Below are 144,179 nucleotides of genomic sequence, written 5' to 3' on the forward strand. Positions count from 1 at the left end.
TCCACTGCCTGCCTGGCGGATGTTGACTGAAACCCGGCCTGTAATTATTGAACGGAAAACAGGAAGTGCTATTACAATACCACTGATAAATAAATATAAGGTATGTACGCTATGTGGTGCAAAAAGTCACACTTTGATTTTCCTAATAGACAGTACAGTATTTTTGAAATTGCGTAATCTGTCTGAGTCACCTTTTTAAGGATAAATAAGTATGGCCAAATTAATTTAGCGGATCTTTCCCCTCAAGCTAGGTGTACTGTAAACTGTGTTTTAGAACAAAATTAGACCTTCCCAGCAATGCTCCCACCAAGACCCTTACTAAAGCCAGTCGCAAAAATGTAGAAGACCCCCAATCAGATCTCAAAAAACGAGGCCTAGCAGAAAAATGGAGACAAAACGTACTTTGAAAGTAAAAGTAGGCCCAAATACACCCTTACCCACCGTGGATTGTATTCAAACCACTTGCAAGCAAGCAAAAGTATCGATAGCCAGCATCGCTCCAAGAGTGCTCTAAGACCCCAGAACTCAGTTGCAAAAATCTAGAACACCCCGAAACACATGCAATCCTGCTGCTAGGGCTAACCCTAACGAACCCTAAGTTACAAAAAGTGCCAAAAGGCTTTTCCTTATGGATTTTGTCCAAACCACTTCTATCCGGTATTAGACCTTCCCAGGAATGCCCCAAGAGACCCGCCAACCCACCCGCAAAAAAGCATGCGACAACACCCCCAAACAGCCAAAAAGCAAAATCTCATACTTACAATATCTCTCGGCCTTCGGTCCAAACGCGCTGTGCAGCTAGGTCATCATCATAACTCCTGTTTTCCACCACGGATTTCCTGAAAAGCAAATGCAATCAAGATTAGACTGTCGCAGCAGTGCTTCGACAGAGACCCCGCAACCCACCCACAAACACCAGGAAGCCCCCCAAACAGGCCCCCGAAAACGCTACATTGAGCAAGATGTCAGAAGAAATAGCACAAAAAAAAGGCTTTTCCTTATGGATTTTGTCCAAACCACTTCTATCCGGTATTAGACCTTCCCAGGAATGCCCCAAGAGACCCACCAACCCACCCGCAAAAAAGCACGCGACAACACCCCCAAACAGCCAAAAAGCAAAATCTCATACTTACAATATCTCTTGGCCTTCGGTCCAAACGCGCTGTGCAGCTAGGTCATCATCATAACTCCTGTTTTCCATCACGGATTTCCTGAAAAGCAAATGCAACCAAGATTAGACTGTCGCAGCAGTGCTCCCAGACCCCAAAACTCACCCACAAACACCCGGAACCCCGCCAAAGAGCACCTCAAAGGCAAGCAAGTCAGCAAAAACGGCAAGAAATTTCCGCCTCATATTTGGTCCAAAACACTTTTATCCGTTATTAGAGCTTCACAGCAATGGGCCCAGAGCCGTCAACTCACCCGCAAAGAAGTAGAACACCCCCACAAGTGCTGAGTCTTTCTTCTTTGGGCGTAATCCAGCCCTCTGCTTTGAGGGAAATAGGAGGAGGAGGATAGAGGAGCATGTTCTTCTGAACTTGTGAACCTGAGGAATGTAGACTGCGGCACCTTCAAAACAATAAGCAAACAAGTGAAGACAGTTCTGCTGATGGGCTTGTTTTTGGGATTAGGTGATTAAAGTTTGAATTAAATTAACTGTGCAAAACAAAGAAAGACAGACACACAGGAATTAAAGTGAATAAGGACGAAAAAGAAAGTTATTGATTCATTGTCTCATTTTCAGGGCTCGGTGTCAGGGAATAGGAAGAAGATTTCGTCATCATACTCCTCCCTCATCTACGTTGCCGTCCTCCTCGTCTTCATGCGGCGTGCTTTCTCGTACTTTGTAATCTGGTGGTATGAGGTGCTGATTCATCTTGATCATTGTTAGCCTCTCCACATTTTTGGGCGAGAGGCGGCTCCGTTTGGGAGTTACAATGCCACCAGCAGCACTGAAAACACGTTCAGAAGACACACTTGCGAGTGGGCAAAACAAATAGTTGATAGCCAGGTTGGAGAGCTGTGGCCACAATTGTCTTTTCCCATGCCAATACTGCAATGGCTCATCATTAAGAAAGACCTCTGTTTAGTCATTCAGATAGTCCTGCACCATCGACTCAAGGTCCTCAACGGTTCCTCTACTTTGCTTACTTTTTGCTGTGCCTGTGACCTTTTTTTGAGAACCATACCCAAGCAAAGTTAGCCAATCCGCTTCAGCAGCCACTGTTACTCTTGTGTGTGGTGCAGATGATCCGGTTGCCGGTGTCTTCTTTTTTAAACCTCTTGGCTGACCAGGCTAGCCAACGTTTGTACTTTTTAACATCTTCATCAGCAAAAGGAAAGAATGCTTGGCCTGCCAGCGCCTTTTTGTAGCGTGGATCCAGAATAGTAGCACAAATGTAATGCTGTTCTGAGTTGATCTTTTTAAGATGTTCATCACCACGTAGGCGCTCTAATAATTTCTCCGACAAAAGAAAAGGGTCTTTGTTTTTTTCATCTATTTCTAACTCAGAAGACACCGCCTTCAGTTGGTGCTCCAGCATGCACAACAATGGGATAGCTTTTCCCAAATTACAGTCCTCCTGGCTGACTGCACGCGTGAAGAACTCAAAAGGACGAAGCATGTCTGTCAGGCTTTTAACTATGTCCCATTGCGCCGCACGCATCCGCAGGTCCTTCTGAGCTGTACCCTCTTTTAAGAAATAGTGATCGAGTACCGTATACTGCTCATACAGACGCTCAAGCATGTAGAAGGTTGAGTTCCAACGTGTTGCCACCTCCTGGATGAGTGCTTTCACTGGCATTCGACGTTCAAGTAGCAGGCTCCTCAGATGCTTCCGGGCCTTAAAAGAATGGCTGAAATGGTTGCACATTTTGCGGCAGGTGGCCATTACCTCGAACGCTGGACTGTCTTTATCACTCAAGAATTTTTGAACTACCAGGTTGATACAGTGCGCCAAACAAGGCACTCTGAAATAGTCACCCAGCGCCATGGCCTTAACTACATTGGCGCCATTATCCGTGGAAACATAACCAATCTTGCGTTTTTTTGGGGACAGCCAGTGAAAGACCTTTTTGTTAAACTCGGCCAAAATGTTTTGTGATGTGTGACTTTTCTCCAAGCCAAACATGGCTAGTGTTGCATGTTTACGAGCAGCTTTAAAAACTTGGTCCGGGTCAACACCTGCGTTTAGCTTTGCTTTTAACACCTGAAAAAGAGACCCAGTGTGCAGTGATGCACATGTAATCAGCGCCTGCGCCACTGGTCCACATGTCTGTTGTCAGATGTATTGTGTGAACAGCACTCTTCTGCAAAGCTGCCCCAATCGCCTCCAGCACATCTTCATGTAGTGCTGGAACCGCAACTCTGGCAAAATAGAACCGGCTAGGAACCTTCCATTTAGGGCAGAGCGTTGCCACTAATTCTAGAAAACCTACCGCTTCTACAAAAGAAAAAGGGAGAAGGTCCACAGCTAGCATTTTAGCCAGCTTAGTGTTATACAGACGCGTCATTGGGTGGTTGCGTTCATATGGCGCGTCTGAAGAAAACATGGTTCTAATGTTGCCCTGGACCAAGCATTTACGGGCTGATAATGACTTCGTTGACCCAATTATGCTCGCTGGTGAACTTTTGCGCGTTGGTGTCTCACTCGCTCCAACACTCTTAGTGTGCCTCACAAGGGGTGTGCTGCTGACAGGGGTACTGGGTGTAAGTGAAGTGTTTGACACGTCTTCTTCCTCCTCGTCATCATCAGATGAAACATCAACGTTTTCTTGACTTCCAATTCGGGCTTCCTTGATCGCCTTTAGGTGCGCAAACCATTGGACAGTGTGCTGTCTCCTAAGATGACCTCTCTGGCCTCCGGTACCATAGTTGGTACCAAGCTTACCACGACTAACTGCAACCTTACAAATGGTACAAATGGCGAACTTTTCCCTTTTTGGGCAAACAGTAAAGAAGTCCCAAACTGGGGACTTGAAGTGTCTGTGGGGGCCGGAGGAGGCGGCGATACTGGTGGTGGTGGTCATGCTGCTAATGCCAGATGAAGTGGAGGATCTGGATTGCCCAACTTTTGTACTTTGTGTACTTTCACCGCCACTAATTAAGGTCGAGGTGGATGGAGGTCCCTTCTTGTGAGAAAGAAATATGGAAGCGGTACGAGTTGGTGTACTTAACTCCAATGATTGTGGTGTTTCCACTGCCTCCTCGTCGACAACATCATCATCATCACGCTCAGCAGCTTTTCGGGCTAGGGTCAAAATGTCTGTTTGCTGCTTGCCCGCTGGGGCTGCAGTGACCTTTATGATGACTGGGTCGTCGTTGTCAGAGTCTTCATCAGCAGCAGTATCCGCCACTTCTTGTTGAGCCTCATCATCACACTCCATAACTCTGAGACTTTGGACGAGCTTCCTTTTACGCTTAACTACCTTTGTCAGATCATGTGCCTCACTCTCAGACGGCAGTGGTGCTGGTTCCCAATTTTGATCCGTATCATCAGAAGGAGGTGTGCTTGAAGAAGATGTAGACACCACCCTTGATCTCTTCCTTGCTAGGGGTGTGGAAGACAATGAATGATCATCAGGAGGAGTGTCTTCCTCAAATGATACCTCGCCTTGATTGTTGATTTCCTGATGTGCCCCTACTTCGGGAGGAACAACTATTGTGGGCACTTGTGACCCTCCATGCACCTCTGCTTGCGCATCTCCTTGCGCTGCCTCTCCTTCCACATGTACTTGGGCTTGTACTTGCACATGTGGCTTTTGTTGCGGCTGTGGTTGTTCAACACTCGTCAGATGAGTTACAACAACCTGTGTTGATTGAGGGACATTGCTGCTACTTTCTTGCGATGAGCCAACATCACTGGTCGATGGTGATTGAACAACTAGACTAAGTGCCTCTGCAGCACTGAAGGGCTTGGACTTAAGTTGGCGTGGTGGTGGTGGTGGCACTGAGCCCAATGGAGCGGGGGTGCTGCTCCCAGCTTGGTCCCCAGCAGATCCCGCTGCTGCTGCAGGCATACTTTTTTTTTTACTCCCAAAAAAAGGGGCGGCCGGCACACCAGTATCCTTGGTAACTTGCTTCTTCTGCTCCTTACTGGCAACTTTCTTGCTAGAGGAGCTACGGGTAACTTTTTTTGGGGCCATCTTCTTCAGAACAGCAGGCAGCAGTTGCACGAGTTGCAGAGTTGTCTGTGTCCAGACGTGACGTCGCGTGACGTTATGCTGCACACACACACCGCTGCAGGACTTCTTCCTGGCACTGGTGGTTCTCTAGAGTCTTGTGCACCTAAAAGCAATGGAAGACAGAGGAACATCAGTTCAGTTATACACCCCAAAAAATGGAAAAACACAGAAAAATAAGCACAATCCCATGCCATCCATGATGTTTACATTCAAGACACCACACAGAAAGACTAGGCCCATGCAACACTCACTACCCCTGGGGATAATGGATGAAAAGTAGGCTAAATAAGTGCAGGCCTCAGACACTGCCTCTCTTCAAAATGGCCCCTTGCACCCCAAGCACATGTTGCCTGTACCAGCCAGCACTCAAGATGGCCACCACCACCACCCACATGGCCAGTCCACATCAACAGTACACCCCAAAAAAACAGAAAAACACCCAAAAATCACCACAATCCAATGCCATCCAGGATGTTTACCTTAGAGAGAGTGAGACCCCACAGGCACACTCAGTCCATGCACCACTACCCCTGGGCAAAAGGCCACACCAGCAGCCACAAAAAAACGACAAAAAACACAAAAAACAGCACAATCCCAGCCCATCCATGGCCTCAATGGTGTTTAAATTCAAGAGGACACCCCACAGAAAGACTGGGCCCATGCAACACTCACCACCCCTGGGCAAAGGGCCCCACCAGCAGCCCCAAAAAACGACAAAAACCACAAAATTCAGCACAATCCTAGCCCATCCATGCCCTCAATGGTGTTTAAATTCAAGAAGACACCCCACAGAAAGACTAGGCCCATGCAACACTCACTACCCCTGGGGATAATGGATGAAAAGTAGGCTAAATAAGTGCAGGCCTCAGACACTGCCTCTCTTCAAAATGGCCCCTTGCACCCCAAGCACATGTTGCCTGTACCAGCCAGCACTCAAGATGGCCACCACCACCACCCACATGGCCAGTCCACATCAACAGTACATCCCAAAAAAACAGAAAAACACCCAAAAATCACCACAATCCAATGCCATCCAGGATGTTTACCTTAAAGAGAGTGAGACCCCACAGGCACACTCAGTCCATGCACCACTACCCCTGGGCAAAAGGCCACACCAGCAGCCCAAAAAAAACGACAAAAAACACAAAAAAGAGCACAATCCCAGCCCATCCATGGCCTCAATGGTGTTTAAATTCAAGAGGACACCCCACAGAAAGACTGGGCCCATGCAACACTCACCACCCCTGGGCAAAGGGCCCCACCAGCAGCCCCAAAAAACGACAAAAACCACAAAATTCAGCACAATCCTAGCCCATCCATGCCCTCAATGGTGTTTAAATTCAAGAAGACACCCCACAGAAAGACTAGGCCCATGCAACACTCACTACCCCTGGGGATAATGGATGAAAAGTAGGCTAAATAGGTGCAGGCCTCAGACACTGCCTCTCTTCAAAATAGCCACTTGCACCCCAAGCACATGTTGCCTGTACCAGCCAGAACTCAAGATGGCCACCACCACCACCCACATGGCCAGTCCACATCAACAGTACACCCCAAAAAAACAGAAAAACACCCAAAAATCACCACAATCCAATGCCATCCAGGATGTTTACCTTAAAGAGAGTGAGACCCCACAGGCACACTCAGTCCATGCACCACTACCCCTGGGCAAAAGGCCATACCAGCAGCCCCAAAAAAACGACAAAAAACACAAAAAACAGCACAATCCCAGCCCATCCATGGCCTCAATGGTGTTTAAATTCAAGAGGACACCCCACAGAAAGACTGGGCCCATGCAACACTCACCACCCCTGGGCAAAGGGCCCCACCAGCAGCCCCAAAAAATGACAAAAACCACAAAATTCAGCACAATCCTAGCCCATCCATGCCCTCAATGGTGTTTTAATTCAAGAAGACACCCCACAGAAAGACTAGGCCCATGCAACACTCACTACCCCTGGGGATAATGGATGAAAAGTAGGCTAAATAAGTGCAGGCCTCAGACACTGCCTCTCTTCAAAATGGCCCCTTGCACCCCAAGCACATGTTGCCTGTACCAGCCAGCACTCAAGATGGCCACCACCACCACCCACATGGCCAGTCCACATCAACAGTACACCCCAAAAAAACAGAAAAACACCCCAAAATCACCACAATCCAATGCCATCCAGGATGTTTACCTTAAAGAGAGTGAGACCCCACAGGCACACTCAGTCCATGCACCACTACCCCTGGGCAAAAGGCCACACCAGCAGCCCCCAAAAAACGACAAAAAAACACAAAAAACAGCACAATCCCAGCCCATCCATGGCCTCAATGGTGTTTAAATTCAAGAGAACACCCCACAGAAAGACTGGGCCCATGCAACACTCACCACCCCTGGGCAAAGGGCCCCACCAGCAGCCCCAAAAAACGACAAAAACCACAAAATTCAGCACAATCCTAGCCCATCCATGCCCTCAATGGTGTTTAAATTCAAGAAGACACCCCACAGAAAGACTAGGCCCATGCAACACTCACTACCCCTGGGGATAATGGATGAAAAGTAGGCTAAATAAGTGCAGGCCTCAGACACTGCCTCTCTTCAAAATGGCCCCTTGCACCCCAAGCACATGTTGCCTGTACCAGCCAGCACTCAAGATGGCCACCACCACCACCCACATGGCCAGTCCACATCAACAGTACACCCCAAAAAAACAGAAAAACACCCAAAAATCACCACAATCCAATGCCATCCAGGATGTTTACCTTAAAGAGAGTGAGACCCCACAGGCACACTCAGTCCATGCACCAGTACCCCTGGGCAAAAGGCCACACCAGCAGCCCCCAAAAAAACACAAAAAACACAAAAAACAGCACAATCCCAGCCCATCCATGGCCTCAATGGTGTTTAAATTCAAGAGGACACCCCACAGAAAGACTGGGCCCATGCAACACTCACCACCCCTGGGCAAAGGGCCCCACCAGCAGCCCCAAAAAATGACAAAAACCTCAAAATTCAACACAATCCTAGCCCATCCATGCCCTCAATGGTGTTTAAATTCAAGAAGACACCCCACAGAAAGACTAGGCCCATTCAACACTCACTACCCCTGGGGATAATGGATGAAAAGTAGGCTAAATAAGTGCAGGCCTCAGACACTGCCTCTCTTCAAAATGGCCCCTTGCACCCCAAGCACATGTTGCCTGTACCAGCCAGAACTCAAGATGGCCACCACCACCACCCACATGGCCAGTCCACATCAACAGTACACCCCAAAAAAACAGAAAAACACCCAAAAATCACCACAATCCAATGCCATCCAGGATGTTTACCTTAAAGAGAGTGAGACCCCACAGGCACACTCAGTCCATGCACCACAACCCCTGGGCAAAAGGCCATACCAGCAGCCCCAAAAAAACGACAAAAAACACAAAAAACAGCACAATCCCAGCCCATCCATGGCCTCAATGGTGTTTAAATTCAAGAGAACACCCCACAGAAAGACTGGGCCCATGCAACACTCACCACCCCTGGGCAAAGGGCCCCACCAGCAGCCCCAAAAAACGACAAAAACCACAAAATTCAGCACAATCCTAGCCCATCCATGCCCTCAATGGTGTTTAAATTCAAGAAGACACCCCACAGAAAGACTAGGCCCATGCAACACTCACTACCCCTGGGGATAATAGATGAAAAGTAGGCTAAATAAGTGCAGGCCTCAGACACTGCCTCTCTTCAAAATGGCCCCTTGCACCCCAAGCACATGTTGCCTGTACCAGCCAGCACTCAAGATGGCCACCACCACCACCCACATGGCCAGTCCACATCAACAGTACACCCCAAAAAAACAGAAAAACACCCAAAAATCACCACAATCCAATGCCATCCAGGATGTTTACCTTAAAGAGAGTGAGACCCCACAGGCACACTCAGTCCATGCACCACTACCCCTGGGCAAAAGGCCACACCAGCAGCCCCAAAAAAACGACAAAAAACACAAAAAACAGCACAATCCCAGCCCATCCATGGCCTCAATGGTGTTTAAATTCAAGAGGACACCCCACAGAAAGACTGAGCCCATGCAACACTCACCACCCCTGGGCAAAGGGCCCCACCAGCAGCCCCAAAAAACGACAAAAACCACAAAATTCAGCACAATCCTAGCCCATCTATGCCCTCAATGGTGTTTAAATTCAAGAAGACACCCCACAGAAAGACTAGGACCATGCAACACTCACTACCCCTGGGGATAATGGATGAAAAGTAGGCTAAATAAGTGCAGGCCTCAGACACTGCCTCTCTTCAAAATGGCCCCTTGCACCCCAAGCACATGTTGCCTGTACCAGCCAGCACTCAAGATGGCCACCGCCACCACCCACATGGCCAGTCCACATCAACAGTACACCCCAAAAAAACAGAAAAACACCCAAAAATCACCACAATCCAATGCCATCCAGGATGTTTACCTTAAAGAGAGTGAGACCCCACAGGCACACTCAGTCCATGCACCACTACCCCTGGGCAAAAGGCCACACCAGCAGCCCCAAAAAACGACAAAAAAACCCACAAAAAACAGCACAATCCCAGCCCATCCATGGCCTCAATGGTGTTTAAATTCAAGAGGACACCCCACAGAAAGACTGGGCCCATGCAACACTCACCACCCCTGGGCAAAGGGCCCCACCAGCAGCCCCAAAAAACGACAAAAACCACAAAATTCAGCACAATCCTAGCCCATCCATGCCCTCAATGGTGTTTAAATTCAAGAAGACACCCCACAGAAAGACTAGGCCCATGCAACACTCACTACCCCTGGGGATAATGGATGAAACGTAGGCTAAATAAGTGCAGGCCTCAGACACTGCCTCTCTTCAAAATGGCCCCTTGCACCCCAAGCACATGTTGCCTGTACCAGCCAGCACTCAAGATGGCCACCACCACCACCCACATGGCCAGTCCACATCAACAGTACACCCCAAAAAAACAGAAAAACACCCAAAAATCACCACAATCCAATGCCATCCAGGATGTTTACCTTAAAGAGAGTGAGACCCCACAGGCACACTCAGTCCATGCACCAATACCCCTGGGCAAAAGGCCACACCAGCAGCCCCAAAAAACGACAAAAAACACAAAAAACAGCACAATCCCAGCCCATCCATGGCCTCAATGGTGTTTAAATTCAAGAGGACACCCCACAGAAAGACTGGGCCCATGCAACACTCACCACCCCTGGGCAAAGGGCCCCACCAGCAGCCCCAAAAAACGACAAAAACAACAAAAATCAGCACAATCCAAGCCCATCCATGGCCTCAATGGTGTTTAAATTCAACAAAACAGTTGTATCATGCACCCATAACCAACACTGGTCCTACTGGATACTGTGGCTACCCACAATATATTTTATTTAATGTTCTGAAAAAGTTCCAAAATTGTAGTTGCAGCAACTGTAATGCCCCAAACAAACTTACTTGTGAAAGTTGATTTCTAATCCAAAAGTGATCCAAAGAAAGTCAAAAAGGCCTCAAATCCAAATATCCAGCAGCACCCACAAAAAGTAATCCTTCCAGGTCAAGGTCCAAATGAAAGTGACCAGCACATGAAGAAAGCACTGGGAGGAGCCTGCTGGACAGGAACAGGAAGTTGGAGACTGTGGGGCACTTCCTTCCTCCCCCCCAAAAAAAAATGGACTCCTTGCAAAAAAAAAGGCCATGCAAATGTCAACCTGAGGAGTGATTCTGATAAAAATCATCATTTTCTGAAGGTTTATCCTGTTTGCTGGTGGATTTCTTGTGCAGAATTGCTAAATCTTTATTTCGCGAGTGCGAGATTGTTCCTTTCCCCCGCAACTACGTGTTCGCAATTGCGAACTCTCGCGAGGCGTGCTGTGCAAGGTGGCAAGCCGCGATTACGTATTCGCGGGCGCCAAACTCCGCGGGATCCCGCAGCAAGATCCAAAATGGCGCAGCACTCGCAAAATATGATCGAGAAAAACAACTCGGCAAACGCTGAATGGCGGAAAGTGAACGCCGTGAACCACGCCGCGCGCCGCAATATTGTATCACCAAGCAAAAAATCCGCCGCGAGCGAATTCACGGATTTTCGACAAATTCGCGAGAGTTCGTGGATTGCGAATTTGCAGAAAATCAGAAAAATCCACGAGCGGAGCGGATTTTACGCCCATGCTTAATAAAGACCCATCTCCCTTATCACCACTGATAGCAAGATCTTTTCTAAAATTCTCGCCAACAGGCTGAATGATTTTATGCCAACTCTTGTCTCAGTGAGGCAACATGGATTCATCTCAAATCGAGACACAACAGACCATGTTAAAAAAATCATATCACTTTTGGACAGGGCCCAGACCACCGAATCCCCGGTTGCGGTGGCCCTGTTGGATGCTGAAAAAGCATTCGACAGGGTCGCCTGGGGGTTCTTGTGGTCTGTGCTGGTATGGAAGGGATTTCCCAAGGAATATATTGATGCAATAAAAGCACTATACTATCATCCGAAGACCGCAGTCCGGATAACAGAACATTATCTGAACATTTTATGATAACAAGGGGGACAATAGTAAACAACACAAAATGCCCAAACCACAGTTACTCAATACAATTTTTTGATATAGGGTAAGAAACACTTTATTATCGCTTCCCTGGACACCATTATTTTGTGTCAATCATTTTGTATTTTCTATAATTTGAAAAAATTGCTGACAGAAAAAAGACATTGATTGCAAATATTTACAAATATTTACAAGGCTGGACTAATGTTAGCAAACATTAAGGGCAAAGACTATTTACACATTTAGAAATTATTAGAACACACAATAGAAAATATTCTCATATCAGACATTATTGAAAAAATAATAATACAAACATATCAATTTACAAACAAAAACAAAAAGCTAACAAACACTGATGGGGGGAACTAGGGGTTGGGAAGATAAATGATTAAATATCTTGTATATTTTACTGCTGGACCAGCCGGTCCTAGCTTTAGTGCAACAGTATTACTTTATGTCTCCCAACCAATACTGCCAACGCGTTTCTAGACCAGACTGGAGTCACTGGTCTGTCATCAGGGCTGTATGTATCTTGTATCTGTGGGATACAAAAGCAATGTTTTGCTTAATCTAGTGTGTGGGCTCCTTTTTATCATACAGTAGCTGTAATGTCGGTGTGCGCTACATACCAAGGCTGCTCAGTGTTGAATTTCAGATCGGGTCTTTTGGGGGTCCGTTTAAATGAAATAACGTGGCCAGGCAGAGAAGCCTAAAAGAATTTAAGGGATGTTTTTAATTTTTATCATTACGAGATTGGTACAATATATTCACTAGCTAAAACAAGTTGGGGAGTGGAAGCATACCTTTTACTTTCAGTAGTGCCGAGTGCTGGCAAGGTCCATTAAACACTCGCTTGGAGAATTTGAGAAGGGATTGCCTACCTTGATTTAATCTCTCATTTGCGCATAAATGGAATTGTTGATTTCAGCATTCTACAAAGAAAAACAAAGCGCACCCTTAGTAGAATATTTTAACTGATTCAGCGCTCAGCAAGCGCGTATTGGTGCAAGTGGGACAAATACCTGTGGCTGGAGCTGCTGCTCTGTGCTGTGGGATTCGAATTTCTCTCAGTAAAGATGGCCGCCGCTATTTCCTGTTTGTTATATGCAAAAGCTATACTGATGACCAAAAATGACCCTTCCATAGTTATTAAACCGGCGGACAAGGGCGGGGCGATAGTCATCTGGCCCCACCAGATGTACCTGTCAGAGGGTGGCAAGCAGGTCAACAACACCATCTGGTGTCGCACACTAACAGAGGACCCTACAAAGGATATTCAGGGACAAATTGCGAGAGTCTTGGACTCCGGCAAAGAAAGTGGTTTCCTGGGTAATAAGGAGTATGATTACCTCCTAAAGAAGTACCCCAGGACTCCTGTCCTCTATCTTCTTCCGAAGATGCACAAGAGCTTGACAGAGCCCCCCGGACGTCCCATCGTGTCGGGATGTGACTCTTGTTTAGAGCCAATAGCGCAATACGTGGATTTCTTTTTAAAGCCATTTGTGTGCCAGGTTAAATCTTATTTGCGCAATACAACCGATTTTTTGAACAAAGTCGAAGGTACCATCTTTGATCCGCAATCGCAAATCATGGTTACAATGGACGTTACGTCCTTGTATACCCAAATCCCCCAGGAAGAAGCCTTAGAAGTCATGCAGATATATCTGGACATGAGAGAAAGACCACATCAAGTTCCGACTGCCTTCATTTTAGAATTGGCAGCAATAGCACTGAAGAGAAATTACTTCACTTTCAACGGCCAGTTCTACATGCAAGTGAAGGGCACCGCCATGGGATGTCCTTATGCCCCAGAAATGGCGGTGCTCTTCATGGCGCAGTATGAGGGAAGGTTCGTGGACATGAATAACCCTTTTAAACATCAAATACTACAGTGGTACAGGTACATAGACGACGTCTGGCTCCTGTGGCAGGGGAGTCAGACCAAGTTATTGGCCTTTCATGGATGGCTCAATACTAGGCACAGAGATATAAAATTCTCGATAGAAACAAGCCCTAGTCATATGACTTTTTTGGATATTGAAATGAGGTGTGTGGACGGGAGGTTGGTTTCGTCTTTGTTCAGGAAGACCACTGACAGAAACACGATTTTACACCACAGAAGCGCACATCCCCGCAGTCTAAAAGCTAATTTACCCTGTAGTGTAGTTCCTATTATCCCAATAGGCTCTGCGCATTGGAATAATATCTTCAATAGTATAGACGTAGGACAGAGGTTAACTAGGTCTTCTACTGTCGATATTAGACTTAAAGTTTAATGTTTGCCAGCTAGCTCAGAGTTCACTAGAAACTTTCTCGAATAGACAAGGAGGAGTTTAACCTCCCTGGATAGACAAGAAGGGATTTAGTTTCTGACAACCATAGAACATGACAACTTTGCTCTCCCCTAATCAAGAGTGTATCTCTAGAGTCGTGTGAAAACAAAAGACAACTTATTTTACTCAGTCAGTTCAGTGCATTCTTAGTTTCACCAGATTGTAGAGAAAAGGAAGAGACGGGCGTGTTCAATAAAAGATGTTATTTATTAATCAGTCTCTTTTCTCATACAAGAGAAATGAATCGCTATTATTGCAATACTTATAGTTAAGTAAAGTGCATACAGTAATAACAGAATTATAAAATAATACTGTAAAAGCATTGATATGGTTTCTTAGCCATATGATACTTAAAATGGATAAAATAGATACATACATATATACATTGACTAATCGTACTCAACTGGTGCTTCTAACTACGCCTACCCCAATGTACCTGACCTAAGCCTAATACGTGGGCGGGAGTAGATAAGTAGCAGTTTAAGTTAAGTTTGTTTTGCCAAGGGTCTGCTTCAAGAATTATCTGCAAGGGGTTATTCAGTTCAGTACCTGGGATTTAGAAGGCTGGAGGGCTGGTATCTCTATCTCAGGTCTTGATATCCCAGCTGCCCGCAAGGGCGGCTTGGAAGCGCCGGAGCTGGATTTCTCGGCAGGAGAAAAGGCAGCGTCTCTCTCTCAGCATGTCAGAAAGGAGGGGCAGCGTCTGTGGGCTTCGCTGTCAGCTGGGCTCCTCGGCAAGTCTCGCTGCTCCAATCTTGTCACCACCTCGTGTGTTTGCTTAAGGCAATGTCGGTATTATTTATACCTGAAAGGTGCCGGGATTGACGTAAGGATGGACATAAATACGTCAATAAGGATGTCATACGAACTGGTCGTTCGCACATTCTTTACTGAAGTTCTCAGCTAAATCAAAACAATGGCTGTGGGGATTTCCCAGGTCGTGGTAGGTTTGATTTGTTTTGAGAACACTGTATGCCTATTAGGGGGCTGGAGAAATAGTGCTTGCCTAATGAGATGGCATGCGCTATGACCTAATCAGATAACGGGCTTCTGTGCCGTTGTATGGCTAATCAGATAACGGGTTTCTGTGCAGTTGAATGGCTGCTAGTTAATTATTAACCAGACAAGGGTCAGAAATAGGGGAATCGATACAGTACCCATAGTAAATACATCACACCCACTCCACGTAATCTATGTCCATATTTACAAATCTAGGCATAGTAAACAAAACAAGTAGTGCATGTGTATACGAACCACCCCAAAAAACAATCAAATGCATTCTGAAAATTGGAAATGCGAAATACACGAAAAGATGAGTATAGTTACTCTATGCACTTCAAGCAGTATAATAATGCTAAATCTAATACGCATATTTTGAAATCAGCATGAACGAAATGCGGAAATTACACATGAAATGGCTCTTAATACAGAAGAAAAAAATTCTAGACCATCTCATCACAAAAATCATAAATACTTGTGAACATGCTAGAGGTTAGCTAATGTCTCTAGAGTAGCTAAAAATAGAAATTGTGTTCTCTAGGAATAGTTTTACTTTAAGCAGAAGATAAGTGTCCCAAAAAACTCGTAAATATTTTTGGAAATGGAAGGGGAAAAAAAAATGTCTCGCTCTCTGTAAAAACTGGTGAGAAAATTTCTTATTGCTTTATTTTCAAAGTTGAAGGCCAAATACAGGGTGTAGGGAACGCCGTGTGCTAGTTTCCTCAAAGTCATTCTTTCTGCTCTGGTGAAAACATCATATTGTTGAGACTTTCGAAAAAACTGTCAACTGCTTCTTGCGAAAGTTCCACTAACTCGGAAAAATTTTGTAACATGCATTCATGAGCATGATTGCCTTCATTGATGTTTCGATCAGCATAGCTGACAGAAGGTCGTACCTGATCGATGCTGCTTTCATCTTGTACTTCACAACTCTTCAATCGTAGTGGTGAAGTCTCCACGAACGCCGTCATCAGGATTGGTAGCCGCTGGGGACAGCACAATGCATGAGCCGTTACCGGACCCAACAAAGTCTCTGCGTCCATTGGCACATCCGATTGTAGTGTCAGACAGGTGTCCAACACGCATTCTTCGCCGCATAGCAAGCACCTTAATACAGGCATAACACAACTTTGCCACATCGGTCTAAATGAAAGAAACCAAGTCATGTTTAAATCTCGTAGCCGTGCTAGTCCAAGGACTTTAGTTATGCGGTCCCGGTAGCCAATAGCTCTGATTGTTTCTTCCATTGTCGCTGGTGTCTTGTCTGTGACGTGGTTTGCCATAGCGAAGTAACAGGATCAAAAATAGGATGCCTGCCACTAGTCCCAAAAGGAGAGGAAGTCCGCCAAAGATGGAATGGACAAAATCAGGAAAAATACCCAGGATGGCTTTGAATGGGGTTAAAGCTCCCGAAAACACTGTCTTAAATACACTCGCGATTCCACTTGTATCAGAAATATTTAAGATTTCGCTCAGTATTTCTGCGAAATGTATGGGGGAATTGGTTGATAACAGTGAATGAATCTCAGCAGTTGTCCTTGCAACTTGGAGATCATACGTTTCTTTTGATGACGTTAACATGGTTGGCGTCTGTAGGAGCACAGTCTTCATTCTGCTTAAAGTATCAATTCGAATAGAAGAAATTTTCAAACTGGGCCATAACCTTGCCTCCCTGTCTCGGGCATCGTTTGGGAACAATACTCGTTCACAGCACATGACCTTCGTAGTCACGGTTATGAGATAAGGTTTTCCGGGCAGCAGACTGCAACATCTGCGATCTACAATTAGAATGTAACTCCTGTTCGAGAGTCTCCTAAAGAATGGTTCTATTTGTGTTGCAGGTGTGCCTAGCTGGTGACATGAAAGGTTATTTGTAGTCCCTTCACAGGCTCCATGCAAATTAATACCCTGACACAGAAGTGTACCGCTTAGTGATCTTGCACAATTATTGCCACTAAGAAACACATTCTGGTCTTTATTACTAACACATGTGTGTGTATAGGGCAGGTTCCATGTTGACTTAATGTACCCTTTACCCAACCTTTCATACTGGCCTGCCTGTATATATTTTTGGCAGTATTGAAACTGGAAAGTTGTTATCGGAATATTTATTATCCCATGTATTATCCATTCAATGACAGGTCGTTCTGACATTGTCAATGGTAATCTCTCAAGTTTTTCAATGCTCAGAATTGTATAGTCAGCACCCTTCTGTGCCAAACTGATTTTTTTATCAGTAAGGTTAAAGATATTAAATAGTGACGTTGTGTTGATTAAACGCCAAGGCACATAGCCTGAACGCAGATTTTGTAACATCCAGCCAAGTTGTACAATAGAACGCAATTGTGACTGACCGTGTTGTAACATCAGTAAGTCTTGCGATATTATATCGATTGCTGAAGACACAATACTGTCCAGTGAATATATTCTGGAGGACAGAGTCATTAACCCATTGTCCACAACAGAAAGTGATTTTTCCAAATTAATACGGTCAATTTCCCGTATTTTTTCTGCTGTCTCAATTTGAGTTACTTTCCAAGCTTCATTGTAAGCTGCATATATAGAGGCCGCTATGAAACGTTTTTGACGCTGTTTGCGTGGTCCCATAATGAAATCACGCAAGTCAGCACCCTCTTGAAGTAAAGTTAGGTGTTGCTTAATTTCTGCCAGTGTGGATGTTTGTAGCCATTGAAGGCAGAGCTTGCCCACACTGTAAGTAGTTACTATCCCTGGATGTTGTCTTTGGGAATATCTAGGGTCTGGCCTGGTCAATTTGAACCCCTGTATTTTGTTCAGGAATCTGTCTTGACAGTTATTTGTGTCTGTGGGCCAGATCAACCATTGTTTCCAATCAGGATGTGTTCTGTTTTGGTTTAAAATATGGTTCACGTCTATCTCAATATCTATAGAGCTATTACTGTTTGTTGTTGGCTTTGGAATAGACGGTTTGTTTAAGTCTTTGATTTTGGCTAAGCCAAGACAGGTAGTTTGTTGAATAGTGTCATTCAAAAATATAATTTGTTCTGGGATCATGCAGGCTCTGAACAATGATTCTATACCTTGTACTTGCCAATCTTTTGTACCCCAAACAGTTTTTGCTTCAATGTTATTGTTCCAGAAATCAAAACCAAATGTATTCCTTTGCTCAAAAAATGAATCTGAATATATCAATTTTGTGTTTGTAAGCATGGTCTTCATACCTGTCTTATTCGACAATTTGAAATAAAATGTTTCTGCATTACTTGTGTTAAACCCTGAAAAGTATGAATATTTATCATAAAATGTTTTAGAACTACCCTTTGGTGGAGTAGCACAATGTTCCCATTGGTTATAATTTAAAACATTTCTAGGTTGTGCAGATTTATGGAGATAATGGTTACCATAGTGGTTGTAGCAGAACATTTGATCATAATTAGACGAACCCTGCAAATAATCATGTTCTGTAAATTTAGCAGACATTACTAGGTCAGACATCATATCATTAATACTTTCAAAGTCCCAATCATCAGCAAATGTGCTTGGTTTTACAAAGTCACTTAACGAGATCTTAAATTGGTGTGGATACTTCAAGATTTCAACCGGGCCATAGATTTCATAATCAGTATTGTCCCATGCTACACCGCCTGGTATAGGATTGGCTGTGAAGTTTACTGAAGAAAGTTCTCTTTTCTTGACGTGTGAAGATGTGTGTGGTTTAAGGACCAAGTTGATTTTCTGGCTTGCTGTGTCCATTTTAGCATATATTCCCTCAATGAAATGTCCCAAGCATAGTACCATGATGAGCCAAAGTATGAGGACAAATGCACCTAATGTCACCCAAATTTCAATCCATGGAGAAGTCAGATAGGTTCCCTTTAGTTGATGAAAAAGTTCCTTTGCTTGGTCTTTAAAAGTTTTTGTTGATGGCTGTACTTCTGGTTCGCTTTGTTCTTCTGAAGAATCATCGAAGTTGATGAAGTAGCCAGATGCCGTTCTGTCAATTGTTCCAATTGCTTCTGGATTACTTTTTGCTTTTGGATTTTGCTTTGTTTCATTAGCAAAGTCTGTAGTTACATCATCGTAGGTTGTTTCACTGTAGATTTTCCAAATGTGATCTGTCTTTCAGTTTGAACCTCTGTGGATGTAGCAAACTTTGGTGTTCTGCTACTTCTTGGGAGTCCACTTGGCCTACTATTTGTTATCGGCCACATGATTGTGGTTTAACCAGGTCAATGGATATGACTCGGTTCTCCTTTTTACCAGCAAGGGGCGCAATACTACTGATCTTGTCCCGTTGATAGACAAGACAGGAACTGCTTTTCTGTAAGAAGGCCCAAATTCCTTCTTTACCGCGATCTTTTCTCTGACCAAATCCCCGACTTTTGGAATCCAGACAGGCCTTGCTGGGACAGGTGGTTTTTCTTCAGTGGTTGTTGGCTGCTGTTTCAACTTTATGTTGCTCAGGTCTTTTCTTGTTTCATTTAAGTCCTGTAAAATAGCCAAGCGATCTTTGATATCAAAGCATTTTTCTTTAACCACTGAAGTCTGACTATCTAAGTCCTGGATTAACATTCTAGTCCCAAACAATAGTTCGTATGGACTGAGTCCTTTCAGAGAATTTCTTGGCAGGTTATTTAGACTACGTTGGACACTTATTAAATGTTTGACCCACCCAGCTCCTGAACCTAATACCTTTGCTGGTATAGATTGCTTTATGCCTTGGTTTTTTCTTTACACCATCCCGTTTCCCTCAGAAAGGAAGTGAGAAGAGTCCCGCAATGCAATGTTCATTCTGGCCAGGCACCCCCCATAAGCTGTTTTAAAGCTAAAGGAAAGATTTTGGTCAGAACGTAACATGCTTCTAGCGTATATGCCATTATAGACTCGCAAATCTTTGTATAACAGTTCCGACGTCAGCCGAAAGTTGGGGTCTACTATATAAGTGAAAATTGTCTTTACATGTTAATGTGACGCATTATTCATACTGGTTTTTATTTTTTGTTGATTTGATACATTCTGGAGTGAAACGCCATGGTATTAAACCGTTTCTCTCGCCACTGCGATCTCTATTGCAGTCTGGGCAGTTTTTTACAAAAATGTGATGATGCAGGCTCATGCCTGGCCACCAGTACACTGATTGTAATTCTTCCAGAGAATCTTTTAGCTTAAGGTGTCTGAGACCCTCACCCATATGTGCGTCTGCTATTAACAAGCCTCTCCTGTCCGTGTTTGGAATTACTCTATCCCCCACTCCAGGGATTCGAGCAAAAGGGACTGAGTTTGCATCGATTATGTATGTATAATTGAGTGGGTAATTGATCGGTAGCGCTGAGCAGTCGCCTTTTGAAGACGTTTTTACTGCCAGCACAGTTTCCCCGTCAATGTATTTTACTGCACGCTTTTTTGTAGCTACGGAAGCCGATTTAGTTGCTACCGCTGTGGCTGTCTCAGCCAATGAATTCCCTGCAACGTGAACGCCATCACGCTGATGACTCAGTGAGTGTATCACTTGAGTTTTTGTAGTTCTTTCTGTAAAAGAACTACTTGTTCCCAAAGCACTTTTTGCTTTATTGTTGCACCTGTGTCATCTTTGTAACCGTTTTGAATCCATTTCTGTAAATCGTTATTGTATGATTTGACGCAGTAATACGAATCGCACACTATAAGTGTTGGGAATTCGCGATCGGCATTATCTAGCGCCATTTTTAACGCTATTATTTCAGTTTGTTGTTCTGAATTATTTTCCACTGAGTGTGTTTTTGTAAGTAGAGGTCTTAATTCACCTCCGCGCCACACTTCTTTTACAATTTCGCATGTGGCGTTGTAAGCCAGCTCTCCCCAAACTGAGGGTTGAGCATGACCATCTGTATATATTACACAGGCGTACTGTCGTAAAGGCAGAATGTCGATTGGCAGAGGGTATTCTTTCTCATATTCTAGATATTTTAATTCTTTCATTTCCGGGTCAAAATAGTATTTTACTTTGTCTGTAGCAACAGAATTTACCCATTGTATCCATTCTGGATTCAGTGCCGTTGTCGGTAAATTACATGGTGTTGTTAATGCCTCAAAAGCTGATTCTGCTGTTCTGACTGTAACCTGTCTACCGTCGGCTTGGTATTTTTCTTTTGCTACAGCTGTTTGAACCGCATGAACAATGTTTTCCTTAATGCTGAACCTTTTTTCAGCTTCTGTGTACAAGTGTGATTTGTATGCTATTGGTACCTTCTCTCCTTCATTAGAGGTCAGGTATGTGAATCCGCATCTTCCTGGGATGACTCGAATCACAAGGTTGCATGTGTTGTCACGTGTTTGTAATTTTGTTTTAACTAACATATCTGTTTGTAAAGATCTCAAAATTTCTGTGTGTTTTTGAGTCCAATTGATTCTTTTAAAATCTGGTTTTATAAGATCATAGAGAGGTTTAACTCTCTCTGCATAATTTATAATGTAAGTTCTTCCGAAATTTAGGAAACCTAGAATTGATTGTAAGTTTTTTAGTGTTCTAGGTGCTTGGATTACAGCACATTTCTCTAGGAAATTGTCAGCCAGGCTTTTGCCTTCACTTGATAGTTCATATCCTAAAAATAGGACAGTTAGATGGGCAATTCTTGACTTTTTAAAGTTGAATTTGTAACCCTCTGCTGCGAACCCAAGTATTATGGTGTTCACTCTCTTCAAGTGAGTATCCAAGTCATCATCTGTAAGATAGATGTCATCGACATAAGATAATGCCTCATCATCATATATTTGTAGTAACTCTGTTACTCTGGCTGAGAATAATCCTGGGCTGTTCTTAAACCCCTGGGGCAAACGACAGAAATGTTTTTGCGCACTATGTTATTCATTAGTGCAGCACTATGCGAGTTTTGTACTGCAAAGGTTTTGCAACATGAGTTAAGGTGTCTGTAGTCCAAAACAAGACGATTTGAATTGTCTGGTTTGGAGACAGGAAACAAAGGAGTATTCATTTGTGAGGTGCAAGTTTCAATCACCCCCTGGTATTCAAGTTGATCTAGGATCTCTTTTACCCGTTTTCTAGCTTCTTGCTTAATTGGGTACTGCCTCTGAGCAGTAGGTTGTGATTTTAACTGGATTTTGTGAGGAGGAGAGTCCTCATCCCATCCCACATGGTTTTTATATAATGCAGGAGCTTGGGCTACTGCCCACTTTCTTGCAAGTGTATATTTTTTATGAATTGGAATATGATTTGAGAAGGCAGGCATAATTATTTCTTCGCCATGAGGGCACTCCCTGACAAACTCTGGTGGCCAGTCTCTTTCAGCTAGAAGGATATCATAGCCCTTGGAGAGATTATCCCAAAAGAGACCCCTTATTTTCCTAGTCTTATCCCCCTCTATACGCAATGTTATTTCATATATTTTATGAGGTTTGCTAACTCTGGTATCTGCAGTTTCCACCTGAATGTATTCATTCGTGTCCACTGTCTCCAGATGATTCATAAGGATCTTGCGAGCTATGCTCACTTCTGCTGCGCTGTCTAGCATTGTCTGAGCCCATTCTCCGTTTTTCAGCTGTGTCCTCAGTATTCTCGGCATGGTTGATTACTTTAATACTGGCTACTTTCTTTTTTGGAAACTGTAATTTTTTATTTTTAATGAGCAGGTTCCTTGTCTTTGGACTTGACGTGCTCTTCCCTGTGTTCTGACCGTCCTCTTCTTTCCGATTTCTGCGAGGAAGTCTGAAAAGATTGAGAGGGACGTGTATCAATATCTTGATATCTATCAGGTTTTTTTAGATTATTCCTATTTCTAAGGTTGTATTTTTTCTCAGAGGGCTCCCTTTGGGGAGACTTGTGTCCTTGGTCCGGAGATTTTCTCTCCGCTGAGGAGACCTTCCTCTGGACTGGAATCTTTTTTCTTTAGGAGTGGATTGTTTATTTCCATCACAGCTCTTTTTTTGAGTGTTTAGATTATTTTTAATAAATACCTTTTCAGGATTTTCAATAAGTTGGGGTTTCACCGGTTTTCCACCCAAACTATCTCTTCCTAGTTCTTCATAGGATTTTTCTATGATTCTGGCAATTTCAAATGGTTGGTCTGCTATATCTGTCTCTTTCAACCTCTGGCGGATCGCCACATTTGCTGCTTCTCCCTTTATATTGGCTAATAATATTGCCGAGACCTGCTTGAAGTCTTTTAGTAATTTCATACCAAGAGTTAAAGCAGGTTCTGGACCGTATTCATCTTGAATTTGTTTTAGCACATCTGGTATTACTGACATGGATGGAACACCATGTGTTTTTGTGTAAATGGAAGCAAAGACTGTACCCCAAGTGTCACAGTCCTCCACATGTGGTGCGATTCCCATTGGAAGACAGATAGTCAGAATCCTGTGTTTCTCAATAGAGGTAGTATCAGGGAACACCGCCTCTATTTGAGTGATTTTTTGTGCTAACCAGAATGGAATTTGTTCCCGTTTCGCGGGTACTTTACCTAGACAGGACTGTATGTTCTGTGGTGTAATTTTATTTGTGTTCCCCTGATGAGGGATCAGCTGTGGAATTTTAATAGCTGGTTGGACTGTTGAAGTCCGCATTACATATTGGACTAATTGTCTATGTATTTTAATTAATTGTTTTAGCTGTGCTAAAAGATCTGGTGCAGGCATTTCTTCAATGTCTGGATGTGGTGTGTATCCGGCTAGGACTGGCCACGTTGCTCCTGGTCTACCTAGTGGACCGAGCCTGGTGATGTGATTATTATGTTTTAGGGCGCCATTAAACCAGAGCAGGTGCTCTTGGTATTTGAGTGGTATTTCCACCTCCTTGAAAGGAGTGTACTCATTAGGAGGTTCCTCTATTTTGTAATAGTGGAAGGCCTTTGTTACAGCGTTTGCTGCTGGAAAGTTTATCCATGAATAGAATACCTCTGTCTGCCGATATTCGTGTGCCTCAATTACGAATATGACTGTACCACCTCTCGGTGTCAGCCCATTTTCTATAAGTTTTAAAGTTATAGATTTCCTTATGTTGACCGGGATGAGTATTGCCTCCGGGTCTTGCTGTAGGAGACTATTGTCGGCCGCTAGGAGTTGAGCTGCTATTCTAGCTGTCTCCCTTTCTTCTTCAGCTTGTGACATTCTAATGTCAAGAAAGTTATTTATTTATTTGCAGATCAGGTTTCTATGGAAACAAAGATTAGATGCACAATATTTTGGAACAGTGTATCCTTCAACGTTGAATAAACCAAGAACCATACATAGGAGTCTCCTCCTACTAAGTTTGGCGGATTTAACCTTTCACCCACTCCAGACGTCTTTGGAGTATTATGGGGAAAAGGGGTCTGTGTGAAAAAGCACGACTGAGTTACTCTAATGTCTTACGTTAGATTTATCGCCTATCCAAACAGTTGGGCGCCATGTAGTGTAGTTCCTATTATCCCAATAGGCTCTGCGCATTGGAATAATATCTTCAATAGTATAGACGTAGGACAGAGGTTAACTAGGTCTTCTACTGTCGATATTAGACTTAAAGTTTAATGTTTGCCAGCTAGCTCAGAGTTCACTAGAAACTTTCTCGAATAGACAAGGAGGAGTTTAACCTCCCTGGATAGACAAGAAGGGATTTAGTTTCTGACAACCATAGAACATGACAACTTTGCTCTCCCCTAATCAAGAGTGTATCTCTAGAGTCGTGTGAAAACAAAAGACAACTTACTTTACTCAGTCAGTTCAGTGCATTCTTAGTTTCACCAGATTATAGAGAAAAGGAAGAGATGTGCGTGTTCAATAAAAGATGTTATTTATTGATCAGTCTCTTTTCTCATACAAGAGAAATGAATCGCTATTATTGCAATACTTATAGTTAAGTAAAGTGCATACAGTAATAACAGAATTATAAAATAATACTGTAAAAGCATTGATATGGTTTCTTAGCCATATGATACTTAAAATGGATAAAATAGATACATACACATATACATTGACTAATCGTACTCAACTGGTGCTTCTAACTACGCCTACCCCAATGTACCTGACCTAAGCCTAATATGTGGGCGGGAGTAGATAAGTAGCAGTTTAAGTTAAGTTTGTTTTGCCAAGGGTCTGCTTCAAGAATTCTCTGCAAGGGGTTATTCAGTTCAGTACCTGGGATTTAGAAGGCTGGAGGGCTGGTATCTCTATCTCAGGTCTTGATATCCCAGCTGCCCGCAAGGGCGGCTTGGAAGCGCCGGAGCTGGATTTCTCGGCAGGAGAAAAGGCAGCGTCTCTCTCTCAGCGCGTCAGAAAGGAAGGGCAGCGTCTGTGGGCTTCGCTGTCAGCTGGGCTCCTCGGCAAGTCTCGCTGCTCCAATCTTGTCACCACCTCGTGTGTTTGCTTAAGGCAATGTCGGTATTGTTTATACCTGAAAGGTGCCGGGATTGACGTAAGGATGGACATAAATACGTCAATAAGGATGTCATACGAATTGGTCGTTCGCACATTCTTTACTGAAGTTCTCAGCTAAATCAAAACAATGGCTGTGGGGATTTCCCAGGTCGTGGTAGGTTTGATTTGTTTTGAGAACACCGTATGCCTATTAGGGGGCTGGAGAAATAGTGCTTGCCTAATGAGATGGCATGCGCTATGACCTAATCAGATAACGGGCTTCTGTGCCGTTGTATGGCTAATCAGATAACGGGTTTCTGTGCAGTTGAATGGCTGCTAGTTAGTTATTAACCAGACAAGGGTCAGAAATAGGGGGATCGATACAGTACCCATAGTAAATACATCACAACCCTATGGGCAATTAGTAAGAATAAGACGGAATTGCTCAGAAATACAAGACTATGAGCTGCATGCCCAAGCATTTTGCTGTGATATGCAAGAGCGTGGTTATCCACGTAAGCTCCTCAAACACTCTCTTAAGCGTGCAAAATATACGCCCAGAGAATGTCTACTACAAACCAAACAGCGAGCACCTCTAGAGAAACTTGTGTGCGTCACTACCTTCTGCCCGGACACCCACAAATTGAGACAGGCTGTATTAAAGAATTGGCATTTGTTGGAGGGGCTGAGCTGCCCGTTCCCCAAACCAATTTTTGCATACAGAAAAAAACGCAGCATTGGCCAGGAACTCATCCGAGCTGACGTGGTTATTCCCAAGCCCAAAAGCGACTTATTGGCGCAATGGAATCTCAAGCCCTTTCCTGCTTATGTCCTGATGAAGACCCTGCCTAAGGACTCAACGTAGCCTACAGATAGGGGTCGAAACGTCGACGGCTTTTTTTCTTTGAAGACTTCCGGCACATGCCCACATTACTTCTATTCGCATTATGTGACCGTTGAATGTCATTAGCTAATATTATATCAATTGATGCCTTGATCCTTTGGCCTATGCATTTGAATTGAACTAAATTTTGTTTGGAGTATTTGTACTTATCACATGATTCTTTGACTGTGTTTATTCCTTTTGACTTTACACCCCTTTGAGCACTACCCCTCCCTTTCCTTTCCTTTCCCTATTTGGGGCTATTTATTGTATATGAAGTAATCACGTAGAGTTTAATACTTGGTGTTGAAAAATAAAATACAATACCTGTGATTTTTCTTGTACTTTTGGTCGTTAATTTTAAATAGTGCCAGTGTGTATAGCACACAACACGTTTTCCTGGCGGGGACTTTCTCTTACATGTACCACATACTGCCCAGGTCCCCGGGACTGCATGGGTTCAACCCCCTTTTGTAACGCCTGTTACAAAAGAAGCGTATCTAATTTTAAAATTCAATAGTGCACAGACTGGTTTAAATAACCTGTCTGAGATAGCGCATATTTGACCACATCGGTCCTGATTTGCATCGGTTAGACATCCCTGGCTTGCCTGCTGGTCTTGGTCCTCTATTGCATGAAAACAGGTCTCTGACCCAGAAAAGCCACCCAAAATTCTAGTACAATCTAGCGTACTCATCTTTTGTTTTAAAATACATGATACAATAAACAATTGGAAGGACGTACCCATTACCTTTAGACTAAGATAAGGTGCTGTAGACAGCACTTCTAGCCTTTATTTTCAAGCAAATGTGACTCATGGGACTACATGCCCCATAATGCATCAGTATAGCTTTTGCATATAACAAACAGGAAATAGCGGCGGCCATCTTTACTGAGAGAAATTCGAATCCCACAGCACAGAGCAGCAGCTTCAGCCACAGTATTTGTCCCACTTGCACTAATACGCGCTTGCTGAGCGCTGAATCAGTTAAAATATTCTACTAAGGGTGCGCTTTGTTTTTCTTTGTAGAATGCTGAAATCAACAATTCCATTTATGCGCAAATGAGAGATTAAATCAAGGTAGGCAATCCCTTCTCAAATTCTCCAAGCGAGTGTTTAACATAATGTGCACACCGCTAAGCGTCTGAATATTAATCTTTCCCATATCTCAGAACCCAAACTGATGGTCACGCCGCTTTTAATGGACCTTACCAGCACTCGGCACTACTGAAAGTAAAAGGTATGCTTCCACTCCCCAACTTGTTTTAGCTAGTGAGTATATTGTACCAATCTCGTAATGATAAAAATTAAAAACATCCCTTAAATTCTTTTAGGCTTCTCTGCCTGGCCACGTTATTTCATTTAAACGGACCCCCAAAAGACCCGATCTGAAATTCAACACTGAGCAGCCTTGGTATGTAGCGCACACCGACATTACAAGCGAGTGTTTAACATAATGTGCACACCGCTAAGCGTCTGAATATTAATCTTTCCCATATCTCAGAACCCAAACTGATGGTCACGCCGCTTTTAATGGACCTTGCCACCACTCGGCACTACTGAAAGTAAAAGGTATGCTTCCACTCCCCAACTTGTTTTAGCTAGTGAATATATTGTACCAATCTCGTAATGATAAAAATTAAAAACATCCCTTAAATTCTTTTAGGCTTCTCTGCCTGGCCACGTTATTTCATTTAAACGGACCCCCAAAAGACCCGATCTGAAATTCAACACTGAGCAGCCTTGGTATGTAGCGCACACCGACATTACAGCTACTGTATGATAAAAAGGAGCCCACACACTAGATTAAGCAAAACATTGCTTTTGTATCCCACAAATACAAGATACATACAGCCCTGATGACAGACCAGTGACTCCAGTCTGGTCTAGAAACGCGTCTGCAGTATTGGTTGGGAGACATAAAGTATTACTGTTGCACTAAAGCTAGGACCGGCTGGTCCAGCACTAAAATATACAAGATATTTAATCATTTATCTTCCCAACCCCTAGTTTCTCTCATTCAGTGTTTGTTAGCTTTTTGTTTTTGTTTGTAAATTGATATGTTTGTATTATTATTTTTTCAATAATGTCTGATGTGAGAATATTTTCTATTGTGTGTTCTAATAATTTCTAAATGTGTAAATAGTCTTTGCCCCTAATGTTTGCTAACATTAGTCCAGCCTTGTAAATATTTGTAAATATTTGCAATCAATGTCTTTTTTCTGTCAGCAATTTTTTCAAATTATAGAAAATACAAAATGATTGACACAAAATAATGGTGTCCAGGGAAGCGATAATACAGTGTTTCTTACCCTATATCAAAAAATTGTATTGAGTAACTGTGGTTTGGGCATTTTGTGTTGTTTACTAATGTTATTAGGTCTAGCCCTCACCACATAAAGGACCTAACCCCTTTCGTTCCCAAACAAGGGGGACAAGGCATGGTTGTCCTTGCTCCCCCTTGTTGTTTGCCTTGTACATTGAACCTTATCTTAATAAATTGAAAAAGGAGGCTGATATTGCTCTGTTTATTGTTCAACAAACTGCATTTAAAATATTTGCGTATGCCGATGACATCGCTATTGCTACCTCAGACATTAGGGTGGGCTTTACCTAAAATAATTGATTTTGCTAATGAATTCGGAGGGCTTTCAGGATACAAATTAAACGTCTCAAAGACGCAGCTGATCCATTCAGAAAATGTCCGGCCTAATAATATAGTCTTTGCTTCAGAGGCACTGTATCTCGGGATTATAATATCTCCCAAAGTAGATGATATAGTGCGTCTCAACATAGAACCGGTTCTAAAATCTGCAAATAGAACCTTGGAGAGGCTAAATAATTTACATTTCTTACTATATGGTCGTACCAATATATTAAAAATGTTGATTTTTCCTACATTTTTGTACCTATTTCGTACTATACCTTTCTTATTTACATCTTTTTATTTTTCAAAAATTGATAGAATGTCCTCCAGATTTCTCTGGGGATACCATCGATCTAGAAGGGCTCTGAAATGGTGCACTCTCCCAAGAATGAAGGGCGGTTGGGGGAACCCCAATTTTCGGCTATATTATTGGGCTATTTTACTTAGATATATGGGCATATTAATTTTCCAAGACATTAGTTTGAAAGAATCGGTCAGCCCATCGATATATGAAATGCTATTAGGAGAGGAAGCTCGTCAATGCCTACTAAGAATACTAGAGCCTAGTTATTACAAAAAGACGAAATTTAAAATTATGATAACCGCTTCAATAATTTGGAGGCAGATTAAAAGAAAAATTCTTTTTTATGGTGATTTAAATTATTATTCCCTAATTTATAATAATCGTATGCTAACCAATATTTTTAAGGACCAAGTAATGAGCAAATGGCACACAGCTGGAATTCAGCTGTTAGGAGATCTCTACCAAGGAAGTCAGGTTGCTTCTTTTACCTCTTTACAACAGAAATATAATTTATCTAGAAATGATTTCTTCAAATATCTTCAAATACGTAGTTTCTTGGAATCTAATGGTCTCCTTGATCACTCATTAATGACCAAAATTGACATCCTAGAAACTAGTAGTAGGGCAAAAAAAATTGGCATAGTATATCAAATGATGATAAATACATTTGAAGATGATTAATGTTTGATTGAGAACAAATGGCAGAGGAAACTTGAATTAGATAATATAGATATATCCAGAGCAATTGAGTTGTCAATTAAAATGCTATTTAATGGCTCGCTACAAAGTCAACATTTCATGGCTATTTTTTATCTATATTATTCTCCAGCCAAACTGGCAAAATGGAAAGCCAGAAATGGTGATAAATGTAATCGATGTGGTTATCTAGCTGCTGACTCTATACATATGTTATTTAATTGTCCAAAACTCTCTCAATTTATTACGGATGTTCAATTTTTTTTAAATAATAATTTGGGAAATGATGTACAACTGTCTGCCAAATTGATCATTTTTGGTCTTCAAACGGATCAAATTGGAAAAAGGCCAGCAGCTGAAGAAGGATTTTTATTTATTTGCATGTCAATTTATTGTTTTTGTATTACTTCTCGCTGGCTAGATCCAGACCCACCAGCATTCAACCATTGGCAACTGAAACTATTATCTATATACCAATTAGAAATGGCGATTTATAGATCAAAAGGGCAAAAAAAGAGAATATTTGGTCAAAAGGTATGGGCTCTTATTTCAAAATGGATCTGATTCTGTAATATCTTATTGCTCATCCTATGCAAAGCCTCTATATGGTTTTATTTATGTTATTGTATATGCTTTTTGGGTATCTAGATCTATATGGTATCCATGTTGTTCTGTTTTCTGTATTCTGTTCAATATATAACTGATTGCTGAAATAAAATAATAAAAACATATTTAAAAAAAGGTACCTGTAGGTACATATAAATCAAGTCTTAGATATACATAAGTTCTACTGAATGTAGTAGTTGTAGGTGGTAAGGGCTTAGCACACCCTGACTGCAACTCCTAGAGAGGATCTAGTAGGAAATAATTTAGTGTAGGTAGGTGCACACACCACACATCACTAGAAAATGTCCTTGGAAGCAGGCCCTAGTGGACCTCTTCAAGAAGAAGAATCCCAGAGGGTGCCTTCTAAGTATTACTCATTCACTTTTCAAGAACTGGGAAGCCTGTCTGCAGTCAGAAAGTTGAGACTAGGACAGAGTCCAACCTTTAACCACCTGGTAGATATCTTAGTGGCTCATGATGTAGAGAATGCATCAGACCCAGGTAGCCAAGGGGGTAGAGGGAGGGCCATCTCTCAACAGAGGAAAATACCACTGGAGACAACCCATTGGTCTCAGATGAGGATGCTGACCTGGATGCAGCTGATTAAGCTGACCTGGGCAACCTAGGACTAACTGGAAGTGGAGAGAGGCAAGTCAGGCCCCCCTCCACTCACCCCAGTAGGCCAAACACTGGAAACAGAAGGCACAGGTCATATTCCAGTGGCTCTGAGCATTATAATTCCTCAGTAGGGTCTAGTGCCTCTGCACAGAGGAGGATGACTTCCCCTCAGAGGAGAGAGCACAAAGCTAGAATGAAAGAGGTCAAGCTTAGGATCAAGAGGCAAGAAGTTACCCTTGCAAAAGAGACCCTGGCTCTTGGGAGAGAGAAAAAGTTGAGTGGGCTAGAGCCCACTGGTGGCAGCATAATTCCTAGAGATAGGGAAAGGTCACATGACCATAGAACCATGAACAAGATTGTCCTTCCCTATCAGGTTGGGGATGACATCCACAAATGGATAACTGCTATGGAAAGGGCCTGCAAAGTGCAGAAGGTCCCCAAGGAGCAGTGGGCAGCAGTCTTGTGGCTCTCCTTTGCAGACAAAGGTAGAGATGAGCTCCTCACTGTTAGAGAAGAGGATGCTGACAACTACACTGTCCTGAAGAGTGCTCTGATAGATGGGTTTGGCCTAACCACTGAGCAGTACAGGTTGCTGTTCAGAGATACCCAAAAGACACCGACTCAGGACTGGCCTGATTTTTTAGATTGTGCTGCTAAGGCTCTGGAGGGCTGGTTACTGGGCAGCAAAGTACAAGACTTTACAGGATTGTATAATTTGATTATGAGGGAGCAGATCCTTAATAATTGTCAAAACCAGCTTTTACATCAGCACCTGGTGGACTCTGATCTGACCTCTCCCCAAGAATTGGGAAAGAAGGCAGACAAATGGGTCAGAACCAGAGTGATGCCTAGAAATCAGGGTGGTGACCAGTCGAAAGATTCTACCAAACCTCAAGAGAAAGGTGGGGATAAATCTAAGGACAAATCCACTACAGGGCCCCATAAATCCTCTGAGGGGGTGGGTCCTAAACTCCTTCCTCTAATGTTAAGAAACCTTATTGCCATATATGTAAGCAACCTGGCCACTGGAAAACTGACAGCAGTTGCCCAAAAGCCAACAATAAGGAAAATATTCCTGCAAGTAATACTCCAACACCTCCTGTTACTACTAGTAGTAATCCCCCAGGTGGTGGGAGTGCCCCCAAAAATTTGGCTGGGTATACTTGGGGAACTCAGGTGGAGTCCGGCCTAACCAGGTCCCCTACCACAGCAACTCTAGTCTGTGATGGTGGTATGGGGTTTGCCAACTTCACTGCTTGTCCCAATACCTTGGGCAAGTACAGACAGGAGCCCCATATCAATGGCCAGACAGTTGTGGCCTATAGGGACACAGGGGCTAGTATTACCATGGTGACTGAGAATGTAGTACCCCCAGAACAACTGTTACCTGGGTTTAGCTACCAGGTGGTCAATATTGATGGAGTGAAGACAGATCATGCCATGGCAGTAGTAAATCTCAGCTGGGGAGGTGTCACTGGCCCAAAGAGAGTGGCAGTGTCTACAAACTTGCCTGTAGATTGCTTACTGGGCAATGATCTAGAAATCTCAGCCTGGGCTGAGGTAGAGAAACAGGCTCCTTCCAGAATGATAGGCTTTCCTGAACAGGTTAGGAGGGCTGTGATGGTCACAGCCCAAACCCAAACAGATGTTTGTGGTGTGAAGCCTGAAACTATGGATCACCTCTCACAGACAGAGAGCATTGGGGAGGAAGAAAAGTCCTCCTCCCCCCAGACTTTAGGTGAAGGTCAGCCTCCTCAGGGAACTGACCCTACCCCTTGTGAAGGAACTGTCCCAGAGGTAGTCAGGCCTGGCCTGGCAGAGCCCCTGATGTCAGTGGACACTTCCAAGGTGGAACCCAGTCTGGAGCAGGTAACCTGCAACGCTTACCCTGCCTCAATCAGCCGAGGGCTGTAGAGGTCAGGGAGGTCAGTGGACCCCAAAGGGTCCCCTGTGTAGAGGAAACCTCCATCAACAGATTAGGGGCACCCAGTCTAGTAGCCCTAGCCAAGTGAAAATTCCTCAACACCCTGAGGGACCTCCCTTACCCTTGTGTAGGAACCTCTCCAAGATGGACTCTGTTGTACAAAGGCAAACCTGGGACCCAGTGGTCCCAAACCTGACCTGTCCCTCCAGTGGTCCAACCAAAGGGACCCAACCTCCAGCTGTAGGTAGCCAAAGGTTGACCCTGAGAACACAGTGCAACTCAGTCATGGAAAGAAAGGCATTCATGGTGGATAGTGATTGGAGGAAGCTGAGCCCAACCTTAGTGGAGCCTCACTTCAGTACTCCATCCCAGCACCAGCCTTTTACTTTGCCAAAACACCCCATAGGAAGTAAATCCCAATGGTGGAGACCCTCTGATACCCTTAGGGTGAGGGATTGCTTAGTGGACCATAAGACAGGGGTAACCATGCTAGTGCAGGTACTTCCTTATATGGCCACTAAGTCAATATAGGCCTACCTGGACAAGGATAACCTTATCTCTTTTCGTTTGGGGGGAGGGTTGTGTAGGAAGGTGGAATCTGACTATATGGTTACTCCAATATTTTTACTGGTGTTTTGCTGGTTTTCGACTTAGTTGGCCTGGGACCCTGGTATTCAGGGCCCCAGCCTATCTGCTTTCTCTATAAAATGGACTCCATGTACTTTAGGTACATACCAGATTGGTTACTGGGTCAGCCTTGTGAGCCCCTTTATAATGTACCATAGGTACCCAGGGCATAGGTGCACCCTAGGCCTACCAGGGGCTGAAGCATGTATTATGCCACCCCTGGCAAAGCTGAGACGACGAGAGACGTGGGACCGGACATCTTGGACATTCTGCATTTTTCTACCTGCTCTCCTTTCCTGAAGCCATAATAGGATGTGCATTGGGGTACAAGAAGCCCCAGCCCCGAGCACCATTTGCACTGAAGCCCAGGCCCCCACACTCTGCAAATGTGTCCCGTGGGCCCCGCCTTTGCATTTGAGCTTGACGCATCTTCCCGGTTCCTTGCCCATTGGCTAGTGAGCCCCTTGAAGATGCCATCTTGAATCTAACTTGCTTTCCTGCTTGTAGGAGAGTAGGGGCTGCTTCCTATGGATATCCCCACTTTTTGCTGTGATTTTCTGGTTTTTCGACTTTAGTGTGGCTTTGGGACTGCTAATCAGACCCACAGCCCAGCTGTTCTCTCTCTAAATTTATACCATGTACTTTAGGTACATACCTGATTGGGTATTGGGTCACCTTTGTGGGCCCCTGTAAAGTGTACAATAGGCACCCAGGGCATAGGTGCATCCAAGGACTACCAAGGTCTGCAGCATGTATTAAGCCACCCCTGGCTGGCCATCCAAACTGACACCACAGGCTGATAACTCAGCCTGGGTAAGGTGGTGTAATCACCCCTTACTTAGATATAGTATACCTTTATCTACCCATATATTTAGACACATATACACCTATGAGTCACTCCTATGGCAGGCCTTGACAATCCTGAAGGCAGAGTGCTTGGTTTTATGTGAGAGGGTGCCCTAGCATGAGCTGAGCCCCTCTGCAGCTTTCGGAACCATCTCCTTATAGCTGTTCCATGATATAGCCATACCATATACTCTTAAGTGCATTATAATCCTCGCGGTTAATGCTAACTTTGGTTTGGCTTTATCAAAACATGTTGTGTAAGGGGCAAACACTTTGGAATACTACCCCCGCCACTTTTGGCGGTGGGGGTAGCATTCCACCTTTCTAGAGGGAAAAGACATGTAGTTACTGCTTTACCCGGTTAAAGTTAAAAAGAGACTCAGCTTTAGAAAATGGATGCTGCTGCCACAGACACGAGTCTGACTTCCTGCTGCTGGGGAAACTCTTGCAAGGGAGACCTGGACAATAGGTTTCCTGTCGAGGGAGGTGTTAGCCCCTCCCCAGACAGCCTGTAATGTATTGGGGCAGGGTGGGTTGAATAGAAAGATGCTTTTCCAGACACTGCCTGGGGCACACAAGGTGCTCCATGCATAGCCCGGCTCAAAGCAGTTGCTGGGGCACTCCAGTCCCGCTCTGGCACGAAACTGGACAAAGGGAAAGGGGTGTAACCACCCCCTTCTCAAGTCCATCCATAGGAGGGACCTAGTAGGTAATCCAGCCCATTTCTTTAGTATAAAGATAGGTGCTGTGTCTCCAGGACTTTAGATTATCCTGGAATGAAACTCTGATATGAACTCTTGGACCTTCGACGTTCTATACCGACTAGAAGACTGAAGACATCACCCTTGTGGTCAAGGAGTGACCACCCTGTGCAAACAGGCACTACCAGTAACTTGCCAGTCTGCTTTGTCGATGCTCCCCCTGGAACCCGAAGACTCAGCGACACAGGAACTGGACTCTCAGACTTCTCTGACTCCGACCCACATCCACTGCAAAGCTGAGACCCGTGGCAGACATGAGAGACGTGGTACCGGACACCATGGACATCTGCATTTTGCTAACAGTGCAACTACCGAGGCACCCTTGCAGTTGTGCATTTTGGTATTTGAAGCGCCAGACCGGCGCGCCATTTGCACTGAAGCTCAGCCCTCCACACTCCACGAGTGCTGCGTGGGGCCCGCTCTTGCATTTCAGCTCAACGCATGTTCCTGGTTGCTAGCTCTCTGGCTAGTTAGCACTCTGAAGACTTTCCTTTGAATCCAAACTGCTTTCCTGGTTGCTCCAGGCTTGCTCCAGCTTCCCTGCAAAGGAGAAGCTCACCCGACCTTGCTGGTCTGCTCCGAAGCCAATCTTCAACTTCTGCGTGGATTGCGTTTACCATGGCTTGTTGGGTCCAGTCCAGATACCAACACCACAGTCAACTAGATCATTTGTGGGACAGCTCGAATCCAGCTCCTGGTCATTGTCGATGCCTCCTGGTCCTCGTGGCTGCAGAGACAAGCTTCACCTCTTCACCTGAAACCAACTGAACATCGCCTGGTTCCTTCCTGGTCACTGGCTAGTGACCCAGACTCTGTCCCCTCTGCTTTCAGGTTCTTCACTACTTCGATCCACCCTTGGATCCACCCGGACACTTTTCCTCTGGTCGCCTGCAGCACTTCTTTGCAGATCTCCATAGAAAACATAGACGAAACATGACACGAAAAGACAACTATGCACCCGACTTCCCTGGGTGAGGTAACTCGAGAACTCTGTTGCTCCCGTGGGTCTTGACTCTCGAAGTGTCCTAATTTAAAGGGGTTTTACCGTAGTCCATCCGGAAGTGTCCTTAAACAGTACTTTGTAATTCTTACGTTCGCCATCATAAGTCAATTGTAACTTGTGACTGTGTTTAGACACTGCACGGGTCTCCCATAGGTCTCCTACTTCCTAACCTTTGGTTGTCTAGTGTAGCCCCAGCGATTCCCTAGGCCCTAGGCCTATTCACTATTTCTGAAGTGGTCCTTATACCACTTACTTAGTATATGGTTTGTGAGGCCCCTAGGGTATAACTGTATTTGTGCAACTTATAGTATGCTAATTGAGTAACTTGTGATGTATTTCGATCTCTGACCTCATAAAGAGAGCAGAGGGGTTGTGTTAGAAATAAATACATATATTTTTTATATATACCTCGTGTGGTGTTCTTTCATTTGGTACTCAAGGAATTATAATTGGTAAAACAGCTTGCTTTACAACCTCTCTGAAGTTTTAGTCTAAGACTGCTGGTCCATGCTACCACTAGGATAGCTTGTCTATAAGGTTGACTTTACAACCACCTTCAATAAGGGTCGTTTAGACTGGTGCAAGATGCCCACTAGAATAGTGGACGTCATATGCCAGGCTAACTTCTCACATTGGTATGCAGCGGAGGGGATGAGAGCTTGCTGTTGTTTTACCATATAATCTGGAGATATCATTTGAAAGATCACATTAAGGTACCTAGAGGTACATATAAATCAAGTTCTTATAATACTTTAAGTTCTGCTGAACTTAGCAGTTGTAGAGGAAAGGGCTTAGCACACTCTGACTACAACTCCTAGAGAGGTTCTAGTAGGAAAACATTTAGTGTAGGTAGGTGCACACACCACAACTCACTAGAAAATGATCTTTACTGCAGGGTCTAGTGTGCCTCTGCAAGAAGTGGACCCTCCCAGGTTCCCTTGTAAATATGACACATTCACTTTTCATGAGCTGAGAAGTTTGTGTACAGCCAGAAGGCTGAGACAAGGACAAAGTCCAACCTTTAACCACCTGTTAGATATTTTAGTGGTGTATGATGTGGAAAAAGCATCCAACCCAGCTCAAACAGGTAGTGCGGGGGGCATCCCTCAACAGAAGACCCCACTGATGAAAATCAAGGGGGCACTGATGATGAAGTGGATGAGAACCAGGTAGAAGTCAGGGAATTAAATCTGGTTAACCTAGGACTGCATGGGACTGGAGAAGGAAGGATCCAATCCAGACCCCCAAGTTGCCTATCACTGAGCACACAAGAGGAAGGTCACTATCCAGTGAGTCCAACTATTCTGATGACTCAATAGGGTCCAATGCCTCAGCTCTAAGGAGAATGACTTCCCCTCGGGGAAGAGAGCATAAAGCTAGGATGAAGGAAGTAAATCTTAGGATCAAGAGGCAAGAGATTGCCCTTGCAAGCGAGACCATGGCTCTTGAAAGAGAGAAAAAGTTAAGTGGGTTAGAACCCACTGGTGGCAGCAATTTCCCTAGAGATAGGGAAAGGTGTCATGGCCATAAACACCTAAATAAGATTGTCCCTCCCTACAAGAGTGGGGATGACATCCACAAGTGGATGACTGCTTTGGAGAGGGCCTGCAAAGTACAGCAGGTACCCCAAAATCAGTGGGCAGCAATCATATGGCTCTGCTTTACAGATAAAGGCAGAGACAAGCTCCTCACAGTTAGTGATGAGGATGCTAACAACTACACTGTCCCGAAGAGTGCTCTGATAGATGGGTTTGGCTTAACCACTGAGTAGTATAAGTTGCTGTTCAGAGACACCCAGAAGACACAGACTCAGGACTGGATTGACTTTGTAGATTGTGCCACTAAGGCCCTGGAAGGCTGGTTACTGGGCAGTAAGGTCAATGACTATACAGGATTGTATAATTTGATTATGAGAGAACAGATTCTTAATAATTGTCAGAACCAGTTATTGCATCAACACCTGATTGACTCTGATCTGACCTCTCCCCACGAATAGGGAAAGAAGGCAGACAAATGGGTCAAAACCAGGGTGAAGCAGAAGGTACAGAACTAAGGTGGTGATCAGAAGAAGCAAAACCAAAAGGGTGGGGAGAAAGCAAAAGACCAGAAGTCTTCGCCAGGTCCTCAAAAAGCTTCTAATGAGGGGGGGTTCTAAGAAATCCAAAAAGAAAGAATGTCCAAAGAAACCATGGTGCAACTTTTGTAAGGTTAATACTCACTGGACCAGTGATTGCACCAAGAAGGAGGCAGCTCCAGCCACCATTGCCCCTAAGGCAACTGTTCCTCCTAGTACAGCTAATAGTGGTGGTTCTCAACATAAGGGTGTAGTAGGGTTGACCCTGGGAACTGAGGTGGATTCTGGCCTAGTCAGGATACCAACTCAAGCTGTTTTTGTCTGTGATGTGGACATGGCTATGTCCTCTCCTGTGAGTCCCAGTAACTTGGGCAAGTACAGACAGACTCCTTTGATTAATAACAAAGTTAATCAGGCCTACAGGGACACATGTGCCAGTGTCACAATGGTGACGCCCAACTTTGTGGACCCTGGATAATTCATACTAGGTGAGAATTACCTAGTGACCAATGCAAGCAATGTCACTACCACCCATAGTATGGCAATTGTTAATTTCTCCTGGGGAGGGGTAACTGGCCTCAAAAGAGTTGTTGTTAGTTCAGACCTCCCTGTAGAATGTTTGCTTGGCAATGACCTAGAATCTTCAGTCTGGTCTGAATTGTAGTATATGGCTCATGCAGAAATGTTAGGTATATCAGCACATGTCCTTGCTGTGACCAGGTCACAGGCCAAAAAGTGCAACACTGAACAGGCCCTGGATCCTGAAACTATGGACCAGTTGCCTATCAATAGGAGAAGCAGTAGGGTTAAGGCAGTGCCTTCCCCCTTGCCTCAGAATGAGGATCAGCCATCCAAGGAAGCTGATTGTGAGACCCAAGAAGGAACTGTCCTAGAAGAGCTTGAGCCTGATCAGGTTGAGTTTCTTGGGACAGGGGGACCTTCAAGGGCAGATCTGAGGCAGGCACAGTTAGACTGCCCTTCTCTTGAACCCCTCAGACAGCAAGCTGCTGCGGAGGCTGCTGAGAATGCTAATGGAACCCATAGAGTGTATTGGGATGAAGGGCTCCTGTATTCAGAGGCTAGAGACCCCATGCCTGGTGCTTCTAGGAGGTTGCTCATACCTTTGGCATTCAGAGGCTTCCTTCTTACATTAGCACATGCTATTCCCCTTGCAGGACATCTTGGCCAGAACAAGACTTGGGACAGGCTTGTCCCACACTTTCACGGGCCCCACATGTCAGAAGACACCAATGAGTTTTGTCGCTCCTGTGTCACCTGCCAAGCCAGTGGCAAATCAGGTGGCACCACAAAGGCCCCCCTAATACCACTACCTATGGTGGGGGTTCCCTTTGAATGAGTTGGGATAGACATTGTTGGACCAATGGATCCCCAAACAGCATCTGGGCACAAGTTTATTCTGGTGGTAGTGGATAATGCCACCAGATACCCAGAAGCTATTCCCCTAAGGACCACAACAGCACCTGTTGTGGCAAGAGCCCTCCTGGGAGTTTTCTCAAGAGTGGGTTTTCCGAAGGAGGTTGTCTCAGACAGAGGTACAAACTTTATGTCTGGATATTTGACAGCTATGTGGAAGGAGTGTGGAGTGAACTACAAGTTCACCACATCCTATCATCCACAGTGCAATGGTCTGGTGGAGAGATTCAACAAGATCTTAAAGGGCATGATCAAGGGTTTACCTGAAAGGCTTAGGCGAAGATGGGACATCCTTCTGCCCTGCCTTTTGTTTACTTACAGAGAGGTTCACAGAAGGGGGTTGACTACAACCCTTTTGAACTTCTGTTTGGGCATCCTGTAAGAGGACCCCTTTGTCTGGTGAAGGAAGGATGGGAGTTACCGCTCAAAGCTCCAAAACAAGACATTGTGGATGATGTACTTGGTATCCGCTCCAGGATGGCTGAGTATATGAAAAAGGCATCCAAAAACCTTGAGGCTAGCCAGGAACTCCAAAAAGCCTGGCATTACCAAAAGGCTGTGGTGACTGTTTACCAGCCAGGGCAGAAAGTGTGGGTGTTGGAGCCCGTGGCCCCAGCAGCACTCCAAGACAAATGGTCTGGACCCCACACTATTGTTGAACAGAAGGGAGAGGTGACTTATCTAGTTGATCTTGGAACTCCCAGGAGCCCCCACATGGTGCTTCATGTCAACAGATTGAAACCATATGTTAACAGGGCAGACATGGGCTTGCTCATGGCTAAAGATGAGGGGCAGGAGGAGGAGAGTGACCCTCTCCCAAACCTGCTTTCTCAGAACCCTGATGATGGTTCCGTTGATGGTGTAGCCTTGGCAGGCAGCCTCACTGACCAAACAGTAGCAGGACTGCAGACAATTTCTACAGTCCTACAGACATATGTTTTCTTTGATTCCAAGTCAGACTACCTGGTGCACTCATGAAGTGTACACTGGGGACAGTCTGCCTGTCAAGAGTAAACTCTACAGGCAACCTGACCATGTCAGGGACTGTATCAGGACAGAGGTCCAAAAGATGTTGGAGTTGGGAGTCATTGAGCCCTCATAGAGCCCCTGGGCCAGTCCTGTAGTCCTAGTGCCTAATACCTCACACCCAAGATGGTAAGAGAGAGATGAGGTTTTGCATGGATTACAGAGGTCTCAATGCTGTCACTAGGACAGATGCCCACCCAATACCAAGAGCAGATGAGCTCATTGACAGATTGGCTTCTGCAAAGTACATTTGACTTGACAGCTGGCTGCTGGCAGATCAGACTAGCTGATGATGCAAAAGTTAAAACAGAATTCTCAACCCCTGGAGGTCATTATCAATTTGTGGTAATGCCCTCTGGCTTGAAGAATGCACCTGACACATTCCAAAGGTTGGCAAACCAAGTCCACTCAGGTCTGGATTACTACTTTGCAGCTTATCTTGATGATATTGATGTCTTTAGCTCCACTTAGGAAGATCACCTGATCCACCTAAAGAATGTTTTGGGGCCCTGCAAAAGGCAGGCCTAACTATCAAGGCTACCAAGTGCCAGATAGGGCAGAGTAAGGTTGTGTACCTGGGCCTCCTTGTATGTGGAGGTCAGGTTCAACCATTGGAGAGCAAGATCAAGACCATACAGGACTGGACTCCTCCCACCACCCAGACACAGGTCAGAGCTTTCTTGGGCCTGACTGGGTACTACAGGAAGTTTGTTAAGAACTATGGGTTCATTGTGACACCTCTTAATGACTTAACTTCCAAGGAAATGCCAAAGAAAGTTCAGTGGACAGTAAGCTGTCAAAAGAAATTTGATGACCTGAAGCAGGCCATGTGCACTGCACCTATTCTGAAAATTCCAGACTACTCCAAGGAATTCATTGTCCAAACAGATGCTTCTGAGTACGGGGTAGGTGCTGTTCTTTGAATAAAGATGGTCAAGACCAGCCAATAGCTTTTATTAGCAGAAGGCTGACCCCTAGAGAGAAACGTTGGTCAGCTATTGAGAGGGAGGCCTTTGCTGTGGTTTGGGCCCTGAAGAAGCTGAGGCCATACTTGTTTGGTACTCATTTCAAGATTCAGACAGACCATAAGCCCCTCTTGTGGTTAAATCAGATGAAGGGTGAAAAACCCAAACTGCCCAGGTGGTCCATTTCCCTATGGGGGATGGACTTTACAGTGGAACATAGACCTGGCACTGACCATGCCAATGCAGATGGACTCTCCAGATATTTTCACTTAGAACATGAAGACTCAACTGGTCAAGGTTAGTTTAATGTCCCTGCGGTTGGGGAGGGGGGTTGTGTAGGAGAGTAGGGTATGCTTCCTATGGTTACCCCCACTTGTTGCTGTGATTTTCTGGTTTTTCGACTTTAGTGTGGCTGTGGGCCTGCTAATCAGACCCAGAGCCCAGCTGTTCTCTCTCTAAATTGATACCATGTACTTTAGGTACATACCTGATTGGGTATTGGGTCACCTTTGTGAGCCCCTGTATAATGTACCATAGGTGCATCCAAGGCCTACCAGGGGCTGCAGCATGTATTATGCCACCCCTGCTGGCCATCCAAACTGACACCACAGGCTGATCACTCAGCCCGGGTAAGGTGGTGTGAGGTGGTGTAATCACCCCTTACTTAGATATAGTATACCAATATATACACATATATATAGACACATATACACCTATAAGTCACTCCTATGGCAGGCCTTGACAATCCTGAAGGCAGAGTGCTTGGTTTTATGTGAGAGGGTGCCCTAGCATGAGCTGAGCCCCTCTGCAGCTTTCGGAACCATCTCCTTATAGCTGTTCTATGATATAGCCATACCATATACTCTTAAGTGCATTATAATCCTCGCGGTTAATGCTAACTTTGGTTTGGCTTTATCAAAACATGTCGTGTAAGGTCTCAAACACTTTGGAATACTACCCCCCCCCCCACCAGTTCTGGCGGTGGGGGTAGGATTCCACCTTCTAGAGGGAAAAGACATTAAGTTACTGCTTTACCCGGTTAAAGTTAAACAGAGCCTCAGCATCACAAAATGGATGCTGCTGCCACAGACACAAGTCTGACCTCCTGCTGCTGGGGGAAACTCCAGCAAGTGAGGCCTGGACAATAGGTTTCCTGTTGAGGGAGGTGCTAGCACCTCCCCAGACAGCCTGTAGTGTATTGGGGCAGGGTGGGTTGAATTGAAAGATGCTTTTCCAGACACTGCCTGGGGCACACAAGGTGCTCCATGCATAGCCCGGTTCAAACCAGTAGCTGGGGCACTCCAGCCCCACTCTGGCGCGAAACTGGACAAAGGGAAAGGGGTGTAACTACCCCCTTCTCAGGTCCACCCATAGGAGGGACCTAGTAGGTAATCCAGCCCATTTCTTTAGTATAGGTGCTGTGTCCCCAGGACTTTAGATTATCCTGGAATGAAACTCTGATACGAAACACTTGGACCTTCGACGTTCTATACCGACTAGAAGACTGAAGACATCTCCCTTGTGGTCAAGGAGTGACCACCCTGTGCAAACAGGCACCACCAGTAACTTGCCGGTCTGCTTTGTCGATGCTCCCCCGGAACCCAAAGACTCAGCAACACAGGAACTGGACTCTTATACTTCTCTGACTTAGACCCACATCCACAGCAAAGCTGAGACCCGTGGCGGACACGAGAGCCGTGGAACCGGACACCCTGGACATCCTGCATTTTGCTAACAGTTCAACTACCAAGGCACCCTCACAGTTGTGCATTGGGTATGAGAAACCCCAGACCCAAGCACCATTTGCACTGAAGCTCAGCCCTCCACACTCCACGAGTGCCACGTGGAACCCGCTCTTGCATTTCAGCTCAACGCGTCTTCCCGGTTGCTGACCTGCTGGCTAGTTAGCCCTCTGAAGACTTTCCTTTGAATCCAAACTGCTTTCCTGGTTGATCCAGGCTTTCTCCAGCTTCCCTGCAAAGGAGAAGCTCACCAGACCTTGCTGGTCTGCACCGAAGCCAATCTTCAACTTCTGCGTGAACTGCGTTTACCAAGGCTTATTGGGTCCAGTCCGGATACCGACACCGCAGTCAACTAAATCTTTGTGGGACAGCTCGAATCCAGCTCCTGGTTGTCGTTGACGCCTCCTGGTCCTCGTGGCTGCAGAGACAAGCTTTACCTCTTCACCTGAAATCAATTTGACGCTCTGCTGAAATCTTTTTACCTGCCGGGACCCTGTTCTTTGTTCCTTTATTCCTTGTGCTGCGCCTCGCGGTACCCGCTTCGCGGGTCCCGCTTCGTGGGGTGTGCTGTTACAGGTCTGTGGACTTAGGAACTGCTGGCCCCTTGGAGTCTGCTGTGGGTGTGTGGGTTGTAAGCAGGGCTGCGAGCAGCGGGACCGGGACTGCATTTCCCAGGAGTCCCCGCTAGCCCGAATCGGCATCACCTGGGCCGCTCTCCCTGCTTGCCCCGCCCCACCAACGATCTTAAAAACCCCAGCCCTTGGATTGCATTTGGGACGCTCTGCTGAAATCTTTTTACCTGCCGGGACCCTGTGCTTTGTTCCTTGATTCCTTGTGCTGTGCCTCGCGGTACCCGCTTCGCGGGTCCCGCTTCGTGGGGTGTGCTGTTACAGGTCTGTGGACTCAGGAAGTGCTGGCCCCTTGGAGTCTGCTGTGGGTGTGTGGGTTGTAAGCAGGGCTGCGAGCAGCGTGACCGGGACTGCATTTCCCAGGAGTCCCCGCTAGCCCAAATCGGCATCACCTGGGCCGCTCTCCCTGCTTGCCCCACCCCACCAACGATCTTAAAAACCCCAGCCCTTGGATTGCATTTGGGACGCTCTGCTGAAATCTTTTTACCTGCCGGGACCCTGTGCTTTGTTCCTTTATTCCTTGGGCTGCGCATTGCGGTACCCGCTTCGCGGGACCCGCTTTGTGGGGTGTGCTGTTACAGGTCTGTGGACTTAGGAAGTGCTGGCCCCTTGGAGTCTGCTGTGGGTGTGTGGGTTGTAAGCAGGGCTGCGAGCAGTGGGACCGGGACTGCATTTCCCAGGAGCCCCCGCTAGCCCGAATCGGCATCACCTGGGCCGCTCTCCCTGCTTGCCCCGCCCCGCCCCACCAACGATCTTAAAAACCCCAGCCCTTGGATTGCATTTGGGATGCTCTGCTGAAATCTTTTTACCTGCCGGGACCCTGTGCTTTGTTCCTTGATTCCTTGTGCTGCGCCTCGCGGTACCCGCTTCGCGGGTCCCGCTTCATGGGGTGTGCTGTTACAGGTCTGTGGACTTAGGAAGTGCTGGCCCCTTGGAGTCTGCTGTGGGTGTGTGGGTTGTAAGCAGGGCTGCGAGCAGCGGGACCGGGACTGCATTTCCCAGGAGTCCCCACTAGCCCGAATCGGCATCACCTGGGCCGCTCTCCCTGCTTGCCCTGCCCCACTAACTGAAGTCCCTATATTAACCAATTGTCACTCCCGCCGCGCGGGAGCGTCCCGGGAGAAGCCCGGGACAAGGGCGGGGCTGTCTGCGGCCGTCAGGGGCTGAAGGAGGCTGGGCTGGGCCCTCTCTCTGTCATCCAGCATCATCTATTGGACTATACTGCATAAGGTGAAGCTAACTGTTATTTTGTGTAGCTTTGTAGACGGCCCGTAGTTAAAGTTTTCTTCTGTGCCTTGAGTGGCCCTGCTGCGGTCTACATCGTTCTTGTCCACCCCTTGTGCTGTATAGACCACTAAGTATGTCTTCACCTCCAACTACTCCCCTATTGAATTCCCTCCCGCCCACGGTAGGGGTTACAATCTTGGGTCCCTTAGACAAGTATTTTACTAGGGCCACCTGCGATATCGATAAAGAGATTGCCCTAGCTGAGAGACGCGCTGAGCGCAGGCAATCTATCAAACTCCTTAAACTTCCTTTAGAGAAGCGGGCACCCATGGGTTCCCTGGCATCGGTCCCTTCTTCACCACCTTTAACCGTGCCAGTCTCAGGGGGAATGCCCCATGCTTCTTCACAGTCGCCCAGTCTGGTCAGGGTGGAAGGTACGTTAGGTTTTGACTCCCAGACCGGAAACGAGCCATCGGTCGCTGTCTCTACCATCTTGCCTCCCCCCATGCCTACTACTCTAAATATTACTTCTACTGACGAGGAAAATCCTGCCCTATTAGGTGTGTTACCCCCTGCAGCCCCCAAAAATCCTCATATCAAAAGGAAAAGACACACCAGTCCCCGGAAAGGTTGTCACTCTAAACATCGTAAGAAAATCAGGAAACTTGGTATAGGACCGGGAGCTCCCTGTAAGCCTAAAGGGGCTGGTTCAGGTGGGGCTCAAGCTGTTAAGGATGGGGTGTCCTAGGGTAATTTAGCATCTAACCCGAGTGACTCTCAGGCGATAGTTTCTGCTGCGATCTTATCACCAGATTCCCCCTTACTCATGCAGATAGAGAAATTGATGAAATCTCTACTGACACCTATTGTAGAACGAGTCAAAAGGTTAGCAGATCGATTGGACTGCTTTGAACAAGCTACCTTAGACAACTTTTTCTCAACTAAATCCTTAATTAAAACACACTTTAGGTCGGGGGTCAGTAATAAAGGGGGGGCCCAAGTGGATACGTCAACCTCTAACACTCCACATGATTCTTCTAATACAAGTGGGTTGGCAAGTGGGGTACCTGTTCCAGAGCCCCTTCCTCCTGTTGTTATTACTACTAAAGGGGGGCCTCGTCTCTCAGGTCAAATCCACAAGATCACCCCCCACCCTTTAGACCATTCACGGGCAAACACATTCCAACCCAAGAAGCGCTCAGCTATCGAGGTCACGGGCACTATTGATAGATCCAAATTTGGGAATCCTGGATTCAATAATTCCAACGCATTAGTCCAAACCCCATCGACTCGCCATGTTCCTCTCCCCTCTAGCCTACCCGACACAATTCCTCCTAAAGTGCCCCGCAGAATACCTCCTATGAACCTGCCCCCATACTGATACCCCTTTGTTGCCATCCTTACCAACGTACCACCATTGTTGGTTGGGCAGCAAGAATCCTTCCAGACGCTAAAAAATAAGACCATGCACTGGTTAAGGATTAATAGACCACTGCCCAGGGAAGTTGATGGGCTGATTCTCGGTGTCAGAAGGATAGGTTGGGTAGGTAGTAGTCTCAAGCGCTTTGAGGGGGATTGTGTAGTAGTTAATTTCAAGGATCCCATGGTAGCTCAGCTAATTTCTAGGCAGAATTTAGGCATTAGCAGCGCCGGCATTGGAGTAGTCGACTTGACTTTCTTCTATCCGAGACCAGCTGGCATTCATTTTGGCATCATTCCAGAAGTAAGTTGTTATTACAATCTTCCAATTCCCGGACTCGACCCCTTCTCTGTGCCTTACCAGCAGGGAAACTTTTATATTGTCCCAACCTTTAATCGTTTTGAAGCGATGTCAGATCTACGGTGGGTTGACTGACAAAAGGGTAATAATCTATCAGGAACGGGTCGTGAAAACCTCAACTTAGAATATGTATTGACCAACCAGGAAAGTATGAATCCAGAGGCAAGGTCTGGGGAGTCTGCATTGATTACTGGGCTCAGAGGGAATGAGGATTTAAACGAAACCAGTATCAATAACCAGACAAATAAACAAGACATTCCACCCAGAAACTCAATCCTAAAGTTTATGTCATGGAATATAGCGGGCCTAAGAAATAAAGTAGATGACCCAATATGGAGAAAATTCTTAGGGACCTTCGATATCATCGGGTTACAAGAAACGGGATACTACGAATACCCTCACCCTAGATGGTTACTCCTCTCACTGCCTTCCAGCTATATCATCTGCCATGGGGAGAGCAAAGGGGGGTCTAGTCACCTTAATTTCGGCATCCATCCCGGGGATTCATACACAGTTAGTAACGGGTTCACCTTACTGTCTAGCAGTTCAAATTGTTTGCAAAGGGGTGTGTAATGTTTTAATTGTCAATTTTTATAACTCCTATGACAGAGTAACTCCTATCGATCATTTGTCGACCCTGGAACTCTTTTTGTCTAGGCAAATGGTGGTTTTAAATAACCACTGCATGGTAATTGTATTAGGAGACTTTAATATTCATGGGTGCCCAGATAAGTGTCTCTTATTTGATAAATTAGGCCCTAAAAATCAAGGTGAGATAAATTTTGAGCATACTGCCCAAGGAGCGATCCTTGAGAATATCCTGGCGAGTAATGGGTTGATGCTACCTCAAAGGGAGGATGTGGAGATTCCAACCTTTGAGAATAACATCAGTCGCTCAACCATTGATTATATCTTTATAAGTCTTACCCTGGAGAACTGTATCTGGGAATACTCTGTATCCAGGTCACATTTCAGTGATCATAACCCAGTGACCCTGATTATTACTAATCTGTTCAAAATATCTGAGAATCAATATAAAAGGGTAGATAAGCACGACATCCGACCAACAGATCAGGGACGTAGGATCAGATGGGAAAGGGTGGTTCAGCGGGACTTCATAGATAATCTTTTTAAAACCAGAGGGATAGATATGGAAAAATGTATGGACCTTGAAACGGGGGATAAAGAGGTCCTTGATGCTTTTTTAACATTTTTTACCCAAATAGCATCAGACCTCAAGTTATCAGGTAGGGTGAAGGAGCAAGGGGGTGTTGGTTGGTTTGACCGTAATTGCTCAGTTGCCAATCAAAAACTTAGGATTGCCCTGAAAAGCAAACCAATCGATAGGTCACTCGTAGCTTTCTTAAGGCAATCATACAAAAGAGCAGTGGAAGCCAGGAAATGTGAAATTAGAGAGGCCACCTGGGAGGAGTTAACTTCAATCAATGTCCTAAAATATAGCGATAAATTTTGGGAAGTCGTTAATAAGCCATATTTTAATGATCCCTGTAACAACCAGCTTGACTGTGGTATTCAAGAACACCAATGGCTTACTCATTTTAAAACAGTCTATGAAGGGGGGGTTGCAGGCTGTGAGGTTGTGTGCACCCCTGCCCCACACACATATATCCTGTCAGTTACAGAAATAGAGGTAGCTGAAGCCATTCGGTGTTCCGGCTGACCTCTTTAAGTCAGACATCAAGACATGGTCTAATATTTTAGCTAACGTTTTTAACCGTATTAGTAAATCTGGTATCCCTCCTACATGGTCGGAATCAGTTATTGTTCCCATTTTCGAAAAAGGTAATAGGGGAGATCCTGTAAATTATCGACCGATCTCTCTTATTGATTCCACGGTAAAAGTCCTTGGCCGAGTTATACTGAGTAGAATAACAGAGAAACTGGAAGACACAAATACCCTCTCACCTTTGCAGTATGGATTTAGAAAAGGGAGGGGTACTATAGACCAAAGTCTTAATCTCCAATTAATAATTGGAAAATATACTATTGCTAAAAATGGTATTCTATACCTAGCTTTTATGGACCTGTCCTCGGCCTTCGACCGAGTGAACAGGTCCAAATTGTGGGATCTGTTTTTTAAGCTTGGTATAGATGTAAACATTGTGCACTTCCTAGCTGACCTACATAGGGATCTCACGGCCACAGTTAGATATGATTATAAAGGGAACTGTACCGGAAATATAAGGATAGTGAATGGGGTCAGGCAGGGCTGTATTTTAGCCCCCTTGCTTTTCACTCTTTATATTAATGACTTGGGGACAGTTTTGGGGGCAGCAAGTAAGGATATACCAAGGGCAGGCAAATTTATGATACCCGCTCTGCTTTATGCACATGATGCTGCTCTTTTAGCACGTACAACAGTAGGCCTCCAACGTCTTTTAAATTCATTTTTATAATTTTATGAATGCACTGGACCTTAGCGTCAACTATTCTAAATCTCATGTAATGGCGGTGGGTAGTAAAAGTAAAGAATTGAAAACCCTGTTTTGTAATGGTAATAGGCTATCCAGAGTTACGAGTTTCCCATACTTAGGGGTTATCTTTGATGACAGCTCTACCTGGCTGCCCCAAATGGCCGCTAAACGAAATGTTTTCGTAAGATCTATTTCGGCCGTTTTAGATTTTTCCCGTAAGTTAGGGGTGAAACCATTGGAAGCCGTCTTGAAAGTTTACGACGCAAAATGTGTATCCATAGCCATGTACGGAGCAGACCTATGGGACTTTAAAAGCGTAAAACACCTACAGGTTGCTGAAGATAAGTTTTTGAAAAATATCTTATCAGTGCCCCAATCAACCCCTGGTTATATTGTACATCAGGAACTTGGGGTTGGTTATTTGGAAGACCGTATAGCTGTGGCACCGCTATTAAAGTGGATTACATCATGGTTAAACCCAGAATTGGTTTTAAATCATGAGATCCTGAGTGATTGTTTGACTTTGGACCACAGTTCATCCATCCCATGGCTGAAATATGTTAAAACATTAGCTGAGTTATTAGGTCGCCCAGAATTGTTTACCCAGCCCCAAATACTGGTTAAGGGAGACTTGAAATGGACCAAAGATACTTTTATGTTGATTAAGAGTTCTGTAAGGGAGGAAATGGAACTGAGTAAGGTGACTGTGAGGGCCCATCAGCTCTTAATCAGCTCCATTGATATTGAATTATACCTGAAAATGGTCAATAATAATAACCATCGTTTTCTCTTGACTAGGTTCAGGTTGAACAAATTTCATCTGCTCCTTACTACATGACCAACCTGGACTAAAATGAAGGATTTAGGCATTTGTCCCTGTGATGGGTTTTCCATAATGGACACTCTACATTTTATGTTTTTCTGTAAATACTTTGTGGAAATACGGAAAAAGTTCATTATACCACTGATCAAACACAAAGGGTTTAGACAAGTTAAACCGGCCCTTACGTACCTCCAGTTGTTGTCGAATACTTGGGAAATTTTTAATGTGGCATGTTTTTTAACAATAGCTATGAGATTAGGGAAAAAAATTAATTGGCCCAGTTGTAAATAGTAGATCTTTTTTTTTTTAGGGTCTTTTATATTTATATTTATCATGTCCTGTTTGTTTGTTTTTAACAATGTACTATGATCTTGATTTCTGATGTGTGAATACTTTTATGGTTTTTGATATGAACCGAATAAAGTACTTTTGACTGACTAACTCAACATCGCCTGGTTCCTTCCTGGTCACTGGCTAGTGACCCAGACTCTGTCCCCTCTGCTTTCAGGTTCCTCACTTCTTAGATCCACCCTTGGATCCACCCGGAGACTTTTCCTCTGGTCGCCTGCAGCACTTCTTTGCAGATCTCCATAGAAAACATCGATGAAACCCGACACGAAAAGGCACCTATGCACCCGGCTTCCCTGGGTGAGGTAACTCGAGTACTCCTGTGCTCCCGTGGGTCTTGACTCTCGAAAGTGTCCTAGTTTAAAGGGGTTTGCCCGTAGTCCATCTGGAAGTGTCCTTAAACAGTAACTTTGTAACTCTTACGTTCTCCATTATAAGTCAATGGTAACTCGCGACTGTGTTTAGATACTGCATGCGTCTCCAGTGGGTCGCCTACTTCCTAACCTTTGGTTGTCTAGTGTAGCCCCAGCGATTCCCTAGGCCCTAGGCTTATTCACTATTTCTGAAGTGGTCCTTATACCACTTACTTCGTATATGGTTTGTGAGGCCCCTAGGGCATACCTGTATTTGTGCAACTTATAGTATGCTAATTGAGTAACTTGTGATGTATTTCGATCTCTGACCTCATAAAGAGTGCAGAGGGGTTGTGTTAGAAATAAATACATATATATTTGATATATACCTTGTGTGGTGTCCTTTCATTTGGTACTCAAGGGTTTATACTTGGTAAAACAGCTTGCTTTACATGCTCTCTGAAGTTTTAGCCTAAGACTGCTGGTCCATGCAACCACTAGGATAGCTTGTCTATAAGGTTGACTTTACAGCCACCATCAATAAGGGTTGTTTAGACTGGTGCAATGTGCCCACTAGAATAGTGGACATCATATGCCAGGCTAACGTCTCACACTGCTTGCTCCAGGCTTGCTCCAGCTTCCCTAAAACGGAGGAGCGCCACAGACCTTGCTGGTCTGCAACAGAGCCAATCTTGACATCCTGTGTGGGTTGCGGTTGCCATGGCTTGTTGGGTCCAATCTGGATACCAACATCGCAGTCATCTAGATCCATCATGGGACAGCTTGAATCCAGTGCCTGGTCATCGTCGATGCCTCCTAGACCTTGTGGCTGAAGAGACAAACTCACCTTCTTCACCTTCAAGCACCCGACATCGCCTGGTTCCTTCCTGGTAAGTTTCAGCGCTCCATCCATCATCTCCTTGTGTTTGCTTTGTTCGCTCCCTAAGTTGGCAGGGTACGCCTAGACATGGGTCCCTTGCTCACGTTTCCACTGGAATCAAGCTTGCCTGGCTGATGAGGAGTGTTGCCTCGAAACCCGTCACAGGATGCTTGTTTCAAATCCAGGGAAAAAATGGCTTGGCAGTTCGGCCTGGACTGTTCCCATCAGGCACAAGGTCAAGACTGGTTTGCATATAGCTGTGTCTGAACTGGAGTGGGGATATGTGCTAAAGAATGATGATGGATTCAACCCAGATCTGTGACTGAGGTGAGTGTCTGAAAGGTTTCAGCGCTCAGTCCATCATCTCTTTGTGGTTGCTTTGTTCGCCCTAAATTGGCATGGTATGCCCAGACATGGGTCCCTTGCTCACTTTGCCACTGGATTCAATCTACCCTGGGTGATGAGGGGTGCTACCCCATAACCAGTACCAGGAAGCTTGTTTCCGGTCCAGGGTATACATGGCTTGGCATTTCAGACTGGACTATTCCCGTGAGCCATTGGGTCAAGACTGATTCGCATATACCTGTGTCCGAACTGGGGTGGCGAATTAAGCTAAAGAATGATAATAAATTCAACCCAGATCTGTGACTGGGGGTGAATGTCTAAAAAGATTCAGCTCTCCATCCATCATCTCCTTGTGTTTGCTTTGTTCGCCCTAAGTTGGAAGGGTATGACCCGAAGTGGGTCCCTTGCTCAACATGCCACTGGATTCAAGCTAGCCTGGCTAATGAGGGTTGTTTCCCCAAAACCGGTCCCATGATGTTTGTTTACAGTATGGGAAGAAATGGCTTGCAGTTCGGTCTGGACTGTTTCCATAAGGCACAGGGTCAAGAGTGATTTGTATATAGCTGTGTCTGAACTGGGGTGGCGAAGTGAGCTAAAGAATGAAGATGGATTCAACCCTGGTATGTAACTGGGGTGAGTGAAAATTTTCAGAGCTCCGTCCATCATCTCCTTGTGTTTGCTTTGTTCACTCCCTAAGTTGGCAGGGTACACCTAGACATGGGTCCCTTGCTCACTTTTCCACTGGATTCAAGCTTGCCTGGCTGATGAGGAGTGTTGCCTCGAAATCCGTCACAAAATGCTTGTTTCCAATCCAGGGAAAAAATGGCTTGGCAGTTCGGTCTGGACTGTTCCCAACAGGCACAGGGTCAAGACTGGTTTACATATAGCTGTGTCTGAACTGGAGTAGGGATATGAGCTAAAGAATGATGATGGATTTAACCCAGATCTGTGACTGAGGTGAGTGTCTGAAAGGCTTCAGTGCTCAGTCCATCATCTCTTTGTGGTTGCTTTGTTCACCCTAAATTGGCAGGGTTTGCCCAGACGTGGGTCCCTTGCTCACATTGCCACTGTATTCAAGCAACCCTGGCTGGTGAGGGTGCTACCTCATAACCAGTCCCAGGATGCTTGTTTCTGGTCCAGGGAAGACACGGCTCGGCAGTTTGGACTGGACTGTTCTCAAGAGCCTCAGGATCAAGACTGATTTGCATATACCTGTATCCGAACTGGGGTGGTGAATTGAGCTAAAGAATGATGATGGATTCAACTCAGATCTATGACTGGGGATGAGTGTCTGAAAAGATTCAGCCCTCCATCCATCATCTCCTTGTGTTTGCTTTGTTTGCCCTAAGTTCGAAGGGTATGCCCGTACATGGCTCCCTTGCTCAATTTGCCACTGGATTCAAGCTAGCTAATGAGGGGCATTACCCCGAAACTAGCCCCAGGATGCTTGTTTCCAGTCATGGGAAAACGTGGCTTGGCAGTTTGGTCTGGACTGTTTCCATGAGGCACAGGTCAAGAGTGATTTGCATATAGCTGTCTCTGAACTGGGATGGCGAAATGAGCTAAAGAATGAAGATGGATTCAACCCAGATATGTAACTGGGAGTGAGTGTCTGAAAAGTTTCAATGCTCAGTCGATCATCTCCTTGTGTTTGCTTTGTTCACACCCTAAGTTGGCATGTTATGCCTAGACATGGGTCCCTTGCTCACTTTTCCACTTGATTCAAGCTTGCCTGGTTGATGAGGGGTGTTGCCCAGAAGATGGTCACAGGATGCTTGTTTCAGGTCCAGGGAAAACGTGGCTTGGCAGTACGGTCTGGAATGTTCACATGAGGCACAGGGTCAAAACTTTTTTGCATATAGCTGTGTCTGAACTGGAGAGGGGATGTGAGCTAAAGAATGATGATGGATTCGACCCAGATCTGTGACTGGGGGTGTGTGTATGAAAGGTTTCAGCGCCCCGGCCATCATCTCCTTGTGTTTGCTTGGTTCGCCCTAAATTGGCAGTGGATACCCAGACGTGGGTGCGTTGCTCACTTTGCCACTGGAATCAAGTTAGCCTGGCTAAGGATGGGTGTTACCCCAAAACCCAACCCAGGATGCTTGTTTCCGGTCCAGGGAAGTCATGACATGGCAGTTCGGACTGGACTGTTCCCATGAGGCACAGGGTCAAGTCTGATTTGCATATACCTGTGTCTGAACTGGGGTGGCAAATTTAGCTAAAGAATGATGATGAATATACCCCAGATCTATGACTGGGGATGAGTGTCTGAAAAGATTCAGCCCTCCATCCATCATCTCCTTGTGTTTGCTTTGTTCGCCCTAAGTTCGAAGGGTATGCCCGTATGTGGCTCCCTTGCTTAATTAGCCACTGGATTCAAGCTAGCTAATGAGGGGCATTACCCCAAAACTAGCCCCAGGATGCTTGTTTCCAGTCATGGGAAGACGTGGCTTGGCAGTTTGGACTGGACTGTTTCCATGAGGCACAGGGTCAAGAGTGATTTGCATACAGCTGTCTCTGTACTGGGATGGCGAAGTGAGCTAAAGAATGAAGATGGATTCAACCCAGATATGTAACTGGGAGTGTGTGTCTGAAAAGTTTCAATGCTCAGTCCGTCATCTCCTTGTGTTTGCTTTGTTCGCACCCTAAGTTGCCAGGTTATGCCTAGACATGGGTCCCTTGCTCACTTTTCCACTGGATTCAAGCTTGCCTGGCTGATGAGTGGTGTTGCCCAGAAGATGGTTACAGGATGCTTGTTTCAGGTCCAGGGAAAACGTGGCTTGGCAGTACGGTCTGGAATGTTCACATGAGGCACAGGGTCAAAACTTTTTTGCATATAGCTGTGTCTGAACTGGAGAGGGGATGTGAGCTAAAGAATGATGATGGATTTGACCCAGATCTGTGACTGGGGGTGTGTGTATGAGAGGTTTTAGCGCCCCATCCATCATCTCCTTGTGTTTGCTTGGTTTGCCCTAAATTGGCAGTGGATACCCAGACGTGGGTCCTTTGCTCACTTTGCCACTGGAATCAAGTTAGCCTGGCTAAGGATGGGTGTTACCCCAAAACCCAACCCAGGATGCTTGCTTCCAGTCCAGGGAAGTCATGGCTTGGCAGTTCAGACTGGACTGTTTCCATGAGGCACAGGGTCAAGTCTGATTTGCATATACCTGTGTCTGAACTGGGGTGGCAAATTTAGCTAAAGAATGATGATGAATATAACCCAGATCTATGACTGGGGATGAGTGACTGAAAAGTTTCAGCACTCCCTCCATCATCTCCTTGTGTTTGCTTTGTTCGCCCTAAGTTGGCAGAGTATGCCCAGACATAGGTTCCTTGCTCAATTTGCCACTGGATTCAAGCTAGCTCAGCTGATATGGGGTGTTACCCCAAAACGGGTCCCAGGATGCTTGTTTCTAATCCAGGGAATACATGGCTTGGCAATTTGGTCTGGACTGTTCCCCTGAGGCATAAGGTCAAGACTGATTTGCATATAGCTGTGTCTGATCTGGGGTGGCAAAGTGAGCTAAAGAATGATGATGTATTAAACCCAGAACTTTGACTGGGGGTGAGTGTCTGAAAAATGTCAGCGCTCCGTCCATCATCTTTTTGTGTTTGCTTTATTCTCCCTAGGTTGCACTGTATACTGAGACGTGGGTCCCTTGCTCAATTTGCCACTGGATTCAAGCTTGCCTGGCTGATATGGGGTGTTACCCTGAAACGGGTCCCAGGATGCTTGTTTCCAGTCCAGGGTAGACATGGCTTGGCAGTTCGGTCTGTGCTCTTCCCATGATTCACCGGGTCAATTCTGATTTGCATACAGATGTGTCTGAACTGGGGGTCGAAGTGAGCTAAATAATGTTGATGGTAGATTCTACACAGATCTGTGACTGGGGGTGAGTGTCTGAAATGTTTCAGGTCTCCGTCCAACATCTCCTTGTTTTTGCTTCGTTCGCCCCAAGTTGGCAGGGAATGCGCAGGCGTGGGTCACTAGGTTACTTTCCCACTGGATTCAAGTTATCTTGGCTGATGAGGGATATTACCCCAAAACCAGTCCCCGAATGCTTTTGTCTAGTCCAGGGAAGACATGGCTTTGCAGTTCAGTCTAGACTGTTCCCATGAGGCGCAGTGTCAAAACTGATTTGCATATAGCCCTGTTTCTGAACTGGGGTGGCAAAGTGAGCTAAATAATGATGATGGATTCAACCAAGATCTGTGACGGGATGAGTGTGTGAACATTTTCAGCGCTCCATCCATCATCTGCTTGTGTTTGCTTTGTCCGCCCTAAGTTGGCAGGGTATGCCCAGACATGGGTCCCTTGCTCACATTGCCACTGTATTCAAGCAACCCTGGCTGGTGAGGGGTGCTACCTCATAACCAGTCCCAGGATGCTTGTTTCTGGTCCAGGGAAGACACGGCACGGCAGTTCGGACTGGACTGTTCTCAAGAGCCACAGGATCAAGACTGATTTGCTGTATCCGAACTGGGGTGGTTAATTGAGCTAAAGAATGATGATGGATTCAACTCAGATCTATGACTGGGGGTGAGTGTCTGAAAAGATTCAGCCCTCCATCCATCATCTCCTTGTGTTTGCTTTGTTCACCCTAAGTTGGAAGGGTATGCCTGACGTGGCTCCACTGGATTCAAGCTAGCCTGGCTGATGAGGGGTGTTACCCCGTAACTAGTCCCAGGATGCTTGTTTCCAGTCATGGGAAGACGTGGTTTGGCAGTTCAGTCTGGACTGTTTCCATGAGGCACAGGGTCAATAGTGATTTGCATATAGTTGTGTTTGAACTGGGGAGGCGAAGTGAGCTAAAGAATGAAGATGGATTCAACCAGATATATAACTGGGAGTGATTGAAAATTTTCAGCGCTCAGTCCATCATCTTGTGTTTGCTTTGTTCGCGCCCTAAGTTTGCAGGTTATGGCCAGACATGGGTCCCTTGCTCACTTTTCCTCTGGATTCAAGCTTGCCTTGCTGATAAGTGGTGTTGCCCTGAAGCTGGTCACAGGATGCTTGTTTCCGTTCCAGGGAAAAGATGGCTTGGCAGTTCGGTCTGGAATGTTCTCATGAGGCACAGGTTCAAGACTGGTTTGCTTATAGCTGTGTATGAACTGGAGAGGGGATGTGAGCTAAAGAATGGTGATAGATTCAACCAAGATCTGTGACTGTGGGGGAGTGTATGAAAAGTTTCAGTGCTCAGTCCATCATCTCCTTGTGTTTGCTTTGTTTGCCCTAAGTTGGCCGGGTATGGCCCGAAGTGGGTCCCTTGCTCAATTTGCCACTTGATTCAAGCTAGCCTAGCTGATGAGGGGGATTGCCCCGAAACCAGACCCAGGATGCATTTTTCCAGTCCTGGGAAGACATGGCTTGGCAGGTTGGTCTGAACTCTTCCCATGATTCACCGGGTCAATTCTGATTTGCATACAGATGTGTCTGAACTGGGGGGCGAAGTGAGCTAAATAATGTTGATGGTGGATTCTACACAGATCTGTGACTGGGGGTGAGTGTCTGAAATGTTTCAGGTCTCCGCCCATCATCTCCTTGTTTTTGCTTTGTTCGCCCCAAGTTGGCAGGGAATGCTCAGGCGTGGGTCCCTAGCTTACTTTCCCACTGGATTCAAGTTATCTTGGCTGATGAGGGATATTACCCCAAAACCAGTCCCAGAATGCTTTTGTCTAGTCCAGGGAAGAAATGGCTTTGCAGTTCAGTCTGGACTGTTCCCATGAGGCACAGTGTCAAAACTGATTTGCATATAGTCCTGTTTCTGAACTGGGGTGGCGAAGTGAGCTAAAGAATGATGATGGATTCAACCAAGATCTGTGACGGGATGAGTGTGTGAACATTTTCAGCGCTCCATCCATCATCTGCTTGTGTTTGCTTTGTCCGCCCTAAGTTGGCAGGGTACGCCCAGACATTGGTCCCTTGCCCACTTTGTTACTGGATTCAAGCTAGCCTTGCTGATGATGGATGGTACTCTGAATCCAGTCCCAGGATGCTTGTTTCCGGTCCAGTGAAGGCATGTCTTGGCAGTTCGGTCTGGACTGTTCCCATGAGCACAGGGTCAAGACTGATTTGCATATATCTGTGTCTGAACTGGGCTGGTGAAGTGAGCTAAAGATTGATGATGGATTCAACCCATACCTCTGACTGGGGGTGAGTGTCTAAAAAGTTTCAGCATTCCGTCTATCAACTCCTTGTGTTTGTTATGTAACAATAAATGTTGTTATTCACAATTCATTTTGGGCTGCCTTAGCCCTTCGTCAGGGGATACCTTTCTGAAAGGAGAAATCTGCGTGGAGAAAATAAATAAACTCTGAGGCACTTTAGGGTCCATCACTGTGTGAACCATGTTTAATCAAAGCACGATTGTAAGTTAAGTACAACTATGTTACCAATGGTATCAGTGACGGCAGAAAGCATTTCATTTATGCAAGACATAAATATTAACTATATCTGATGCTCATAAAGAGGTGCCTGATTCATAAATGCATTGAAATACTCTGTTGTTAAACATAGCGACATGCTGACATAATTATTGGTCTCTTATTCATCATCATCATCATAACTTTTATTTTGATCACCTAGATCCAATAAAGTACACATCACAAGTATAAAAACAAGAATATAAATCATTTGCAAATGGATAGTGTTAAGAACAATTTCACAGAGTATTCCACATGGAGAATACTGAAGGTAATCAATAAAAACCTTCTTCAAAATAACATATGACAATTGTTTTCTTTGGATACAACCAAACAAAAAATGTATACCCTTGGTGTGCTTGAAATCACATATATCACACAAAGAGGAGCAAATGCTTTACTAAACTGTTCTGGTTATGAGGCTGGAAAGGTCCAGTGACTCGAGTAAAGCTCCAATTACTGACAAAGGCGATATCATCCAGTCTTAGGATCTCTGGACCTTTGCCTAGTCCTCAAACTAATAATAAGCGCCCCCTTAGCTTTCCTACAATCCTCATTTTACCAGGCACTCTCAGTGTCTTTCATCGGGTCTCTGCATTGTCCCCCCCTTACCCGCACTTTAGTAGGCCGACTGAGTATATCCCTCATCTCACTAAAAAACTGTTCATGACAAAGACCCAGGCTCTAGACAGCTTCCTTGGCGGGGAGTTTAACTAACTCCTTAATCAACTGCCTTGCTCTACTTTCTAAGGCTCCCGGATGCTCTTCCAACCAACCCCACTTGATTGATCTTTGGTTGTTTGCAACTGAAAACACACTCAAATCAGGGCACCCCCTGGTTTCAAACTGCGGGATGCCAGGTTTGATAAGGGTGAGAGCAAGGGCATTGTGGTCACTCTCAGATCTTTTTACCACTGCCATATCGTCCACTAGGGGCCAAAGATTGGGAGTAATTAAACAATAATCAATTCTACTTGTATGGCCAGGTCTGTTAAAAGTTTGGTCCCCGCTAGGATCGGACCTGGTTCTCCCATGAGTTGCTCTTAAATCATGTTGCAAGGTAAGGACAAACACCTGGCCTCTTCTCTTCATCCATCTCACTTTTGGAAGGTCTAGGGGTGGGATTGACCACTCACAATCCCAATCCTCAGTCAAGTCTAGAGGGCAAAAGGCAAGTGGTTCAAATGTGCAGTTAAAATCACCTGCCACTAATACAGGGGCACTATCAGAATACTCAGCCAGGGTGTGATCTAATGTATAAATAGTGTTTGTTTCCTCCAGGGCACGGACCACTCTATTGTAGACATTAAAAATTCTAACCTTCCAGCCACTGAACAAGGTCAGCTCAAAGGTTAAAATGTCCTCCGAGTCGACGTAAAGATGGTTTACTTTTGACCCCAGTACATTTTTCACCCAAGCTGCCAAGCCCCCCGAGGAGAATCAATCGCCAGTAGCCTAGTGAACATGCCCTTGTCATAAAACATAACTTCAATCATGTCCCTAGCTACCCCAGCTGTAGTGAGTCTTCCTGCATATTTAATATCATCTCTAATAGTAGAGTAACAGTGACGGGTGGATCTTAGCCAGTGAATTACTTTGTTTTTAGCGAATCTTGATCTTCAAACCCAGCCCTAGAGTGTTTGGGAACTTCTGTAAGGTAGACCACATCTTGAGCACCCTTGTCACTCTGCCTCTTGTAGATTATATCACTTACTGACCCCATCCCCTGTAACTTCCTGCACCTCAGCCTGGCAATATAACCTTCATCTAGGGACACCTCACCTCTGTCTGTGGTCCTACTTCCTGCCCTTACATGACCAACTCCCAGCTGCGTTTTTATTGCTACTAATACATCTTTGATATTTTGGTTATGACTCCTGGTACAATCTAAGGGTTGGTATGGAGTACTAGAAGGGGCAACTTTATTTGGTAACTAAGCATGCCCCCATGATGAGGCCCAGTACCTTTGTCCTCTACTGTAGGTTGTGGTGCTGGTGAGGGGGCTAAAAGGGAACTCTCTCTCCCCACAGACTACCCTCTTAGTTAGGTTGGCAACCTCCTTTCTAAGGGTGACCACTTCGGAGTCGGGTTCCGATTCAGGAGGTCGTTTTGCCAGGCCCTTGATCCACCCTTTAGAGCATTGATTAAACCTATGTGTAATTTACTTGGCTGATTTTTTTCTCTGCGAAGCCTTAGGTGAGATGGGTGACAAATCTACAGAATCCTCGACTGTGTTTGTAGCTGAACTAGCTGGATTGCCCACTTGAATAGGAGAGCTCAATGGGTTGACATCAGCTATTTCCTGACACTCAATCAATATGGTCTTGATTCGGTCCATGGTCTTGTGGCTTATCGCACTAAGGGACTTCTTTTTTCTTTTAGGGTTATCCATGCCCTGAGCCTTATCATGAACTTTTCTTTTACCCATCTGCCCCAGAACCCCTCCGTTAGTTGTATACAACCACTGCACTTCTAAGGAAAAATACTCGACCGATCTGACCAAACCTCAACTCCCTCATGGACTAGGAAAGAGGGACAATGGCCACCAAACAATAATTTGAGCCGACTATATAGCTTCAGATTGCAATAAAGGAAGTTAAACATTTAATATGGAGGGATGATACCAGTAAAGGATGGCTTAGCCAGCTGAACCAAGATGTGCCAGCTTGCTGCTGAGCCAAGGGAGGGGGCCAACCCCCGCCTCTACCTGCCACTGATGGGCACAGACGTGCTCGCCCTTGGCCCAGGTTAGCCTGGGCACGCCTGCACGCCTCCCGCTCTGCCGGAGCCCAAGGCCACTTTTATACACTGCCTGGCGCAGAGAATCCACGTTGGCGCCTCCTGGCGCTAGGGACGCTGGTTGTTGGAGTCCCAACATACAAAGTGATGAGTGCAAAGTGTAAGTGCTGTATGTAGGCCACTTATATACACCGGTACAAAAGGGGGTGGTGATGGACGGAGCATCTGAACCAATCAAACACTCACACCCAGTCAACAGATCTGGGTTTAATCTATCACCATTCTTTAGCCCACTCTGCCACCCCAGTTCAGACATGGCCATATGCAAATCAGTCTGACCCTGTGCCTCATGGGAACAGTCCAGCCCGGTCCAGGGAAGGCATGGCTTGGCAGTTCGGGCTGGACTTAAACCCAGATCTGTTGACTGGGTGTGAGTGTTTGATTGGTTCAGATGCTCTGTCCATCACCCCCCGTTTTGTACCACTTTGTTCACCATAAGTTGGCAGGGTATGCTCAGACGTGAGTCCCTTGCTTACTTTGCCTCTGGATTCAAGCAAGCCGGGCTGAAGACGGCTGAAATGCCAGAAACCGGTCCTCGGAAGCTTGTTTCCGGTCCAGGGAAGGCAGGGCTTGGCAGTTCGGGCTGGGCTGTTCCCATGAGGCACAGGGTCAGACTGATTTGCATATGGCCATGTCTGAACTGGCGTGGCAGAGTGGGCTAAAGAACGGTGATGGATTAAACCCAGATCTGTTGACTAGGTGTGAGTGTTTGATTGGTTCAGATGCTCCGTCCATCAGCACTCCCTTTTGTACCCGCCCCCCCTTTGTACCACTTATATACACCGGCAGACCTAGATAATCCGTGTTGGCGCCTCCTGGCGCTAGGGACGCTGGGTGTTGGAGTCCCCACGAACAAAGTGACAAGGGCAAAGGGTAAATGCAGTCAGTAGGGGCTCCCGTGCTGCGGGAAAAGGCCACTTTTATACGCCGCCTGGTGCAGTGAATCTGCATTGGGGCCCCTGGCCCTAGGGATGCTGGGTGTTGGATTCCCAACTAACAAAGTGACGAGTGCAAAGGGTAAGGGATGTCCGTAGGGGCTCTTATTTAAAATGCTTCTGACTGGTATGGCGCGTATTCACACCAACATATGCCTTCAATTACCATCACATACATCTATATCTAAAATCACGATTGATTCTTAAACACTGTGGCATACACTGTTAAACATAGTGATGTGCTTAAGTGGTTATAGGCCTCTTGTTCAACATACTCATGAGTATTACAGCACATATTCACACCGAGATGAGCCGTGTTAATCTATGTCTAAAATTATGCGAGGTTACGAATATACGTGTCCTATCTTCTTCTATGACTTCATTCAACCCACAGACTGACGTGTGTTCACCAAACACCATCCTGCTTCTCTATGGGGTAAGTGAGCACATTCATATTGAAAGCATGCATAAGCAGTAAAGAAGGGCGTGTGTATGTGTGGTATGGACCTGCTACATTGGAAATGTGAATATCAAACAATTAACCATGTATCCAAGTAATGATAAGGGAGCATTGCGCAAAATTGTGACTACTCATTATTGTAAAATCATGTACACATCATAAACACTAAGAATCAAAAGTATGTATATTTAAAGGAAACAACTGTACTCGATGCAACTTTTCAATCCATGATTCAACAAGGCATACAGTTTTTTTGATCCAATAGTCTCACATTGTAAAAGGAATTTCCTGTATTCTCTGCCATCTCTGAGGTCCACAGTCTAGTATCACGTAGCGTAGTTGACAAATGCTATGATTCTGTTCCATAAAGTGTTTGGCTAACACTGATTTGGTGTCCTTATATAACTTGTGTTTTTTCAGTCAGACCAAGTAGACTAACAGCCTGATTCATGAAGCGAAATTGCGCCCGCAATGGCTGCGAAAATGCAATTGCGGGTGCAAAACACGGAATCGGCATTCAAGTACAAAATAGCGAATTCGCAAACACAGAATAGCGATTTAAATTGCGATTATGCTATAATAGTCGCAGACTCCGGGTAGTCGAGCATTAGCGATACGGAAATAGCGACCAACCACGGAATCTGCGAAATGAATAGCGAAACGCAATATTGTCTCAATCGGCATTCATGAAAATAATACAATAGCGAAAAAGCGCAAATTCGCACGTTTGCGCGACGCAATTTAAGGACAACTCAAAGCAGGTGGTAACCATAAAAGCCATGATTAAGTAAAATTTGAAAAACTGTTGGCCAATCACCAACAGGTCCAGGCCTGACCAATCACACATAAGGACATTCAGCAGCAGCAGTAGGCGTTCCACAATGCCAGGGATGTACATGGTGGTGAGGCGGCGAAGGCTACAGCGAGCAGCACGGAGGAGACGCATGAGGCAGGAAAGGATTTACCGGCAGCGGGTCACCTTGCTGGGCCAAACCAGAGAACAGATTTATGCTAAATACAGGCTGAATGGGGCAATGATCACCTGGCTGATACAAGAACTCGACCCCATCATGCAGCACCCAACAAGGCGAAACAATTCTGTGCCTACACATGTGCAGGTATTGTGCAGCCTGCACCTCCTGGCCTCTGGCAGTTTCCAGGGCATAGTAGCCGCTGCTGGGGGGATATCCCAGCCCACCATGTCACACTGCCTCCACACTTTTGTTGACGCCATGCTCAGCCAGCTCCACCGCCACATCACATTTCCCACGAGCCAACAGGAATTGGACCTGACAAAACTACAATTTTACAATGTCGCCCATTTTCCCCATGTCCTCGGCTGCATAGACTGTACCCACGTCGCCATCTGCCCACCAGCTGCCACGGAGTATATGTACCGCAACAGGAAGTCCTACCACTCCCTCAACATACAGATGGTCTGCAATGCCAAGACCATCATCACTGACATTGTGGCCCAGTACCCAGGGAGTACCCATGACTCCTTTATCTTCAGGCACAGCGGACTCCACACACGACTGCTATGGGGAGAGTTTGGGGAAGGACACCTACTTGGTAAGTACACTTTGTCGACAATGTCACATTGCTATGAAGTAACTGCGCTGCACAGGCAATCAACATCTGCTCCTCTCATTCAGGTGACAGTGGCTACGCCCTACGGGAATACCTCCTGACCCCTTACCTCAACCCTGCCACACCTCAGCAACGGCGCTACAATGTTGCGCACATCCGGACAAGGAACTGTATAGAAAGGACATTTGGCCTGCTCAAGAGCAGGTTCCGTATCCTGCACAAGACAGGTGGGTCGATGTATTACAGTCCTGCAGCGTGCTGCCGCATTGTGGCTGTCTGTGCAATGCTTCATAACATTGCAACCAAGCGCCGGATACCTGTTGACATCTCAGGCAGTGAATCTGAGGGGGACGACCGGCCACCAGCACATGCGCACCATGCACGCGGGGAGAACCCAGCTGAAGGCCACAGACGTCGCAACCACATCACAGCGAACAATTTCTAGCCCACCCTCTTCCCCCAACCCACATATCACAATTGCAAAATGTAATGATTACACAAGGCTAATGTGTGCAGCAAAATAAATGTATTTGTTTCATTCACAAGAATAAGGTTAGGGTTTCAACTATTTACAAATTACAGTATTCCTGCATACTGCAGTGTGAAGAAGGTTCTTGGCAGGCTTAGCGTCAGCCTGTGGCAGTGTCCCTCAGACAGTGTCAAAGGCGCCTCCGGCGCGTAATGCCCAGGCACCTGTGAGGCTCATCCTCATCCTGGGCAGCTGTACCAGGCGTTGCCCTGGTACTGCGCCTAGGTGGCGGGACCTGCGTGGCAGATTGGCTGCTCACGCTGGAGGCACCCTCACTGGCATCGTCTCCCCCTACAGTGGCCGGTAGCACAGGTGTGTGAAGTGCCGTCACGGCGGTGGTTAGGTGCTCGAGGACCCTGGTTATGTCCTCGCAGCACTGGACCAGTTGGTGCTGCTGGGTGAGAGAGCGCCGCGACAACTGGGTGGTGGCATTTGCTGCCACATAATTCGACCTACTATAGGACAACAGCCGGCTCATTAGCTGGTAGTGGCGCCTGCTTGCTACACTGCGGTGTTTGATGAGCGCAGCAGTGTTATCCTCCATGGCTGCAGTCATGCGGCACATGGCCGCCGTCATGCGGTCCATCTTGTCTCCAACTCCCGCCACATTGCGGCCAATTTTATGCAGCTGGAGCTGGATGGCTCCTTGCTGCTGCGACTGGCGCTGGTGGATTCTGAGCATGCGCCGCTCGACGCTCATGCAGGCATGGAGATGCCCATTGCCCCTCCTGCTGATCGGCCGCTGTGTTGCCGCAGGCCCAGATCTCGTTGCACGAGCTGCCGGTGTTGGCGCAGCAGGTGTTGCTGGTGCGGCAGGAACTGGAGGCACATTGGTGGGGTGTCTGGCTCTGGCAGCCGGTTGGCCGGCAGATGCAGGAGCAGGTACGGTGGGGGGCCTGGCCTTGGCAGCCGGTTGGCCGGCAGATGCAGGAGCACGTACGGTGGGGGGCCTGGCTGCTGGTGTTGGTGCAGCGGCAGATGCAGGAGCTGGTACGGTGGGGGGCCTGGCTGCAGGTGTTGGTGCAGCGGCAGGGGCTGGTGCCTGGCTTTCGGGTAGTGATTCCTCCTCCTGGGCCTCCTCATCAATCTGCAGCCTCTCGCTGTCACTGCTATCTGCGCCACCTGTGAGGGTAAGTGGATACTCATTAGTTGCATGTGACTGTCAGATGTGCAGATGTTACATGCATGCTGGGTGACATTCCCTGGATGGCTGTGGATTTGCGTACTTTGGAACCTTTCTGGCTGCATTGTGGTACTACTACATTGTGGACATACTACATCTCCCACAATGCTTCAGGGCATTTCCTGATGCACAACATAGGCATGACTAAGGGCCAATGAGTGAGCCTATTTGGTCAGGGACGGTCATAGGGGACAGGGTCGCAGTCGCATGCCACTTACCTTGGGTGTCTTGGGTGGGGCGGGAGGAGTCCAGAGGGGTCACGCCAACGCACGCCTCCCTCTCCAAGGTGTTCTCAACCTGGTCCTCCAGGGGTGTGTTGGGTGGGACTGTCGGTCCGCCACCTCCAGTGCCCGAAGCCTCACCAAGCCGCTCCGCCACCCTCTCCTTGGCACGACCTCGGAGGTCGTACCAGCGCTTCTTTAACTCCTCCAATGACCTATCGGCCACACCCACCGAGTTAACGCTGGAGGCTATCCCCAGCCAGATCCTCCGCTTGTCCTGCTCTGGGACCCTCCTGGAGTTGAGGCCGAACAGCCTGTCATGGTTGGCCACCACCCCTTCAATTAGGTTCTCGAGCTCCTGCTCTGAGAACTTAAGCTTGCGCTTTCGTCCGGCGCTGTTGCTGGGGCCAGGGACAGGTTCCTCAGACATGGCGGTCGCTATTTCTGGCGTTTCTGGAGTCGCTATCGGTGTTTTGGCGTCTGCTTTCCGACGTGCTCACTCGTAGGTTAGCGTCACTGTGGTGTTTGGGGGTGGGAACTGCCTGCTTCCTGGTTGTGATGTCATCACGGTGCTCGGAATGCGTCTTCCCGTTTTCCCGATCGCGCGAGAATGCGAGTCGCATTCCCGGTCGCACAGGATTGCGAGTCGCATTCCCGGTCGCACGGGATTGCGAGTCGCATTCCCGGTCGCAGGTAGCCGGTAATAGCGATTTTTCTGCGTTTTTAGTTGGTCGCTAACGGCTTTAGCGCCCGCGTGCGAGTCGCTATTTTTTCCCCGAAATGTACATGAATGCCGTTTTGCGTTTCATCTATAGCGCGTCGCTATGAATCGCTATTAGGGACACGCAAAACGGCCCGTACATGAATCAGGCTGTAAATCACATAGGTACTTAAGCAGATATACTCCATTTTTCGAATTATAGCTAGCTGTTGTGTATATTCTGATCTTTGTACCTTTCAATGGATGGTTCATGTAATTCCCTTTTATGACGCTATTACTGTTGTAATTCAAACAGGGAACAGTACAGTCATAGGTCACCTAGTCCTTAAACTTTTGTGTATCTTCTTTTAGGAGCTCCTTGATGTTCTTACTGCATTCTTACACAAACATTGGAAGTTCATTAAATGTTCCTTTGAAATTGGGCTCCGTTTGTAACATTGGCCAATATTTATGAATAATTGTCTTGAGTCCTACACTTTTGGTAGAAAACTTTGATACCAGAACTATTTTAGTGGATTTAGCGGTCGCTTTCTGTGATCTTAATAGTTGGTTATGAGTTAGGTTAGATGATCTTGTTATCGTTCTATTTAATACGTCAGAAGGCTGTTCTTGAATCTTTCTATCATGTGAGCATGTTAGCTTCCTATTTGACCGGGTTAGAAACAATCCTTTTGACTATTAAAAGTTGTGTGAATGGAAGATGTGCTTTGAGTTATTTTAATGGAAGCTATTGAAAATATAATAAGTTGTTTCCATCAGTTTTCTTCCTGTGTATGTTGGTCGTCAATCTTTGATTTTGAATAGAAACCAATAAATACAAGAGGCTGCTGTGTTTACTGCTAATCTCATAAGCATACTTGATGTGATCATTGATGTTATTCAATGATTCAATAACTGAGATTTCTGGTACCATTCCACAAAATGAAAATATTGTCGATTTATCTTAGGAAGGTGATGAGTTTACTATTCCGTAGTTCATTAGACAGAATGTGATCCAATGCAAATTCATGCATGTATGCATGAAGTGATCCGCTTAGCTCTGAGCTGCATTTTTGCCCTTTGAAGTTCCTGTGAGTTGTAAAAAGACCTCCTAGTTCCAACAGAAGTAACTATGATAGAGTGTAGAGTGTAGGAGTTCCAATAAGAACACCTTTAGATCTTCATTCATGCTGGATTTGATTTAAAAAGTGTTCAGCTGCTTCCATATCTACGTCATGGGGAATTGATGTTTACAAAGCTTTGATATCAATGGTACACATGTGGATGTTCTGATCAGAATTTATTTCCAATTCAAAGATTTTTTATAGGAACTCAGTGGTGTCTCTGATGTAGTTTGTCATTTGACGCAAAGTGGTTGTAGATGGAGATCTAAATATTTGCCTTTTGGTTCATGGATTGAACCTCTAGTAGATACAAAATGATCTGAGGGGTGGTTTCATCGGATCCTTATAAATTTTGGGTAACATGTTAACGGTCAGACTTTTTGGGTATTATTGTATCAAGTAACACTTGTTCGTTTCTATAATGGTTCCCTTTGTAATAGCCATGTCTATGATCATTTTCTAGACTTTCATGACATCTCTGTAATAACTCCAAATGATGAAGAAATAAGACGAGGAGGACAAGAGTTCTAGGTAAGAGCTGGTTATTCTTGGTCATCTGCTCTCAGAATCAAGGAACCCCAACATTCTAAGCTGAGCTTCCGGGCGTACTACCCGGGGAAGTAAGAGGAGGGGTGGGAGGAAGGTACCAAGGATAAAGGAATACGATTACATCACATCTCCTATCCCCTAGAAGAATATCAAGGGAACCAAATATAGCAGGATACAACAGGTGATAAAAAGGTAACATCAGAGGTAGCGGAAGGTCTAACAAGGGAAACAGAAGGAAAAGGGGAGCAATTAAAAGAACAAATGCAATTAAACATTTCCAGCTATTCTATCCCCGCTCCAGGTTTGACCATTTTCCAACTGTACTACATTTTCCCAGTTCTTTTTACAATTTGGGGAGTGAAAAATTTACTTTGCCCAGCTTGTACATGGGTGGGTCTCTTCACTGCAGCTGAGTCGTTGACTTTGATGTTAAGGTCTTTCACTCCGTGTTTCTGATCATGCCATTTTTTGAACTGGCTTGATGTCTCAGAACCTTCTGGTGCCTGTTGTTACTGTTGATCGCCACAGCCTTTCCCCCACCTAACCAGAGGGGATTCAATTTGGTACCTGGCTCTCTACCTCTTAGGGCCACAAAAGGTAATATACCGCTGACTAGGTTGGGCGTTGTGTGGTAGGACCATAGACAATCTCTGAGGGAATTATCAATATTAAAGCCATTGGTGAGTGCCAGTTGGATGTGATCCTTTATCATACCGACAAGCAGTTAGCTCTTGAGCAGTAGAGTGCCGTTGTCTCATGTTTAATGTTAAAGTCCTTGAGGAATGCCATCATTTCTTCAGAGGTGAACTGCACCCCATTGTCGGTTACAAGGACCGCTGGTATCCCTTCAAAGGAGAACACAGATTTTAGGAACATAATAAGGTTGTTCGTGGTGGTGGACAATGTGAATTTCACATTTACTCAATGTGAGGTATAATCCACCAGGACAAACATACATCTTTTTTGGGGCCCTAACATCTCCATGGGACCAATAATGTCCATGGCAAGTTTCGTCCACGGCAATTCTGGTACTTCAATTGGGGATAATGGAACTTTACGCACTACTTTAGATTTGTCCCTTCTAGCTCAACTGGTGCAACCCTTGACTATAGCATCCACCATCGAGTCTAGTTTAGGGAACCAAAAACTATTCATGACTTTAGCCTTGGTGATGCTCCTACCTAAGTGTCCTTCGTGGGCTAGGTCTATTATTTTTTTTCTGATTGAGGTAGGTGGGACAGCTTTCTTGTTGCGGTAGATTTTGTCATCAATGATGCCGAGTTCATGCCTGACTTCCCAAAATACCTTTAGCTCGTCCTTCATTTCGTTGCATTTTTCTGGCCATGCATTGATGATTAGGTTTTTTAGTGAGGTCATCTTATTATCATTCACCATCCCTTCTTCCCATTCCTCCTTGGTGATTGAGGGAAGTTGGATGGATAAGATAGGGGTGTCCAGCGTATCTTCTTGGTGGTCATTTATGAGGAGAGATCTTGATAAATAATTTGCCACCACATTTTCATGTCCTGGCAAGTATTCAATCTTGAAACTATATTTCTCTAAGCCGAGAACCCATTTGGCAATTCTGGGAGACTCGTGGTGAGATTGTTTGGCAGAAAAGATGTAAGTTAGGGGCTTGTGGTCCATACGGACTGTGAATTTTATTCCCCAAAGAAAAAACTTCAAGTGATTTATTGCCCAGTAGCATGCTAGGGCTTGTCTTTCAATTACGGAATAATTCCATTCGGCTTGACTGAGGGTGCGGGAGGCAAATGCAATAAAAAGAGCTGGCTATCATACTCAATCCCAACAACAAGTAACAAGTCACCCTGCAATAAGGTGACACTGGATGCAATTAAGATGTAAGAACAGGAGGACTTTAATGTACAACCTCAGCCATCACAAAGTAAGCAGCATCTGACAAATCCTAGAACTGCTAAGTACCAGGATTCCATGTTAGAACAACATGGAAAGAATCAAAGTACATCACACATCTCCCTTCCTATATGAACAATACATTTGAACATGCCTAAACATGTAAACATCACAAGATACATATTATTATACAAAATCTCTAAGATAAACAGGAGCCCTAGTAACTCTGTTACTCCTGCGAAAAGCAGTAATACTTGCATCAGAATCAGAAACACATCCCCCAGAAGAACAGAAGGTACATGAACATCTCCAGGATCATGAACAGATAAATGTGCGACCCGATTAAGGTTCCAAATGCGTCCATCATCTGTTTTCACAGCATTTTTAAACTTTTTGACAATTCTCTTAGCATGTGTAAACTTTGACATTTCTTAAAACCCACAGGAACTCTAATTTTAACCATGTTTCTAATTCTAAAATTTGAAACCATAACATTTTTTCTCACATCATAGTAAACTTTCCTTTTTTCCTGTAACTGTAACTCTTTGTTTCTCCACTGTCCAATTCTATTATCTTTGAAACCTTTATCCAAGTTCATCTAGCCAGGACACAAACTAGTGTTGGAAGACCTCCCCCTAAACAGTTCAAAGGGAGTTCTCCCAGTTGTGAAGTGAGGTGTAAAACGGTAAGCTGAAATTCTATTCTGCAATTCCACCCTCCAATCTAGAGAATTTACTCTAGCTAACTGAATACCTTCTTTCAACGTTTTGTTAAACCTTTCCAAGGAACCATTAGACTCTGGGTGATATAACGAGATTTTTTTGTGAACAACATCACAAGTAGACAGGTAATTTCCATCTCAACTGAACATAATTGTGGACCATTATCCGAAAGCAAGGATTTTGGAAAACTTTCTCTTTTAAAAATAGAATCTAGGAATTTAATCACACAACGAGAAGTAACTTCACGCACAGCACTAACTTCCACCCAAAGAGAATATAAATCCATCAACACAAACAAATTAGGAGTCTGCTGCTCTCCATGCAATGGACCCACCATTTCTATTGCAACTTCATCCCATGGACACAACGGCAATTCCCTACAAACCATAGGTGGACACCTTGGTTTGAGTACTTTGTCACTCAATTGACAGGCCACACAGTCACGAACCGCTCTCTCAACCATCAAATCAAGACCTGGCCACCAAAAAGCCTGCCTGATGCACTCCTTCGTTTTCGAAATTCCCGTATGACCTACATGGGCCATATTGATAATGTTACCTCACAAACCCACTGGAGGAATCAATCTAGTTCCTCTTGCTAGAACACCATCCAACACAGCCAACTCATGAGATATTAAAGACCAAGGTTTAGCTAACTTCCCATTTAAGTTCTTTGTCACAAAATTCATGACTTCAACCAGCTCACTATCCTTAGCTAATTCTTCCTTCCACTCATCCTCCTTTATGGCACCCAAGGTAATATCACAAACTCTGACTTCACACTCCTCTACACCCTCACCATCATTCTCACCTGAAACCAAATCTGCCACATTATTCACTAAGTGTGACAAACAATCAGCTGAAACATTACTACTACCTGGGATATATTCAAACTTAAAATCAAATTCTTGAAGAGCAATAACCCACCTTCTAATTCTTGCAGAAACGGAATCAAGACCTTTTTTCTCCAAAATCTCTCTTAATGGCTTGTGGTCTGACCTTACAACAAAGGAATACCCCAAACAAATTTCCTAAACCTATTTACAGCCCAGAAAATGGCAAGAGCCTCATTTTCTATCACCGAATAGTTCAATTTGGCACCCCTCAAACACCTTGAGGCACAAGCAAAGAGATCTTCACAACCATTCTTAACTTGAAACAACAAAGCTCCAAGCCCCTTACAGCTTGCATCGGTTACAATAAAAGTAGGATCACCAGGTCTAAATGTTTGAACATTAGGAGCATGCTTGAGTTCCTTTTTATTTGAACAAATTCCGCATCACATTCATCAGTCCAAACAAACTCACTTCTCCTACACATCATACTCCTAAGTTTCTCAGTCTTGTCTGCAATTTTTTAATAAATTTATTGTAGAACTCTGCCATGCCCAAAAAAGAGGAAAGTTCCTCCTTCGAACATGGTTCCTTAAGCCCCTCAATTGCTCTAACCAAATCTTCTTTAGGTATCACACCAAAACCAGAAATGTGATGACCCAAATAATCCAGTTCTGTCACTCCAAATTAACACTTGTCACGTCTGAGAGATAACCCTGCTTTCAACATATTCTCCAGCACACACCTCAATCTTTCATCATGTTCCTCCTTCGTACTGCCAGTAACTAACACATCATCTTGATAACATTTCACACCACTGACACCTTTAAACAAGTCATTCATAATCCTCTGAAACATCGATGCCGCTGAAATTAGGCCAAACGGCATTCTTAAAAATGTATAAGAACCAAAAGGTGTGATGAAAGCCGTTAACTCTTGTGATTCTTTACTCAGAGAAACTTGATGATAGGCCGAAGCCATATCTAATGTTGTTAAGTAACAAGCTCCATCCAATGTTGCAACCAACTCCTCAATGTTTGGTAGTGGAAATGTATCCACAATTACCTCCCTGTTCAAAGCCCGAAGATCCACACAGAGACAAATTTCGTTTTTGTGTTTCCTCGCTACGACAATGGGGGCCAACCATTCAGTTGCCTCCACAGCCTCAATCACCCCAGCTTTTAATAACTTATCAATTTCTTTCTTTACTGCATCCTGCATGCAAATTGGCACCCGCCTAACTTTTGCTGCAACAGGGATTGCACCAGTTTTCAACTTGATTTTATGTTTATTACCTCTCAAACATCCAAGTTTCTCACTAAACAATTCTTTAAAGTTTCCCACCATTTCCTCTCCATCACCATCTACAGATTACACCTGAACAGATGGTTTTGCATTTGGATTGAGCACCACACCCAAATTAGCTTGATGTGACCAGCTTATCAAGCTGTCACCTTTTTCTGCAACATAAATTTTCCCAACCACATATCTCCCATTATATTCAATGTTTTCCGTACAACAACCTAACATTTTGATAGGAGTTCTCCCATAACCAGTTGGTTTCACATCTGATTTCTTTAGCACAACTTTCTCTTTAAAATATTTTAAATAATCTTCTTTTGAAACAAAAGTCAAGTGTGAGCACGAATCAAACTTCATCTTAATTCTTATACCACCCACACTAACCCAGTCTGAAGGATGTTCTATTTTGCTGTCATTAATTTGAAATGTGACTTCTTTAGTTTCAACCCTAGTATCTCTTCTATTTCTTAGACGACAATGTTTTCCCAAATGACCTTTTCTCCCACACACATTGCAGACAACTTTCAAAACAGGACAGTTTTTATCATTGGCCATATGTCCCAATCTCCCACATCTGTAGCAATTACCTTGAAAAACACACCCACTTTTCTTTTCTAACATTGTTTTGCTTGCTTGATTATCACCTATACTACCTTTCGCATCAATGGATTCTTTCTTCTTTTTCTCCTCAATATTCTTCACTTCTTGAACTTGTACTTCTTCTATCTTTTCATTACATGATCCAGTCTTGCCTGTTTTACTCAACTCACCCACACACTTGACCATGTGTTCAACCAGCTTAGCTATGACCATAACTTCATCCAAAGGTGGCTCATCCTTCATCCAAAGTTCTTCCCTGATTTTGTCAATTGAACATCTACGCACAAACTGATCACGTATTCTCTCCTCAGTTAACTCCCCAAACTTACAGCTAGAAGCTAATTTCCGTAAAGCAGTGACAAATGTTTCAATTGTCTCATCCTTTCCTTGCTCTCTCAGTCCAAAGTAATATCTCTCCATAATTGTACTTACTTTTGGTAAGAAATGTAAGTCCAATTGTTTTATACATATTTCATACTCATTTAGACCCCTCTGATCTGCCAGACTTAACATAGGTAAATTCTCCAAAACTTCCTACCTTTCTCCTCCAATACAATGCATCAAAAGTGCATGTTTCCTTTCACCACTCAGATTTGTGCCACAGACCCTTGCGTAATTTTTAAAAAATGTTCTCCATTTTTTTCCAACTAATAGGTGGATCCCCTGGATCAGATAGAAAAAACGGTGGTGAAGTTACATTCTGCATTTTCTCTCCCTCTTTTTTTTAACCAATAAATTAATTTTCACCACAGTTAACTATACTTTCAACACCTCGCATAAAATAAATAGTTATATGTCATAAGCTACTATACATTTAACCAAATGCATCTATTGTAAATTCTTTTTTTTTTTTTAAAACACACTAGATACACTTAACGTTAATTATTTCTTTAAAAAAAAAAAACTCTTTAGGTGTGCTTATCACCGTAAGCACCAACTCCCTGTCCCACAACAAGTTTCTCCTCTTCTATTTAGAGAATAGTTCCTAAATAAAACACAAGGTGTGCCTGTCACCGCAAGCACAAACAGTGTGATAACTCTCTTCACACCAAGAGTCACCTCCTTAGACTGACACAATATATTTAATCTTCTTTTCCCAAATATTTTCGTCCTCTCCACCTCCGTAGTCTTCGCTAGTGTGTCCGATTTTATTACGTCAGTTTACAGCAAACAAACGTCTATTTCCAGCAAATAGACCAATACTATCTTTTTTTTTAACTACATTTCCAAAATGTCCACCGCTGTACAAATGGGCTTTTCCCTTAAGGCGACGGAGCTTGTTTTTTCCCACGCGCCTTTGCAGCTAATTCCAATTCGAGGCTTGTAACACAAGTCTCTTTTCAACAACTGATTGAGCTTGTTTCTTCCCAAGCGCCCTTTCTTCAAACTCCAACTCGAGACTTGGAACGCACAGATCTTGCCACGCAGATGCAAACTCGCGCACCACTGACGTCAACGGGCCTCACACCACGGAGATTTTTACATGGGTCCTTTCGAACACCAAATTTGAATCACCTACCAGCAATCCACTTCTGATCAAAACGACACTGTAGGAGTAAAGGTATTCTTTGCCCAAACTGTTTTTTTACGCCTTTCTCTTGTTTTCTTTTTTAAAACCTTTCTCGATGTTGAGGTTGTTTTCTTTTGTTTTCTCTCATCAAAAACACCTTTAAATCTTCACACGCGATCGTCGCCAGTGTAATAAGGTGACATTGGATGCAATTAAGATGTAAGAACGGGAGGTCTTTAATGTACAACCTCAGCCATCACAAAGTAAGCAGCAACTGACAAATCCTAGAACTGCTAAGTACCAGGATTCTATGTTAGAACAACATGGAAAGAATATAAGTACAACACACACCCTTATCGGAAAATCCGACCCAGGGAAGATGCTCTGCGACAACTCCCCTCGCCTTTTTTCAGAAAAGTTGGGTCTTTTGAAAAAATGTCAACACAAAATAAAAGTGAGGCATGGTGCCAATCCCATAGTCCATAAGCCCCGACAGGTTCCACTTCTTTTGAGACAACCACTAAAAGATGAACTTGAGAAACTGTGTCAATTAGGACTCATACTACCCATCAATTCCTCAGAATGGCTAGCCCCCATTGTCATCGCCTCAAGGGCTAGTGGGGATGGCATTTGTCTTTGCATAGACTTACGTAGCTTTAACGAAAATATTTGGGTTGAGCGATTTCCACTCCCCAACATAAACGAAATGTTGAGCACAATGGGGAAAGCTAAGTTTTTCTCAGTTATTGACCTTTCCTTGGCATATTATCAAGTAGAACTCCACCCGGATTCTCGTTCCTTAATTGCGTTTTCAACCCCGTTTGGCACATACATGTTTAGAAGGATCCCATCCTCGTCGCTAGTGTAATAACTCCAAATGATGAAGAAATAAGACGAGGAGGACAAGAGTTCCAGGTAAGAGCTGTTTATTCTTGGTCATTTGCTCTCAGAATCAATGAACCCCAACATTCTAAGCTGAGCTCCTGGGCGTACTATCTGGGGAAGTAAGAGGAGGGGTGGGAGGAAGGTATCAAGGATAAAGGAATAAGATTACAGCACACTCCCATGGGGTTAGGGTCCAATTTCCTGTAAACAGATGTATCAAGAACATGTTCATTCACCTTCTGGTTGTTGAAACAGGAATCCATTACAACCAATGACCCACCTTTGTCTGCCTTCTGATAGGTGATGTCTTGATTTCTGGCTAATTGATGCCTTTGTTGTCAAATTTGTTTGGGGAGTTTTCTTTGTTTTAAACAAGTCCTGCATCTCTTTTTTAACAATGGTCTCGAATGAATCAAGTATTTTGTGGCAGGACATGGTTATGGAAGAACTTTTGTGTTTTAGACCCGTTAGGGTTCCTTCCTCTTTTGACCATTGGTCGCCCACTATGTTTGCAAAGAAATTCCTCAACCGAAGAGTTCTCATAAATTAAAAAAAACTCACTTCTGCTTAGAGGATTTTTGAATAGTATGTGCGGACAAAAGATGTCCCCTTTTGGAGGGTGTTCATTTCTATTTAACTCAAAGAATAAGAGGATATGTTGATTACAAGGTTCTTATCATTTATGATTTGTGACTCCAGGTTATTCTCTTGGATGTTAATGGATCTGAGATTGTTGTTGTCCTTTCCTCTCCTGGTTTGTTGTTTGCTTGAGAGCCTGTCCCTAAAAAGGTACTCCAGATGTTCTTTGTGTTGGTTGCATTGGTGCTGAATCGGCATGTTGACTATTAAATTGACCTGGTTGATTGAGTTGAAAGCATACTCTGGCTTTCTTATTCCAAGTGTCTGAATAGCTGCCAGCATATGATGTTTCTGAAGATTTGTTGGGTGATCTGTTTTGTCTTCTTTTAGCATACGCTTAAGCCGAATTATAAACTTAACCCAATTTATAGTAGTAGTATCTTGCTTGAATTTCCCAACTCTACGCTCATTTATTTCCTGAGTGTGTGTGGTCAGTCGGTTGTTTATATCAACTACAGCCTTAGACCAATCATCGGTCTTTATTTTGGATGAAAGTTCACTTTTAAGTTGATTGATTTCGCTGGTAAATTCTTCCAATATTCTTGAGATTTCTTCTACAATTAGAAGGTTTAAATCCAGTGAACATTTGTTTAGAATTTCATACCACCTATCTATAAATTGAGAGTTGTTGTTGCATAACAACGGTTTTAACAAGATTATTAGTCCCCTCGGTATATGGTGCAAAGTAAACATAGAAATTAGATTTGTTTTTGGAAAATTCAATATTTTTTTTTCTTTTTACATTTTTTTATTGGTTATTTCCCTTTTTTTTTGCAAGGAATAAATACATCAGCAATCAGATATAAACAAAGATTTAAAAAAAGTTCCTTAACAGGAAAGCTAAAGAAAAAATCAAGAACAGCAGTTATATGCAGTTATATACACCAAAAAATAGAAGTCACAAATAAAATAATTTAAGAAAAAGCAAGGAAAGAAACAACTGTAATTAAACAGAAAAATATTTTAAATCCAATCAGTAATGGGTCTCCAGATCTTAACTCCCATTGACCTTTTTCTCCTCCCCTTGGTCTTATAAATAGCCATTTCCAGGTTATACATTAATAATAATCTTGCCAGCCAGATCAAAAAAGATGGAGCTTCAGGGTTTATTCACTCCTTCGTAATACATGCTCGTACAATTGCCATGCAGATAAACACAAAATATGTAGCTTTAGATCGCGTGTGTGTAGCAATGTCAGAGCTCAGCCCAAACAGCACAAGTTCTGCTGTGATATCAGTTGTTACCCCCAACAAGGAATCCAAAAAATGCTCTATGGACAAGAAAAGTTTGGCTAGTTTCGGGCAAGAGAAAAACATATGTACAGCATCTGCAGCAAACAACCCACACCTGTTACATTTAGTCCCAGCAGATGTGGCCCAGTTAGAGATCTTTTTTGGTGTATAATACAGGTTGTAAATAGCCATATAATGCTGACTTCGCTTCATCCCTGTCATCCGAGTCTACCATGTTGATCCCTAATTGCCCAAGCTTTAGAGCCCACTTGTTTTGAGAAGCCTGTATATCATCAGGGAGTACCTCAATCAGCAAAGTATACAGTTGACCTATGGAAGCTTTACCCAATTTCTCAATGAGCGGAATTGTTCACAATTGATTTTCTCGCCCGGAACCTAAGAAATTTAAAAAGCTCCGGTTTTGAAGATGCTTATAAAAATCATGCTCAGGAAGGCCATATTCAGTTTGGAGCTCAGTAAATGATCGAAGCTGGCCTGCCTCACATAGATCTCCATGTGTAACAATTTCATTTAAGCACCATCTAAAAGAGATTTGATCACAGAAGATCAAAGGCAGTAACCCAACGGCAGAGAAGGGAGTATAAGCACTAAGGTTGGGGATCCCAAGACAACGTTTATTTGTCTCCAAATGCAATAAGCGGATTTAAGGATCTTGAATTTAGTTTTTTTTAAATAACTAGGCTGTAGAATTTTTACAAGACACCCATTAACCTCTACCCCCAGACCCAACGTAGATATTGCTGGACTATGACAAACCAAAATTTCAGCGCCCTCACCCACTACTAATGGACTTATAAATTGCAAAGCAGATGCCCAATAGTAAAACAAAAAGTAAGGGATACTCCTGTCACCACGATTTTTGGGCAAGACCATCTTCCTCTTCCTATAGGCCCTTCTCTGGCGTCTATAACCCCATGAAAACCTAGAGCTAATGCGCTCTAATTTTTTTAAGCAAAAACTCGGAAATTCGAGGGGGATTGTTCTGAACATGTAAAGTAGTTTAGGAAGTACGAGCATTTTTAAAATGTTTGATCTCCCATACAAGGATAAATGCAACTGGTCAAGTCTCTCCAAAGTGGTATTCAATTTAGTAAGAACTGGTTTCATATTTTGCTCAGGTATCTTATTAATAGGCAAGGAGATTTTAATGCCTAGATAAGTAAATTCGGTAACAGTTGAGATATTAGAGGGAGGTTCTTCCCCTATTACCTATATCTGGGTTTTAGAAATATTAAGCTTATAGCCCGAGAAAAGCCCAAAGTTAGTGGCCAGCAACTCTATTGCTGGTAAGGCAGTAACAATATCTCTGGTAACTATGACAATGTCATCTGCATACGCTAGTGCTCTATAATCCATTTGCTGTACATGAATAGGTTTGATGTCTATAGTACAATTTAATTTTTCTTAAAAATAAATCAATATATAACGCAAATAACAACGGCGAGCACAGACACCCCTGCCGACTACCGCAGTTGATTACAAACGGGTCAGACTCTCGCCCCGATATCCAAGCACAAGCAACTGATAAAAGATACAGAGATTTTATTGCCTGAAGCATTGCGGGCCAAAGCCCTTTAATCTTAATACTTCCCACATAAAAGGCCAAAAAACCCTGTCGAATGCCTACTCGGCATCCAACAGGGTAATGCCAAGGTTAGAATTAGTTGCCTGTGCCCAGTCTATCAGTGCAATTAGGCGTCGTAAATGATCAGCAGTGTCTCGTCCAGGGATAAAGCCATGCTGATATCGTGAAACAAGAGTGCCAATTATTTTAGATAAACGTACGTCCAAGATTTCTTAATAGATTTTACTATCAGAATTAATTAGGGAGATGGGTCTGTAGGAAGATGGAAGTGAAGCTGGTTTGTCTTTTTTAACAAACACCTTAGTAATTGATTTCTGCCAGGATGTAGGTGCATTGCCCTTTTGTGCGGCTAAAATAGTTGTCATAAGGTCCACTCTCAACACAGAACGAAAAGTTCGATAAAATTCTAGCGGGATCCCATCTGGACCCACCGCCTTTCCTATTGAAAGAGAATTTAAAGCAGCTTCTACCTCGTCCCATGTAATATCAGCTTCTAATTCTAACATATCATCAGGTATAAGTTTAGTGATTTCAAAATCTCAACAGAACTGGATAACTTTATCTGAACTCACCTGAGTAACCTTATCAGTATATAACCTGCTGTAGAAGCTGCGGAAAACTTCCAGTACTTCAACTAGGTTAGAGCAGAGTCGGCCCTGCTCATCCTTGATAGTGTTAATCCTACTGGACACTTCCTTTTGATGGAGTTTTTTCGCTAAGACTCGATCGGAGTTTTCACCTGCTTTGTAGATTTCAGATCTGTATGTTTGGATTTGAGCAGCTAATTTTGAAGCAAAATTTTGATACATTTTAATTTTTGATCCTGCAAGTTCTTTAGAAGTTTGTTCAGTATCATAACCATCGGTAAGCTCAGTCATGAATTTATTTTCTAAAGATCTAAGTTTATTCAACTCCTCAGATAGTGGATATCGTAATCGTGATTGTTAATTGAATAGCTCAGAGTTTCTCCGCGAGTGCCGCTTTGAAAGCATCCCAAACCATTTGGACAGACGCAGACCCAAAACTAATCTTGAAGAAGTCTGATATCCCCTTGGACATTTGTTCGCAAAAATCAAGGTCCACCAATAATTTACGTTTGAATTAACAGGGTCTCAAAGGTGGTCTATAGCCAGTTTCTAGCTCTAATAAAATCGGATTATGATCCGAGATTATTTTAGGCTGGATATCAATCCTGGCGAAATTTGCGAGGTCAGCCGTCATAAAAAAGTAATCTAAGCAGACATGTTTTTGATGTGGTACAGAATATTAGGTGTTTCCTGGTGCTCCATTCCCTTTCATACACCAAACATCTACAAGCCCAAAGTCCTGTACTAGCCCCTTTGTTGCTTTAAAAGTTTGTCCCTTTTTCCCCGTATAATAGTAGTCGCTGGTTATATCTGCATTCCCAGGTAAATGGAGATTAAAGTCCCCACAAAGGATCAGGGGTGAGGGCCATTGGGCTAATTCAATACTAAGGTTGTAAAGCATACAAGGGTCATCGAGGATAGGGCCATAAACAGAACATATGGTTACAGCCTGACCATCTAACCACATTTCCACAATCACTCAGCGATCCCAAGGATCCTCTTTCACCCGTTTGCATTCCCCCCACCTGTACATTTTCAAAACTGCCACCCCCCTGGTGGTAGTACCTTGTTGTGTACAGCAAACCAGCTCTAACCCTAGGTCTTTCAACCAGGCCCTATTGTTCCAAGCAATATGGGTTTCCTGTAAACATAATAAATCTACTTTCATTGATTTAAGTATCTGAGCAATAATCCCCCTTTTCTTTTTATCGTTTAGGCCTCAAATATTCCATGAGCCAACTACATATCTGCCCATTATTGCAGTGCAGCTGAATTATCAAGACAAGAAATGACTTCATCCTTTCTGAGTATAAACTTAAGAATTGCTATTCCAAACAGGTCAAAACGTTGAGTGAAGAAAATGTTAATCACACTTAGAAAGCTGTTCCTGCACAAAAATGTATTATTCCTCGCCCCCCAGCGCCCCCAAAAAACCTCCCCCATTGACCCACCCTGAACCCCCTCCCCACCCACCCAAGCAAACACCCAAATGAGGCAAAGGGACTGACTATTGGTGATGGAGAGAAAGGGCAAAGTGCCCCCCATCGAACCCCCCACCCTCTAACTAAGGTAAACTACATAAGCAAAAGAATAACTGAGAAAAAGGGAGAGCTGTTAATCACATAATCAGCCCCTTAATAATACCTTCCAGACATCCCACTAAATTGATCCCAAGAATTCCTTTGCAGCAATTTCTGAGATAAAGAATACTGTTTTATCCTTGAATATAATTTTAAGTTTTGCAGGATTTAATAAATATGTTTGGGCCCCCTTAGCTTGATATTGAGGGATCAGCTGGCAAAAATGCCATCTCAGCTGTACTGTGGCTTGGCAGTAGTCTGGGCGCACGAAGAATTCACATCCCTGCCCACGCCTCTTGCGATCTGGTCTAGCTAAATCATACAGGGATTCACGGAGTAAATAATTGTTTAAACAAATCAAAATAGCTCTAGGCTTGCCCTCTACACCAGTCTTGCCCCTTTGTCTGAAAAGGCAATCTATGCACCCTCTGCAATTCAAGTTCCCACTTCCACTTAGAAAGTTCTGGAAATGCTTCTGAAAACAGATTGATGACAAATTGGGGAATGTCTGTACCCTCATTTTCTTCAGGTACACCTAAAATGCGAAGGTTATTTCGCCTTGATCTGTTTTCTAAATCAGACAGTTTCGAAGTAAAGTCATCTCGAAGAGACTGAAGGGAAGATAAATCAGTTTTCTGGTGACTCATATCATCCTCAATTGTCGATATTTTGCCCTCAACTTCACCAGTCCTTGCAGATATTTCCGTACAATTCTTACTCATGCGGTGAACCGTATTCTGAAGTTAACGCACCGCACCCTGCAATCGGAGTCCTTCTGCCTTAGTCTCCTCCCGATGTGACATTATTGCCTGGTATATAGTAGCTACGGTCACATTGCTCTGGGTTATCTCAGTGGAGCACAAATCTTCTCCCTGTACTCCATCAATGTCAGCCCAACTCTCAATGGACCCTGCACCCTAAGAATGAGGCAGCAAAGGAGATCCATTGTTAAGATCTGAGGGACCTTTATGGGAGACTATCTGAGGGGCATCTTTCAGTTTTCTAACTGTATTAATATCTTCAAGAACCAGAAGGCTGTTTTCATCTTCGTCAGGAGGAACTGAGCTAGTCACACTTCTTTCATCACCCCAGTCCCCTTCAATGCTCCCATTCTCAGAGTTATTAGAGAGGTCTGACATAGAAAAAAAGTTTGCACCAGAGTTGCCAGAGTACGGTTCTATTAGCACTGTTGGTGCTGCTGCACTATCGTTCTCACACATAACATTATCCACCTGCTGCACACTGCTGGAGCCAGCAGTATCCTGAACAGCATTCTCAGCAACATTGACAGCATATTGTACTTCACCCTCAATACCCTCCTGCTCCTGCGAGCCAGGTAGGTTTTTTTGTGCTGATGAGATCCTGATAGTTGACTCAATTGACTCGGATGTTGAACTAATAGCAAATAGAGCTGAGTTGCTATTACCTAAAAGACCGGCACACTCATTTATCTTTGTCACTGTTTCAACAGCAGGAAATGCCTTACCTCTGACTGAGGGTTGACTCTTTTTAAACATTCCTGGGATCTTCTTTTTGGCGCCAGTATTGTCATTGCCGGCGCAGCCCCGGGGGAAGAGAACGTATTTTCTAGGATAGAGCCACTGTTAGATCGAACCTCTTGCTCAGGGCCATTAAGGACACCCACTGGTGTCAATGCGTGAGCTGAAGCTGAAGCTGGGGCTGGAGAAGGTGCTGCAATCGCTGCCATGGCTGCTGTGGCTCGAATTTTTGGCCCCTTCGGAACAGCACTGGCACTTTTCGGGCCCATGATTTTCGTAGGACTCAGACTGCAGCTCCGGTCCTGGTTTTCCACTGCGTTTGTTGATTGCAGAATGCTCTCCTGATACAAGCAAGAGCCCCACGCTGCGCCGCTCAGCTCTGTGGTTTGCGAGACAGACGTTGTAGAACAAGCACAGAATGGGAGAGAATCTCCCGCCGCGCCACTTACTACATTGCTTGCCTGTGACGCGCGCCCGGGGGCTGCTATGATTCTCTCCCGTCGCAGCCCAGGATTCTCTGTCACAGCGCCAGCCGCCAAGTTCCAGTAAGCAGCAATGAGAGTTGCACCCCGATAGTGCAACTGATAAAGTTGTTCCAGATAAAAGAGAAGCATTCCGGGAAAGGCTCCAAAGCATTTTTCAAACGAGGACCTCACAATTTTTAGGATTTTAACGTCAGTCCTGCATAGCGAATGTTTTGATCATCGGTAAACAGCTCTCCCTTACGTTGGGATGTAGGGGGTTTGGACCGGTAAGGAGCACCTTTCGCCTGCCTCAGTCAGACATGGCCGTGTCCGCCATCTTGCCCCCCCCCAGAAAATTCAATATTTGAAACAAATAATATTCACATTTGAATGAAGGAATTTAATCTGAAATGAACCACTAAAAATTGAACACTGATAAGTATCACCAACCATAAGAAAGAAAAGAAAAAACTCCTCTATTTGGAAGCAAGCAGTACACTAAAGGGCCGTTACCCCTTGAGGGGAGTGCATTTCTAAGATATTGTTACACGCTTCTGATCAGAAGGCGCAACCTTGATGCCCGCCAACCAGTCGACAATCATATTACCACAGTTAGATATTTTGAATACAGATTATATGTAAATGTAAATGTAAATGTAGAGGTACTTGTATAGCGCACGACTACCCGGAGGCATCTCGGTGCTTGTAAAAATACCGCTGAGGAACCCTTCCTGGCCTTTCCCTGTAAAGTGCCCACTCCTGGGCACCCCCAAGGTGAAGCCAGGCATCCTAGCGTTGTTGGGGCTGTTGTGGAGATTAAGCAAGCTATTGCCCAGAGTTGAAGAGTGGGACCCATGATTAGAATAGGCACCGAGGCAAGAATTAAGAGGTCCGAGGAAATTGAGCCCAAGACCCGCCGAGGCGGGAATTGAACCCTGGTCCCGGGCCAGACTTCTGCATCAGGGTCTGCCGCTCTAACCATTGAGCCACACTTCTCCACAATATATACATATACACAGAGTGCATGAGCCAACCTCTATGGTTCTTACATGTCTCATTTGTGTCGAGCTTGAAAAGGATGGAAATGTCGGGGATTCCTACAAGTCTCAATTGTGTGTGTTTTTATTAAGGAGTTAGATGTGTGGAGTACTTACATCTCTCAGTTAGTGGCATTTGTGAATGAAAGAGATGTATTGTGCTTGCACAAGTCTTAGTTGTTTGGTGATTGCAAAGATTGCAGCTGAATGGGCTATTCTTAGTTGTGTTGTCTTTGTGAATGAGAGAGATGGGCTGGATACTCATATGCCTCAGTAGTGCGGTCATTGTGAAAGAGTGAGACATGTGTGGTCCATCCCTCAGGGCCTGGTGTTAACTGAATGGGAGAGGGGCTAATGCAGCCTCCTTCCCGGGACGATTATGGCCCGGAGACTACAACAACCAGGGCCTGGCCACAAATAACTGGAGCTAGGGCTCGCCCATTAATGATTCCTGGAAGGAGTCCAGGACTGGTCCGGGAGAGGTAGCATTTTCTGGGGCTATACCTGGCCTGGGATGGGGCTACATGGCCTCCCTCCCAGTTTTACTTATATAATAGGCCTCAGTGAGGTGGTAGTTCCTGAGGCACCACCACCCCCCTTAATTCTAATTTATTGTCCCGGGGAGGTGGTTGTCCCTTGGGCTCCTTCAAAGCCCAGGAGAGGGTTCAGCACAGCCCCCTCATTTTATAAAACCATAGCCCAGGGAGGTCGTGGTGCACAGGACTTCATTGAAGCCCAAGCGGGGGATACACATTGCCCCATTCCATTTTTAAAGCTAAAGCCTCGGGAGGTGGCAGTTCCTGGGGCTCAATGATCCTCAGGAGGGGACCCTGTGCACCCCTCCTTTATTTAAACAATGGCCTCAGGACCTGCCACCTTTTTTTTCAGAAACAAACATAGAAGCCCACGTTTATTTTTATTAAGATTTCACTGGAGTTGCCGATCCGGCACAAGTTTTGGTGGAAATATAACAAAATGCTTTTTAGCCCTGGTGGGATACCTCTAGGACCTCACAACCAGAGTTAAGGTGTAAGGATATTTCTACCCTATACCCTTTTCTTTTTATTACAATTTTTCTGGGACTCGGCTGATGCCAAGTCCAAAGATGGCTGCCAACACTTCCTGCTTGAAGTGTTGGCAGCCAACAGATCTCAACACGGGATCAGAAGGGTTTGAAGAACCTTCCCCACCCTAGATATATAAATTAGTTTTTTGTTTAATATCTCGCAAACTACTGAACAGATTTACACCAAAATACAAAAAGCATGGGGGTGTGGCTATGCAGCGTAGCGTGAAGGCTGCAAGGAGGAGTCGCTCTGTGTAATCTGTCTCCCTCCCATTTATCCATCACATAGATCCGATCCCTGAGACGGGATTTCATGGTTGGAAGGTATACCGACCCTAGCAAGCCAAGTCCCGAGGCTTTGGGACTTTTGCGGTCAAAGTTGCAGCCACCGCCGGTGAGGGCCTTCTCTGGAGTTGCTGAGTAATCGCGACACGCGGCGGCTTGCGCCTGGCGCGACCCCGGTACTCGGGCCTGTAATGTCTCTGAATAAGGAACAACAACCGGCAGCACAGCACCCCTCCGGATGTGATAAGAGGCAGACAAGGCTCAGGACCAACAGCATATCAATCACTGAGGTGAGGCCGGCCTGGTGGAGGCGCGACCGTGCTGCAACACTGCGGCCCCACCTTAGAGTCTTGCGACTTCGGGGGGAACACGCTGCTGAGAAGGTGGAGGTTAGGGGCAAGAAGGAGACCTGGGGCACTGGCCCTGGCCCCGGGAGCAATCACCGGATACAATTGAGGACCAAATATTTACCAAAGGAGGGACTGGTGTGACCCCAATCCGTCCACGTCGGGTCCCGGGACATTTCCTGCAGCTTGCTTGGGCCCGGGCACTGATAGGCCTAAAGACCGGAAAGATATCCAAATTGCAACCATTGCACTTGGGCGGCGGCGTCCATTAAGCTTTGGCAGTGGTGGGGAGGGGCCCCATAGAAGCCATCGAGTGAGGTACACAGACAGGAGGCACCTTGAGTGATGACTGCTAAGGCATTACTAAGCCGTTGAATGTTCCATTCCCGCCTTCCAGAAACCATCTGCAGTGACACGGGGGGCCTCTTTGCTTCTTCCCCACCACACAGTCCTGTGGTACCCGAGGGGCTCAGTCCTATGGAGACACACTCCCTTGCCAGTCTGTTGACGAAGTGTAATGAGCAGCACCCCCGCACCTCACCGGCTAATAATAAACCAGTGACCAAGTCAGAGCGGGCCAAGATGTCGGGGGCGAGAGGTCCCAAAGTAACCCAGCAAAACAAACTGGACCGCTATGCACTCCCTAAGGCAATGCTTCAAGATCAGCAGTCCAGAGACAAATCAGTGCGGGGGACTGAGGGAGATACCCCTGAATTCACTCTTAAAGATGTCATGGAAGCGATCACCGGGGTCAGAGCGTCACTGGAGCAGAAAATGTACTCAATCTCTTTGGAAGTAATGCTCATCAGGGCAGACCTCACAAAACTCAGTGGAAAAGTCAAACAAGCAGAAATTATGAGGCAAGTCTAGTTGAGGATACCTCACACCTACAAAATGAAATTCAAGACTTGCAAACTTTTAAAAAATTCGCCGAAAACAAGTTGGACAGCTATGAGAGACGCACCAGGGGAAACAACCTTCGCATTGATGGGGTCCCAGAGAAGGCGGAAGGGCAAACTACAGCTCTTTTTGTCGAGGACCTTATTCGTAACCACCTACATTCTAAAGGCCTGTCAAAATTCTTTATCATTGAGAGGGCACACAGAGTTCCCGGTGGGTGAACGAAACCTGGAGCACCCCCTCGTCCAATACTAACCAGGTTACTCAATTTTCGTGACTGCAGAACGCCAGGGTGGCGAGAAGATCGTTTCTTGCCATCAAAAAGAAACTTAGAGACAACTGTTTGAAATACGCAATGCTGTTCCCGACCCAGCTCCGGGTGGAGGCTGACGGAAAAGCCTGGCTCTTTGACTTTCCAGAGGCTGCTTCTGAGTGGTTCGAGGGGTGGAGGGGGTCTAAAGAATATAATTCTCGCTGAGACGCTGGTTACATCAAGTCATAGAATGAAATACAATACCACTTGATAGAGCCACTGAGCATTCACCCAGCCAAACTTTATCTGCACTACCAACAGGAACAGGTATTTCAAACTATGGCAGACATTAGCTGGTTGGTCACCTCACACTACTTATGAGCAAGATCCTGTGGCTTGGCCCGTCTCGGGGTGTTACATAGAATTGGATGTAATGGGGAGGTCAGAGAAACGGAGCACCGCATACCCCACTTTTCTACTTTTAGTGCACAATTTGGGTGACAGGCACTCTGCATTTTTAATTTCATGGGCAGTTTGGGGCCCAGAGTGCAGGGGAACAGAGAGGAGGTAATTGGGTTGGAAGATTTGTGTTTGTTCATGTTTTTGTTGAATCAGCAAGTATAATATGCACCCTCCAAGAGGATTACACAAACTTTGCAGGTTCTAATGAGTACGTACTGGGAAAAGAGTATTAAGATATTGAGTTGGAACGTCAACAGTCTTGGGGATAAGGTTAAACGCTGTGTGGTGCTACTATACATCAGATGGCAGGCTCCAGATGTTATCCTGCTGCAAGAGACAAACTTGGTGGGCAACTCCTGTAAGGCGTTAAACAGGTGGGATTATAAACTAGTGGCCCATTCAGGTTTCACCACCAGCTCCAGGGGGGTGGGCATAATGCTGAGGAACTCCTTGCCCTTCTCCATAAACTCCGCTTGGTTGGATGACTGGGTTCGATACGGTGCGATCACAGAACAATGGGAGGGCAACACGCTCACCCTCATGTCAGTCTATGTGCCGCCTGGCTTGCAGAGTAACACCTTTAAGGATTTTAGCGCAATACTATTCTCGTTCCCGTTAGGACTTCTGGTGGTGGGAGGGGACTTTAACACCTTCAATGCTAAGGGTATTTTTCTCCTGTGCTGAGATTTCTTAAATCTCTTTATTTCATGACGAGCTCACCTTGTCATTAGCACAGCTCCAGTGTGCTTCATGACGAGCTGAGCTCGTCATGAGCATGGAAGGGGTTAATTCCGTAGTTTTTGGCACTCTGGACCAACACCCACCCCGAGAACTCAGGCCTTCGTATCGATCACTGCCTGACTTTCTGGAGGCCTTGGGTCTAGAGGATACATGGAGAGCCTACCACCCAGATTATATCCAGCACAATTTTCATTCAGGGGCTCACAACAGTCTCTCTCATCTAGATTATATCCTTGTCCCCGCTTCTCAAGTTGCAAATGTTCAAGAAATCAGACACATGGCCTGCAGCATTTCTGATCACTCCCCGGTATGGGCTCAAGTTGTAGCAGGTCAGAAGAGAGTGGGTAAAATCACTTTATTAATCCATGGTATCTCAGTAACCCAGCAATCCCGAAAGCCCTGCTCCAAGCATTTGACCACTACTTTCAAGATAACAAAGGGTCAATCGAATCCCCCAGACCCTGTAAGAGGCATTTAAACAGTTATAAGGGGTCAGGCCTGCCTGATAGCAGGGACGTGAAAGGAGAATTTGAAGGAGCTAGTTGAGGTAGAAAATGAAGTGCTCCGGATGGAGGAATACTTGGGTGAGGAATAACCCTGGGCGTAGTTCGCGTAGTAGCACTATGCGTAGCTATGCAAAGTGCACTTCGCACTAAGCAAGCTACACGAACTGCGTAGTGCACTGTGCAAAATGTTGTTCGCACTGAGTGCACAGTGCCGGATGCTTGTCCCCACTGTGCAATCATTGCAAACTGCATCTTGCACAGTGCAAGCGGTCGTTTTCTGCAGCTCGAGTAGATTTGTACTCGAGCGGCTGATTTCTGAACACAGACCGGTAGTTTCTCATCACGAGCAATCGCGAGCATACGTGACCACTCGCAATGAGAAACCTGACCTCCCCGCATTGAGAATTTCGCCGGGAGGTTTATTTTCCACGCTTATGATCGTCAACTTGATGTTGCTGATCGCAAACGAGGAAAAAATCTTGCTGGGATGTTATTTTGCTCGCTCGCGGTCGCCACTGTGATGTTGAGGGCGCGAGCAAGCAAAAAATGCCTGCTACGCAACGCGTTTTTGCACTGTGCTTCGTGCAATTCGCGTAGTGCGTAGTTGCGCAAACTACGCAAACTACACGAGCATAGCGTAGTCCTAAGCCGAGGGTTAGTGAGGAAGTCACTCCAGAGAAGTTCCATACTCCGCTAAGAAGGATGAATTTAAAGGGATAGCCACTGACAGGGCCAAGGCTATGGGTAGTGAACAAGAAGGCAGGATATATGACCTCGGGGATACGGCAGGGAAACTGATTGCATGGTTGGACAAGAAAAAGTTGGCAAGCAGACTGATGCCAGAGTTGATAGATGAGAACGGACAGACCATCACTGACCCCTAAATATTGCTCATAAATTTGCTGCTCACTAAAGCACAATTTACTGCACGAGCACATCATACACCGAAAACGATCCCCAACTACTACTACAAGACATAGCACTCCCCACCCTGCAGGCAGAGGACCAGAGCCTATTAGAGAATGACTTCACTAACGATGGGATAGCACAAGCAATCAGGAGTCTCCACTCAGGAAAGGCACTAGGTCCTAATGGCCTGCCTATTGATCACTACAAATTAAGAACCAACAATCTAGCCCCATATCTGCATGCTATGTTTGTGGAGAGCAGTAGGGTGGGGACGCTCCCGTGTGGACCTGAGAAAAGTGACACTGTAGGAGAGTAGGGTCTGCTTCCTATGGTCACCCCTACTTTTTGATGTGATTCTCTGGTTTTTAGACTTTAGTATGGCTGTGGGCCTGTCAATCAGACCCACAGCCCAGCTGTTCTCTCTCTAAATCGATTCCAAGTACTTTAGGTACATACCAGATTGGTTACTGGGTCACCCTTGTGAGCCCCTGTATAGTGTACCATAGGTACCCAGGGCATAGGTGCACCCTAGGCCTACCAGGGGCTGCAGCATGTATTGCGCCACCCCTGGTTTGCCTTCCAAACTAACACCATTGGTCTGTTCACACAGCCTGGGTAAGGTGGTGTAATCACCCCTTACTTAGATATAGTATACATATATCTACTTTTACATATAGACACATATACACTGTTAGACCTGGCACCATTGGCGTGGGTCTCCCTTCCATTTTTGCTGTTGCCTCATGGGTTTTTGCTGGTATTAGATGCTTTGGGCACTGTGCCACTGCTATTCAGTGCCACAGTGCAAGTGCTCCGTATTGTAAATTGATGTATTAATCAGTGGTTCCATGTTTGGCTATTTGGTTTACTTGTCAGACACTAGTCTAGTGCACTGAGTGTGCCAGGGCGTGTAATCCAAATGCTCCTGGTGGGCCTGCAGCACTGGTTGTGCCACCCACAGAAGCAACCTTGTAAAATGTGTCTAAGGTCTGCCATTGCAGAGCCTGCGTGCAGTCTGGTACTGTCATGCTGACTGGGCAAGTGCACCCACTTCCCAGTCCCTAAACCTTCCCTTTTCTTCATATCAGTCACTTCTATGGTAGGCCCAAGGGCAGGGTGCATTGTAAGTATAAGGTAGGACAAGCCCTGATGTGTGTAGCATGTCCTAATAGTGAATTACAGCCATTTTCGTTTTTCACTATTGCAAGGATACCTGTTCTCCATAGGCCAGAATGGGCTGTTAGAATTGTTACACTTTATAATCCTAACAGGCTCAGAGAACATGGTAGAAATTCGAGTTTAGTATGCTTTTTAGAAAGTCGGTATTTGCTTGTCTAACCATTCAAACCTGCCTCTGCTAGTTTGTGTATTCCTATGTCTGGCTTTGTGAGTGACAGGGCTGGGGAATTCCAGGCGACAGGCTGAGTCACCCAGTGGTGAATAGAGAGATCTGCATCTAGATGGGAGGGAGGAGTGTACCTGAACTCTGAATAGGGCTCCGCCTGACTTGCACAATGCTGGCTCCACCCCTGGGGAGCGTCTGATGTTTCTTCCCTGCACACTAGAAGAAGAGAAGGAGTCCTGTAAAGAAAGTGCTCCAGGACTGTACTTGCCTTCCACAATGCTGGCTCACCTCCTGTGGGGCGGCTGATGTGCATGCCCTGCACTGTGAAAGGAAAGGAGAAGTCTGGTAAACAGTGCTTCAGAACTGGCTTGGACTGGGCAAAGGCCCCTCTTCCCTCAGAGAAAAAAGGATTTCTGGGTATAAATATTGGGACCCTGATCCCATGAAATTAGATCACTTTGGACTACAAGAAGAAACCTTTAATGAGGAGAGGAACCTGAAGAAACTGAGGGGAGACTATTTCCAAGCTGAAGTGCTGCTTTGGGGATTGGCCTGCAGTGGTTGCCTTACTGCCAAAGGAAGGAGAAAGGAACTTTGTGTACTTTGCTTCCAATTGTGAAGGATCTCCAAGGGCTTGAGCTTGCCTCCTGCTGAAGTCTCAGGGACAACAGACTTCACCCCCGGCTCCCCAGAGTTCTTTTGGAAGTGCCTGCTGCTGTTTTGGGCCTTCTGAGGAACTGCGTGTCGCAAGAAGCTGGAAGCGCGACTCAACGAGAAGAAGAGTGTCGCCGTTGCTGTGCCTGCCATCGCAACTCCGGAGAAAGGAGGGTGTCGCCACTGGAACTGTCGCACTGCACCGCATCAGAGAGAAGCGTGCCGCAACGAAGAGGAAGCATGTTGCCGTCGCTGCTGCTGCAGTCGCAACTCCAAAGAAGGAGGGTTTTGCCGGTGTGTTTGTCGCACTGCAACGCATCAGGAGAAGAATCTTGCAACGCGGTCGGAGTATATCGCCGTCGCTGTGCCTGCCGTTGCATCTCCAAAGCCGGAGGGTGTCGCCGCTGGAACAGTCGCATTGCACCGCATCGACCAAGAGCACCTCGCATCCCCGAGAAGCGCGCCGCCGTCGGAGCTGCTGCCATCGCATCTTGGATGTCGCCGCTGTAGTTGTCGCATTGAGCAGAAGCTTCACGCATCGTGGAGAAGAGCGTCGCCGCTGGAGCTGTTGCCGTCGCATCGTAAGGGTGTCGCCGCTGCAGTCCACGCATCAAACTGAGAGTTTCTCGCATCTCCAAGAAGCGTGCCGCATCTGGAAGATCTTCACGTCTTTATTTCTTTGCACCTGACTTTGCCGCATTTCCCATCGCTGCGACATTGCTTGTCGTGGAAGCGCAACGCAACTTAAGGTACATTGACGCAAAGTGTCGCATCTAAGAACTGAACTGAACTAAGCTTAAATCTACCATCGTAAAGTAATCATAGTGTGTATTTTTGTCGTTTATGGTCTTGTGGTAACTTTATATAAAGTCAACTTATTTTTTATATAAAACCTGTGTGTTGTCCATTTGTAGTGTTGTCACTGGGTTACTGTATGTGGTCACAACTGCTTAACTTACAACACCTCTGAAATAAGCCTTGACTGCTCACGCCATGCAACCTAGAGGGTGAGCAGGGGTTATTTTAGGTGTATAATCCCCTTGTCCTAACTAGAGGAGAGGGGCTCTACTTGTCACAGGTACCTACCTGTGCCAACTAGAGACCCCCAAATCTAACATACACCTATAAGCCAATCCTATGGTAGGCCTCCACAATCCTGGAGGCAGAGTGCTTGGTTTTATGTGAGAGGGTGCCCTAGCATGAGCTGAGTCCCTCTGCAGCTTTTGGAACCATCTCCTTATAGCTGTTCTATGATGTAGCCATACCATAAACTCTTAAGTGCATTATAATCCTTACGGTTAATGCTAACTTTGGTTTGGCTTTATCAAAACATGTTGTGTAAGGTGTCAAACGCTTTGGAATACTACACCCCACCAGTCCTGGCGGCGGGGGTAGCATTCCACCCTTCTGGAGGGAGAAGACATGCAGCTACTGCTTTACCCGGTTAAAGTTAAACAGAACCTCAGCATCACAAAATGGATGCTGCTGCCATAGACACCAGTCTGACCTCCTGTTGCTGGACGAAACTCCGGCAGGATCAGGGCTGGACAATAGGTTTCCTGTCCAGGGAGGTACTGGCAACTCCCCAGACAGGGGTTTTGTGTATTGGGGCAGGGAGGGCTGCATTCAGTGAATGCTTCCAGACACTGCCTGGGGCACACAAGGTGCTCCATGCATAGCCCAGTTCAAACCGCTTGCTGGGGTACACAGCCCCAGCTCTGGCACAAAACAGGATAAAGGGAAAGGGGTGTAACCACCCCCTTCTCAGGTCCACCCATAGGAGGCACCTAGCCAGGCAGTCCAGCCCCCATCCTTAGTATAAGTATAGGAGCTGTGTCCCTAGGACTTTAGATTACCCTGGATGAATCTTTGAAAGACATATCCTGGACCTTCAACATTCCATTTCGACTGGAAGACCGAAGACATCTCCCTTGTGGTCAAGGAGTGACCACCCTGTGTAAACAGGCACCAACAGCATCTTTGCCGGTCTGCAGTTTCAAGGCTCCCGTTGGATCCTGAAGTCTCTGTGACACAGGACACAGACTTCCAGACTTCTCTGACTCCGACCCACATCCACAGCAAAGCTGAGACACGTGGCGGACACGAGAGTCGTGGGACTGGAACCCCTGAACATCCTGCATTTTGCTACCTGCACTCCTTTCCTGCAGTCTCAGTAAGTTGTGCATTAGGGTATGAGAAGCCCCAGCCCGAGTACCATTTGCACCGAAGCCCAGGCCCTCACACTCTGTGAGTGTCCCGTGGACCCCGCCTTTGCATTAGAGCTTGACGTGTCTTCCCAGTTCCTTGCCCGTTGTCTAGTTAGTCCCCTGAAGACTTTTCTTTAAACTTAACTTGCTTTTCTGGTTGCTCCAGGATTGCTCCAGCTTCCCTGAAAAGGAGAAGCACCACAGACCTTGCTGGTGTGCAATAGAGCCAATCTTGACATCCTGCATGGTTTGCGGTTGCCAAGGCTGGTTGGGTCCAATCTGGATACTGAAACCGGAGTCAACTAGATTCATCATGGGACAGCTCGAATCCAGCACCTAGTCATCGTCGATGCCTCCTGGACCTCGTGGCTGAAGAGACAAGTTTGACTACTTCACCTGAAATCACCCGACAATGCCTGGTTTCTTCCTGGTTCCTTCCTGGTCTCTGGCTAGAGACCCAGACTCTGTTCCTTCTGCTTTCAGGTTCTTCAGATCTTCGATCCACCCTTGGATCCATCAGGACACTTTACCTCTGGTCGCCTGCAGCACTTCTTTGCAGCTCTCCATAGAAAACGACGACGAAACCCGACACGAAAAGACACCTATGCACCCGGCGTACCTGGGTGAGGTAACACGAGTACTCTGGTACTCCCATGGGTCTTGACTAGGGGTGGGCAGAAAACTCCGCTCTGACAGCGTAGTGGATGAAGCCAGCCACACCTGCTCCCCGGGCCCTGTCCAAGTTTCTGAACCCTAGCCAGGCAAGGGAGAGCCTCCCGGGCCCGGTGGAGCCCCATCCCCAGCGCCCGGATCCTCTGATGGCTTGCAGGACGGGGGGCTCACACACCCGGGGCCGGCCAGACGGAGCTCAAGCCCCAGGCCCGGTCCCAGCTTCCGAACCCTAGCCAGGCCGGGTAGAGCCTCCCCGGGCCCTGGTGGAGCCCCGTCCCCAGCGCCCGGACCCTCTGATGGCTTGCAGGACAGAGGGCTCTCGCACCCCGGGGCCGGCTGGACGTAGCTTAAGCACTGGGCCCGGTTCCAGCTTCTGAACCCTAGCCAGGCCGGGGAGAGCCTCCCTGGACCCCGGTGGAGCCCCGTCCCCAGTACCCGGACCCTCTGATGGCTTGCAGGATGGGGGGCTCACGCACCCCGGGGCCGGACGGACGGAGCTCAAGCCCCGGGCCCGGTCCCAGCTTCTGAACCCTAGCCAGACCAGGGAAAGCCTCCCCGGGCCCCGATGGAGTCCCGTTCCCAGCGCCCGGACCCTCTGATGGCTTGCAGCACGGGGGGCTCACGCACCCTGGGGCCGGCTGGCCGGAGCTCAAGCCCCAGGCCCGGCCCCAACTTCCGAACCCTAGCCAGGCCGGGGAGAGCCTCCCTGGGCCCCGGTGGAGCCCTGTCCCCAGTGCACGGACCCTTAGCCACACCCAAGGAGGGTTAAGACCAGGCCACGACCACTCCCCAACGGCCTGCCCGGGGAGCCCATTTTTCTCGACTATTAGCCCCCACGTAGTGGGGTCTTACAGAACTCTGGGGAAGGACAAAAGTTGGAGTTAGCCCGGCCGCCAGCCCACAGGGCCATCTGGTCACCCTGCCCGCAGGGCTATCTGGTCACCCTGCCCGCAGGGCCATCTGGTCACCCTGCCCGCAGGGCCATCTGGTCGTGAAGCCAGGCAACCAGATGGCCTGGGACGACCCAGCACCCAGATGGCCTGGGAGGCTGTCGTACCCAGTCGCCCTTGCAGTCCGGCGAGGGTGGCCAGGCGCACCAAGGCAGCCGCTCTGGAGGTTCCTTCCCCCGGGTGGCTGCAGCTCACCTCCCTGCCCAACTTGCCAGGGAGCAGCGGGAAGGGGAAGCCATCTGGTCACCCTGCTGACCTACAAGGGATGGTGGCCCCCGTCCCCGCACACCGGTGGGGCAGGGACAGGAGAGGGATGCCCCCGTGCCGAAGGGCACGTGGTGGAGGCAGCCTCCCATGGACCAGTGTTACCCCCTCTGCGTCCCTCCCACCGGCCTGGTGGCAGAGGGACCCACCCCTGGGTGTGGTGAAGGGAGGCGTCCGCGGACACCCAAGCACGGAGAGACAAAAGCTTGGCTCAGAGGATGACTTTCAATAGATCGCAGCGAGGTAGCTGATCTTCTACGTACGAAACCCTGACCCAGAATCAGGTTGTCTACGAATGATTTAGCAACGGGTGTCCCACGAACATGCGGTGCATTAAGGGCGATGGAGGCGGCCCCCTTCCGTCCACACTCCGGTCCCCAAACGAGCGGCTCTATGCACCGGCCCCCACGAGAGAGGCAGGGTATCCCAGGCCAACTGAGGCTCCACGGCACTGGGGTATCGTTACGGTTTAGAGGGGATTCTGACTTAGAGGCGTTCAGTCATAATCCCACAGATGGTAGCTTCGCCCCATTGGCTCCTCAGCCAAGCACATACACCAAATGTCTGAACCTGCGGTTCCTCTCGTACTGAGCAGGATTACTATAGCAACAACACATCATCAATAGGGTCAAACTAACCTGTCTCACGACGGTCTAAACCCAGCGCACGTTCCCTATTAGTAGGTGAACAATCCAACGCTTGGTGAATTCTGCTTTACAATGATAGGAAGAGTCGACATCGAAGGATCAAAAAGCGACGTCGCTATGAACGCTTGGCCGCCACAAGCCAGTTATCCTTGTGGTAACTTTTCTGACACCTCCTGCTTGAAACCCAAAAAGTCAGAAGGATTGTGAGGCCCCGCTTTCACGGTCTGTATTCATACTGAAAATCGAGGTCAAACGAGCTTTTGCCCTTCTGCTCCGCGGGAGGTTTCTGTCCTCCCTGAGCTCACCATAGGACACCTGCGTTATCGTTTGACAGGTGTACCGCCCAGTCAAACTCCTCACCTGCCACTGCCCCCGGAGAGGGTCGCGCCCAGTGGGTACTGGGCGATTGGAGCCAGAAGCGAGAGCCCCACGGGGCTCGCCCCCGCCTCACTGGGTAAGTGAAAAAACGATAAGAGTAGTGGCCTCCCACTTATCCTACACCTCTCTTGTCTCGTCACAGTGCCAGACTAGAGTCAAGCTCAATGGGACTTCCTTCCCCGCTGATTCAGTCAAGCCCGTTCCCTTGGCTGTGGTTTTGCTAGATAGTAGGTAGGGACAGTGGGAATCTCGTTCACCCATTCATGCGCGTCACTAATTAGATGACGAGGCATTTGGCTAATCTGTATCACCTCGCGGTGGCTCATTCTGGGTTATTATGCTGCCCATCATCGTCAATTCGGTTTTGCTTCCAACAGTACAACATTCTTTCACTCCGGAGTACAGCCACACTGAACGCTGTCCTCACTGGAACTGGGATCATGTATAGGCCAGAGATAGTACACATTGCAGTACTATTCCAACAATTTTAAGATTGTCTATGAACATTTCTGAGAATGAAAATATAATTAGCAGGACATCAATAATCAATGTGTGATAATTATGTGAATGCGATTATTTGAGACCTATTCATCATCCAAGACATTTCAAAAAGTACGATGTACACACTACATCTATATTGTTATAAGCATACATATATAAACCAAAATACACATCTACAAATTACACATCTAATTAGAAAAAGCACATGTAGAAAAATTCACATCTATAAAATTCACATCTATACTAACTCCTATATAAACCTATGTGTTAAAACATTATGTTTTATAAGGTTGACATGTGTGCTACAAGAAAGTGTACATCTCAGTATAAGTTTGATACTCAATTGTCCATGAATACTTGGCACATTTTAAGAGTGTCCATTAAAGTAGTCAGGCAAACATTTTTCTTGAATGGAAATGCCATTTGTAGACCTAAATCAGCCAGAACAACATCATTACATTGAGGCCAGATACCACGACATCCTACGATAAAGCCATGTAATTTAACAGTTTTGCATTTTGTTAGATCTTTGATTTGCTGTGACAGATCCTGATAGTATTTCACTTTACTCTCAAACGCTAATTCAAGGGAATTCTGAGAATTTTCATAACGAATTGAAACATCAGTCACTACAGCTGTACCATTTTTAGTACACACTACATCTGGTTTATGTAGTTCTCCTTGATTGTTCCTAACATGAGGTTCCCTATATGCCATCCAACCACACCTTTTTGCTCTATCAATGAGCAATTCCAGAATTTTGTTATGTCTTTTAATTCTAATGTCCTTAGTTTTAGGACATGCCCCTGAAATATGAGAAATTGCTTCACAAACATCATTACAATACCTACATGTAGCAAGTGCACGATTTCTTCCCCTGGTGATGTTTTCTCTGGTATATAAAACATTTGCTATTAACATCAGCGCAGCTATGTACTGGTTATCTGTAATTTTGTTATGCTTGCTGATCTAGAAGCTTGAGGTTGGATTACTTGATAAGTATTTTATACCATCACCTTGGACAGGGAGATTTGCCCATTTCTCAAACTCTTCTTTTCTCTATCATATGTTGCTAACAAATTCAAATCATAGCTCAGAAACCTAATGTCTAAAATGTTAAGTTTGTGTGTTTTGATGATGTTATCAATTTTTTCATTTATATTTTCTCCTACATACATGAATGAATGTGCTATGTACAGGTCTGGAGCGGCAGGGCTCGGGGGCTCGGAGACCCCGGCTGCTGGGCCTCAGGCACAGGTGGGGCTGCCGGAGCTCTCGGGGGCCCGGACACCTGGGGGAGGACTGCCCGGGACCCATGGAGCCCATCCCGGGCACTTTGCTATGCCGCGGGCCGGAGGAGAGAGCCCCGGACGCCTGGGAGGTGTTGCCCTGGCACAGCCCATCTGGCTTCCCGGCAGGGAACCGCCTGCCCGGGTGGGGTGTTCCGGCATACCCTACCCCTAGTAATCCGGAGGAAGGCTACCTCTCCTTCTGGGAACCCGTGTGCTCCGAGTGACAGAGGGGACCCAGGGCGTTGAGGCGCCCGACCTCCTGGCTGGCATCCAGGAGGCGAATGGCACCTCATCAGGACTTCCAGGGAAGCCCGGCCATCTGGTTCCCCCATTGGAAAGCATTGGATGCGACCAGATGGCCAAGGGGAGAAGGGAGAGGTGAGAGGTGCGACCAGATGGCCAGGACCGAAAGGACTCCTGTCTGCCCGCCCCGAGGCCTTTGCGGTAGGGCTCCCGCCTGCCCACAGAGGGCTCGGGGGCTCGGAGACCCCGGCTGCTGGGCCTCAGGCACAGGTGGGGCTGCCGGAGCTCTCGGGGCCTGGGCAATCGGGGGAGGACTGCCTGGGACCCATGGAGCCAGTCCCGGGCACTTTGTCATGCCGGGGGCCGGAGGAGCGAGCCCCGGACGCCTGGGAGGTGTTGCCCGGACAAAGCCCATCTGGTCCCCGGCAGTGAACTGCCCACCCGGGAGGAGTGTTTCCCGGCATACCCTGCCCCTAGTAATCCGGAGGAAGGCTACCTCTCTTTCTGGGAACCCGCGCGCACCAAGTGACGGAGGGGACCCAGGGCGTGGTGGCGCCCGACCTCCTGGAGCCCTGACTGGGATCCGGGAGGGGAATGGCCCCTCATTGGGACGTCCAGGGAAGCCCGGCCATCAGGTCGCCCCATTGGAAAGCATTGCGCGCGACCAGATGGCCGAGGGGAAAGGTGCGACCAGATGGACGGGACTGAAATTACGCCAATCTGCCGGCCCCAAGTCTACGTGGGAGGGCTTCCGTCTGCACTTGCAGGGCTCCAGGGCTGCAGGGCTCAGGGGCTGCAGGGCTCTAGGGCTGCAGGGCTCAGGGGCTCTGGGGCTCCGGGGCTGCAGGGCTCCGGGGCAGCAGGGCTTCGGGGCTCTGGGTGCTGCAGGGCTCGGGGGCTGCAGGGCTCAGGGGGCCGCAGGGCTCAGGAGGGCTCTGACACCCCATGCTGGGCCTCAGGCACAGGGAGGACCACCTGAGCTCTCGGGCCCAGACGCCCGGGGGAGGACTGCCCGGGACCCATGGAGCCTGTCCCGGGTACTTTGCCACGCCGCGGGCTGGTGGAGAGAGCCCCGGACGCCTGGGAGTTGTTGCCCGGGCATCGCCCATCTGGTCCCCGGCAGGGTACCGCTAGCCCTGGAAGGGTGTCCGGGCATACCCTTGCCCCTAGTAATCCAGAGGAAGGCTACCCCTCTTTCTGGGAACCCGTGCGTGCCGAGTGACGGAGGGGACCCAGGGCGCCAACATGCCCGACCTCCTGGAGCCCTGGCTGGGATCCAGGAGGAAAATGGCACCTCATCAGGACTTCCAGGGAAGCCCGGCCATCTGGTTGCCCCATTGGAAAGCATTGGGTGCGACCAGATGGCCGAGTGGAAAGGTGCGACCAGATGTCCGGGACCGACATGACGCCAATCTGCCTCCGCGGGAGGGCTCCCGCCTGCCCTTCCAGGGCTCCGGGGCTGCAGGGCTCGGGGGCCGCAGGGCTCCGAGGCTCCAGGGCTCCAGGGCTCCAGGGCTCCAGGGCTCCTGGGCTCCAGGGCTGCAGGGCTCCCAGGCTGCAGGGCTCTGGGGCTGCAGGGCTCCGGAGCTGCAGGGTTCGGGGCTGCAGGGCTCCGAGGCTCCCGGGCTCCCGGGCTCCAACCTGGCCCGCGAGATCAGGGAGTCTGCCCAGGCACGAGGGACCCCTGTCCCGGGCACACGGACCCTCAGGACGCGCCCCCGTTCTCCACAATTTGTTTTCCAAAATTCTGCGTAGTGTGCGTAGTGGCACTACGCAAACTACGCCCAGCCCTAGTCTTGACTCTCGAAGTGTCCTAGTTTAAAAGGGTTCTATCCTAGTCCATCCGGAAGTGTCCTTAAATTGTATATTTGTAACTTCTACGATCTCCATAGAAAGTCAATGGTAACCCGCGGCTGTGTTTATACCCGTGGACCTCCTACTTCCTAACCTTTGGTCGATTAGTGTAGCCCCAGCGATTTTACAGGCCCCAGGCCTCCTTTCTAATTCTCTCATGGTTCTTATACCACATTCTTAGTATATGGTTTGTGAGACCCCTAGGACATAACGTATACTGTGCAACTTATCGTATTTTAATTGTGTGACTTGTATTGTATTTTTACCTCTTACCTCATAAAGAGTGTAGAGGGGTTGTGTTTAGATTTATTACATATATATTATATATACACCTTGCGTGGTGTCCTTTCATTTGGTCTTCACGTTATTATAATTGGTAAAACAACTTGCTTAACTCGCCTACTGAAGTCTTAGCCTGAATACTTCTGGTTCATGCTACCACTAGCATAGCTTTCTTTAAGGTTGACTTTACAACCACCATCAATAAGGGTCGATTAGACTGGTGCAAGGTGCACACTAGAACTAGTGGACATCATATGCCAGGCTAACTTCTCACAGACACCGGTCACCATCCATAAGGAAAGCCTACCTAAACATGAATGTGCCTCCTATAGGCCCATCTCCCTGCTCAATGTGGAGCCCAATATACTAGCAAAACTACTTGTGAATCGCCTATTTAAAGCAATAAGCAGACAGGCTTTATGGCCCAATGCAACATGCCATTGAACCTGCGCAGAGTGCATTTATTTCAGTCTCCTGGCACGATCACTCCCACAGAAAGTCACTTCTCTGATGATCCCCGCCTTAGGGCGCCAACTGAAGAACTTGGTAATTTTCGCTCTCAGGGAATACTTACTAATATAACAAGAACTTGGCACAGACTCTGAAAATATGAAAAGACATCTTTATTAAACTTAACATAGTGAGGCCACGTCACCCAGAAGCCGTAGCAAGTGGATGAGGTAGTCTGCTGAATGGTCTCAGCACAGACCTTTTATACCATTTATTATGCCCTAGGCACACATTTTCTCTTTGAAGTACATTTGTTGGTCACTCCCAGGACGTGCACACAAAGCACTGTATGATGACAAACCCACTTTCAAGATAAGTCCAGGCCATAAACAATGTCCACATAATGCGTACATACTCTAGCTGACAAGGCCGGATAAACCCAAAACAGTAAGATCACAGCCCATGTCATAAATAGCTCGTGGAGGCAGGAACAGGAACAGATGGAAGTAAGATAGGCAGTGTGTGTGTGCGATGAAAAGGTTTATGGCATGTTGTGCCTTGATGCTATCTCGCTCGGCCACTGGGAAAGGAACTGGTGGGGCAGGTTCGGCCTGGGGCAATGGTTTCAGCTTGCCCAGGTCACAGAGAAGTCAATTAAGGTGTACGTGTCCTTTGGAATCGAATTTGGCTGTAGTTATAAGCCTATGTGAGGGCAACTCACAAAATGGCTGCTGTACACAAAATGGAAGCCAAGGGTCAGGACGAAAATGACGATTTCGAGGTGAAATCGATACTGGAATATGACGAAAATGCTTGTACATAGTGTACTAGCCATTCTCGGTCTTTTGATATAAAAATCGTCATGCTACGACAAAGTTTATTACACGAGTCCAGAATTTTCAGTACCACAATGTCGTGATGGGAAGACTAGCCACAGTCCAGGAGGCAACAATACTAGTCTTACTAGATGCCACCACGGCATTTCACACCATTGAATGGCTGCACCTTTTTGCAGTACTAACAAAGATGGGGTTTGGTCCGAGCTTTATTCAATGGGTCAGACACCTTTACTCAGAACCTCTAGCCCAAGTGGTGGTCAATAACAAAAAATCTGAAGTGTGTGCCTTGGGCCAAGGGACCCGCCAGGCTTGTCTGCTGTCCCCCTCCTCCTTGCCCTTGCCTTGGAGCCACTAGCAGCTTGGATTTGTAGGGATCCAGTGGTATGTGGATTGCGATCGTCAGCTACATGGGTGGACCATTACTCCCTGTATGCAGACAACATTCTACTGTTTCTAGCCTCTCCCAGAATGTCACTCAACAGGGTGCTAGATATTTTTGAAACCAATGGCAGATACTCTGGGTACTCAATCAACTGGAGAAAGTACCTTCTATCTGTCCTCAGCGGGGCCCCGCCTCCCCACCCAAAGACTGCCCAATACAAATCACTACAGTAGGCTTTCAATATCTGGGTATTTTTGTCACACTGGATCATAACCTCCAATTCGATTGCAACTTGCTCCCACCTTTACAAAGGTTGAAGCATGATATACATAGATGGAGGGTGTTCCCGCTGTTGCTGCTGGGCAGAGCGGTACTCTTTAAAATGATGTCGCTGCCACGTTTCCTTTACGCACTACAAAACTACCCTGCGGTTGTTTTCCCCATGATATTTCAGGGTGATAGAGAGTCTGCAGAGGGATTTACTATGGAATGGTCAAACCCGTAGAACATTCAATAAACTCACCCTAAATTGGTATGATGGAGGGATCGGTCTTCCAGACCTCAGAAAATACTATTGGGCTGCCCACCTTGCTGCCATCAATCATGGCACCTACCATCGCCTTGATGACCCAGCGCCCCCCCCCCCCCCCCTGACAGGGCCGACTAAACATTCGGTATAATTCTGGCACACGGCGTACCGAAGCCTAGGGTGGGAGCAGAAACTTATTCTGGTAACTTCTCTATGGGATACCGAGACACCAGGTCATTTTTGGACATCAAAAGGGTTTGCCAAATGGATCTATTCGGGATCTCAAGAATAGGGGACTTATGGTCAAAAGGCAATGTGATAACGTTCTCCTCCCTACAACAAAAACGTGACCTAACCAACTCAGAATACTTTAGATATCTGCAAGTACGTCACGCTCTACAGACACACCTACCAAAAGGGTCCTCCCCTCCAGAGTCCTCCCCCCTTGAAGACATGCTGCTCGATAGCTACTTACCAACAAAAGCCATAACACTAACTTATAAGAAATTACTTTACAATACTATGGACCGCCTCCAGCAATTATGAGGGAAGTGGGAGAGAGACGGCCTAGAATTAGATGACGAGGAATGGCAGGAGGCAGTCGCCTCCCCATGGGAAGTAGCGATTTCTGCCAGGTTGAGACTCGTCAAACTCAAAATATTACATAGTGTTTACATCACAGCGCCCAGTTTGGTCCACATGGAGAAAACAGAAACAGGAGATTATAAAAGGCGGTGCGGGCGGGAGGCAACTTTAATGCACGTCCTATGGGAATGTGACCACATTCAGCAGTATTGGCATAAAATACATGATACCCACTATTCGCCCGCAGCAAAAAGATGCCTCCTGAATGTATGGGAGCCGACGGACCAAATAGTAAAAGTAAGCTCTGGGTCACCTTAGGTCTAATGATAGCAAAGAGAAACATTGCACAATTGTGAGGGGCCGCGCATCCACCCAAAGCAGAAGCCTCGAAGGCAGACATGGACTGGTGCATGTTCAGGGAAAAAAATGGTATACGTGGCATGGGGATGCCCCAAAAAGTGGTCCTCGATTTGGAACAACTGAAACAATTACCGAGGTAATATCTGTAACCCCCCCAAGTGCCCCCCTTTTTGACGATCCACCAACACCATAAATGATGTATTTCCTGATATGTGATCATTTTATATCTGCAACATTTGTGATTGTCAATATTATTGTGACTTATCTCCTCTTTGATGTAAGCTGATTTACCAATTCAATGTGTTCAATAAAAAGAATTATAAAAAAAAATTACAAAAAGAACTGTTTCAGGACCAAGTGCTAGCTTTCCTCCAAAATTAGGTGTAATTTGTTCAGTAGTTTGACTACAGCCATGTTCTAAATCCCTTTGGAAATGAACATGGGAAAAACATTTTTTTTACCCCGTTTATCTCAGCCCGAAACTTCCCATGCACAATTAATATCACCTGGGGACTTTTTTATTTTAATCCTGTGATGGATTCATCAAATGTGTCACAGATATAGGCAAGTCACACAATGCTTTTCCTATGGAAACATTGTTCTAACTATAACTACCTTTCTACCAGTAGATAATATATGTAATTGCCTCCATTACAGTCAACAAGTAGTGTAGACACATCTGTCTTCACCATCAGATCCACCATGGTGCAGTATTAAATCTGTCAAAATGGGATCCAGAGCTCCACCTAGAATGTAAGTTCTGTCAAATATTTTTGCGAAGTTAGTTTCATGAAAGGGAGCCATCCTCTTTGAGGGTACATCTCTGGTGACAACAATAGTGTTGATAATGGGCCCTCATCAAATAATTTCCACTTATATTTTCATTTGATGCAACATAAGCCATAGGCAGGTTCTACATGCAGAGAATGAACTTCTCTGGTTCGTCATTTTAAAATTCTTCAGCTGAGAGCTTTCCTGCCAAAAGTCCATTCCTTCACAGAGACTTCGTCCAGCAACTATTCAACAACATGGAGCAGTCTTCAGCTAGAGCTTGCTGCCTTGCTCTTTTGATAAATATTGACTTCCATTTCAGAGTCTAATGGCCTGATTTAGATCTTGGAGATCTTACAACCATTCTGACACCTCCGTGGTCCTAAGTACTTTGTCAAGCCCATGGCGGTCTCACCGCCGTATTTGGATATTGCAGCTATAGTCAGCTTCCTACCACCACGGCAGTCTTCTTTGCTGGCTGATGGTACGTCTCCGGGCTGGCAGTTTTCTACCAAGCCCATTTAGATGAACAACTTATGTTGTTAGTCTACTAGCAGAGTAGTCATGACACAGTGAGATTCTACTGGTGTAAAGATAGGTAAGTACTATGTATCATTATCGGAAAAAGCAAATGTATGTGTTGGGTATGTGTCAAAATGTATACATAGGTAATGTGTACTGTCCATTTTGTTGCATATTAAATAACATGAGGCAAAAGAAAATGTTACCATACACTGCATAGGACAACTGACACAGAAGCCTACCTTCAATTAAGGCCACAACGGGGATACTGATTGACGTGGTCAGGTAGCAACAGCACAGGAAGGACCTAGAGAATGGCTTACAAATCGAATTCCAAAGTGGGGCCCTGAAAAAAGGTGAGTTTTCACCTTTTTTCCTTCAATTGGTGGTCCTGCAAGAAAAGGCTCAATGGAAAGGCCTATCGTAATCTGGACTCCCTCCTAAAGCTGCATCTGGCTTCTCTCCCGTTGACACAGGAGCAGCTGTCTCTGTAGAGGTGGTTGGACTGCAGCAGTCTTTTCTCCCACAACCCGCCAATATGTAAATTAGGTGAGTGGAAGGCCAAGACGGCGGACAGGAAGACCGCTGAAAAAGTGACAGTGGTACCAGTGCAGTCAAGAACTAGATCAGGACCTTACTCTGAAGGTAAAATGTCCTATCCAGTCCAAACTGATTTCTGTTTCTGATATGGACTCCATCATGGCTGGCCTTAACTTGCTCCTAGGTACCGGTGAACAACAACCAGATGACCAAGGTTGGGGCTTAACACTTTTTTGGTGCTATTGTGACCTTTAAATTTTAAACAATAATACATTTGTGTTTGCTATTGGATTTTTAGTTGATTTGGGGTCATTTTCTGTATTAATTTGTACGCTATTTTCTTAATTTGATTTTACCTATTTGCTGATTAGTCTTGCCAACCACTGTACAGTGCCTATGTTCCCTTTTTCAACATGAGGAAATTGGCATACTCCTGATTGGTATATTTGACTTACTGATAAGTCGCTAGTACATGGTACAGATGTGTGTTCTGGGACTATAAGACAAAATTCAGAATTGGACTGTGGCACCCATTACGCTACTCACTACAGTGACAGTGTAACCATGACTGCAGTTCTATCCTCTGTAGCTTAACTATGAAGTTTAAAATATAAACTAGACCTGTCTAAAAAACCTCTTTTGACAAGCCTAAACCTTCCTTTTATATATTATTGTCATGCTTAAGCAGGCCTTACTGCCCATAAGGTGGGATGCATGGTATTTAAAAATAGGACATGTAAATGTTTAATGTTAAACGTGCCTTTAAAGTGAAAAGGCCCTAAAAGCTCTTTTCATTGCAGCAGGGTCAGTTGTCTCAAAGGAACGCATCGGGCTACAATATTAAATATAGACATGCTAATTCCGCCCAAGAGAAAGGTTCAAAAGCCATTTTGGGCATTTTTTAATATTTACCACAAGCCCAATTCACTGGTGAAATCCGATTTGTAATAACTATTTTGGAAACGAAAAGTTACTCTTTGCCTCCCTTAACCCACTAGAGGCCCATTTATGTGAGCCCAGATGCCACCTGGCAGTTAATTCGCTCCCTTGATGAGGGTGAACTTGGTCCCAAAGCTGAAACTAAGACTATGAGAGAGGGGATGTGTTCTGTTCCTCTGGCAGGATGACAATCGGGGCTATGCCCAGGAACTTATTTATCTTCGAAGAGGCCTGCTCTGTCACAGGCAAATGTTAGCTAATACCTAGGCAGGGACCTTGTTCACCCCTTCAGCCAGGAAGGCTTCAATCCCAGAGAAAGTGAAGGTGTCCAAGGAACTGGTGTAGAATAACTACAGATGTTGGGTTCCTTATTTTGCTGCCCACACATCTGAGGTGGGTATACAGTCTCTACACAAGAGGAGACAGGTTTCACTACCTTGGACTTAGACAGAGGGTCTTCATGAGATTGTTTGCATAGGGCACACAGGGTACTTTGCAAAAGTAGGTAAGGTTGTCCCTGGGAAGGTTTGCACTGTTGTTTAGGAATGGGCCAGGAGCCATCCCCTTCCCACAGGCTGGTAGCAGGCATAAATGTGGCACCCACAGCATCCTCCTAAGAGCACTTTCTGGACCTGTGGAAGATCTGAATAGGATTGGAGCTGCTGTCTGTTGCCGAGACAGAGCCTAAAAGACCATATGTACTCTCCCTCTTGAATGCAGGACAAAAACGAGGAATGCAAGGGTCACAAGGCTGACCTCCTGTACAAGCTACAGGACACAACAAGCTACAAGAGGCCTTATATGCAGCTGTGCAGAAGAATAGTTCCAACTGGTCCTGCCCTGGATCCTGCTGCTGGCCTCTGCTGGAGTGAATCTTGATCCTCAAGTGCTATCCTCAGGGTCTTGGACTTTGGCTTGTATCCAAGGGTACCCTCTGAACATTTCCTGAAATGTGGGACTTAAAAAGATCTTGGCTACAAAGATCTCCAGAGGACTGGATCCAACTTCCCAGCTGATCTGATAAAGGTTCATTTCCAATAGTCCAAATGTTCAGGTTGCTCCAATCTGAGATTTCCACAGCAGCAAATCCAGTTCTGTGGGTTCTAGTGGAGAAGATAGTTGGCCTCGTGGAGCCCACTTCTCCACAAACTGCAGCCTTGTCCCAATGGAAGAATTTGAGCTCCAAAATAGTGACTAAGTCTGAAGGTAGAAATCATCACCAGAAAAAGGTACGAAATGTAGCTATCTAGTGAGGGATTTTCTGTCATGGTTCCCGTATGGCAGGCTGACTGGCGAGATGTGTGAGGTGTGCGCCCACTTGTTCCAACCTATGGTGCCTGGTGACGGCAGGACATGGCATGCCGGTTGGTGATCTAGCTGTTTCCCGCCAGAAGCATTCACCCGAACGGCTGATGCAGCACTTCCGGGGGAGACCGCATAACTGCTGTGGTGCCCGCCCAGGAAGTTCTTCAGATTTCTGACCTTGCCTTGTTGGTTTAGCGTGTATGGGAAGCCCCTTAAAGGTATTCCTGAGGTCAGCCACTCTAGGAGGACTTGTTTATTCCGGATTCTGCAGCTCGCACTGATGCGCAAATACTTCTACTTCTCTTGGGAGCCAGTACAGGAGCTCTGGTTCATTTACTGTTAACACAGCTTGTGCTAGTGCCCAAACCCCTTTTTTTGCACTGGCATCGGGTCTCACTCTACTGCGTGAAGCCTTTATGCACAATCCTTGCTGGCAAGCGCAGATGCGCTTAATCCTTTATTTTTGCCACACCCGCCGGAGCGCTTATCTTGTTCATTTTGTAGCACATGCAGGAGATCTACATTTTAGTATTGGCAGTAGGTGCAGGAGAACTAAACATTGTCATTTTGCAACATGCAGAGGAGCACTTATCGTGTTCATTTTGTAGCACACGTAGGAGCACTAAACTTTGGTTTGGCAGGTCGTGCAGGAGCGCTAAAGATTGTCATTTTGCAACACATGCAGGAGCTCTTATCTTGTTCATGTTGTAGCACATGCAGGAGCGCTAAACTTTGGTTTTGGCCGTACGTGTAGGAGCGCTAAAGATTGCATTTGCAGCACGCGCATGAGCTCTCATTTTTTTTTATTCCTGGTGAAGACATCTCCTCTCCATCCTTATGGGCCATGCCTCAGGTAACTATACAATATTCTGAACACTGTGTGCTATTGTTTATGAGTCTATATTAGCGAGATCAGTAGTGATAGTGTTCCCCTTATGCCTTTCTTTTCAGACAGTGTTTCCTGGAGGGGTTCCATAACAACCAGTAGATGTACCTTTTGGGTCTTCGGAAGGGTTCCTTCCATATCTCTAGAGCATCCGCCCTTGTCTCCATCTTCCTCCTGGTCAGTACTTGAGCCATTTCTAGGAAAAGGTTGGAGACTGTGGTGCTTGTTCACGTGATTCCTGCAAGATTACTTCACAAGCCGAAGGTAAGACTTGTGGGGTCCGGACATCTTCTCTGGGTAGGAAATTTAACATTCTACAGCTGAGAGCTTTTCTGACAAAATTCTGTGCCTTCACAGAGACTTCATCAATCAACTATCCGACACACTGGAACACTCTTCAGCTACTACCTCCTACCTTGACCTGCTGAGGTTTTCTGACTTCCATTTAAGAGACTAAGGGCTAGATGTAGGTAATCTCATTTTACCGATTCCTAAATACCGAATTTTACCGATTCTGTATTTAGGAATCGGTAAATATGATATAGGTAATAAATCGGTAAAATTTACAGATTCTGTAATATTTCTTATTACTGATTCGGTAAAACCGATTCGGTAATAAGAAATACCTTCCAATTAATTCCTATGGGCCTGGAGGCCCATAGGAATGAATGGGAAGCCATTCACTATTGCCGATTCGGTATTTACCGAATCAGTAATAGCGGGAGCATATTCAAGGGTGGCAGGGTGTCACATTGACACCCTGTTGCACCCCTGAATCGTGCATGTGTGAACATGTCGCACACATACATGCACCAAAGGCATGTATGTCTGACACATGACACCTTGAAAAAAGCAAATTATTGCTTTTTTAAAGGTATTCAGTATTTACCACCAACTTGTAGTTGGTGGTAAATAACGAATCCTTAAAGCAAAAAATGTACTCACTTGAGTGCTACCTACCTACGTTTTAAGGATTCGGTAATTTACCGATTCCTTAAAATAAGGAATCAGTATTTTACCCATTCCTTAAAATAAGGAATCGGTAAATTACTGATTCCTTATTTCCAGGCTCCTACATTAGAAAGGGCTAAATACCGGCCGGTAACGGGAAAATCACTGATTTTCTGCCGTTACCGACCGGTATTTAGATACCTACATCTGGCCCTAAGGGTCTGATTTAGATATCAGTGGATGGGTTTGCACAGTCACAATGGTGACAGATGTCCCGTCCACTGCAATATAAATCTCATAGGATATAATGAGATTGATATTTAGGCGGATGGAATATCTGAATCTCTATACAGAGATCTAAATCAGGCCCATAGTCTTAAGGTCAAACATCCTACAGAGTCAAACCTTGTTTCTGTATCTGACATGCAATCTATCATAGTTGGACTTAACCTGAGCCTAGGTACCGGTGATGTGCAACCAGATGCCCAAGGTTGTCACCTACACTTTTTTGTTCAATTTTATTTGTTAAACTTTAAAAAAATTCATAACTTTGGTTTTTATATTTGGATTTTTTTTGATTTGGTGTCCTTTATTTTTTAAATTGGTTTGGGATTTTTGCTGCGTTGTGTTTATTTTTCCTCATTATTGTTTTGGTGTTTGTGAGAAGTTAGCCTGGCATATGATGTCCACTAGTTCTAGTGGGCACCTTGCACCAGTCTAATCGACCCTTATTGATGGTGTTTGTAAAGTCAACCTTCTAGAAAGCTATCCTAGTGGTAGCATGAACCAGCAGTCTTCAGGCTAAGACTTCTGTAGGCGAGTTAAGCAAGTTGTTTTACCATATATAATCCCTTGAATAACAAATTAAAGGACACCACACAAGGTATATATCAAATATATATGTGTTTAATCTAAACACAACACCTCTGCACTCTTTATGAGGTCAGAGGTAAAAATACAATACAAGTCACACAGTTAATATTCAATAAGTTTCACACTATACGTTATGCCCTAGGGACCTCACTAACCATATACTAAGAAAGTGTTATAAGTACCACGTGAGAGTTAGAAAGCAGGCCTAGGGCCTATAGAATCGCTGGCGCTACACTAAACGACCAAAGGTTAGGAAGTAGGAGACCCACGGGAGCCGTATGCAGTGTCTAAACACAGGAGTGGGTTCCCCTTGACTTTCTATGGAGTTCGTAAAAGTTACAAAGTTACAAATAAAGGACACTTCCGGATGGACTAGGATGGAACCATTTTAAAATAGGACAATTCGAGAGTCAAGACCCACGGGCGCACCAGAGTACTCGTGTTACCTCACCCAGGGAAGCCGGGTGCATAGGTGCCTTTTTGTGTCAGGTTTCGTCATCGTTTTCTATGGGGAGCTGCAAAGAAGTGCTGCAGGCGACCAGAGGAAAAGTGTCTAGGTGGATCCAAGGGTGGATCGGAGATGTGAAGAACCTGAAAGCAGAGGTGACAGAGTCTGGGTCACTAGCCAGTGACCAGGAAGGTACCAGATAGGAACCAGGCGATGTCGGGTGCTTTAAGGTGAAGAAGGTGAGTTTGTCTCTTCAGCCACGAGGTCCAGGAGGCATTGACGATGACCAGAAGTTGGATTCAAGCTGTCCCACAATAGATCTAGATGACTGCTGCGTCAGTATCTGGATTGGACACAACAAGCCTTGGCAACCTCAACCCACTCAGGATGTCGAGATTGGCTCTGTTGCAAACCAGCAAGGTCTGTGGCACTTCTCCTTTTCAGGGAAGCAGGAGAAAGCCTGGAGCAACCAGGATCGCTATTCAGATTCAAGATGGCAACATCAGGGGGTCACTAGCCAATGGGCATGGAGCCAGAAAGACGCATTGAGCACAAATGTAAATGCAGGGCCCACGGGACACTCGTGGAGTGTGGGGGCCTGGCCTTCAGGCAAATGATGCTCGGGGCTGGGCTTCTTGTACCCCAATGCACAACTTACTGAGGCTTCAGGAAAGGAGTGCAGGTAGCAAAATGCAGGTTGTCCAAGATGTCTGGTCCCACGTCTCTCGTGTCCGCCACGGGTCTCAGCTTTGCTGTGGATGTGGGCCGTTGTCAGAAAAGTCTGGAAGTCTAGTTGTTTAGTCACAGAGTCTTCGGGTTCCGGTGGGAGCCTTGAAACTGCAGACCAGCAAAGTTGCTGTTGGTGCCTGTTTGAACAGGGTGGTCACTCCTTGACCACAAGGGAGATGTCTTCCATCTTCTAGTCAGAAGAGATTGTCGAAGGTCCAAGAGTTCTGTATCAAAGTTTCTTTCCATGATAATCTTAAGTCCTGGGGACATAGCTCCTATACTCATACTATGGATGGGGGCTGGATTACCTGACTAGGTCCCTCCTATGGGTGGACCTGAGAAGGGGGTGGTTACACCCCTTTCCCCTTGTCCAGGTTCGTGCTAGAGCTGGGACTGGAGTGCCCCAGCAACTGGTTTCAACAGGGCTATGCATGGAGCACCTTGTGTGCCCCAGGCAGTGTCTAGATGCATTCACTGAATGCAGCCCTCCCTGCCTCAACACACAAAACACCTGTCTGGGGAGGTGCCAGCACTTCCCTGGACAGGAAACCTATTGTCCAGGCCTCCCCTGCCGGAGTTTCCCCCACCAACAGGAGGTCAGACTCTTGTCTGTGGCAGCAACATCCATTTTGTGATGCTGAGGCTCTGTTTAACTTTCACCGGGTAAACCAGTAACTACATGTCTTCTCCCTCTAGAAGGGTGGAATGCTACCCCCACCGCCAGAATTGGCGGGGGTTAGTATTCCAAAGTGTTTGACACCTTACACGACATGTTTTGATAAAGCCAAACCAAAGTTAGCATTAACCGCAAGGATTATAATGCACTTAAGAGTATATGGTATGGCTATATCATAGAACAGCTATAAGGAGTTGGTTCCGAAAGCTGCAGAGGGGCTCAGCTCATGCTAGAGCACCCTCTCACATAAAACCAAGCACTCTGCCTCCAGGATTGTCGAGGCCTACCATAGGAGTGGCTTATATGTGTATATGTGTCTATATGTAAAGGTAGATATAGGTATACTATATCTAAGTAAGGGGTGATTACACTACCTTACCAAAGCTGTGTGAACAGACCTGTGGTGTCAGTTTGGAAGGCAAACCAGGGGTGGCACAAAAGATGCTGCAGCCCCTGGTAGGCCTAGGGTAAATCTATGCCCTGGGTACCTAATGTACACTATACAGGGGCTCACAAGGGTGACCCAGTAACCAATCTGGTGTGCACCTAAAGTACATGGTATCAATTTAGAGAGAGAACAGCTGGGCTGTGGGTCTGATTGGCAGGCCCACAGCCACACTAAAGTCGAAAAAACAAAAAATCACAGCAAAAAGTGTGTGTGACCATAGGAAGCAAACTCTACTCTTCTACATTTATTGGGCCATGTTCTCTGTGGTCACCCTGGAACACAGTGGAGGTCAGTGTACACTAAGCCACTTATTTTTGTAAGCCTGTTCTACGACAGCAAGAATTGCATGGTCCACATTATCGCCCATGCTAAGAAGGAGCCATGACATCACAAGGAGAGCAGTTTCTGTGCTGGCACCAGTAAGATGCTCCTTGTACGCTTGGAATCCCATTATTCACTTTGGAACACTCTTGAGATAGTGTTTGTCAAGCCACTCATTTTGCAACCACTTGCAGAGACTCCGTAGAGCGCTGGGCTATTCCACCCTAGGGCAGCACAAGGCTAGGGACTCACCCAGGAGCACTACTGACAGACATTTCTACCCTAACACCTCCAGGAGTCCCATCTCTACCCACAATAGAGTAAAGTGTCCAACATGTGACAGGGAGATGACAACATCAACAGACTCCCCCACCCCTGTTTGGTTCACAGCAGGGGGAAGGTGGGTCGGCAGGAAGATGCCTGGTACCGGGAGACAAATTGCACCATCCTGGGGGGTGCTATTACTAGGAGACCGGCAGTTAGGGGAGGCTCCAAAATACCCCTATCAAATCAGTCACAGGGTTGGCCGTTCATCGGGCAGAGCAGTGCATCCACGTGCCTGCCATTGTAGTGGCGCGGATGAAGCTCCCTCGGCTTGCAGCGTAGCGCTTGCACGTTGATGATGTACCGACGAGATGAATTGGGATGGGAATATTGTTTGTTTTCCCAGCCGCGTTTTGCTGTGGCACCAAGGTGCTGGCAGCAGAACATGGTGGTATGCAGTGCCATTGGAGGGGGGGTCGTATTCACGTCATGGCAGGAACAAAAGCGTGCCAGGGGGAATGCTGGGTGGCAGGGGGCACTAAGTTTGCCAGCTGGGGAAGAGGTAGAGTCGGGGCTAGTGCAGGGTTGGGGGGTAGCCGGGAGACTAGGCTGTCCAGGAGAGGGAATCCTTTAGATAAGAAGAACATGGGAGGGGTCTGGCTATGAGGTTGTCCCTCAAATCTGGTCTGGGCAGGGGCAGGAGTGAAGGGGTTGCGCCAGTGGCACAGGAGTGAGGACCGCCCACAGGGAAGGTATTGGCTGCATTCCGTAGTGGCCGGGGTCCTTTAGTGTTGCAACAAGAAAGCACAAAAAAATTTAAGTTGTGGGAGATTGACTCGGCCGCAGCAATGGAACTGCCGTTAGTTTGTCATCGGTAAATCAAAGGGGACTCTCCTGAATAAGAGAGTTTTTCCAAGTCAGGATTCAGGCTCAATTCATTCTCTCTAGTTTGTGGGCTATATTCTTCAGGATTGATGAGCTGACTAGATCCGTGTGCTAGGGTAGCACCGGTATGTTTTCGGTTCATGTTTGAGACGTCCCCTCGTGTGAGATTTTCATTACTGTGTTTGCGGGTGTTTATCACTCTTGTGATGATTTGTGTTACATACGGTTACTAAGCTTGCCATGTTGCAGTTGCTTTGTAGGTGCATTTTCACTGTTTTGGTGTCCCTGGGTTCTAAATAGTGCTCAGTTATACGGATCAATCTTGATTGTATTTTTCGCAGCAGTGTGATGTTTCGTTCACAGATCAGCATAGAGTGGCTCACAAGCAAAGCAAAGCAAACCGCACTTACCTGATTCCGGCACAGGTGTAGATTTTCTATTCTTGCAATGTGTTTCTAACACACAAAAAGCATTGTGGAATGTGTGGAATGCTGGCTCCAGGCCAGAGTCTTGCTGCAACTCTTCTCGGCCATTGACGTGCGAGGTGTGTGCTGGATGTTTGGAGGTTGCTAGAGCTTTCTGTTCTTTGTCATCCACTCTCGTTTCCTAGAAACCCACAGTAGCATCTACGAGGGGGCCTGTACCTGTTTCCCTTGCGGGAGCGAGAAGGAGCACCATATGTTTGCAAGTTAATTGCAAACACATGGTGTCAAAGCTCGCTCCCGCAAGGGAATCGCCAAAACGTGCACACGTTGTCATTCAAAGACATGCAACGTGTGCACGTTTTTGGCAGAAAAAGGGAATCAATGGCTGAAGGTCTTTTTCCTATGCAGCGCATGCGCGCTGCGTAGGCAAGACCTAAAAAGGAAGGTAGAAAAAGGAATCAATCTCGCCACTTATTTCTAAAGAGAACTCCCAGATAAAATGGAAGGTAGTGTACAACCCAATACATCTTCTAGTAGGTTCCATTCTCATGCTGTTCACTAGTCAAAACACCCTTGGGCACCACAAAGTGCATTATTCACCTCAACACTGATTCTAGGAGGGGCTTCACCTGAAGTGAAGGGATCACCTGGTACCTCATTGGAGCAAGCGCCTCCATGTATTCCAAGCACAAACCTTCAGAACTTTTATATCTTTCGAAACTCCCAATGTAAATGAGAACATTGATACTTTACATTCACAGAAGCAGTAATATCAAGCTGGAGCTTATCAACAGAGAGGTAACATCCCAAGTTAGTACAACAAATGGGTCACATGGCTCTTTTTGCAACAAGACTTTTGCTTAAGAATAATGCTACTGAAAATAAACAGGACACAGGGTGGCGAACAAGAGAGAAAGGAGGGAAAAATAAAAATTACACACCTGCAACAATACCATTTTTCTCAAAAGGTTCACTTGTACAAGACCCACTGTGACTACATCAGTTCCCACTCAAACAATAATTTCCTATTTTTGGCTCACCAGTGCTTAGTGTAAAATAATGAAATGTCAATTTTAGTTGTGTCAATAATGTGTAATAAAGTAGGCATAACTGACCAAAAATAATGGGCATACAACACAAATTCAGTAATTGACACAGCTAATCACTCGCATTTATACAAACATGGCCTTATATGAAGTACTGTGAGTCTGTAGGAGAAGGCAGTCCATCTAACAACGGGGTCATCTTGAGTTCAGTTTCTCACTGCTACACATTTTTTAAAGCTCATAGCTCATAGCAAACATGGTATGACTGTTGATATCAAGCCTTCCCCCTGACATGGACACTCCAGTCTTCTCACAATGGCTCAAGCTTTGGGTATTTTAATTCCAGAAAGTTAGTCTTGTAGTTGTTACAATGCAACTTTAAGAAGACGTTTCAGTGTGCAGTTGTCTTCAAGCAAACAAAGTACATATATATTTAATATGTACAAGTACTGGAAGCGTATTTGTGAAATGTGTTCATTTAATCATTTATATCAGAGCGTTACTGCCTTATCTTATCCCCTGCTGTAATGTGTGATCCTTTTGCCAGTGCAGACATTGTAGTCAACAGGACTTTGCATGTTGGGACTTGTGGTTCCTCTTAAACATATTGCAGTCTCAAAATGCAAACATACAAAGTACAGCTAGCTAAAAAGCCTGAGCTTGCTCGTAGCGCCACATATGATACTGGGGCACCTTTCCCTCGTGCACACACTTGTCGTATCATTTGAAGAACTTCTTTGTGTTGGGGAGACATTATGAGTTAGTTGAGATCAAGGGTAAGCCCCTACCCCTGCTCATATCTGGATGCTGCAGCCTGAGCCCCAGGAACACTTGTAGCCATCTTATCTCTGATAGCCATTATATTTATTTTATGTGCCAACAACACTCTGTACCCTCTTAGTGGCTTCACATTCCCCCCACCCCCACCAACCTTGGTATCATTCAAGCACCTCAGGCCTGCCTCTTACATGGACCATACACTCCTTGCCCTTCGAGCACTGAATGCTGAAATTTACCCTAGTGTCTCCTTTTGCCGCTTGCTTCCAGGCTGAAAAGAGCAATCTAGTAAGTGATGCCCCAGCTCGAAACTATCAAGTCAAGCATTGGAATTTCTATACGTTTTGTAAAGTCAGTGGAAAGGTGGTAATGAAGTCATTGAACCCTCGATATTCCCTTGAAAGTTGTAGAGTAATGTGGCTAGAAAGGAGAAAGTTTAGTACAGTTAACCCCCTCCTTAACAACCATGCAGGCGATCTGTAGCCTGAATGGACGCTACAGTTTTCCAAAGTTACAGGACAAAAACACCTGCATCTCTCTCACAAAAAGCACTGCACAATAAACACCGGTACCTTAGGCACCACCATCTCTGCTGCTCCTCAGCTCCAGCCTGCTACTGCCAGCCTAAAACAGATGCTAGTCTAGAGCTGCAAAAGTCATCCACACCGCCCAGGAATTAAGAGAAGAGCGCGATGCAGACACTTTGAGTCTGCGAAGTGTGTCTTCAAAAATCCTGATAACAAACTGCGTAGACTCGATTTCTAGGCCTCCCGTCTGCTTGCAGCCTCTACCCCACCCTTTCTCAAAGCGTCACAGGGCAGACCCAACCCCTGTGACCTGTTGGGAAAGGGTGGGGTGCCATTGTCTCCATTTCCTGATTGACGTGAAGCCCCTGGTGCTACAGGGTGTCAGGATTGGGCAAAGTTCCCTCCAGTCAAAGGTTTGTGGCCCCATTTTCAAACTAAACAGAGTTACTCCCTGCTTTATACCCCCATTTTGTGGAGTTAATTGGTGGTGTATGCAGGGTGGTCACTCTGCTAAGTAGGGTGTTTTAACCTTTGTTTTCCCCCCATCCAACATGACGGATGCGTGCTGGTTAGCGCTCTAGTGTAGCGCTCCTTTTCGTTAGCACAGCTGCATCCTGCTCGCCCTGACAAGCAACGGTGCACTTCAACTGAGGATTTTACTGGACTTCAGCGTTTCCTGGGTTTCTCTTCAGAGAAACATTTCCTCCGCGTTTGGGTCTCCAGAGTCTCTTCACGTCTGTTCCTGAGACCAGTTTGTCCTTAAATTTGCGAGTATATCTTTCACCTATTAGCATCTGTGACATTTTCCGGTGAGGTGTTTATTATTTCCCTGTGAAGTCGTTAGTCAGGGTGCCTCGCAGCCTGAATTCCTGAGAGTGTGGTAGCGGGACTATTCAATTAAAACAGTTCCAGTAAAGAGTTTGAAGTCTCGAACTCTGGTCTCATGCCTAAATAATCCTGCATTGCCTTTTAAGTAAAAACTTTCCTTGTTCTGCCATTCCTTTGGTAGGTTACAACATTTCCTATTGTTTATTTGTTTTTTGATACATGTAACTTGCCTCAATTCAGCGGACAGTTTTTTTTCTTATTATTTCTTGAGGCTACTTTAAAGACTCAGTTTATTTTGCACTTTCTTAAACTGATGCTCCTGGGTTCATACTTATTTCTTCAAGTAGGCAGAAATATATATATACATTTGTACTTACCTCCATTCAACTTCTTGAACCGCAACAGCTTCGTGGGAGCTTCACAGCTGAGGAAAAGAAGAAAGACTTATTATTAATAATTTACTTCTGGACACAATGTTAAATATATGCTGAATGAAGAAACCATGTATTTCTTTTACTAAATCATAAGAGATAGGCTATTACCCACACAGGTTAAGGTATACAGTTTATTTAGAACCTTGCACCCAATTATACATTGAATTAATAGAGTTTCTAGACTGTAGTAATTGTGCTTATTTTACAGGTGCCGTCAGGTGACCGTAGGAAGGAGTCCATTGACGATACCAGTGTGGCAGTCTCTCTTTCTGTCCCATTCCCCTTTCCCCCTTGTTTCTGATATTGGAGAGATTCCAGTTCAGGGGCATTGGGGAGTTGGGAAATATTCATCGGAGATCTTCGGCCATTCAGCTCCTGTGGAAGGTTTGATTTAGGTACTGGTTCCGACAGATTGAAGTGCCTTAAAACCTTTTTAGCATCCACCTTAACAGAATGGCTGAAGGGTTTGATGTCAAGACTTTAGCTTCTATTTTAGAAGGGTTACAAAAACAGTTAAGTGAAACTAGGGAGGAGGTGAGAAAATCTAATCAGGAGGCGAGTTATTTAAGACAAATATTAGATGAATTAGCTATTAGTCCAAGCCCAAACTTTAGTGAGCCAAAAGCCTCTACATTTTCATCAACTCCATCAACTTCTGAATTAACTACTCAGGTAATCCATGCTATGTCCCCCACTATCCCTTTGGCCCCTCCAGAAAGATTTTTGGGCGATCCTCACAAGGCACAAATTTTCATCACACAGTGTTCTTTACATTTCTTGTGTAAGCCAATCATTTTCAAAGAAGATCAGTCTAAAGTGGCGTTCATGCTGTCTTATTTGAGTGGAGATGCCGCAGCTTGGTCCATGCCTCTGGTTACGTCCAATGACCCGGTGTTGTACAATTTCGATTAATTCAAGGTTGAGTTCCTACGTATCTTTAATCGTCGAACCATTTCATAAACCACAGACAATGAACTGTTAGACCTTAAACAAGGAAATCATGAGTTGGTGGCATATTTGGCTCAGTATAACAAACTTATTGTGGAAACTCAGTGGCCAGAGTCAAAGCGTGCAGCGATTTTTTACAGAGGTCTTCGAGATGAGTTGAAGGATGGCCTAGCGCAGATTTCTAAAAGACCCACTGATGTATCTGAACTGATTGATCTAGTGCTGCAGATAGATCAACATCAATCAGAAAGAAGATGTGAGCGTCGGAAAGAAATTCGGCAAATACCACCCAGATTTGATAGGGTTAAATCCGAAGTTTCAAAGTCTGGTGAAGTTAGTCCGATAGAGGAACCAATGCAGATTAGTACTGTACGTGGGGCTTTGAGTAAGGAGGAACGCGAAAAGAGGCGACAAGGGAAGTTGTGCATGTATTGTGGAGGATCTGGTCACTTTCTCAAAGATTGTCCCAAGAAGCCCAAGAACCCCTCATGGGTAAAAGACAGGCCCCACCAGTAGATGGAGTTTCTCTGGTGGGAGCTGACAAAGAGTCAACTCCAAGTACACAGCAATTAGTGAACACTCTTCAAGCATCGGCTCCGCATATGATAATTTCTAGTAGAATTTCGTTTCGTGAGACACAAGTAGAGGAAGTTTGACATCCGATTTGCTAAATCTTTGGGAATATTATTCATTAAAACCTTCGACGCTCATGACGAGCTGAGCTCGTCATGAGCCACGGCGCTCCGGTGCTCATGACGAGCTCAGCTCATCATGGCCTGTGGATTGCTCAGGTGTGGGGAGAATTCCCCTCCTGTGCAGAGCGTTCCATGGGAGTCAATACACCTGTGACGAGCTCAGCTCGTCATGAGCACCGGAGCGCCGTAGCTCATGACGAGCAGAGCTCGTCATGAGCATGGGGGCGCTGTGCGCGCCTCCCTCCCCCCAGCATAGCGGGGGAATAACCCCCGCAGCGAAGGGGTTATGAAAGAAAAAACAGAACCTGTAAGAGCGGTGGATGGCACCAATCTTTTGTCAGGATCTATCACCTTTTATACGGAGGAGATCACCTTGTATGGTCCTGCTAGACATAGGAGTTTGATAAGTTTTAATCTAATTGACGCCCCTCAATTTCAGTTGATTCTGGGATTGCCGTGGTTAACGGAACACAATCCGAAGATTGATTGGGCAAAGAGAACCATAGAATTAAATTCAGACTATTGTGTCAGGCATTGTTTGGTCCCTGAAGTGAGTAAAGAGAAGAGTGAATCTCGACCTTCACCATCCGTTTGTTTGGCTGAACAGACCAAAATGATTTGTGCTGTGGAAGCCGGGTGCATTCCTGAAGAGTATCTAGATTTGGAAGCGGTGTTCAACGAGAAGGAAGCATTGAAATTACCTCCGTATCGGGAGTATGATTGCAAGATTGAACTGGAACCTGGTACATCTTTACCTTGCAGTCGTATTTATGCATTGTTGGAAGTGGAGAATAAGCATTTAAGGGACTATTTGGACCAGTATCTTGCCAATGGATTTATCTGTCCGTCTCAGTCTCCAGTCTCCTCTCCCCTTTTCTTTATTCTTAAGAAAGATGGGAGTTTAACACTGTGCATCAATTATCGTGCATTAAACCTGGTCACCAAGAAGAATAGGTACCTTTTACCTTTGATTTCAGAACTTTTGGATCAAGTAAAGGAGGCTCAAATCTATACCAAATTGGATCTGCGGGGGGCTTATCACTTGGTTCGCATGGCTGAAGGAGACGAATGGAATACAGCATTTCAAACTCGATTCAGCTTATTTGAGTACCAGGTTATGCCATTTGGTCTTTACAATGCCCCATCTGCCTTTCAACATTTTGTCAATGATGTACTACGAGATTTTTTGGACCGTTTTGCCGTAGTATATATTGATGATATACTCATTTTCTCCAAAAACATTGATGAACATGTGCTTCATGTTCTGTCCATTTTGGAACGACTACTTCAGAACCAGCTATTTGTGAAGTTATAGAAGTGTGTTTTCCATTCCACTAGAGTGGAGGTTTTGGGTTTCATTCTAACTCCGGAAGGCATCTCCATGGATGACTCTAAGGTGAGAGCTATTAAGGATTGGCCCGCCCAGCGTACTGTGAAGGAAATTTAGAGCTTCTTGGGGTTCGCCAATTTTTATCGACGATTCATTCTGAATTTTCTGTTAAGGTTGCCCCTATTACCCGATTGCTCAAGAAGAATTCAAAGTTTGTTTGGAACCTCAAAACGGAAAAGGCATTTCAGTCTTTGAAAGAAACCTTTATTACGGCACCAGTTTTACAGCATCCAAATTTGACAGAGCCATTCTTTGTAGAAGCTGATGCTTCTAATTTGGCCATTAGAGGGATATTTTCTCAATGACATGAAGATACTAGCCAGCTCTACCCTATAGCCTACCGTTCTTGAAAACTGTCCGCTGCAGAGATTAATTATTCCATGCAGATAAGGAACTGTTGGCCGTCAAGGATGACTTCCAGGATTGGAAGCATTACCTGTTTGGTGCTAAACTTGTAGTTACTGTGTTTACAGTTCATCGCAAATTGCAATTTTTGAAATCTGCCAAGGCTCTTACCCCAAGATAGCTTAGATGGTCACTCTTTTTTGCTGATTACAATTTTGTGTTAACCTACAAGCCTGAATCGGTCAATGGGAAGGCTGATGCATTATCCCAATTGAATGTTGGAGATGGCAAAGAGGAAGCAAAGAATGGTTATATCATTCCTGAAGAGAAAATTGTAAGTTCGACCATCTATTAATAATTGGAGCAAAAGATTAGAGAAAATCTTCCTCCGAGTTAACTAGAATCATGGAAGGTGGAAGGACCTGATCGTGAGATAAAGGAGGGTAAACCATTCTTTCAAGGAAAACCATTTGTGCCAATTGATGATCTTTGGAAAGAGGTGATCCAAATGTTTCATGACCATCTGCTGGCAGGTCATAAAGGAGTTAAAAAGACTCTGGAACTCTTGAAACGATCATTCCGCTGGCCTGGCATGGAAGCTCAAGTGAAACAGCATGTTGCTACATGTGAGCCGTGTGTGAAAGGAAAGGTTGATCGTCAGTCCCCAAAGGGTTTACTTATGCCCTTGCCTGTACCTCCTTATCCATGGCATACTGTATCCATGGATTTCATTGTAGATTTGCCGTCCAGTGAGGGTTACTCAGTCATTTGGGTGGTGGTTGATCATTTTTCCCAAATTAGCCATTTTATACCACTAAAGGCCCTTCCAACTGCTTCTAGTTTAGCTAGTCTATTCATTCAGAATATTGGAAACTCCATGGAATACCAAAGGTGGGGATCTCAGATCGAGAATTCCCAGTTTACTTCTCGATTTTGGAAATCATTTTTAGAAGGATTGGGAATAGATGTTCGTTTGTCCACCAGTTTCCATCCTGAGACGGATGGGCAGACGGAGAGAGTAAACCAGGATATTGAACAATATTTACGGCTTCATCTGATGGATCAAGAGGGAGAGTTATTGTGTTTTTATCCAGGAGCCTAAATCGATATTCCTATTTTATGCCCTTGTCCGGTTATAATCAATAATATCCATACAACGGCATAATAATCATATCCATATTCAGTCGTAGCACATGCTGTCACATTAAGCAAGGCTACTTCCCCGGCCCCCTAGAAAGCACAACAAGTTCTCTAAACAAATCCAAACCTCCAGCAACCTGGGAAATCCCCCTTGATTTTGTTTTGATTTCATCCAAGAACTCCTGTAAAGCACTGTAAGAACGGCCAGTTCTTAGTGACATCTTTATTGACGTCTTATGTCCAACCTTACGTCAAACCCGGCACCTTTCAGGTATAAATATACCAACGTTGTCTGAAGCAAACACACGGTGGTGATTTGGAGCAGAGCAGCTAACTACTTGCCCGAGAGCCCAGCTGATGCGAGAGCCCACGGATGCTGCCCCTCCCTTTTGACGCACTGAGAGAGACGCTGTCTTTTCTCCTGCCGAGAAATCCAGCTCCGGTGTTTCCAGATACCTTCGCGGGTTACTGGGATATCGAGTCCTGAGAGAGAGATACCAGACCTCCTGCTTTCTAATACCCAGGTACGGAGCTGACTAAAACCTTAGAGAGAATTCTTGATTCAGATTCCTTGGCAAAACCAACTTAACTTAAACTGCTACTTAATTACTCCTTCCCACGTATTAGGCTTAGGTCAGGTACACCGGGGTAGGCGTATTTAGAAGCACCAGTTGAGTACGTTAGTCAATGTATATAAGTATGTTTATATTTTATCTATTTTAAAGTATCTTATGGCCAAGAAACCACATCAATGCTTTTACAGTATTATTTCTTAATCCTCCTTTTACTGTACGCACTGTACTTTACTATGAGTATTGCAATTGTTGCAATACATTTCGCTTGTATGAGGAAGAAGACTGCTCAATAAATTACACCTTTTATTGAAAACGCCCGTCTCTCTTTTCTCTGCACTCTGGTGAAACTAAGTATGCACACTTGACTGAGCAAAATAGCTGTCTATTGTTTTCACACGACACTAGAGATACACTCTTATTCGGAGAGAGCAAAGTTGTCATGTTATATGGTTGTCAGAAGCTAATCCCTTCTTGTCTATCCAGGGAGGTTAAACTCCTCCTCGTTTATTCGAGAAAGTTTCTAGTGACCTCTGAGCTAGCTGGCAAAAACTTAAGTCTAATATAGTCAGTAGAGACCTAGTTGAACTCAGTCCTACGTCACACTGCTGAATATATTATTCCAATGCGCAGAGCCTATTGGGACTATAGGAACTACACTACATGGCGCCCAACGTTTGGTAAGGTGATAAATCTAACGCAAGACGTTAGAGTAACTCAGTCGTGCTTTTTCACACAGACCTCTTTTCCCGTAAATACTCCAAAAGATGTCTGGAGTGGGTAAAAGGTTAAAATACGCCAGAACTTAGTAGAAAGAGATTTCTATGTATAGTTTTTGGTTTAGTCAACGTTGAAGGATACAGTGTTCCAAAATATTGTGCACCTAATCTTTGCTTCCTTGAAACCTGATCTGCAACAAAAACCTTTCTGTCAGTAAAAATGTCAGAAAGTGAAGAAGAAAGGGAGGCAGCTAGAATAGCAGCTCGACTCCTAGCGGATGACACAAGTCTCCAAGAAAATGACCCGAGAGTTATACTCATTCTGGTCAACATAAGGAAAACTATAACTCTTAAACTTATAGAAAATAAACTAACACCAAGAGGTGGAATAGTCGTATTCGTAATTGAGGCCCATGAATATGGGCAGACAGAGGTATTCTATTCATGGATAAACTTTCCAGCAACAAACGCTGTCACACACGACTTCCACTATTACAAAATAGAGGAACCTCCGGATGAGTACACCCCTTTCGAGGAGGTGGAAATCCCATTAAAATACCAAGAGCACCTGCTCTGGTTTAAAGGCGCCCTAAAACATAATAATCACATCACCAGGCTCGGTCCACTAGGTAGACCAGGAGCAACGTGGCCGGTTCTAGCCAGCTACACACCACATCCCGACATCGAAAAAATGTCAGTACCAGATCTTTTAGCACAGCTAAAACAACTGATTAAAATACATAGACAATTAGTCCAATATGTAATGCGGACTTCAACAGTCCAACCAGCTATTAACATTCCACAGCTGACCCCTCATCAGGGGAACACAAACAAAATGACACCACAGAACATACAATCGTGTCTTGGTAAAACACCCGCAAAATGGGAACAAATTCCATTCTGGTTAGCACAAAAAATCACTCAAATAGAGGCAGTATTTCCGGATACTACCCCTACTGAGAAACACAGAATTCTGACTATCTGTCTTCCAATGGGGATCGCACCACATGTGGAGGACTGTGACACTTGGGGCACAGTCTTTGCTTCCATTTACACAAAAACACATGGTGTTCCGTCCATGGCGGTAATACCAGATGTGCTAAGACAGATTCAAAATGAATACGGTCCAGAACCTGCTTTAACTCTGGGTATGAAATTACTGAAAGACTTCAAGCAGGTATCGGCTATATTATTAGCCAACATAAAAGGAGAAGCAGCATCTGTGGCGATCCGCCAGAAATTGAAAGAAACAGATATAGCAGACCAACCAATTGAACTTGCCAGAATCATAGAAAAATCCTATGAAGAACTAGGAAGAGATAGTTTGGGTGGGAAACCAGTAAAGTCCCAACTAACTGAAAATCCTGAAAAGATATTTATTAAAAATAATCTAAACACTCCAAAAAAGAGCTGGGATGAAAATAAACAATCCATTCCCAAAGAAAAAAGATTCCAGTCCAGAGGTATGTCTCCTCGGCGGAAAGAAAGATCTCCAGAACAAGGACACAAGTCTCCCCAGAGGGAGCCCTCTGAGAAAAGATACAACCTTAGAAATAGGGATAATCTAAAGAAACCTGATAGATATCAAGATATTGATTCACGTCCCTCTCGATCTTTTCAGACTTCCTCGCAGAAATCGGAAAGAAGAGGACGGTCAGAACACAGGGAAGAGCACGTCAAGTCCAAAGACAAGGAACCTGCTCATCAAAGTAAAAAATTCCAAAAAAAAAGGTAGCCAGTATTAAAATAATTAAACATGCCGAGGATACTGAGGACACAACTGAAAAACGGAGAGTGGGGCCAGACAATGCTAGACAGCGCAGCAGAAGTGACAATAGCTCGCAAGATCCTGATGAATCATCTGGAGACAGTGGACACGAATAAATACATTCAGGGGAGAACTGCAGATACCAGAGTTAGCAAACCTCATAAAATATACGAGATAACATTACGTATAGAGGGAGATAAGACTAGGAAAGTAAGGGGTCTATTTTGGGATAACCTTTCCAAAGGCTATGACATCCTTTTAGCTGAGAAAGACTGGCCACCAGAGTTTGTCAGGGAGTGCCCTCATGGCAAAGAAATGATTATGCCTGCCTTCTCAAATCATATTCCAATTCATAAAAAATATTCATATGCAAGAAAATGGGCAGTAGCCCAAGCTCCTGCATTATATAAAAATCATGTAGGATGGGATGAGGACTCTCCTCCTCACAAAATCCAGTTAAAATGTCAACCAACTGCACAAAGGCAATACCCAATTAAGCAAGAAGCTAAAAAGAAAGTCAGGGAGATCTTAGATCAACTTGAATACCAGGTGGTGATTGAAACATGCACCTCACAAATGAACAATCCTTTGTTTCCTGTCTCCAAGCCAGATGATTCATATCGTCTAGTTTTGGACTACAGACACCTTAACTCTTGTTGCAAAACATTTGCAGTACAAAACTCACACAGTGTAGCACTAATGAATAACATCGTGCGCAAAAAATACAAAACAACATTAGACATCTCTAATGGATTCTTTTGTCAAAACATTGCACCTGAAAGCAGGTATTTGACCGCTTTCTCAATAATGGGGTCGCAGAAAAATTTCTGTAGACTCCCACAGGGATTCAAGAATAGCCCAGGATTATTCTCAGCAAGGGTAACAGAGTTACTACAAATATATGATGATGAGGCATTATCTTATGTCGATGACATCTATCTCACAGATGACGACTTGGATACTCACTTGAAAAGAGTGAACACCATAATACTTGGGATGTATGGCGTTACAACGCATGCTTTTACATCGCATGCCTTTACAACACGGTTTTTACACCGCATACCATTACAACGCATAGCGCTTTTGGGTGTTGGATAGTGAATAGTTTAATTTAATATTCCAACTCCAGTCCCCGTGGACACTAGGGAAGGTTATTGGATAGTAAATTAACCTATTCCCTATCCTAGAGCGCCCCCCAGGGCAATGCGTTGTAATGGTTTGCGTTGTAATGACCGCGTTGTAATGGTAGTGCGTTGTAAAAGTTTTGTTGTAAGTGATGTTTCCCTAATCCTTGGGTTCGCAGCAGAGGGTTACAAATTTAACTTTAAAAAGTCACGAATTGCCCATCTAACAGTCCTGTTTTTAGGATATGAATTATCAAGTGAAGGCAAAAGTCTAGCGGACAATTTCTTAGAGAAATGCGCTGTACTCCAAGCGCCAAAAACGCTGAAGAATTTACAATCAATACTAGGTTTCCTGAAATTCGGAAGAACTTACATTCTAAATTACACAGAGAGGGTTAAACCTCTCTATGAATTAATAAAACCCAATTTCAAACCAATCAATTGGACTCAAATACACTCAGAAATTTTGAGATCATTGCGAACAGACATGTTAGCTAAAACAAAATTGCAAACTCGCGATAACACACGCAACCTTGTAATCCGAGTCATCCCAGGAAGATGCGGATTCACGTACCTGACCTCTAATGAGGGAGAAACGGTACCAATAGCTTACAAATCACATTTGTACACAAAAGCTGAAATGAAATTCAGTTCAACTGAAAAAATTCTAACTGCGGTTCAGACTGCTGTAGCAAAAGAAAGAGCCCTTGCACAAGGTAAACGAATAATAATCGTTACACCAATACCAGCCCTGGAAGCGGTAACAAAAGCAAGCATTCCAAATGCTAAAGCACTACATCCAAGATGGATACAATGGGTTAATTCTCTTACTGCAACAGACGTAGTATACGAATTTGATCCTAATTTGAAAACACAAGAATTTCTACAATACGAATATGAATGTCCTCTGCCGACCGAAATCCTGCCTCTAGAACGCTACAGCTGTATAATATATACAGACGGATCAGCACAGCCCGCAGTTGGGAGTAAACAAGCTTACAGTGCTGCGTGCTCGATTGTTAAAGGTCGTTGGCACAAAGGAAAATTTAGACCATTGGTCACTAAAACCCAATCTCTAGGAGATTGTACAGCTCAGCGAGCTGAACTACTAGCATTTAAGATGGCGCTTGAAAATACCGATCGCGAATTCCCCACACTAATAGTGTGCGATTCATATTACTGCGTTCAGTCTTATAATGAATACTTGCAGAACTGGGTTCAAAATGGTTTCAAAGATGCAAAAGGTGGCACAATCAAGCATAAAACGCTTTGGGAACAAGTAGTTCTTTTACAGAAAGAACTACAAAAGACTCACGTGATACATACACTGAGTCATCAACGTGATGGCGTTCACGTTGCGGGGAATTCATTGGCTGATGAGGCCGCGAAGGCAGCTGTGCAAACGGCTTCCGTAGCTGCTATTACCCGGTCAAAAACAAAAATAGACAGCGATATCATGCAAGCTGTCAGTGCTACGGTAAAAGATGATATAAAATCACTCCCGAAAGGCTTTCCAGTAAAGTACTCATACATAACTGATGCGAATAATGTTCCATTTGCTCGAATCCCTGGAGTGGGGGATAGGGCAATTCCAAACATGGAACACAGGTTAGAACTAATTACAGCGGCACACGAAGGGCTCGCTTCTGCACACGCTGGTGTTTCCGCCACAATATCATTACTAAAACAGAGATATTGGTGGCCACGTATGAGAAAACAGACTAGGAACTATGTTCTAGAATGCGAGATATGCCAAAGAATGAAAGTATCAACAGTGAAACGACCAGCACAGACGCCTCTTCTAATCTCAGATAAACCATTAGCGTGTGTTTACCTGGACCATTGTGGTCCCTTACAAAGGGATGGCAACTATAAATATATCATGGTCGCAGTGGATTCATGCACGAGATTCATTTGGATGTGGCCCCAGCGCTCAGCTGACGCCAGAACTCTTATAAAAGATTTGAGAGTCTATATCGGCACATACGCAATTGGCATGCTACATTCTGACCAGGGTCCTGCTTTTAGCTCTCGAGCTTATAAGGAGGCCATGACCAGCATGGGCATTGCATTGCGGTACTCTTGTCCCTTCCATCCTGAGGGAAATGGGATTGTGGAAAGAAAAAACCGAGACATAAAGCAATCTATAACGGCGAGGGTATTAGGTTCGGGTGATGGGTGGGTCCAACATTTAACAAGTGTCCAACGTAGTCTTAATAATCTGCCAAGAAATTCTCTAAAAGGTTTCAGTCCGTACGAACTATTGTTCGGGACTAGAATGCACATTCGGGACTTAGATATTCAGACTTCAGTGGTAGAAGAAAAATGCTTTGATATCAAAGATCGTTTGGCTATTTTACAGGACTTAAATGAAACAAGAAAAGACCTGAGCAACGTAAAGCTAAAACAGCAGCCAACAGCCACTGAAGATAAACCACCTGTCCCAGCAAGGCCTGTCTGGATTCCAAAGATTGGGGATCTAGTCAGAGAGAAAATTGCGGTGAGATGGAATTTGGGCCTTCTTACAGAAAAGCAGTACCGGTCTTAGCTGTCAGCGGAACAAGATCAGTTGTACTACCGCCCCTTGCTGGTAAAAAGGAGAACCGAGTTGTATCAATCGACCTGGTAAAATCACAATCATGTGGCCAATAATAAGTAGTAAGCCCAGTGGACTCCCAAGATGTAGCAGAACACCTAAACTTGCTACAATACAAGAGGTTCAAACTGAGAGACTAATCACATTTGATAAACCTGCAGTGAATAATAAAGGACTATGCAACAATGCCATGGAACTTGTGCCTCTTGAAACCCAAATTGCAACAGTTCGTCAAGAAATGCATGTCTACAACGATGTAGCCTCAGACTATGCTAATGAAACAAAGAAAATTCTAAAAGCAAATGAAAATCCAGAAGCGATTCCCACAATTGACAGAACTGCATCAGACTACTTCATCAATTTCGATGACTTTTCTGAGGATCCAAGCGAGCCTGAAGAACAGCCAACAACAAAAACTTTTAAAGACAAAGTAACAGAACTCTTTCATCAACTCAAAGAAACCTATCTGATTTCTCCATGGATTGAATTTTGGATTGTGTTAGGTGTACTTTTCATCCTGCTTTGGCTCTTCATGGTTCTTTGTTTGGGAAAATTCATTGAGGGAAAATACAGTACAATGGACACAGCAAGTCAGAACATCAACTTGGTCCTAAAGCCACACAAGTCATCTCACATCGAGAAAAGAGAACTATCACCAATGAATGTCACAGCCTATCCAATACCCGGTGGGGTAGCTTGGGACAAAACAGATTACGAAATCTATGGCCCGGTCGAGCTCTTGAAATATCCACACCAATTTAAGGTTTCATTAAGTGACTTTGTAAAACCGAGCACATTCTCTGATGATTGGGAATTTGAAAGTATTAATGACATGATGTCAGATTTAGTTATGTCAGCAAAATTTACAGAACATGATTACTTACAAGGTTCATCTAATTATGAAGAAATGTACTGCTATAACCACTTTGCACATCATTACTTGCATAAATCTGCTCAAACAAGAAGTGTTTTTAATTACAATCAATGGGAACATTGTGCAACTCCGTCAAAGGGCAGTTCGAAAACATTTTATGAAAAATTCCCTTATTTTTCAGGATTTAACACAAGTGATGCAGAAACGTTTTATTTCAAACTGTTAAATAAGACAGGTATGAAAACAATGCTGACAAACACTAAATTGATCTATTCAGAAACATTTTTTGAAAAATTAGTTACATTTGGTTTTGATTTCTGGAAAAATAACATTGAAACAAAAACCATCTGGGGTACAAAACAATGGCAGGTCCAGGGTTCAGAAGCATTATTTAGAGCCTGCATGATCCCAGAACAAATTATATTCTTGAATGACACCATTCAACAGACAACCTGTCTTGGCCTAGCCAAAATTAAAGACTTAAACAAACCGTCTATTCCAAGCCAACACCTGACAGTAATAGTACTACAGATGTTGAGATAGACGTATCCCATATTTTTAACCAAAACAGAACACATCCTGATTGGAAAAAATGGTTGATCTGGCCCACAGACACAAATAACTGTCAAGATAGATTCCTGAACAAAATGCAGGGGTTCAAATTGACCAGGCTAGACCCTAGATACTCCCAGAGACCTCATCCAGGGATAGTTACAACATACAGTGTAGGAAAACTCTGCCTCGAATGGCTACACACATCCACACTGGCAGAAATTAAGCAACACTTGACTTTACTTAAGGACGGTGCTGACTTGCGTGATTTCATAATGGGACCACGCAAACAGCGTCAAAAGCGTTTCATAGCGGCCGGTATATACGCAGCTTACAATGAAGCTTGGAAAGAAACGCAAATTGAAACAGCAGAAAAAATACGGGAAATTGACCTTATTCATTTGGAAAAATCACTCTCTGTTGTGGACAATGGGTTAATGACTCTGTCCTCCAGAATATATTCACTGGACAGTATTGTATCATCTGCTATTGATATAATAGAGCAGGACTTACTAATGTTACAACACGGTCAGTCCCAATTACGTTCTATTGTACAGCTTGGCTGGACGTTGCAAAATCTGTGTTCAGGCTACGTGCCCTGGCGTTTAATCAACACAACGTCATTATTCTCTATCTTTAACCTTACTGATACACAAATCACTTTGGCACAAAAAGGGGCAGACTATACAATTCTGAGCATTGAAAAACTTGAGAGATTACCATTGACAATGTCAGAAAGACCGGTCATTGAATGAATAATACATGGAATAATACCAATTCCGATAACAACTTTCCAATTTAAATACTGTCAAGAGTATATACCAGCGGGCCAGAATGAAAGGTTGGGTAAAGGGTACATTAAGTCATCATGGAAATTACCTTACACACACACATGTTATAGTGAAAAGAAACAGAATGTATTTCTTAGTGGGAAAAATTGCAAACAATCACTAAGCGGTATACTTCTGTGTCAAAGTATTGACCTGCATGGGGCCTGTGAGGGGACTTCAAATAACCTTTCATGTCAGCAGCACGGCACACCTGCAACACAAATGGAGCCATTCTTTAGACGACTTTCTAACGGGAGTTACATTCTAATAGTGGACCACAGCTGTTGTGGCATGGTGCCAGGAAAAGCTTATATTGTGAGCGTGAGTTCCATGGTCACTTGCTGTATGCAAGTATTGTATCCAAACAGCACTCCAGACATGGAGGCGAAAATGTGGCCTTTTTTTAATATCTCTTCTATTCGAATTGATACTTTAAGCAGAATGAAGTCTGTTCTTTTACAGACAACTGTGCCCTTGACGTCATCAAAAGAAACGTATGATCTGCAAGTTGCAAGGACAACGGCGGAGATACATACCCTTTTATCATCAAATTGCCCAGTGCATTTCGCAGAAATGCTAAGCCAAATTCTAAATATGTCTGATACCAGTGGTGTCCCACATATATTTAAGACAATTTTTTCGGGACTGTTAACACCCTTCGAAACAGTTCTGTGCATTTTTCCTAATTTTGTCCATTCTGTCTTTGGCGGCCTACCACTTCTGTTGGGACTTGTAGCAGGCATTTTATTTTTACTACTACTGCTTCGATATGGCAAACCAAGTCGCAGACAAGACTCCAGCAACGATGGAAGAAACGATCCTAGCAATACGCTATCGGGACCACATAACTAAAGTCCTTGGATTAGCCCGGCTACGAGATCTGAATATGACCTGGTTTCTTTCATTCAGACCCATCTGGCAGAACTGCATCTTACCTGTGCTTCGATGTATGCTATGCAGAGAAGAATGCATGTTAGACGTCTGTCTTACACTACCATCAGCAGTACCATTGGATACAGATACTTTGCTAAGTCCTGTAACGGCTCATGCATCGTGTTGTCTCCAGCGGCTACCGATTCTGATGACGGCATTCGTTGAGACTTCACCACTACGATTAGGGGGTGTTGAAGCACGAGATGAGAGCAACATCACCCAGGTACGACCTTCTGTGAGCATTGCTGATCCTGACATCGATGATAGCAATCATGCTCGAGACTGCTCAGTTGCGGCATTTTCGAATTTGATCGAACTTTCACCTGAAGCCGTAGACAACTTTTTTGCGAGTCTGTCTGAAATGATGTTCTCCCCTGAACAAAAAGAATAACTTTTTAAGCAAACGAGCACACAGCGTTCCCTGAACTCTGAATTCGGCCTTCAGCTTTGATAAAGAAAAGCTACAGAAAATATTTGGAACTATTTTTTCCCCTGAGCCGAAAAACTTTTTTTTCCCCTTCCAAAATATTTACCTTTTTCCTGGCACTTGTACTCTGCTTAAAGTAGAACTATTCTTAGAGAACAGAGCTTCTATTTTTAGGAACTCTAGAGACAATATATTACCTCAGCCTCTAGCACATTTACAGCGACTGTATTATTATGTGATGGAATAGTCTCGACCTTCTTTTCTGTATTAAGAGCCATTTCATGTGTAAATTTCGCAAATCGTTCAGCTAATCATATATATGCATCGTTTTAACTGAATGAATACACTGCTTAAAAAACGTACAATACCAATATCATTTTCATGTATTTCGGATACACCATTTCAAATGCAAAAATGTATTTTTGGGGTTGGTTGGAATACACATGCATCTTTAAATGTTAACTGTTGCTTAGTTTTTAGTAATTATGGACATTAGATCGTGGAGTGGGTTTTTGTTTTTATCCAGGAGCCTAAATCGATATTCCTATTTTATGCCCTTGTCCGGTTAAAATCAATAATATCCATACAACGGCATAATAATCATATCCATATTCAGTCATAGCACATGCTGTCACATTAAGCAAGGCTACTTCCCCGGCCCCCTAGAAAGCACAACGAGTTCTCTAAACAAATCCAAACCTCCAGCAACCTGGGAAATCCCCCTTGATTTTGTTTTGATTTCATCCAAGAACTCCTGTAAAGCACTGTAAGAACGGACAGTTCTTAGTGACATCTTTATTGACGTCTTATGTCCTACCTTACGTCAAACCCGGCACCTTTCAGGTATAAATATACCAACGTTGCCTTAAGCAAACACACGGTGGTGATTTGGAGCAGAGCAGCTAACTACTTGCCCGAGAGCCCAGCTGATGCGAGAGCCCAGGGACGCTGCCTCTCCCTTTAGGCACACTGAGAGAGACGCTGTCTTTTCTCCTGCCGAGAAATCCAGCTCCGGTGTTTCCAGATACCTTCGCGGGTTACTGGGATATCGAGTCCTGAGAGAGAGATACCAGACCTCCTGCTTTCTACTACCCAGGTATGGAGCTGACTAAAACCTTAGAGAGAATTCTTGATTCAGATTCCTTGGCAAAACAAACTTAACTTAAACTGCTACTTAATTGTTCCTTCCCACGTATTAGGCGTAAGGTCAGGTACACCGGGGTAGGCGTATTTAGAAGCACCAGTTGAGTACGTTAGTCAATGTATATAAGTATGTATATATTTTATCTATTTTAAAGTATCTTATGGCTAAGAAACCATATCAATGCTTTTACAGTATTATTTCTTAATCCTCCTTTTACTGTACGCACTTTACTTTACTATGAGTATTGCAATTGTGGCAATTCATTTCTCGTGTATGAGGAAGAAGACTGCTCAATAAATTACACCTTTTATTGAAAACGCCCGTCTCTCTTTTCTCTGCACTCTGGTGAATCTAAGTATGCACACTTGACTGAGCGAAATAGCTGTCTATTGTTTTCACACGACTCTAGAGATACATTCTTATTCGGAGAGAGCAAAGTTGTCATGTTATATGGTTGTCAGAAGCTAATCCCTTCTTGTCTATCCAGGGAGGTTAAACTCCTCCTCGTTTATTCGAGAAAGTTTCTAGTGACCTCTGAGCTAGCTGGCAAAAACCTAAGTCTAATATAGTCAGTAGAGACCTAGTTGAACTCAGTCCTACGTCTACACTGCTGAATATATTATTCCAATACGCAGAGCCTATTGGGACTCTAGGAACTACACTACAGAGTGGCCTGAGTTACTTGGTACTGCTGAATTTGCGTACAGCACTTCAGTCCATTCTTCTACTGGTTACTCTCCTTTCTACCTTAATCCAGGCAGACATCCTAACATGTTGCCAGAAAAGGTAGATTTAGATGTACCTGTAGCTGGAGAATTAATACAGAAATTGCAAGAAGGCGTCTGATAATCTTGTTAAGGCAAAACATTCTCAGACGAAACAGACTGACTAAAGACGAAAGGCTGTCCCAATTTTAAACCAGGGGATCAGGTTTGGGTCTCAACTCGACATATGCGATTGAGAGGAAATAGGAAATTCCAACCTAGATTTTTGGGTCCATATCTTGTGGTTAAAATGATTAATCCTGTTAGTGTAAAAGTGAAACTTCCTAGTAAGTTAAAAATACATCCAACTTTTCATGTGTCCTTAGGTAAAATAAGTCCTCCTGAGTTAAGACAGGTTTCACCTCCAGTTCCGGTGCAAGTGTTCTCTGAGGGGGAATTTGAGGTTAAAAGAATTCTGGATTCTAAGATCAAAAAGGGTCAACTATGGTATCTGGTTGATTGGAAGGGTTTTGGCCCAGAAGAAAGCTCATGGGAGCCCAGTTCAAATGGGTCAACAAAAAGGAGGGGAGAGTGGGGATCGTTAAAATCAAGAGGGCTTACATTACCACTCAAAATGTGAGCGGAAGGTCCAGCCACAGTCGGAGCCCAAGGTAATGAAGCAAGCAAAAAGGAAACTGGGCTGTTCCTAAGAAGCCCAGTTCTAATGTTCACGCCCCCAGGTTGGTCAAAGAGTTCCATAAGACTAATCCCCGGGAACCTAGAGAGGGGGTTTTGGTGGGGGGTACTGTCAGGATTGGGCAAAGTTCACTCCAGTCAAAGGTTTGTGGCCCCATTTTCAAATTAAAACAGAGTTACTCCCTGCTTTATACCCCCATTTTGTAGAGTCAATTGGTGGCACAGGCAAGGTGGTCACTCTGCTAGGTAGGGTGTTTTAACCATTGTTTTCCCCCATCCAACATGACGGATGCATGCTGGTTAGCACTCTAGTGTAGCGCTCCTTTTCGTTAGCACAGCTGCATCCTGCTCGCGCTGACAAGCAACGGCGCACTTCAACTGAAGATTTTGCAAGTACTACAGCGTTTACAGGGTTTCTCTTCAGAGAAAAGTTTTCTCCGTGTTTGGGTCTCCAGAGTCTCTGCATGTCTGTTCCTGAGACCAGTTTATCCTTTAGTTTGCGAGTATATCTTTCACCTATTAGCATCTGTGACATTTTCCGGTGAGCTGTTTATTATTTCCCTGTGAAGTCGTCAGTCAGGCAGCCTCACAGCCTGAATTCCTGAGATCGTGGCAGCGGGACTATTCAATTAAAACAGTTCCAGTAAAGTGTTTGAAGTTTCGAACTCTGGTCTCATGCCTAAATAATCCTGCATTGACTTTTAAGTAAAAACTTTCCTGGTTCTGCCTTTCCTTTGGTAGGTTACAACATTTCCTATTGTTTATTCGTTTTTTGATACATGTAACTTGCCTTAATTCAGCAGACAGTTTTTTTTCTTATTTCTTGAGGCTACTTTAAAGACTCAGTTTATTTTGCACTTTCTGGAACTGATGCTCCTGGGTTCATACTTATTTCTTCAAGTAGGCAGAAATATATATATATATTTGTACTTAACTCCATTCAACTTCTTGAACCGCAACAGCTTTGTGGGAGCTTCACAGCTGAGGAAAAGAAGAAAGACTTATTATTAATAATTTACTTCTGGACACAATGTTAAATATATGCTGAATGAAGAAACCATGTATTTCTTTTAGTAAATCATAAGAGATAGGCTATTACCCACACAGGTTAAGGTATACAGTTTATTTAGAACCTTGCACCCAATTATACATTGAATTAATAGAGTTTCTAGACTGTAGTAATTGTGCTTATTTTACAGGTGCCGTCAGGTGACCCTAGGAAGGAGTCCATTGACGATACCAGTGTGGCAGTCTCTCTTTCTGTCCCATTCCCCTTTCCCCCTTGTTTCTGATATTGGAGAGATTACAGTTCAGGGGCATTGGGGAGTTGGGAAATATTCATCGGAGATCTTCGGCCATTCAGCTCCTGTGGAAGGTTTGATTTAGGTACTGGTTCCGACAGATTGAAGTGCCTTAAAACCTTTTTAGCATCCACCTGGGCAGAATGGCTGAAGGGTTTGATGTCAAGACTTTAGCTTCTATTTTAGAAGGGTTACAAAAACAGTTAAGTGAAACTAGGGAGCAGGTGAGAAAATCTAATCAGGAGGCGAGTTATTTAAGACAAAGATTAGATGAATTAGCTATTAGTCCAAGCCCAAACTTTAGTGAGCCAAAAGCCTCTACATTTTCATCAACTCCATCAACTTCTGAATTAACTACTCAGGTAATCCATGCTATGTCCCCCACTATCCCTTTGGCCCCTCCAGAAAGATTTTTGGGCGATCCTCACAAGGCACAAATTTTCCTCACACAGTGTTCTTTACATTTCTTGTGTAAGCCAATCATTTTCAAAGAAGATCAGTCTAAAGTGGCGTTCATGCTGTCTTATTTGAGTGGAGATGCCGCAGCTTGGTCCATGCCTCTGGTTAGGTCCAATGACCCGGTGTTGTACAATTTCGATTAATTCAAGGTTGAGTTCCTACGTATCTTTAATCGTCGAACCATTTCACAAACCACAGACAATGAACTGTTAGACCTTAAACAAGGAAATCATGAGTTGGTGGCATATTTGGCTCAGTATAACAAACTTATTGTGGAAACTCAGTGGCCAGAGTCAAAGCGTGCAGCGATTTTTTACAGAGGTCTTCGAGATGAGTTGAAGGATGGCCTAGCTCAGATTTCTAAAAGACCCACTGATGTATCTGAACTGATTGATCTAGTGCTGCAGATAGATCAACATCAATCAGAAAGAAGATGTGAGCGTCGGAAAGAAATTCGGCAAATACCACCCAGATTTGATAGGGTTAAATCCGAAGTTTCAAAGTCTGGTGAAGTAAGTCCGATAGAGGAACCAATGCAGATTAGTACTGTACGTGGGGCTTTGAGTAAGGAGGAACGCGAAAAGAGGCGACAAGGGAAGTTGTGCATGTATTGTGGAGGATCTGGTCACTTTCTCAAAAATTGTCCCAAGAAGCCCAAGAACCCCTCATGGGTAAAAGACAGGCCCCACCAGTAGATGGAGTTTCTCTGGTGGGAGCTGACAAAGAGTCAACTCCAAGTACACAGCAATTAGTGAACACTCTTCAAGCATCGGCTCCGCATATGATAATTTCTAGTAGAATTTCGTTTCGTGAGACACAAGTAGAGGAAGTTTGACATCCGATTTGCTAAATCTTTGGGAATATTATTCATTAAAACCTTCGACGCTCATGACGAGCTGAGCTCGTCATGAGCCACGGCGCTCCGGTGCTCATGACGAGCTCAGCTCGTCATGGCCTGTGGAACGCTCAGGTGTGGGGAGAATTCCCCTCCTGTGCTGAGCGTTCCATGGGAGTCAATACACCTGTGACGAGCTCAGCTCGTCATGAGCACTGGAGCGCCATAGCTCATGACGAGCTGAGCTCGTCATGAGCATGGGGGCGCTGTGCATGCCTCCCTTCCCCCAGCATAGCGGGGGAATAACCCCCGCAGCGAAGGGGTTATGAAAGAAAAAACAGAACCTGTAAGAGCGGTGGATGGCACCAATCTTTTGTCAGGATCTATCACCTTTGATACGGAGGAGATCACCTTGTATGGTCCTGCTAGACATAGGAGTTTGATAAGTTTCAATCTAATTGACGCCCCTCAATTTCAGTTGATTCTGGGATTGCCGTGGTTAACGGAACACAATCCGAAGATTGATTGGGCGAAGAGAACCATAGAATTAAATTCAGACTATTGTGTCAGGCATTGTTTGGTCCCTGAAGTGAGTAAAGAGAAGAGTGAATCTCGACCTTCACCATCCGTTTGTTTGGCTGAACAGACCAAAATGATTTGTGCTGTGGAAGCCGGGTGCATTCCTGAAGAGTATCTAGATTTGGAAGCGGTGTTCAACGAGAAGGAAGCATTGAAATTACCTCCGCATCGGGAGTATGATTGCAAGATTGAACTGGAACCTGGTACATCTTTACCTTGCAGTCGTATTTATGCATTGTCGGAAGTGGAGAATAAGCATTTAAGGGACTATTTGGACCAGTATCTTGCCAATGGATTTATCCGTCCGTCTCAGTCTCCAGTCTCTTCTCCCCTTTTCTTAATTCCTAAGAAAGATGGGAGTTTAAGACTGTGCATCAATTATCGTGCATTAAACCTGGTCACCAAGAAGAATAGGTACCTTTTACCTTTGATTTCAGAACTTTTGGATCAAGTAAAGGAGGCTCAAATCTATACCAAATTGGATCTGCGGGGGGCTTATCACTTGGTTCGCATGGCTGAAGGAGACGAATGGAAGACAGCATTTCAAACTCGATTCAGCTTATTTGAGTACCAGGTTATGCCATTTGGTCTTTACAATGCCCCATCTGCCTTTCAACATTTTGTCAATGATGTACTACGAGATTTTTTGGACCGTTTTGCCGTAGTATATATTGATGATATACTCATTTTCTCCAAAAACATTGATGAACATGTGCTTCATGTTCTGTCCATTTTGGAACGACTACTTCAGAACCAGCTATTTGTGAAGTTAGAGAAGTGTGTTTTCCATTCCACTAGAGTGGAGGTTTTGGGTTTCATTCTAACTCCGGAAGGTATCTCCATGGATGACTCCAAGGTGAGAGCTATTAAGGATTGGCCCGCCCAGCGTACTGTGAAGGAAATTTAGAGCTTCTTGGGGTTCGCCAATTTTTATCGACGATTCATTCTGAATTTTCTGTTAAGGTTGCCCCTATTACCCGATTGCTCAAGAAGAATTCAAAGTTTGTTTGGAACCTCAAAACGGAAAAGGCTTTTCAGTCTTTGAAAGAAACCTTTATTACGGCACCAGTTTTACAGCATCCAAATTTGACAGAGCCATTCTTTGTTGAAGCTGATGCTTCTAATTTGGCCATTAGAGGGATATTCTCTCAATGACATGAAGATACTGGCCAGCTCCACCCTGTAGCCTACCATTCTTGAAAACTGTCCGCTGCAGAGATTAATTATTCCATGCAGATAAGGAACTGTTGGCCGTCAAGGATGACTTCCAGGATTGGAGGCATTACCTGTTTGGTGCTAAACTTGTAGTTACTGTGTTTACAGTTCTTCGCAAATTGCAATTTTTGAAATCTGCCAAGACTCTTACCCCAAGATAGCTTAGATGGTCACTCTTTTTTGCTGATTACAATTTTGTGTTAACCTACAAGCCTGAATCGGTCAATGGGAAGGCTGATGCATTATCCCGATTGAATGTTGGAGATGGCAAAGAGGAAGCAAAGAATGGTAATATCATTCCTGAAGAGAAAATTGTAAGTTCGACCATCTATTAATAATTGGAGCAAAAGATTAGAGAAAACCTTCCTCCGAGTTAACTAGAATCATGGAAGGTGGAAGGACCTGATCGTGAGATAAAGGAGGGTAAACCTTTCTTTCAAGGAAAACCATTTGTGCCAATTGATGATCTTTGGAAAGAGGTGATCCAAATGTTTCATGACCATCTGCTGGCAGGTCATAAAGGAGTTAAAAAGACTCTGGAACTCTTGAAACGATCATTCCGCTGGCCTGGCATGGAAGCTCAAGTGAAACAGCATGTTGCTACATGTGAGCCGTGTATGAAAGGAAAGGTTGATCGTCAGTCCCCACAGGGTTTACTTATGCCGTTGCCTGTACCTCCTTATCCATGGCATACTGTATCCATGGATTTCATTGTAGATTTGCCGTCCAGTGAGGGTTACTCAGTCATTTGGGTGGTGGTTGATCATTTTTCCCAAATTAGCCATTTTATACCACTAAAGGCCCTTCCAACTGCTTCTAGTTTAGCTAGTCTATTCATTCAGAATATTGGAAACTCCATGGAATACCAAAGGTGGTGATCTTAGATCGAGAATTCCCAGATTACTTTTCGATTTTGGAAATCATTTTTAGAAGGATTGGGAATAGATGTTAGTTTGTCCACCAGTTTCCATCCTGAGACGGATGGGCAGACGGAGAGAGTAAACCAGGATCTTGAACAATATTTACGGCTTTATCTGATGGATCAAGAGGGAGAGTTATTGTGTTTTTATCCAGGAGCCTAAATCGATATTCCTATTTTATGCCCTTGTCCGGTTATAATCAATAATATCCATACAACGCCATAATAATCATATCCATATTCAGTCGTAGCACATGCTGTCACATTAAGCAAGGCTACTTCCCCGGCCCCATTGAAAATACAACGAGTTCTCTAAACAAATCCAAACCTCCAGCAACCTGGGAAATCCCCCTTGCTTTTGTTTTGATTTCATCCAAGAACTCCTGTAAAGCACTGTAAGAACGGCCAGTTCTTAGTGACATCTTTATTGACGTCTTATGTCCAACCTTACGTCAAACCCGGCACCTTTCAGGTATAAATATACCAACGTTGTCTGAAGCAAACACACAGTGGTGATTTGGAGCAGAGCAGCGAACTACTTACCCGAGAGCCCAGCTGATGCGAGAGCCCACGGACGCTGCCCCTCCCTTTTGATGCACTGAGAGAGACGCTGTCTTTTCTCCTGCCGAGAAATCCAGCTCCGGTGTTTCCAGATACCTTCGCGGGTTACTGGGATATCGAGTCCTGAGACAGAGATACCAGACCTTCTGCTTTCTAATACCCAGGTACGGAGCTGACTAAAACCTTAGAGAGAATTCTTGATTCAGATTCCTTGGCAAAACCAACTTAACTTAAACTGCTACTTAATTACTCCTTCCCACGTATTAGGCTTAGGTCAGGTACATCGGGGTAGGCGTATTTAGAAGCACCAGTTGAGTACGTTAGTCAATGTATATAAGTATGTATATATTTTATCTATTTTAAAGTATCTTATGGCCAAGAAACCATATCAATGCTTTTACAGTATTATTTCTTAATCCTCCTTTTACTGTACGCACTTTACTTTACTATGAGTATTGCAATTGTGGCAATACATTTCGCTTGTATGAGGAAGAAGACTGCTCAATAAATTACACCTTTTATTGAAAACGCCCGTCTCTCTTTTCTCTGCACGCTGGTGAAACTAAGTATGCACACTTGACTGAGCGAAATAGCTGTCTATTGTTTTCACACGACTCTAAAGATACACTCTTATTCGGAGAGAGCAAAGTTGTCATGTTATATGGTTGTCAGAAGCTAATCCCTTCTTGTCTATCCAGGGAGGTTAAACTCCTCCTCGTTTATTCGAGAAAGTTTCTAGTGACCTCTGAGCTAGCTGGCAAAAACTTAAGTCTAATATAGTCAGTAGAGACCTAGTTGAACTCAGTCCTATGTCTACACTGCTGAATATATTATTCCAATGCGCAGAGCCTATTGGGACTATATGAACTACACTACATGGCGCCCAACGTTTGGTAAGGCGATAAATCTAACGCAAGACGTTAGAGTAACTCCGTCGTGCTTTTTCACACAGACCTCTTTTCCTGTAAATCCTCCAAAAGATGTCTGGAGTGGGTAAAAGGTTAAAATCCGCCGGAACTTAGTAGAAAGAGATTTCTATGTATAGTTTTTGGTTTAGTCAACGTTGAAGGATACAGTGTTCCAAAATATTGTGCACCTAATCTTTGTTTCCTTGAAACCTGATCT

The 144,179-nt window shown here is 45.1% G+C and overlaps 1 pseudogene; it reads right to left on the minus strand.

The window, feature by feature from the left end:
* Positions 1-96,991: 96,991 nt before the first annotated feature.
* LOC144765641 (28S ribosomal RNA) lies at positions 96,992-98,005 on the minus strand (annotated as a pseudogene).
* Between the last annotated feature and the right edge of the window lie 46,174 nt (positions 98,006-144,179).

The sequence above is a fragment of the Lissotriton helveticus genome, chromosome 6, assembly GCF_964261635.1.
Source record: "Lissotriton helveticus chromosome 6, aLisHel1.1, whole genome shotgun sequence".
In the NCBI taxonomy this organism is placed as follows: domain Eukaryota; kingdom Metazoa; phylum Chordata; class Amphibia; order Caudata; family Salamandridae; genus Lissotriton; species Lissotriton helveticus.